Genomic DNA, 106099 nt, shown 5'->3' with positions numbered 1-106099 from the left:
GGGTTTGAATAACACCATGGAATTTGGATTCTTTCATGTAAGGGAGCTATCCAGCTAGCTTATAGAATGTTGGTGGTTCTACTCAGGTACCCGCTTGTGCCAGAAATAAAGCATGGAGGGTGATGGTGGTGTTGTTAGTTTACCCTCCAAATGACGACAATAAGCCACTGGTGAATTCACCAGAGCATAGCTTGTTCCTGGGCAGGCTGTCCAGCAGTCAACCAGTACCAGTATCTTGACTTTCCCAGAAATGATAACTTCTGTACCTGCCAGAGTATAGATACAGTGTGAATGACCACAGAAAGGATTTAATGATCAGTAACAACTAATGTGACCTGCATCGTCCGGGAATCAAACCTGGGTCACCTGATTCATTATCCAACATTCTACCTATTGAAATAACCGGACAGTTCAATGCACAGAGGAGAACACAAAACATAGGGTAGGGGGCTATACAGGAATCATTTTGTCCCATCCAATCCAATTCTGGTAACGGGTATAGATAGTTACTTGAAACTTGGCACATCAAAGCAATATCACAATGCAACTATCTTTGTAAAGTTTCATAAATATGATAGTTCATTTGAAAGAATTTGCTCTTTTTATTAACTTAGAAAATATCCCAAAAAATGTACCAAAGTGGTTATTGCTGTATTGTTAATGAATGAATTGTCTTCATAATTCAACATAACAATACTTTGGAATGTTCCTTCAAGATGACCAGACTAACTTGACCTTCCTGGTCAATTACTGAATTTTGCTAAAAAAATGTCTGTAACTGGCTAGAATTTTGTAATTTATGAATGGAATGTCTTCATATATTGACACAACATCTTTAAGGACAAGACCTTTATGGAGATAAAACTAAATTTATCCATGACTTTTAAATGACCTTGACCATGTAATTATTGAATTTTCACTGTTTTTTTTTTGCTATGATTTGTAATTAGTATATGGAAATCATGAATGTGTGGACAATCATGACATATCAATGTAAAGTTACATTGCATCCATGTGTGTCAAGTTTTACAACTCTGACAGTTTGACATAATTTTGTGTCTTTTCTAAATTAGGAAATATCACAAAAATGTACCAGTGGCTTTAGATTAGTAATTTATGAATGAATTGCCTTCACATACTTTGACACAACAACCCTTGAAGATAGACCTTCAAGTTGATTAGACTTACATTACTGAAGTCCTAAATGACCTTGACTTTCAAGTTCAAGTTATTGATATTTTTTTGTGCTGTAACTGGCTGTCCCTTCCCATCTCAGGAACCAGTGGAGATAATAACTTAAACTTAAAATATCCATGCAATATCACAATGAAACTGTGTGTTTAAAGTTTGATAACCTTGATAAGTAGTTTGATATAATTTTGTCCCTTTTTATTCGAATTGGCAGCAGGGGGCAATTTATTTAATTTGAAATCTCCCTTTCTTGCTATAGCTTTATTATGCTACTTATGATTGAATTGTCCTCTTACTTGGACACAGCAGTCCTTGGGGATAGATCTTTAAGTTGATTAGACTAACATTGATCTTGATTCATAAATGACCTTTACTTTCCAGTTGGGGCGTCCGTGGCCGAGTGGTTAAGGTCGTTGACTTCAAACCACTTGCCCCTCACCGCTGTGGGTTCAAATCCCGACAGGGACTTTGGATTCTTTCATGTGAGGAAGCTATCCAGCTAGCTTACGGAACGTCGGTGGTTCTACTCAGGTGCCCGTTCGTGCCTGAAATAATGCACGGAAGGGCACCCAAGGTCTTCCTCCACCAGTAAAGCTGGAATGTCACAATATGACCTATACTGTGTCGATGTGACGTAAAACCAAAAAAAACCAAAACTTTCCAGTTATTGATTAAAAAAATAAATTGATGTAATTGGCTATAACTTTATTATTATATATTCCATCTCATCTCAGGACCTGTTAGATATATTAACTTGAAATAACAATGCAATATTATAATGCACTGTAAGTTCGACGTCTCTGATAAGTAGTTTAACATAATTTAGTCCTTTTTATTCAAACTGGCTTCAGATGACTAATTTTTATTCTACTAAGCCGTCTTATTGTGATCCCCCACCCTCTGTCGTCATGCTGCTTATATAATCAACAGTGACTTTAAACAACAACTCCTCTGAAACCAATGACTGCACAGTAACCAAACTTTAAAGGAATGATCCTTGGGTGTCCCCTTCCAAAGTTATTTAAATGGTTTCGGTCTGTTTTCATAGTTAGCTTTTTGAAATACTGTACATGTCTCTAGACTCTATACATATATTCATATTTAAAATGGCAATAAAATAAATCCAAACTGTACGTAAAACAATATGAATATTTTAATTCATATAATGACCATATCCATAAAATCTACAGTAAAAGATCTGTGAAGTTTTAACAATAAACACTCAATAAATTGCGATAAAAATAGCATATCTTTACTTTAATAATAGAAGTATGTGTTGAAATAACATTGCACACGGACTATTTTAACTATTTCAATACTAGCAAGCATTATGGTGCCACCGGTACAGAATCCCAGGCCAGCCTGAGCCCCAGGCCAGCCTTTGTAGTACATGTATTTTATTATTGAAATCCCTGAACTTTACACTGGACTATGCCCAACTCAAAGCAGGACTAGGCCGTTCTACAAATTTTGCACAAAGGACTCAAGACACACAACATACACACATGCTGGATAATAAATATATGGTATATATAACCTATGCCAAAGATGGGACAAATTTGGCAATTTAAGCCAAAAATATTTAAAAAAACGCATATATGTGTGTATCTGACCCCTCTGATTTAGTAAAATTTTAGACAGTAAATTATATACATTGTATATCAGATCTAACATTTATATTTGGCATCTTTGCTAAATCTATGAACACATCTATCCACAAAACCTAGTATGATATGTATTTTAAGTATAGACATAAATATCAATAAAACAAGTAACTGAGACATAAACAAAGCATATTTGACTTAAATATTAAAAGAGAACTGATTTGATATAAATATGAAATGTGGATTTAACAGAACTAACATAAAGCAAAGCCTGCTATGTTTTTCTTGATGACAAATATCACATGAACAATACCAATCAGCATTGGACATACAAAGTTGCCTATGTAAATGATAAATGTTAAGTTGTATGCACTAAAACAAGGATTGGCACAAAAAATATATTAGAACTCGAGCACAGATCCAGAGCGGCATTAGGGGGTCACAGCACTGACAGTTTCCAAGATAGGAATAATGTATGATATGTTATGTTTAACTGTCTTTACTTGCCCTTTCTTAACAAAAATCAAGTCATCTATGTAAAATTCTATCTTGCATTCTTTAGTATATGAAATGTCACTTTTTATGGCTGTCATTCACTGTCATTAAGCACTAACATTTATGAAGCCCACCCATATACTTCTATATTACATTTTATATCACTCTTCATAAATAAATATAACTTTGATATTAACATAAAATATTTTGTTATCACAGGCGCTGTTTGTTGACAACGTAACCTCTATCTGTCCACTGAGAAGTAACCAACAATATTTCTGTAATTTCATCAACTGTTTTAAATATTTCGGTTACTGTGGTATTGAGAAAGTATCCTCCTTCATTTTTCTTTGATCATCATCCCCCTCCTATAACAATGGTTCCGTTCCATTCCAGTCAACTTCTGCTCCTTCCCACCTATAAATAAAATCATAGTATACATACATACTTAAATTTCTTAAAAAAACAATTTTCCCACCAGTAGATGTGAGCTCATTTCTTCCTGCCTATCTTATTACATCACATATTAGTTCCAAAGTTCAATCTTATAAACACTTACTGCCTGATTGCTAGTATTATTTGGAGAAATTATTTGAGCTACTGCTACAGTCATGGTGTTGTAGTTATGGCCCATGTCATTGCCAGTGCTGTTGGCATTGAATTTTTTTTATTTATTTCTTAACAGATTGTCTTCATACTTGTTACAATTATATATAAATTAAAAAGATAAATCTGATAATCAAGCATAAACAGTCAGTACTTGCATTTTGTTTTATTACTTCAGTTCATACACTGAGATATGAATCAACAAACATTGTAAGTTAAATGCCAATCATTTGTATCAAGCAAACTCTTGGCTGTTTAGGATCCTAAGTTATTACACTCTAAGCTGAAAGTGATTAGTCTCTGCCACCAGTATAGAGCCTGGGTCAGCCAGAACATCTGTGCAGTCTGACCAGGCTTTAAACTGTTGGTACCTCAATTTTTCTATTTTGATATTGAAATCCCTGAAACTTGGAATGGACTGTTCCAAATTCAAAGCAGGGCAAGTCTATTACACAAATTCAGTAGGTTAACTTTTACACAGCAGCATCAACATAACAATTTCAATAGTTATATTTAAATAGTTTCAACCTCTAATGAATGAATGTTTATATATATACATGTATAGTTGTGTTAAGTAAAATCTTACTTTGTTCTAATGCAGTGATCTATTGGAGGCACAAGTTCTTCATCTGATGGTTGAACAAATGATCTGCTGTTAGTCACTAAAAATATTGAATAACATACTGAGAATTCACTCAATTTCGTACACATGAAATTTCGTGGTTTTTACACAAAAACACACACATTTTCCTGGTTTCTCCACAAATTTTTGTGGACTGTTTATTTTTCCAAAAGATAAAATGTAAATAATGTGATGCAAAATAATCTTACAGCAGACAAAACTAAATTTCGTTAGATCTTAAATTCGTGGATTGACCTATCAAAACCAAAACCATGACAAAATTAGAGCCAAACAAATAGTAACAACATACAAGTCAATGACTGCCTGTTTTGATCTATATAAATTATATAGAGTTTTAACGTTTTGATCACTTAATTACCTTCTGCTAAGTATTTTTTGTTTTCACTGTTAACTGTCCTTTAAAAAATCTAAATGATAAGAAAGCAGTGTTCATAAATGACTAAATGTATTTTATTTATCTTCCAGTCATCCAGTGCCGTTGAGGTATGGGCTAACACTGTTGTGCATGATGCATGATGTACTATATTACTTAAATGCTGAGTATTCCAGTCTGAAACTGCCGGCAACTGACTTACATGATACATGATGTTCTTAATTCTATCACATTAATAAATCTCATTTCAAAAATAATTTCAACCTTTGTTAAAATATCATGATATACTGAAATGCCTGAACAGTTTATAGAAATTATGTGTAATACATGTACAATGTATTATAAACAACAACATACATATTGTCAGTTTTATTTCCTCTTGTTGTCTGGCAAGGCCGTCATAATAATAGAGATCAAATCGTTTCTCCGCTTTCCAGTCACTAGTTAATTCTTTCTTCGTGCAGAATAACACGCTGAAATGACTTTCACTACAAACAACCCAGATAGGATAACGGGGTGTCTTGAGGTATGTTCCAACCTAGAACAAACATGTTTTATTAAAGAATAGAATACATGTATATAAAACATTATCAGATAACACTTCACACAAGTCATAAACTGAATTAGAAGTATTCATCATACTGAGTGAGACTTAAAAATAAAAGCTATCTTTATTTTGTGAGACAAATATACTTGGAAAAGACATCATTTCTTTGGGTTTTATATCACACAGGCACTTTTTCATGTCAGAAGGCAACATTCCATCTTCAGTTAATAGACAGACCTCAGATAACCCTGTGACTCAAATTTAGAAATTATAATGATTGAGAAATATTTAGGCAAAGACATCAATATAACAATTATTGCTAAGCAATAAATACCTGGCAAGATTTATAATGTTCAAACAGAGACAAGAGACCAACATCACACCGGGACACAACGCCTTTTAGTATCATAATATTGCCTTCTCCCGAGTCTAGCTCCATCACATCATTAAACACGTTAGACACAGCACGTCCTGATATAAATAAATTCACCATTTCCTGAAATAATATAAGTGATTGTTTAAAACTGAATTTTTTAGGTCACAATGAACCAACATAGGGTACAACTCTTCATACTTCATTGATGTATTTCCTCCTTTTAAGTTATATAGCCACTTTGCTACTTCATTGATGAAGAGTGATTAACTTATCATTATTTCAGGCACAAAAGTGCACATTGGTATAATCAGTATCCTCTTGAAATTTCCCCCCCCAAAAATAAGAAATGGTTAAGTCCAGATTAAAAAGATGAACAAATCCATTTATGAAATTTAACACACTCATGTTTACAAATAGTTTGAGAAACAAGTCGAAGATCATAATAGTTACCTGAGTACAATAACCATGAGCTCCCATTAGTTTGTTTGTTGGCACATCCATGTCATCTTTAACACTGTAAATAACAGAAAATTAATTTAAGTTACACAACAGTAATATTATTTACCAACAAAACAAAAATATCTTTAAATACAGTACGCTCAGCGCGACTTTTTCAAAACCCGCGTGACCCCGCGGATGAGGTTTACTGCGGACGAAAATTTGCTCAGATATTGTCCGCGTGACCCCGCGGACAGAAAATTTTCACCACCGCGGACATAAATCGGCGGCTGAAACCGTTTCCCCGCGGAACGCAGCGGTAAATTGCGGAGGAACGCGGTGGTCAAACACCGGTCAACGCGGTGGAAACCTTAAATTTTAAAAATTAATTACTGTATTTAAACATCAGTATACGTGCGTACTGTAACATGTACTGTACATATAACTATATGTAAAATTTGTTTGTTTGTTTTCTGTTTTGTTGTTAAAGTACATGTACAAATGCAGTGTATTTCTTGTTCTTCTTCTTGTTATTGTGTTGGGTTATGTATAATATGTATTTGACATTAAGATAAATCATTGTCGTCGCAACTTCATGGTAGTGAGAAAGAATGAAAAATTCGGCATATGACATTTATAAAAAAAACATACTACAACAATTTATATGCCAGCTTTTGTTTCTTATTTAAAAACTTTGAAAACGTAACCCTCAGCAATTTATTCAGGCAATATTCCAGGACGTCTCTTTTAATTGTCAGATGCGTTTTACGGTTTCTGTTTATTTGCATGTTGATCATAAAGTCTTGTATTTTATTTGGAACTTTAAAAGAAAGCATTTATTTCACCAAAATATATATTAAATGATATTCTTGATTTATCTAATTACAGGTGTGAGCGTAATGTATATGTTTTGAAGTTTGTATCAACTGTTGAAGTTTATTTTCATTTTTGTTTTAGTAGTTTGTTTGTTTGTTCTTTTTTATTTTTTATTAGATTTTTTTTGCAGAATTTTGTTAAACTTGACATTATACTTTTTGTTATTTTATTATGAACAGTATGCATTTACATACATGTATATAAGGCAAACAAGCACATGGCAGTTATTTTCTAAGAACTTCGATCGACCGATTTTCAAGTTAAAAATATTTCATTTTATTTTTATCTTAAGATATTATTGTTCATAGGAATAATAGTATTTGTAGACAACATGTAGTTTTAAGTACATACAATTGAACGTATTTAGATGGTTTAAATATATTTTTCTTTTATTTCTAATATATGTACATGTATTTTATTTATGTCTTGTCTTGTATTCACACTCATCGACCTCTTACAGGACATGTACTGTAGCGTCAGTCATCATTGAGAAATCAGCACAAATGTCCTTTTTTTACTAAGTATCATATTTATGGCTCCCATATAGTTTAACAGCAATAATACTTTGAGAACCACAAGGAATGAAAAAGTAAAGATGACAGTGATAAATGACGATTTCAGTTGTAAAAATATTGGTATGTGGACGAATAGTTTTGTGGACGTTTATAATAAAAATATTAAAAACAACAACAAAAACAGGTACAGCTGTAATTATTTTTATTTCAAATTCCGTTCAAAAAATTTAACGTATACAGTAAACTCCGCTTATAACGAACTCATTTGGACATTCAAAATCTGTTCCTTATATCCGGAGTTCCTTGTAAGCATATAGCGAATTAGTTCCTTGTATCAGGAGTTTTTATAGCGAACAGATTTACATATAACGAACTGATTGTTAAACATCGTTCGCCATTTTTAAGAGCATTTGATTAAAGATCCTGTATGCTTTGTGATTGATATATTATTACTGTGTGAATACCACACTTGCAAAAATTATATATGTAAATAATTATGCAAATAAAACAATTTTCAAACATCAAAGGATATGTAAAATGTCTACTGCAAATATTTGTGCACATAAAATTTAATCAATCAATTACATGCATTCTTTTCTTATTGGAAAATTTGACTTAGAATTTATGGAAAATAAAATTCTAATTACCTCCCTTTATTTACATGAAATGTTAAATTGGGTAATATCTTTATAAATAATGCTTATTGGAACTTACAATATTGACAAATCTTAATTTGAGCATCATATTTATGAAATAAAACCATGAAAAAAATGTGTTACAGGATCTTTAAGAATAATAAGTCATTTATTTCTTTTTTAGACACAATACCCGAGAGCGTACATTTTGGAATTTGAAAATCCTTTGCTATTTCTGTTTTAGTTTTACTCCCTTTCTCAATTTTTCATAAAATATATTTTGTTTCTTCACAACTCAGTGCTTTTCGTTTTCTTTCAATGAATAAGAATAAACAAGATTTTCCATTTTTCTTCCTTTTATATTGAATATATTCTATTATATTTTAAGGGTGACTGTTACTTATGAAATATATAGATTTCTTTTCATTTCAATCAATCATACTTTGTAGTTTTCTATGGATTATGTTTGCAAGCATGCGTGATTATGTTGAAAACCGATTTTCATTTTACTCGAGCAAAACTATTAAAGAAAAGAAATTATAGAATAAAAGGAATTACCGTTTTATCTTTGTGACAAGAACTCATGCAAAAAATATACTAAATAGAAAACTATTACATACTTCTATATAAATTCATTTCATAGATATATTGAATTACATACAACAATAAACGGTACATTCCGCGAGTTTTATTCCGTGCCAATGAAAACGAAAGTTGAAAATGCGGGATATATTTACGAATAGCCGATATTTGGAGTTCGTTATAAAAGTGTAATTTTCTGCACTTTTAACTAGATTGGGACAAAGAAATGAGTTCCTTATAAGCGATAATTCCTTATAACCATGTTCGCTATAACCGTATATTTTTATATTAAATAAAGAAGGGTAAAATTCGGGCCAAAATAAATTGTTCCTTATAACCGGAAGTTCGCTATAACCGTGTTCGCTATAAGTGAAGTTTACTGTAATAACGTTTAAGGAGACGATTGTGGTCAATTTTCAAGTCATTGTGTAAAAAAGATGACGTTAAAAAATAATAATTATTATAACTATTATTTTGGAGGTTAATTTATACTGACCAACTGACCATGGCGTTCCCCCGCGGGAAACTGATTTTATCGACGAATGAAGAACGGTCGTCAGAATTTTGTCCGCGGTGGAAACAACTGAACACCGGGGATCGCGGGGGAAATTAGGCTTTCATCGCGGACGAACCCCCGCGTTTGTCCGCGATAAAAAAAAATTGTCCGCGGTGGTATCGCGGAAAAAGCAAAACCCGCGGTGAGCGTACTGTATTGACTGTTTTAGGATTTCTCAAGCTTTCATTTTTGCAATTGTCAGTTTTGGGAATATATAAATAACGTGGTTGTGCAGGCATGCCTGGCTCTATATTGGTGCCAAAGGCAAACCACTTTCAAGTCCAGGAGGGTAGGGGGTCAAGAAGAATATAAAAGTAGTATCTGAAGTGTGACTGAAGCCTATCTTATCATTATTTAATATAAGTAAAAAACACCATGTCCTTTTGAGTCTCAGTACTACAGGGAGTATTTATTACTTTATATTATATAATTTTTGACAGAAAAAAAGATGCATTTTACTTCTATTTAGTTATATTATTCTAAATGGCTGTACTAATACTATCAAAGTTTCAAGAACATTTTAACTCACCCTTCAACTTTCCTTGACAATATAACAGAATATAATGACAGAATCACGCCTCCTAAACCATCCAATTCAAACTGTAATAAATTAAACATTGAACTGTTATATGTAATCCTTAAAAACATAACCTTATTTTCATTATTACAGTTAAAACAATATGTTATACTGACGTGTAAGCTTTGCTCTCTTTCTCTGTTTTTTTTCTGTTATTTTTTGGATTTTTTTTACTAAATTAAAAAGTATCATTGTCACTGTTAAATACACATTGTATTTTCATCATGTTATATGTGACTATGATATTGTACAATTATATTTTATTTATATATGCATCTTCTGAAATAAAATATATAGTTGCGTGTCTGTCTGTTTTCCAACACATAACAAATATATAAATACCATGATAAAATGTTTTGACAAAAATAATCTTTATAATTAAGTCTAGTTTTGCCTTAATTTAGTATTGTTTGTTTCGCTTATTTGTCGGTTTTTTTTTTCTTTATATAAAAACGTAGAAAATCAGTAAAGGTATTTCATTTATCATTCAGAAATTAATTCTATTAATATTGATCATGAATTATTAAAGGGAAGTAAATGTTAAAATACTTGTTATATAAATTACTTAAGTTATTCCCCTTCATTTGTCACATTGACTATTCTAGTGGTTTTTTGTGTGGATTCATTAGCGAATTTCTCAAACATAAAAATGTATTGTAGCTTACTTTGATACTGTTAGGTAAAGATAGACAAATTCTTGTGTATTATATACATTTATACATATGCTTTTTAAGTAATTTCTTATCTCAGTAAACATTCTCACATTACATAAAACATTATTTTGCAATCATATATGTTCATTTCATGTGCCACATATGTATTTTATGTTGTATTTGTATATGTAATATCAGGTGATGAGCTTTTTATGCTTAAACCAAGAAATAAAGTTTCTGTTCTGTTCTGTTCAGTTATATAATAATAATGCAAAACAAAGAATTTTGTCTAAAAATATGCATTGAAAATGTTTGCTCATTATCTTGTTTGGACGAAAATACAGACCAAAAACTTAAAGCAGTAGGCCTCCAGATGAATGCTTATTTTCATGAAAAATTCAAAAATGTATTTAAATGTAAAATATTATAAGTAGAACAAAGAGAGTAAATAACACATCCCAAATGACACTTAAAATTCATATATATCACCCAATAGATCAACATATGCAAAACTCCTTTTAGTAAAACAGTAGAAATTTGGTTACAAAAACTGCAAATTAGTCATTAAATGACATATAACATGTAAATTATTACTTGAATCTTTACTTTTCTAACAATTTTAGTGCAATTTTCTCAGGTTTGCTTTTCTTAAAATATGTTGGCTCTCCTGGAGGTATGCAGCTTTAAGTTAAAATTATAAGAAGAACCTACCTGATTAGTTACTTGTTTCATAAAATTATTGAGATCATCAAAATCCACAAAAGTGTACAAAGATAACTGAAAAAAGAAAATCAATTTATGTTTGTTATATACTTAATTGCAAATGAAAAACAACACAGATTCCAAAGGTTAAAATCTACCAGCATCATAACTTTTTTTCATGCAAAATTTAAACTTTGTACATATTCTCATTTAAAATGATAAATTTCCATCAAAATTGGCAATAATTACACTGGATATAAAGGTTAAAGTTTACTTTATTGAACAGTTATAATTATTCCTGTTACTTTTTTTATTCTTGTTACTTGTATAGTAAGCATATTGTATAAGTAAAATTCTAAAATCCAGGCGTTTCTGAAGCAACAGCAAGAAATAAAATTTTAGTCTCCAATAAAGCCTGTTCAAGTACCATTCATGCATTATTACTAATATAAAACTATATACATGTAGATATACACAAAGATCACTTGATTAGAATAGCTGAAGAAATAATAATTAGGGAGACAGTGTAGAAATCATTAAAGCATAAAGCATAAAAGTTGAAGATTTACATGTACTGGTGATATGTAAATTGAAAAGAAATACCTTAAAATTTTTCAATATAAACATTATGAACTTACAGTTTCTATGAACTCATCAGCTTTGAACTTTCCACCACTGCCTATAACAGGCCGACTAGACGGTCTAAAAATGTATACGATAAAAAAATTCTACTAGATATATGCTCAAGTACATGTACAATAAAAAGTTGGTTTATCCCAATTTACATGTATATACTTATTCAAGTAACAGGTATGAAGTTTTAAATTTTTAGCTAATAAGAAATTAAATTGCTTGCAAAACCTCTACAAAGTTGTGCACCGACCATAATAATGTTGCTTCCAGGGTTAGTGTAATTGTTCCATTATTCTTTAACTCTAATGAAAACTTACTAAACTTCAATAATGAACCAAAATTCTTTCATGCCATTGGTTGCACAGTTATCCCAATATTGAACCATTTTTTTTGCATTTTCATGAAATTGGCTCAAATAAATGCTGTGTGTTTTTAATAACAAATCTTTATATAATGTTAGTATTTTTAGTTTTATACTTTAAGAGCCTCCAGAGTTGTCACAGTGTTATTTCTACATATTTGCAGGTTGAGTAAAGCTATCACACCTGCTTTTCTGCTTATTTCATAAGTTTTATCAAGTATCTTTTAACTTACAAACAAACAACTGCTTTTCTCTTCTCGCCAGCTCTCCAGAATATTTTGGCAAGGGCAATGGCTAATGCATCAGTTCTTTCTTCACAAGTTGGCTCATTACTGAACAAATAATAAAATCATTGTAAACATAAAAAAGTGTCTCAGATACATAAATTAAAACCAATGTCCTTTAAGTATTCAATATAAAAGTTTTTTTCATGATCAAACATAAAATAAGATGTTCTTAAATCAGCACAGAAAGAGGAAACTTCGGTATTTAAGTTAATAGAAAATATCAAAAGCAACAACAATTCAGCATCAAAAGATTCAGAAATCATGGCCCAGTCTGGCTAAAATATTATGAAAATTTAGATTTATCGATGTTATAATGAAGGAAAGCTAATAAAATAAAAAGTGTTTGTTTTTACATACTTTAAGCAATGAACTGTGCCTGGTATAAAATTTGGAGGTTTGAATTTGATAGCCACTTAACTGGTGTAGGATGGTTGCCCCCATTATATTATTTAAACTCAGCGTGCTCCATAATGGATAGAAACTCAAACCAATCACCAGATATTTTTCATGAAACAAATTACATTTACCTTTTTTGAGAATTAGCTCACAGTTATTAAACCAAAAGTTCAAATTAAACAACATTATTTCAGACAAACATTCAAATCCAAAAACCTAGAATTACCATGTCACAAAAAAAACCGAACTCAATTATAAAATCAAATAAAAGAAACAATCTGCGAGAAAAAATTTCTACTTACAATCTCTGAATTGCGACTTTCTTTTCCCCAAATAAAAGTTCTTGTAAAACACAAGCTTGAACACTGGCTAGAACACCACAAGGGCCTCCCTGTTGATGCAGAAAGTTTTTGTTCATAAGGCTTATCAAGAAAACAACATACATGTATAATCTTGATCAAATATTGCCAACATATTTGTCAATCAGATCTACTTATTTCTAAATGCTCTGTTATTTAGAGCTTATTTTAATAATTAATCAGATTGCATATTTGTTTAACTTGTTTGGACTTAAGTCATGTATTAGAATCATTGTGGTCAAGAGTTCCTGTTATAAAGAGTTCTTGGTTGTATCTTTGTATATAAATTTTTTTGCATGAGTTGGTAGCTCCCTGAATAGACCCATCTTCTTCCAGCAAGGTACTAAATATGCTTAATTAATCACTGAAATCCATCATTTATCATGATAATTAGACAATTAATGGTGATTTGTCTGAACACTGAAATGCTTGGCAAAAAATGTGAGTCAATATGAAAGTCATAATCAAATTAATTAATCAATACTGGTCAACAGAGATCAATTTTAGTCTTAGTGGGAAACAGACAGAAGATACAAACAAATGCTCCAACGCCATTTTTGTGGACAATATATTGATCCCAAAGTTTCTTTCTTTAAGTGAATCAAACTGTCAATTTCATGTCCTACAGGTTTTTTTTATAATTAGAAGCTATTGTAATTACCAGTTGATATATAACTTACCTTCTTCTGAACAATACCATATTTTAGTTTGGGCATATCACAGAAACTGTAACTTTGAAACTTCCATTCATCATTAAAACTCTGCATTGGTGTCCCAAATATCAAAGATTTTAGTGCCTATAATATACAGCAATAAGTCATATGATAACTTTGTTTTTCATAATAAACATGTGTTTTTTTTCTATTTTTTGGTATCAATATTAAGATATAAGATTTGGTAAACTGACACTTCTATGTAACATTATAAACCTGCATTAAGTACTATCATGCTCTAGGACAGACATCATAAAGTTTATCTTTTATGATTAAAGTTTCATGATTAGAGACTAATGATCACAAAATATGAATAGTGTAACTAACATAATATCTCATACAAAATGATTATTATAGAAAGAAATATTAGAGCTGTCATTGATATATGAGTGATACTGTTTATATTTTTTGACCTGTCAGAAATGGTGAAAATTCAGTCAAAATATAAACAGCAGCAGGTTCCCTGTCAATTGAACATGTCTTCAACTATGCCACTACTTAACTTTATTTGTTAATTTACATATTTAATAGCTGTGATGACAAAATATGTTCACATTTAACAATAAAACAAACAACTCCTCCCTTTGTAAAGATGTCAGATGCTTATAATACTAAAGAACAATACAAATACATTATTACATTTTTTTCTGTACACAAGAAAGGACATACCACAGCAGTTTTAACATCTATATGTTTACAATTGTGTTGGCTTTTATTAACCTTGGCCGACATGACACGAGGGCCGACATTCAGGTTGGCAATATCATCATCTAGACCATCTACTTCGCCCATCTCAAGATCACCCACCTTGATAGAACTTGAGGATGAAGTATTGCTGAAAGATCACATGTAATATGATGGGAGTGGTATACTTGCTTGCACATTATGCCTCAAAAAGAAACATGTTTTTTTTGTTAATGAAGAGTAAACATGAGTTTTATAACACTTTAAATAACACTTAAAATAATGGTTTTAGTGCATGTTACATGCTAATCACTTAAAGAGGGTAACACTGAATGATAGAATATTTGTCTAGTATGAAAGTATGAAATAATTTAATGTAAATAAGGATACATACTCTATCACTAGAACAGTACTAATTGTCAAAAAGCAACAGAAGCAAAAGATTATTTAATTGGCCAATGAGTAATTTTTTTGGAAACTATAACAGGACACCAAACATAAAATGCATTTCTGAAGCATAATGGGTCTTTAACCTACTAAATTTGTGCAAATTATTTGCCCTGTTCTAAGTCTGGACATTCCAGTATAAGCCTGGTCAGACTTCACATCAATGTAGGCTGGCCTGGCTCTACACTGAAACAATGGCTAGTCATTTTTGGTCCTAGCAGGTTGAGAGATCAAATTTAATCACTTGACATCACTAAACTTAAGTGTAATTTATTAACTGTGTACTTCTCAATATATCACTTAAATTCTACAAAAAAATCGGGCCTGTCAGATGTTGATTTTGCCATTATCAGGTGTTTTCTAGGTGTAAAAATCTATTTTCATTGTCATTTCGTATATACAATGTACTTACATTTTACTTGCCCCAGGCTCACTTTATAATACTTTCATAGAAACAGCATTGCTCCCCCACCCACCCTCAAACAATTATCTAAGAATTTAACAATGTTTTTAGCTGTATTTACCTGCCTAATCCGGAACTATTTTTCTTGCCTTTAGCAGCAATACTAGAAGTATCAACACTGTAATGCTTTGTTTCTTTTTCTACTGAAGACTGTCTCCGAGTGGCAGTTGGGGGTCTCTGACCATCACTCTCTATATCTAACACATCCTTTATTGGTTTCTTACGTTCACTTGATATAAGTGTCTCTATCTCCTTCACATGGGAACTATTTTTTTCTGAAGACAAGTCAGAATTATTACTCTGTAATGGTTTCGAGTTTATAACTGTAGGTTTTGGAACTGTTTTGGCATTTGCTGTAGAGTCTAGACTAGTTATTTTTGGTGAGTCATTTTGAAATAAATTCAGTCTTTGGTTTTTAGAGGCGGACAGTGGACGTGGTTTCTGAAATTTTCTTCTAGAAACTTCCTGAAATCAAGGTTATATTTTGTTAGTTGACAATTATTTTATAAAGGAAAGTTTAAACATGTTGAAATGCATTGCTTGAATGAAATTTATATGTAACTTAATCATTTCAGGTGACTGTAATACAGGCAACCTTAGCTGCAAATTAAAACACAACATGAAAATTTTTATTTTAACTTAAAATCAAATTTTTGTGCAAAATCGATATATTTTAAATCAAAATAGATTTAATATATTTCGTTTCATACATTAAATATTTAGTAATGAAATAATTGCAATAGTTTAAAAATGCACAACACAACATCTTTCCCTGGTCTAAAAACTAAAATTCCAATCCTTGGATATTATAATGAATAACTTTGTTTTTGTTTACTAAAATAGATTAAAATTCTGGAAACAAGGTAGGTAAATGTCTATTAAGCAATACTCTAAGTGGCGATAACACCTGCATAGAGCCAGGTATAAATATTTGATACAATTAAACCAGAATGAATATTGTTGGCAGCACAATTTCAATCTAGTGAAGTCCCTTAAACCTATAACGGACTGTTCAAAGTTGAAAGCAAGGCAAATCCTATATACAAATTAAGCTAGGTCAGGGCTAAAAAAAAGCATTAAATCTTAGCCTGCTGGCAGCAACAGATTCTGCTCCTGCCACCAGTGCAGACCAATATCAGCTGGAACATATGTGCTGATTAATTAATCATAAACTGTACTGTTTGCTATACAGTCAGTATATATTAGGAAAATTTCCCTAAAAATAATGAATGGTTTGATCCAGATTAACAGACGGACAAGTCCATTTAAGATATTTAGCATAGTTAGGATTAATAATGAAACTGCTCTCAATGTTCTAAAAGGATAAAAGTGAACAAAGGTTGAGATAGTCTGCTGAACTAACCACATTACTAGTGATTGGACCAGACATGCCTAGAGACATCGGTTTGGCAGCACTGCGGGGTCGTGACTGCATGGTCCGTGTAGGAAGTTGATCTTCCTCCTCCTCAAGCTGAAGTACTCCCGATTTGCCATCACCTAGCAAAGTCTCTCCCTCATGACTGTCCTCAATTACAAGGTCAGAGTTGTTTGATTTTGGTGGAACTGAAATAAATAATGTAATAAATAATTTTAATGGTATTTTATTGCATACCTGACCAAAAAAACCAATTACAGTTTTTCTACTGTATCAAGCATATTCTAAACCATAGGCATGTGGTTTTGGGATAAAAACCCTTTTGTTTTTTTAGTAACATTTAATGACCAATAGTTAAATTTTACCATACTGGGATCCTTCATATTTACCAGACAATCAGTTTACCGGACAAAATTCTATTCCTGTCATATTGTGCTTAACTTTTATCTCAATTCAAAAGTCATACAGTCTGAATCGCATACACACCTTCAATTTAAAAGTAAATAACAACAAAACCACTCTTGAGTTAATCTTGTCGATTCAGTTCTTTATTAACTTACATTCCCCATTGTTTACTATTTTATTTCATGACCAGGTCATGCGGGGGAATAATGTCTTTTGCGCATGCCCGAATATTGAGGCCCTTGATAGGTTTTACTTTTAAATCTTCTCTGCCTTATCAAAGCAGACCAATGTAACATATTTTAAGGCTAAAAAGTATATCTAGAATTAAATCAAATAGTATTTCAGTAGTTGTTTTTTTACAAGGAAATGCAAATAAAAAACCAAATAAGGAAACAGATCACTCCCAATTTTTAAATCATTGGAGGAAACTCTACAAGAAATGTAAATAAAATGTATTGTCTGGAGTTAACAGGCTTCATGATGACCAAAATAAAACTGATGACAAGGAACAGAATTCCATTTACATTTAATGATTTATGAAGAATCAAAACGATAATAGAGTTAATAATGTGAATTTTCATTAAACCCCATATATAGGTCCCTTTGTATCAAGCATGGCTGTCGTGTCTATTTTTAGTGACATCTTGGGTTTTTTCCAATATCTCAGCCTTGCCACGTGACAATCGTAGTTCCCTTGTTGAAAATTTAAAGATTAATTTCAATTCGCGACTTCAAAATACTTTGAAACACAATGTATGGTAAACTGAGTTGTCAACATGAATTTTTTCTCTTCTAATACCCTACTTTGAAGACACATTTTAATGGTCAAAACGTTAACTTTCGTGTTTGATAAGGTAAGTTTTATGTGAATAAGGAACCCAGAATCTCTTGGGTAAAATTTCATCGGTTTTCATGATTTTATATAAAAGTTGCAGTGAAAAAACATCATATTTTGTCTGGTAATATGAAGGACCCCAGTTTTCATTTTGAGCTTAAAGCATAAAACCATATCCTTTGTCAAATCACTTGGACAATATTTTATTACTAACCTTTACTTTCTACTGGTTTTTTACTATGCATTACTGGAGTATTCTTAGGTTTCCGTTTATGTACAGGGTATGAAAAATTTGGATCTGGTTTGAGTAAATCATCATCATCATCCTGCTGGGTGACTGGAAATCCATCAAATCCAATATCTGTATCTTCCTATATAACACAGACAAATATGTAGTATGCTAGCCTTCTATTGAAGAAATGGGCCTATGAGTGACAAAATTACCAGCAATGATGAAGCAGTCTTATATACAGTTTATTTTTAAATTAAATAAATTTCACAATATAGTTGAACAAAAAAAATTATTTCTTTCACTGAAGTTTAAACATATCATATGTATTGAAGTTAAAGAGCCATGTTCTTGCAATGTATATTAACAATATCAGAGTCTGCCTCCTAGAATTAACCAGTACTGGTGTCATAGAGAAGCATGGTTATGGCACATATAATAGGGCTTGTATCAACCTTAGATATAAGGACAACACTACCATTATGTTTGATATGATATTATATTAGAACAAATAAGAAATCAGCCTTTATCAAAATTTTCAATCACAGACCTCTTCCATTTTTAGGTCTCTTTCTTTTTTCAGTAGTAATAGAAATACCATACTGATACAATTGATGATAATTACATCAATTATTATATATTCATTCTAAATTTAGAATCATTTGTTTTCCTTCTGATATTTTCCTTGTAACTTAATTGGAAGCAAGTGTGGTCCAGGGATACCACAAACACTTAAAATCACTGAAAATACAACTATTAATTGTTCCATGAAACAAATAAACCTTACCTTAGCCATGGTTGGGTACTGAGTTCGTGAAGAATAACCAGAATGTAGAGATGACCTTGACCCACTTGCTGATTTTGGAACATCTATGTCTCCATTCTTCAATGTTTGATTATTCTTAGATGATAGCAGATATTGTGTTATAACTTCCAGCATAGCCTTCAATGGCTTTGGCTGTTCCTATAAACATCAATATTACAAGTACATTAATTTTGAAATAAAATATATTGTGAATAAATACCTCCTTTGTAAATCTAGTAATAATCACTTAGGCAAAGGTGAATCCTATGCAAACTTACCTACATTGCATTAAAAGAAATAATAACCTGTATATGCCCTATAACCAATACATTTTAGTACTTTGAATAATTGATGAGAAGCAAATATTCAGGTGGAAAAGATCAATATGATCATTATGGTAAAACTAGTACATGCTCATTGAATTAATATTGTATGATGTATGTATATGTGCAGTTTTGCTCCTGATACATCACTATTATAAAAGGAACAATCCTTTTTCAATAGACAACAATTAACTAAATCATAGTTTGCTTCTCTTGTTTTCTGAGAATTAGTAGTTTCAGTATTTTGTATGGAAGACAAAAACTACTTTGTTTACATTTTGTTTCTATATGACTAATAATTTCACATTCAGTGCTCCTTTCTTCAGGTAATGCTCTAAAACCATTATCTAAACATTTTAAAACTCATGTTTGCCATTTCTAAGGAAGGAAAAATTATTTGTTTCTGAGGCATATGTGCCTTTTAATTTTCACAAATTTCCCACAATTTCGAACATTTTTCCCCAATTTACGCCAGAGGCCTTTACCCAAAAATAGCCAGAAAAGGCCCTTAGATGTCTGTCAGTATGTATTTTATAATTTTCCCTAAAAATCATAATGGTTTCGTCCGCATTAAAAATGGATAAGTCCATTTAAGATATTTACTGCGACATAAGTTCAGAACCATAAGCAGATAATTGAGGTATGCTACAACTGTACCTTATTTTTCTTCATGATTTTCTCTATATGCAGCTCCTTCACAAGTTGTTGTCTGTTACTAATGCTACTCTCTTCTCTAGGATACTCTTCATCTAAAACTTGTAATGTAGTCTTAAGTCCCTGGAACAAGAAAAATTGTCAAATTGTTAATCAATAGAATGTGGTTGTACACTGTTCTATTCAAATGTTGCAGTATTTACTTATCCTACTTCATAATTTTGATAATTTTCATAAATACTTGGGCACTTATCTACCTATAAAGTCTCTAAAGACTTTTAGAGTTATGCTGCCGGCAACAGTGTTCGAAATTAGCAGTAGTCCGATAGCCCCTGACTACTAAATTTCTCCTCAGGCTACCAACTTTTCACAGTAACAAGCCCGACCAGGCTACTTTTTTTTCAGAGGCAATATAAACAACTGTTTTGTACAAATGAATCGTGCTAGTGAAATGTCTTTTGGGCTAGTGAATATTCCAATCTGGTAGTCTGACCAGCCTAGTCGATTCAAATCCTAATTTCTTACACTGTGGCAATAATGTGGTACAGATGGAGGTACAGTGACTTTATTAAAGACAATTACAACATTTTAATGTACATTTACAATTATTTTCCAGTGTCAATCAAATTAGCATAATGAATTTCCTTAAAGATAGAATAAGAACAATTTTTCATATTACAATACCATAATTAACATTTAATAAATATAGAAAGTTACAGATTAAATTGTGTCCATCTGCCTTTAAACCCTTCAAAATTAAGTAATAGTGAGCTCAAAGAGCTGGCCCAAAGGGCCTGCTCGCAAAGGGAGCTTTACGGTAACAGGAGTACCTGCTAGATAGTGAAGGTTTTGAAAACTTTCTTCGGAAGTACTGAATTGACACATTGCAACTTTTCGAATTGCAAGATTAAACGATAAAATGCAAGGAATTCTGATTGAAAATGGATGCATAGACTGGTGTCCTGCGCACTTTTAAAGGAACCACTATAGGACAGGGAACCAGAATAAATGGAAACAGGACAGGGAACCAGAATAAACGGAAACAGTGTATAAAATACCCAATGAATGTTTTAAAACGGAAAACGCAAATAAAAATAAACAATTATTTTATAGCAAGCTCGAAGAGAAGGGCCAAAGGGCCTGCTCGCAAAGGGAGCTTTACGGTAAAACAAATACCTGCTAAAAGTGATGGTTTTAAAAACTTTCGTCTGAAGTACTGAATTGACACATCGCAACATTTCGAATTACAAGATAATGATAAAAATCGAGGAATTCCGACTGAAAACGAATGTGTAGACTGGTCACCAGCGCACTTCTATGGGAACAATAATGGCACAGAGAACCAGAATAAGTAAAAGCAGAGTAAAAAATACTGATTGACAGTTTTAAAATGGAAAATGTAAAATGAAAATTGAACGATTATTTTATACTATTTCACGTTAAAAGGAATTGGAGCTCAATGCTTTGAGGCTTTGCCTTTTTCATATCACTATTTCATGGTATAAGTAAATAATGAGCACCATTTGAGGCTTTGCCTTTATCATATTATGAATATGAAGTTAGGTGCAACCTAAAACGTTGAAAGATCTTAGACTTATAATGATTTAATAACCGGCATAGTATTTTCAATCTTTGAACCAGGTCTTAAATTAATAATAAATTAAATATTTTGTACAGTTAAATAGATATGAATAATTATATGAATGAATTGGTGGCATTTAACCCAAAGGTGCTAGTCACATTGATTTACACCCGTACCTTTGTAGATGAGACTGAGATGGTGAACTTTGAAAGTTTGATAAATCCATCATTCTGATTAAAAATGATACAAAATTTCAGAAATTTGATGACGCACCTTTCTGCTAAGATATTCTCTTACAAGAGAAGCTGCAACGCTTTCTGAAAACTGAGCTGTCATGGTTGTGTGTTAATGCAAACGATCTTAAATCGTGAATCAATGCGAAAATTACACAAATGTTTACATGTCAGTCGCCATTTTGAAACATTCCGATGGTGATATCGTATAAACGAGATTTATATTTTTTACATTTTAAATCTATATATTTTTATCCTTTAATTCAAAAAGTATATTCCAATAATAATTTAATATATTATTCGTCTTGAAATTAATTTTTAGAAAAATATGAGAAAAAAACACCCTGGAGCAAGTGCCCGATCTTGTTTATAACTTTATATGGCGGGAAAGTTCAATTTGTAGCACGACACGCTAAAATAATCTGTGACAATTTACAATGTCAAGTCGGTCAGTGTTATTAGTGATCTGATTCATATATTTGTAAATAGGTTATTTTGTTGTTCTTTTTAATATACATTTTATGATATTTTTTTAATTGCGCAAAGTCAAGGACCCTGTTAAAAGCCATCATGCCATGAGAACATCATGAACACTGGTGAGAAGTGAGAGACAACAATTCCATTGGCATTAATTTTGCTAATGGGACACCTAGGAAAGCAATTGTATCTTACACATTAAATTGTGACTTCTGGTGCATTTCTAGATGCAAATTTTAAAGTACAAATTTTTACATTTTCTCATTAACCCATGCAAGGCTGTCAAATACCATTTCTTCCTTGGAAATTTCACTTTATATCCCTAGGATATTATATAAGAATAAGGTAATAAGAACGATATCTGTACAATGTGTATTTTAAGGCCTTTGAAATGCCCATTAGGTTATTTTTACATTTATGCTTTCATTATTATCAGGGGCTTGGAATTTTGGATTTTTTCCACCTGCCCACGGTAAAGTTGGACTAAAATTTCTACTTGCCCACAGCTTAAGTTCACTTGTCCAAATGAATAGTGAAAAACAGTTTTTTTTTAAAATTTATTTATTTAACCAAATTGGGTCCTTGTTAACTGTTTGCTAAAACTCGTATTTGGACACGCATGACACGTTTGGACAACATTTGATGCGATGTAAGAGTGTCCTTTCTTATTAATGATTTCATTACATAAAGGACCGAAGGCGTATCCGCAGTTCGGGAAATATTCTGCAAACATGACAATAAAGTTTGTCCGAATTATTTATTGTATTTTCTGAGCCAAGTAAAATCATTTAACACAAATTCGTCTGTGGTCATATTCTTTGTCTTTCTGCACATTTGATTTACGCTTTTCAGATTATTTTCAGACCAAATAAAAAAATTTGTCCATTTTGTATCAAAACAATTCACAACGAAGCAACGAATATATAATTCTGCGCATTATTTACTAATTAAGGCACTGGTCGGATGCCTCAATACGACCAATCGCATAGCTTGTTTCGCAATAGAAGCAAGAGGCCTCATACAGGGTGAAAAAGCATCGTATAGTATCGATTCATTCGTGCTGTACAAATAAAATTTACACATTTTTACATGGATTTTACAACATCAGGACAACTGCTGAGTAAAAATCAACTTGTCCGACGGCAAAAAGTCCTGAGTCGGGCAATTTAGTCATAGTAATTACGCACCCCTGTAAATATCTAAATAAAAGAACCATAATAAGGCACTACATTGCTGACCAATGAAAGCCCTAATAGCCTATGCAGTTAGTTATCTGAGATAATATGTAATTAGCACTTATCAAGGCTGTCTAGTAGACTGTAGTCAATATTTCCATTTTATCATTTTAACTGCTTTCAAGTGGCTAATAATAATTTTACAGTAATTCCCCAGAGGGGTTTTGCCATTGTCTTGAAATTTTTGTCTACATTAACCAAGAGTAAGTTATAAAGTTACTGAATGCACGCATCTTCATGACTCCTGAGTATAAAATCTAAATATAAGAATTGTTTAAAATCATTACCTTCAGAAAAAAAAAGACATCAGTTAAGCTAGTAACATATACTATGGATTGACTTCTGTGCAAGCTTACTGGTACAATAATTATAACAAAAGAAGATCAGAATTTTTTATTTTTGTAATATATGGATATTATTGTCACAGGGTGCAAGTAGAAGACATGGAAGGAAATGATGAGCATGAGCTGAAAGAGTATAGCAACACTGACGAAGATAATAAGATAATATCTCCAATACAATTTCATAGTTCAGATTTGTCTGATAATTTATATGATCAGGTGTGAGATTTTAACTTCTTGTTTTGTTGTTATGTGTCAACCATTTCCCTGCTACTAATTAAATACTGTATATTCATCATTATGTACTAGGCTAGGTACTTTTTCACAAAAGAGCTAGGAAAAGGCCTTCAAATGTATTCAAATGAAACAATTTGTCATTCTAGCCATTATTAGATATTATATATGCAAGAATAATACAAAAAAATAATGTAAGTGAACAATTATTTTTTAACAAGACATTAAATTTGCATTATCATGCGCAAGAAGTTAATCATATGTCCCTTGCACAAACTAAAACACAAACCTAAAATTGTGCATGTTTCACTGTCCAAATTCACTTGGGAAGACAGATAACCTATGCAGTGACAAGTTATTAACTTCAGTTATTTACCATTCTTGTTTAAATGTGACTGTGAAAAAATGTTTGTAAATTTTTTGGTCGCACATTTTCACATGTCATTAATGTAGTCCGATTTTATGCTTTAGGAAAATCCAGTTCCTCTACATAGGAAAAATTCACTTGCAGCATCCCTGACTGAAGTGTTGATGAAAGGAAGACATCCACAAAAACTATCTTCAGGTATATGAACATATACACTATATACAGTATTCTAAATATTCCTACATATGCGATCTCCCACTCCAAAATAGCTCTATGTTTGTAATGTTGCATTATGAATGGTATATAAATATTACTAATATGGTTAAAACTAAATCGAGAAAAACGTAGTATCAGTGGGAACACTGAGCTCAAAAATTAATATGTTGATATTAAGTTGAACTCACAGAAGATGACAGAGCACTGTACAGATTTTCTGTGTTCCTGACCCAGGACTACTTCTTTTTAACAGGACAGCTGCACATACAAAGGACCACTTAAACTCATCACAGTAATTTGGTATGAATAAAGTTTGATCTGCTGTATCATTAAAGTGACATTATGCTCGTCCAAGGGTATAAATGAGTAAACAAGTGAATGTTATAAAAAGTTTTCATTTTGCCAAAATTTCTTTAAATATAAATGTTTATTTCACACTAACAATAAACAATGCATGGATTCAAACGAAATTTCCATAAATATCCACTAGAATTTACCTGTTACTAAACGTTCATTTCATAAAAAGAGTGGGGCAGTCTTTTTATATTTTAGGCAGATTTAGATTTTATCCTTAACATTTTCTTATATGAACTGTTCGTCAATCATCATTTTAACAGTCAATATTTTGAAATATATAGTCAGTTCAGCTAAAATTGACTATAAAAATATGAGCATTTATTTATTCAGTTGCTGAAAATCAAGTTTCAGTATGGAGACCCCGCAAAAAATCTACAATGGGCTTCCAAAATTCCTAGAATGACTATTTTGATGAGTTCATACCGCTTTACTTCACTATTGTTGAATGCATCATCGTTTGAATACTTTTGTTTTACTTTTATGCTTGGAAAATTATCCAGTGAACATTTGGTCCTTATGGTCATAAACAACCAACTTTGTTATAACATACTTATAAAGGTGATAATATGCATGTCATTAGGCAAATTAACCTGCTTCTGTTGTTTTATTCATAGCTTACAATGTTTTTTTTGTTTGTTTCAGGAATATTAGAATTTTACTTTTATATTTGCAGGTTTATCCTTACAAGAGCAAAACAATTTGAATGAGTATGAGGAATCAGAAGTAAAAGTTGAAGACTTGTTCAAAAGTAGCAAACAAAAACAGTAGATATATTTTTCTCAATTCAACAATGTTTTAAAGTCACATTTATTATCAGTAACATATTTTTTTCTTTATTTGCAAAGAGTATTCATAGTACATTTCTTGATTATTTAATGCAGCATGGAACCTTTGTGTTGCCAATGTATTTAACAGTTCCTACAAATGCATGTCTGTTATTCAAATTTAATTATGATCTTAATAATTTATATTTTGTGTCATGAGTAAAGAAATTGAACATAAACATTGCATTTCTTGTTTAACTGGTTTAAAGATGATAAGTTCAACATATGCATGACCACACATTACAAAGAATCTGAATTTAGAATACACTGGTAATAGAACTGCACGAATAATACAAACTTTAAGTAAATATTGCTTGGGTAAACACATTTGATATGCCAAAGATCATTAGATGTGCAGTGATTTTTTTTACCTATATATTTGTATTTTACAGTCAAATAAAGGCTGTTTCCCCGAAAATGATACATGAATATTTTCTCCTGAAATGCCCTATGCATATTCTTCACCAGAACCATGACTTAATAGCAGCTGACTTATATCATCTGGTTGATAAATTAACTTAAATTTAATTGACTGAATTTAGACACAAAACTGTAGCTTTCGATAGCCCCTGCTATATACCATGTATATTAAGTTAAACTGATGTTGAAAGTGGGTAAATTCCATTCTCAATTGTTGCTGGGACTTGATTTCAGGACAGGTTTTACCCCCTTTTCTCATTTATCATGATAATTTATTTTCCCCCTTGGTTGTCTTGAAAATTGGAAAAAAATGTCACTGATGTGTAAATAATTATTAGCACAACACTGGTTATTGTTTATTAAATATATTCTGAATCAGTGAATGTTTAAGAAGTGTTGCAGAGTGACTAAAAAAGATATCATATGGAACTAGGTAATTATCAAATATTATATTCAGTATATTGTGCTTGATTTAATGATTAGCAGGGCATGATATTGGTAAATAAGTGAATAAAATATTAAATAGATCTCACACTTCTTATCATTTCTTACTTGCAATGATATCATTTATTCTCTTTCCCTTTTAAAGCTGAAACAGACAGTCGCCAATACATAAATCTGATATTGCCTGTATTTTAGGAAAACTCAAACCAATATCAGAGCTACTATGGGATATTGGAAGTTGATTTGGTCAGATTTTAAGGTATGCATCTTGTTACACACTGAAGTCTTACAAACTTAATACATGTACATACATTCTGAATATGAATTGTAAATACAAATCATTTATTTAACCTTAAAAGGCTTTAGATTTTGAGCTGAATGGTTGTGGTCACAGTGAGCAGTATTTTACTAGCCTCTATCTGGAGAACACTAAGATCATAGATCAAGTATGGCAGGTTGGTCATGAAATCTATGGATTTTCAGGTGATCTTCAACACAAATCTTACCTATTACATTCTTCATTGGTAATGTTAATGGTTAACATGTATCATCAGTTGCCATTGATAAGTGGGCATACCTGGTCAACAAACATCTTTATTTGTTTTCCAATCTGCTTGTCTCGTTCCATTTTTTGTATTATTCCATTTCTATATACATGTATTTTATTCAACCATTTGTATTGTAATGTTATTTCTTTCTAGAGCTGGTATAGAAGATGGAGAGTAAAGAACCAAGAGACTGTTATATTCAAGACATACATTAAAAACATGGAAGGTAAAGCATTTTGATATTGAAGTTCATTCACTTTAACAATAGAATAAGTCCATTACATAAGTCAGCAGGGTATCGTATCTGTTATACCTGATGGTATGTCTGTCAGTGTTGTATAAAAACCCTCAATTAAAACCACTGGTCTTAATCGCGGGGTTGTCTTAATAATGGACATTCATATCTGATTGCTTTCTTTGGTCTGATTTCAATTAGGGAGGGCCTTAAATGTCCGCCTTGTCATTTTTGTAGGGGGGGGGGGGGCTTTTTTCTGGGAGGTCTTTTGTCCTACACTCTGTAAAATCAAGTGTCATGCCTAAGAGCGTTCAAGCAGATAATAACAACAAATATGTGATCTTGGTATACCTTAAAATTAGTGGTCTCAATAGTGAGTTCAAATAAAGAATAATTCAAAGATTAAGGACTGAATCTGGTGGTCTTAAAAGTGGATGACCGGGATGGTCTTAATTCTGGAGCATGTAACTATTGACATAAAGAAAAGAAAATTCCGTTCTTTTAAAAATTTGTCTTAATAGTGGGGTGGTCTTAAATCTGAGTTGGTCTTAAGTAGGGATTCTACTAACTATAACAAACACAAAACAGGATGGTTTAATATAGCTTTATGGCATTCATAAAGATAAACTCACATCAAAGACTCAACAATAACTGAAATATAAACATACATGCATGGGCTAGCCAGAGGTGGTCTTATCAGTACACAGGCTGTCTTATCATCACACAGAGGCAGGATTATCAATACACAGATGCGGGCTTATCAGTACACAGAGGCAGGATTACACTTAGGCTCTGTTTGGCCACTACACCTGATATCATGTTTAACTCTTTAACAATTTCTTCAGATTCAGTTTCATTAGCATATATATATAAAGGAATATATTTATAAGGAAATCACAAAGATGATCTAAATGTTTGTTAGTCAATAGTTATCAAATTACAGAGCATTATTGTGGGTCACATTTCTATCAATGTCAGTAATGTGAAGGTTGAATACCTGATAGTTTTACCTATGTACTATATGTCAGGTAACATAATAATGAATCATTTTTTTTTTTTTATGCGTTTGTTTAAGGTCGCCGACGGAAAGCCCATATGAGTGACCGTACACTCAAGTCGGGCCATCCTAGAGCGTCCCGCCGAGATTTTTTTGCGATTTTTTTTCCAGCTTTATTGGTGGAGGAAGACCCCAGGTGCCCCTCTGAGCATTATTTCAGGCACGAGCGGGCACCTGGGTAGAACCACCGACCTTCCGTAAGCCAGCTGGATGGCTTCCTCACATGAAAGATTTCGACCCGAGTGAGGATCGAACCTACAGCGGTGAGGGACCTGTGATCTCGAGTCAGCGACCTTAACCACTCGGCCACGGAGGCCCCAATAATGGATCAGAAATTGGCTCATTATATTTATAGGTAACTATTTGGATCAGCAATCAGCTCATTTTTTGTATTAAAGGGGATATTATAGACCAGCAATTGGTTTGTTACTTGTATTTAGAGGTAATTATGGATCAGAAATGGGCTCATTGTATTTAAGGGTGAAGTTATATATCAGGAACCCGCTTATAATGTTTGTATTTATAAATAATTAAGTATTAGAAATTGGCTCATTTGTTGTATTAAGAGGTAATAATGGATCAGTAATTTGCTTTTTGTTTATAATTATTTAAAGGGGAATTATAGATCAGCAATTGGCTTATTATTTGTATTTACAATATATGTGGCAATTGGCTAATTGTTTATATCAATAGGTCAGCAATTGGCTTATTTTTTGTATTTTTAGGTAACTATGGGTCAGCAATTGGCTCTTTGTTTGTATTTACAAGATGGATCATGTTCCTGAATGTTCTACTTGCTGTCATGTGGTTGTGTCTGGTCATCTTTCCCTCAGCCATCTCCTTTAACTATCATAAGATTCAAGGACATTTTGCTTTTAAAAATCTGTTGGATGGGAAGGTATGTTTACTGTTAATCTTTTAGAGAAAAATTGTAAGCAATCTTCAAATATTAGGTGTAAATATTTTACCACTGAATGTAAAAAAAAGGAGAAGGGATGTATTGGAATGTTTTAGGTTTTGACGTTGACAGAATACCAAATATTTTTAATAATTACCACTGTCTATGTTGCTTGAAAATATAACACAAAATAAATTGTTTTGTGTCCGGCTTCTCTTCTCAACCTTTTGTTTTTCATATACTTCTTCATGTTCCATATCTTGTTCTAATTAATTAAGGTTAAAATAAATATTTTTTAATTTGCTTAGATTATTATTGTGCCCATAAAGCTAGCTAAAGTCATGAAGTAAGAAGTAGGGTTTTGGACAATAATCTAGGCCTAACTTCTTCTTGATCTTCGTGTATATTTCAATATCAGAAAATTCAATATGAAGTACATGTATCTTAGATGTCAAAAAATAACACAGGTTTTTCACCTTAAATTTAAAGTATTCAAATGTTGTGGGAACACTGGTTAAACTTTTTTTATTTCTTGCTAATTTTGAAATAATCTATTATGTTAGCGTTTGGTGACAGAACAGAGATTTTTAAAGAAAAACAACGGAGAAAGGGCCCTTAACTTTGGGGTAAACAACAGAGTATTTTTACAAAAGGGGAAGAAATAACTTGATATAAATTTAATTTTGGAGTAGAATTTTAGGTATTTACCTCAGAAAACAGCCTCTGCTATAGCAGAAGAAAATGCCTTGCAAATGCATAAAAATGCCATACATTACTTATAAGTACATAAACATAAAAACTTGTTTATAAAAGGGGACATTTATCCTTGATTAAAGGTACAGTATTATAGCTAGAACTGAATAAACACTGAGGTGTGAAACGGGTCAGATAGGATGCTGCACACACCCTCACAAAAATCTTTTTGGTTTAGAATGATTTCCTACATTCTGAAGTCTTTTTATTTGAACAAATATAATGACAAGAATAGTTAATGTTGAAAGGAAGATTCTCTTTGCTATCCTTGCAAGAAGACTTACATCTTACCTCACATCCAACAAGTACATCAACACTTCTAGATGGCGCAGCAGGTTGGAACATGATGGTGGATCTTGGCAAGAAGCTTGTTTTCCCAAGTATTGTCCAGACCAACTTAAGACTAGATATTGTACTGTGGTCTGAAAAAGGAAAGAAACTCATCATGATCGAGTTAACAGTACCTTGGGAGACAAGATGTGAAGAGGCCTACGAGAGGAAGAAAGCAAAGTATACAGAGCTACTCAACCAATGTAGACAGAGAGGCTGGCATACATGGCTGTTTCCTATTGAAGTAGGTGTGCGAGGGTCTGTTCGCAATCTGTGTGCTGACAGATGACAGCGATAGGAACTACTGGAAAGGATAGACGTAGGACAATCCAGAGACTGAGCCAAGCTGTCGAGCGTGCGTCTAGCTGGCTGTGGCTATGACGAAAGGAGAAGAGCTGGAAGTAATCAACCTCCACACCGTAAGACGGTGGGCCCACTCACCAGCAGATATACATGGATAAGGGCCGAAATATCAATGATGGCGAGCACCATGCTGATGATGGAGGTCGATCAGCAATCTAGAAGCACCACAGACAGGAGATCTACAAAAGACCTACATGAGGTGCATTCCAGATTGTATCTTACTCATCAATAAAATACCCTAGAAATGTATTTGATAGAGTATGTTTGTATGTTTTCAGGGAGTATTGGCTCAGGTTTGGTTTTTCTATGGCTCGTATGAAGGCACAATGGATGGTTACCACATTGATCTGGCTTACCTCTTCATGATGCTTGTTACTTACTTTGGAAGCCTCTTTGTCATTCTAGGCAGGTAATATATCTTCATTTTTCATTGTTATACTAGGCAGGATATATGACTGAATAAACCAGTTTTGTTTATGATCATCACAGTTTTCCAGAAAGTAAAAATTGAACTATTGAAATTTCACACGATAGATCAGTGAAAGTTAAGTAATTAATTATTGCACTCTTGAAACCATTGACATGAATAATTGATGGAAAAGTAAATTACTTTTACACGTGCAGTACACACAAACACAAAAAGGAGAGAATTTCTGAAAAAGCTTCTAGCTTTCTACTCAATCCTTTTTGCATTTATTAATATTTAGTAATTATATTGTGTATATATATTTGATTGAAATAAAATATTGTTTAAACCAAACACAAAATCTTTAGGACTTTTTCACACATTACCTAACAAAACAGATTTGTAAAAAACAATGTATTAACAACAACCAGCTTTACTAGATAAAGACCTCCAGTGCCCTTCAATGCATTATTTTAACGGGTCCAGCATAAATGTACTGTAATAGAATATTGTGAATTATGTCAGTTTTGCTACATAATGTCAAGGAAGTACATGTTTTAATTGAGAATCAGTTTTACATTAAATTTTTACATGTTTGACTATAGTCCTTCCTTATTACGGAAGGAATATCTATTTCATTTCAGTATTAACCAGACTGACATATCAAAGTCAACATCAGCAGTCAGTTCACGGTACAGATTTGCTTTAATGATGTGGACTTCTTGGGACCATTCTATCACATCTGCTGAAGCCTCAGTCAATCTGTCTAAAGGAATTACAAGTGCTTTTAAGGTGACAAACCACTTGACATATTTTATACATGTTATAGGTGAAATTTTTAAATGAATATTGACTGAATAGTGAACAGTGAGACCATGATCCATGCCAGCTGATCTTTTCTGCGCTGGTTGTGTGGGTAGATAATAAATGAGTTGTCACCAGGTTAATAAACAAAATTATGCACCAGTCAGTTTTAACACAGTCTTAAACAATTATGCTATTGTTATATCTTTTATTGGCATGTCTTAAATCTTTTCATTTCTTTGATTCCCATGGATTGCTGTTCTGTTATTTCTTCTTTTAAGGACATTCATCAAATTCTTTGTACAAATTTTAATTGTTCTGGTTTTAGGACAACCTTTATGAAGCCAAAGCGTCGCAAACTGCTAAAGATAGAAGTACTAAAGAGAAAGTTAAAGTTTACTCTCTCAGAATACTGGCCTGGTTTATAACAATGTACCTAGCATCTTGTTGGTGTACCTGTTCTTTTTTTTTAACTCACCTGTCACAAAGGTGAGCTTTGTGATCGCAATCTGTCATCCGTCCATAATTAAACTTGTACTTTCAATGACATCTCCTCAGAAACTGCTTAGCCAATTTCATCCAAAATACATAGGAATGTTCTTTTGGTGGTCACCTTTGAAAATTTTTAAAAGAAGTGAATTCCATGCTTAACTCTGGTTACCATGGCAACCAAATGAAAAAAACATTAAAAGATCTTCTTTTAAAAAACCCAGAGCTAAAGCTTAGATATTTAGCATAAAACATCTTCTTTTGGGTGTCTACCAAGTTTGTTTAAATAAAAGCCTGGGGGTCAAAATTGGTCCCGCCAAGGGATCATTGATTTTCCTTATACATTTGCATGTTCAGTAGATCTACAGTTAAGTCGAAATTGAAGGCCTTCAAACTTTGACACATTGGGACTTCGACTCATGAATTGTTCTCATTTTAGTGACAAAATTTCAAAACGTCAACGTTAACAAGTGAGTTACAAAAGGGGTAAGAAACAGAAATAGAGATAACTTAACCAGCTAATAGTAATTATACCTTTGAATTATCAATTATTATTGTAACTAAAGTACTCAAATGAAACTAGTTTGTACTGTTTACTTTCAAATACAATAATGGCAATTTGAATGGTAACAATCGGAGCATTTTATCACACATTTGAACGTATACAAAGGCTGTTAGAACATCCAACTGAGTAATTAACACCTGTCATACAGGTTTGATTGTAAATCATCTTCAAGGCCAGAAGAAAAATGTCTCAAGATTAAATGTGTCAAAATAATCAAAGGACTCTGACTTATTTTGTGTATTTATGGTAAATAGTACTTCATTTATTTTATACGGACAATGAAAAAACTTCTACACATTGAAAAATTTGACACATAAAATTTCGATATATAGGTTTTTAAAAAGAATATATAGGGGAGAGAGGATCGGTACTTTTATTTTACTTTGACACATCTAGAAATCAACTAATTGAAATTAGAATCTAGTCTCATCGAAATTCTACTGCTTAAAGTAAAATTTAAAAAACAAAAAAAATCTTCTTCTAAAATAGCTTGAGCTTAGATATTTAGCATGAAACATCTTCTAGTGGATGGCTACCAAGTTTGTTTAAAGAAAGCCCTGAGTAGAAATTGGGGCCACACCAGGGGGGATTTTCCTAATATATGTACATGTATATAGTAAAACCACAAAATATTCTTCTATTATACTATAGAGACTTTAGCTTATATATTTGATATATTGTCTGATGGAATTCTACAAAAATTGTTCAAATTATAGCCTCCAACCAGGGGGAACATAGATTTTCCTTATATGTATATGGTAAAAACTTTAAAACAATTTCTTCTCTCAAACTACAAGACCTAAAGCTTAGTTTTTTTACATGAAACATCTAGTAGGGGGTGATGGCTTTTCCTTATATATAGTAAATATTTCAAAAATCTTGAAAACTGCAAGGGTTTCTTACGATATTTAACATAAAAACAGTCATATGAGCCTCAACAAAAATTATTCAAAAATAGATTTTCTTATATCATAGCAACCAGTGACATTCCATAGATAAGCCACCGACACCCATAGTGACCTTTTACTTTCGATAGCAACCATACATTTCATTAGCAACCATTGACTTTCCATAACAACCAGTGTCTTTGCATGGCAACCATTAACTTTCCATAGCAACCATGGACTTTCAATAGCAACCATTGTCTTTCCATAGACTTCCGTAGCAACCAGTGACTTTCCATAGCAACCAGTGACTTCTATAGCAACCATTGACTATAGCAAGCCAACAAAATACTTCTATGGCATTCATCAACTTTCAATACCAACTATTCACTTCCGTATATAGCAACCAGTTACTTCTAAAGCAACCAGTAGCCAATTTTGCAACCATTGACTTTCCATAGCAACCATGGACTTTCCATAGCAACCATTGTCTTTCCATAGCAACCATAGACTTCCGTAGCAACCAGTGACTTTCCATAGCAACCAGTGACTTCTATAGCAACCATTGACTATAGCAACAAAATACTTCTATGGCAATCATCAACTTTCAATAGCAACTATTCACTTCCATATATAGCAACCAGTTACTTCTAAAGCAACCAGTAGCCAATTTTGCAACCATTGACTTCCTATAGCAACCAGTGACTTTCCATAGCAACCATGGACTTCAAAAGCAAAAACTATTCACTTCCAAAGCAACCAGTGACTTTCCATAGCAACCATGGACTCCTTTAGCACCCTGTGACTTTATAACATCCAGTGATTTGCCATAGCAACCATTGACTTTCCATAACCACAAGTGACTTCTATAGAGACCATTGACTTTCCATAGCAACCATTGACTTCTATAGCAACCACGGAATTTCCATAGCAACCATAGACTTTAATAACAATCGGTGACATCTTTACAGCAACCATTGACTTCCATAGCAAACATTGACTTAAAATAGCAATTGGTGACTCTCATAGCAACCATTTACTTTCCATAGCAACCAGTGACTTTCCATAAGAACCATTTACTTTCCAAAGCATCGGCTTGCTGTGGCAAGCAGTGACTTTCCATAGCAACCATTGACTTCTATAGTAACCAGTGACTTCATAACAGCCATTGATTTTTCATAGCAAACTATAATTTTTCATAGCAACTAGTGACTTACATGGAAAACATTTATTTTTTTTTACATAGCAACCAGTGACTATCATAGCATACATAGTCTTGGCAACATTTTAGTCTACCATTGAATTTCATAGTATTCAGTGAGTTCCAAGGAAACCACTGATTTGTATAGCAACCAGTGACTTCGTTAGTAACTATTGTTTCCCGTTAGCAAAAGCAACAAGTAATATTTTTACACATGCACCATTTCAGATACAAATATGAACTTTATGATATCAGTTTAAGATTTAGATTTTATATCTGCTTTCACTTATAGTCTTACTTGTTTCTTGTCATTAAGAGTATTTATATTCAGGTGAGCGATATTATGGCTCTCTTGTTATGTGTTGTTTCTCTGAGTTACATGTAACTGACTTCTGAGTGTTCAGTTAAAGTTTTATCATTATTAATTTATCAGTTTAGAAAAAGTTGTCTTTTATCAAAGTTCTTTTATTAGACCTAAAAAAAATGTGTTGTTTTTGTGATACCCATTTCTACCTGAAAAATATGTCTGGCCTGACACTACCAGTTTTAAGATCTGTAAAATAAATTGTCATTTCATTTTGACACACCCAAATTTAGAATGGAATGTGTACAGTAAAAGAAAGGGTTTCATCATGCTCACTTATTATAATTATAATGGTGGCTTATGCTGAACAGTTATCAATGTTCTTAATAAAACACTTTATCATAGGAGTTTTATATTATAAAGCTGTTTAATAAAAATGATATTACACATATTAGTGTAACAACACTGATGTGACATCATAAAATTGTGTTCTATACAACATAGCCTTAAGGTACTTAAGTTAGAGTTGCACTCATAATATTTGTCAATGAAAAATTACTCTTTTAAACTGTAAATTGTAGTTATTTTTACAAGTGATAACCTTATAATCATATTTCTATAGACTCTATACTAAATTTATTGAACTTGTTGAATAAAACAATTATGCTTGCCAGAGGCTTGCATAATATCTCATTCAATATCCTCTGTGATCTCCAACACACTTGCAGTGCCAGGAATTTTGAAAGAATTAAGCACAGTGATTAAGCCCAGAATTATCAAATGTATAAAGCTATACATTTGTATGGAAATGACCTTGAGTATACGAATGAAAACTATCTGATAAATTAAAACAGACCAAACCAAAACAAAATTTGTAACATAGAAGAAAGATGTGATGTAAATCTACCCTACCTATTCATGGAGAACATGTTACTTGAACAACACAATTTATTTTCTTAGGCCTTATTGAAAACACAGTTGTTTCATTTACATTTTTTTAAATTATGATTAGTGTTCTTTGTCAAAAATGGGTTTAGCATCTTTTGTAAATATGTTAGGTTTAAAAACCTAGAGTATTTCTTATTAAATAATGATCTAATCATATAAATTTGTCAAATATCTTACAAAATGAAATTATACATGTATATATGTAAACATTATGGAGACAAAATTTAGTGTTTTTTTTCTCTGTAACAATTGATTTTGGACATTGAGTCTTAAATATGGTCAATCCGTCATTAAGTGTCTCTCATCTCTGATTCAGAATCTTGTGGAATTTGTAGTCTGACCTGTAATTTTTGGAGAAATTCAGGGTAAAATTGAATGGTAAATTACTGCAGAGATTATGATAAAAAATGTAATAAATGATTGGCGTAAAAATGTAATTTTTCTTAATTTTTTTTTCTTTACAGAATTCTGATTGGTGGAGGATGTACAGCTATTGTATATTTGGTCATATTTGTAAGCTTTGAAGAAGTTGTACCAAATATGGTTTGTTGATGCACATTCTCTATTGTTACTTATTTATTTATGTATGCAAAACAAAGCTGGTCAATTTTATTGTTTGCTTTGTACACTCTGTATGAAGGAAATTTTAAAAAAAAAGGTGTAAAAGTAATCATAAACTGTGAAATAATTTCAAAACCTGGACAGTCATGCTTATAATTTCTCTATTATACTTTATACAATCTTTTTTAGAAACAGTTCTAACAAAAAGAATGTCTGCAATAGATATCTTACATAAATTAAATACAATTCTGTATAAAAACAGAGTAAAAATGTTTGCAAACAAAATATTCAAGTTCTTTTTACAGATGAGGTTCAGGGATGATTTGATGAATGCTCCATCCACTTTATCCATCATATTAATGTATTACAAACATCATTTGCTCAATTTAAGTGATTTGTTATCATTTTTATCAAGAAACAGATATTCCACAGACAGTTTAATATAGCTTTAGATTTCATGTTATTTATAAATAGCATAATCTGTAGTATTTGAAATCACTTTCATTATAAATAATTATTTGTAATTTTATTTATTTTATGTAACAGGGCAGCGATAATGTTGAGGAATCTGACAATACAGACTTTATTGGTGTTTATGGAACAACTATTGTATTCAGTCTGATTAACTCTCTTGTACCCATGTGTGTTGAACTGGTAAGCACCATGTTTATATCTCATTTTTTATTAAACATTATGTTTTTAATAGCCTGACTATTTCAAGAATAGTAGGGCTATCCTACTTACCCAATCACCAACTTCCGTGTTAAATTGTTAACTCTAGCATGAATTTTGACAGAATTCAAAAGGTAATAAATCCATACCATGCTAAATATCTTGAATGGACATCATTCAATCAGGAAGCCATTCATCATTTTTTAAGGGAAAATTTAAAGAAAAATGTACTGACTGAATACATGATTTTGGTTTGCACTGGTCACATGGGTGATATACTGTTGAATCAGAAGACTAAGGGTTAATGATAAACATGTATATGTTAGTTTTGTTTATTTATTAAATCATAAATGGCTCACCTGAATCTGTTGCATGCTATAAAAGACTTAGGGTTAATGAAATATGTTAGTTTTGTTAATATTATGGTTAACCTGATCTATTTGTAGCTACCAAAGATAGAGCAGTATGAGAGTGGTAAAGATGAGCTGAATGTGACATTGGCACGAGTATTTGTCTTGCGAATGTGCAACTTGTTTGCTCTTATAACTCCCTGTATAAAACTTAAAAACAAGGTAAATAATTTTTCTTATAACTTTTAAAACAAATTGTGTTATTATGGATTTCATATGCAAAAATTAAACCTAACAAAAAAAATTTAGGGTTAACGGGATCTGGTTGAGTTTTGACATGATTCAGAATTTTGGTTACTATTAGTTTAAATAAAGGGGGGTACAAATTATTATTGTAAGAGTACCTTGGCCCATGGATTTCATTAACCTGGTCCATGGATTTCATTAACCTGGTCCATGGATTTCACCAGAGCTTGGCCCATGGATTTCACTAGCTTGACCTCCGTGGCGAGGGGTCAATGACTTCTAATCCAGTTACCTCTTCTGGTGAAAAAGGGTTCGATCCCGGGGGAGATGCTTGGTAGTTTAGGCGGGAGGACGGTAGTATCTAAATACTGGTGTAAACTCTCCAGGAAACGATGGTTTAAAAAAAACTACCCGCTATATGACTGAAAAGAAAAAAAGTAAAATGAAAACAAACAAAAAAATACTAAACTAACTTGGTCCATGGATTTCAGTTAGCCTTAGCTCAGGGGTATTTCACTAGGCTTTGGCCAATGGAATTCACTTAGAGCTTCTGTTAAACCAAATGATTCGGACTAGTCAAATATATACCATTCTTGTAAGGTTACTAATTAACAATAAACACAATAATTTATCAGCCATAAATTCAAAAAGTTGGGTAGAATTTGTTGTTGAAGGTTGACAATCACTGAAATGCAAAAAAGTAATGACGAATTCCTGAAACTTCAGTGCTGGTAAGTTCAGGCTAAGTTTTGATTAAACTATAATCTTCAAACTTTTCCTGTCAAAATACATTCAATTTCAATTTGCAAGTTGCAAAACTTTAAGTTGGTTTATTAATGTTTGCTTATTTCATTTCTTAGAAATGTAATTCTCTTGACTAAAATCATTATGCAAAGCAATGATTTTTTTATTTCGACTATGAAGCACTGCTTAATTTATATTTGATTTATTTCAGACAGTTCATGGATGTGCAGGAACTGTGTTAGGACAAGAAATGTACAAGCTGGTTATAATGGACACATTGCTTCATGTACTTGTTTATTTTATATCTACTTATTTATATATATTATCTTATCATGCAAAACCTGTGTGCATTGTTCACGCCTTGATGCTTTGATTCTTAACAAAGTCAAATTGTTGTAAAAATGTAATTTTCATTTTCAAGAAAAAACTTTCAGTGTAGGACCAATATTTTGAGCCTTATCTAACTACATGTCTGAGGACTTGCAAATTTTCAAAATGTCTATGGATATTGAAATTTGCCAGTACATTTTGTTTTTAAAATTCACATATTGTTGCAAGTTAGGACTGACATGGTATTTAGTTTCAATATCATTTTGGATAAGTTTTTATTAAAGATAAAAATAAACATCAATAAAGTTTTTTTTTTAAAGATGTGTAGAATACTAATTGCTAACTACAAGTAGATTTTGTGAGCTACAATTGCTTGTCCTGGCATGAATTTATGATACAAAAATAAGTCCTGCATGAACATGCAGGCTAACTGACACTACTACAATGTAGTTACAAAGGTATGCTGTTAGTGCCACTAGGATTGACTCGTACATAACTTTTTTTTATTTCACAATGTTTTGCAACTACATTGTGTAGCTGTGTTTGTTGTATACCAATATTAAGGGAATAACCCATATAAAAAAACATTTGTAATAAGAAAGAAAACAATGGCAGCGACTGTCATTAATTAAGAATAATCAGTTAATTAATCAGAATTAAGAAATGCTTTTTAAACACACTTATTTAACTTCAATGATATGAACATTTTTGTATTTTCAGGCAACAATTCAGCTTGGTATAAAGTTTAGCAAGTATTACTGGACAAATGAGAAGTCAGAATTCAAGATCTCTTCAGCTGTTCTTGCACTACTGTATCGACAAGCTCTTGTCTGGGTAAGTACAGGAATATAACTGAGATTCAAATAAATATCATGCCCTACCATTTTGATAGAATACTTTTAGCTTGACTTTTTTCCCGGGGAAGAAAGAGGTATTGTTACAGTCATGTCCGCATTCCTGTTGCTTATATTATTGCCGTGGCGGACTTTAACCTTGATCGTAACTTTTTAAGTTCTTGGGTGTATCAATGTCTTCATATTTGGCCACAACAACCCTTTGGACAAGACATTTAAGTAATCCAGACTAAACTATTAGTGGCTATAACTTTGTTATTGTGCCCCACTATTGGAGGGGCATTTAGATTTACCCTTGTCTGTCTGTCTATGTGCTCGTCCGTTCTTATGTTTTGTCACACATATCTCCATAAGTTAACTGACCTAGTCATGAAACTTTACAGGAATGTTGGTCAGCATGTGTAGTTGTGCACCTGGGGGTTTTCTAGTAGAGTTTTTCAATATTTATAGTTATTGAACTTGACTTTGAGTAAAAATTTGAATATTCAACTTGTTTCGTGCATAAATAAAAAAATATTTGACCTAAGGTCATGAAACTTTACAGGAATGTTGGTCAGCATGTGTAGTTGTGCACCTGGGGGTTTTCTAGTAGAGTTTTTCAATATTTATAGTTATTGAACTTGACTTTGAGTAAAAATTTGAATATTCAACTTGTTTCGTGCATAGCTAAAAAAATATTTGACCTAAGGTCATGAAACTTTACAGGAATGTTGGTCAGCATGTGTAGTTGTGCACCTGGGGGTTTGCTAGTTGATATATTATATATTTGTAGAGTTATTGCCCTTGACTTAGTAAAAATTAATATGTTTACAACTTCTGTGTTGTGTAGCTCAAAAATATCTGACCAAAAGTCATGAAACTGTACAGGAATGTTGATCAGCAACTGGTGTTTTGCTTGTGGAATTTTTTTCTGTTTTGTTCGAGTTCTTGTCCTTGACTTACTAACAATTTTCAATTTGTGTCGCACATAGTTCATAAAGTATTTGACCTAAAGTCATTAAACTATAGGAATGTTGGTCAGCATGTGTAGTTGCACACTAGGCTTTCGGTTGTGGATTAATATTCAGTATTTCTAGAGTTATTGCCCCTTTCTTTTGTCTCAGGTAAAACTTTTATTCATTTCAGTTTAGAAATGTTCTTTTATGAGAACTGACATTTATATCACAAGATATTGGGACATGACTATTTTTCTTTTAATTCTATACTTGCTTATGCAATAATACTTCCATATTGTTTCTGCCAAAATTAATGATATTAGACAAACTAGAGGTAAAAAAAGTTGAAAATATGTCACATTTATATTATTAACTAGGTATGTGACCACATGTAATGCAGTTTTGGCCCTTTAATCTTACTTTTAAACCATATATTAGCCTTTTTATTGCTGTTTGATTACAGGTTGGTACCCTAGCTTGCCCAGTGATGCCAATAGTTGGTCTGGTTTCCACACTTATATTCTTCATGGTCAACTATCTGATAGTGATGTTTACATGTAGACCTCCAATAAAACGCTGGAACCAGTCTAGAAACACATCATTCTTCTCAGTATTTCTGCTAGCCACTATAGTCATGTTGATACCACCTGCTTCTGTTATTATGGGAAGGTATGTGCTACTGCAGATTGTTAGTATTAGTGTTATTAAAGTGGCATTTAATGCTCATTTTTGTCATTGCCAAGTTCAGCAGCATTGACTATGTATTGCAAAAGATTGACTGCCATAATGATGATTGCTTAAAACAGTTGACATTGGAAAATGTTTTGGATAAAATATAAATCTTCCTAAAATATAAAAAGGCTGCCATACTCTTTTTATAAATTGAACATTACAGTTAAATATGTACTAATGGATATTTACAGAAATTTTCTTGGGCCATGCCAGTTATTTAATCGTTCATGTGAAGTTAATTATATAAATGAAAGAAATTATGGCAAAATGAAAACTTATTTTGACTTTCACCTGGTCACACACCAATTATACCCTTAGGCTTAAGGCTCACAATTTAAAACCATGTAGAGTTATTATTATAATATTATACAATTTTATGCTTCAGAAGTGCTAGTTATTTTATTTCTCAAAAACTTTTAATTTTTAACATTTCATTACATTTTTCAAGGTAATATATACATGGAATATCTTTTGCAATTATTTAGCTCCTTTCGCAACTACATGTTAATCATAGTGAATTAGTCTTTTGTATGGAAGTCAAAATACTACTTTGTTTACATTTTGCTACCTATATAACACATAACTTCATGTTCAGTGCTACTATCTTCAGTATTTAAACATTAAACATGCTCTTATTTCATTATTGAAACTATTAAACACAGGCTTGATATTTTAATTTTCAACAGAATATAATAAATAGACTTTGGAGGCATAATGTGCCTTTAAGATTTTTTGTTTTGTTTTTAATGTTCATTTTCACATTAGTTAATGGTGTATTTACCTACAAAGGTAATAGCAATTAACCCTTTCCCTGCCAGAGGGTTATTGTTTTATTGATCACCTATTTGCCAGACGTTTTTTTCTAAGAAATTACTAATATTATTATTAATTAATATAATTACTATTATTTGTTATTGGTATTAAAATAATTATATGTTTCCAAATCTGTGAGTGTAATAATAATTATTGTCGATGGTATAATTTTCTTTATATTTATTATTGTCCCCCGCCTTTTCGAAGAAAAAAGGGGGATATAGAAATAGGCTCCGTCTGTACGTATGTCCGTCCGTCCGTCACACTTTCGTGTCCGGTCCATAACTTTGTCATTTATGAAAGGAATTTGAAATAACTTTGCACAAATGTTAAGTATAATAAGACGATGTGTCATGCGCAACAACCAGACCCCTACCTCCAGGGTCAAGGTCACACTTGCTCATTCAAGGTCAACATTGCCTATTTGAGGGTATATGTTGTGTCCGGTCCATAACTTTCTTATCTATGAAGGGATTTTGTAAATACTTGCCCTAATTGTTCACAATAATCAGACGATGTGTCATGCGCAACAACCAGTCACCTACCTTCAAGGTCAAGGTCACACTTGGAGGTCAAATATTAACATAGTCTGTTACAGGGTATATTTCGTATCCGGTCCATAACTTTGTCATTTATCAAAGGAATTTGAAATTACTTGGCACAAATGTTTGTTATAATAAGACTATGTGTCATGCGCAACAACCAGACCCTTACCTTCAGGGTCAAGGTCGTACTTGCTCATTCAAGGTTAACATTGTCTATTTGAGGGTATATGTCGTGTCCGGTCCATAACTTTCTTATCTATGAAGGGATTTTGTAAATACTTGCCATAATTGTTCACAATAATCAGACGATGTGTCATGCGCAAAAAACAGTCACCTACCTTCAAGGTCAAGGTCACACTTGGAGGTCAAATATTAACATAGTCTGTTACAGGGTATATTTGGTGTCCGGTCCATAACTTTGTCATTTATCAAAGGAATTTGAGATAACTTGGCACAAATGTTTGTTATAATAAGACGATGTGTCATGTGCAACAACCAGACCCGTACCTTTGGGGTCAAGGTCGTACTTGCTCATTCAAGGTCAACTTGTCTAATTGAGGGTATATGTCGTGTCCGGTCCATAACTTTCTTATCTATGAAGGACTTTTGTAAATACTTGCCATAATTGTGCACAATAATCAGATGATGTGTCATGCGCAAAAACCCGTCACCTACCTCCAAGGTCAAGGTCACACTTGGAGGTCAAATACTTACATAGTCTGTTACAGGGTATATTTTGTGTCCGGTCTATAACTTTTTCATAGATCAAAGGATTTTGAAAATACTTCGCACAAATAGTCACTATAATAAGAGGATGTGTCATGCGCAACACCTGCATCCCTACCTCCAAGGTCAAGGTCACACTTAGAGGTCAAAGATTTACGTAGTCTGTTATAGGGTATATTTTGTGTCCAATCTATAACTTCTTCATAGTTCAAGGGATTTTGAAAATACTTGGCACAAATAGTCTCAATAATAAGACGTTATGTCATGCACAACACCTGCTCCCCTACCTCCAAGGTCAAGGTCACACTTAGAGGTCAAAGCTTAACATGATAGATTTTTAAATTCCGTGTTTCATTTTATTTTTTTTAACAAATTTATTGTTACATTTGCAGATCTAGCATTGATCATAATTTTGGACTGAATGTCCTGAGATCCATACCTCAATCTTTTGAAATAGCACAATTTAATGCTTCATATAAAACTCCCAGGGCGGGGGACGTTGGTAACTCTGTTACAAATTCTTGTTATTTTTATTATTAATAATTTATTATTATTAGTATTATTATTATAGAAACGGCTAAAGCCGTCCATATGGCAAATACGCCAAAAATAACAGGGACGGCATAAGCCGTCCCTATGGCAGTGAAATGGTTAATATGGGTTACACTAAGAAACAAAATACATGTATTTATCGTAAATATCTGTTCCTATGCATTGTTTTCATTTGACAGCTCAGACAATTGTCTGTCAGAAACTTAAGGATTAATGTACAGATGTTGATTACATAATTGGAACTTTTAGTGAAAAATAAACAGATAATTGTGAGATTTAAGGTACTTGTAAAATAAATTTGTTTTTTTAGTGAAATATTTCCTTAAATAAATTTATGATTTCAGTTCAGATATAGTCAATCTAGGACAGACTGCCAAGCCTGGTGCCTATTGTGGTCCATTTGGCTCAGAGAAACCTACCAGAGCATACACAAGGTTCAAGTCTCACCAGTCGGCCTGGATGACATCGCTACTAGGATACCTGGTCTCAGAACCCGTTCTAATTACAACATTTATGATACTTTTGTAAGTAATGTTGAATCTAGCTATCACTGTACATACATTCAAAAAAATCAGTGAATCTTAATTCCAAGTTTTGTTATGAAATTACATAACCACTTTCGCTGCCCAATTTTGAATAAAAAGCTTGATTTTTTTCATGCACCCCAAAAAGGGGAGGCACATAGTTTTTTGTAAATTCCGTCCTTCCATCCATCTGGTCCATCACTTTGTCCTTTATGGATGGATTTTAAATAATTTTGTATAAATTTGTAGCACATTGAGGCAATGTGTCATGAGCAAGATCTTGGTCTGAAGCTCAAGGGTCAAAGTCACACTCTGTCTTCAAAGGAAATTTGTGATAAAAAATGCCCCGATGTTCGTGTCTTATCAACAATTCTGTCATTCCCAGTTGGATTGAAAAATAATTATGCATAAATGTGTTAGTCATAATGATGAAGTGCCCCATACAAGAATAAGGTTCCTGCCTCAAAGCTAAAGGTCTAACTCATGATATGAGCCGTGTCATGACAAAACCAACATAATGGGTTTGCGACCAGCATGGATCCAGACCAGCCTGCGCATCCGTGCAGTTTGATCAGGATCCATGCTGTTCGCTATCAGTTTCTCTACTAGAGTTGGTAAGTGAACAGCATGGATCCTGATCAGACTGCGTGGATGCGCAGGCTGGTCTGGATCCATGCTGGTTGCAGACGCACTATGTTGGTTTTGTCATGACACGACTCATATGAATTTTTATATAAGTACACTGATGTTTGTGTCTGACCAACAAATCTGTCATTCCTGGATGGATTAAAAAATTATGATGCACAAATGTGTTAGACATATTATGACCATGTGGAGGATCAGGTCTCTACCTCAAACGTCAAGGTCACACTTGTATACTATTCATGTTATGAATTTTTTCATAAAATTGCAATTCTGTCTTTTCTTGATAGATTTCAAATTAATTTGGCATACATATGTATGACATGATGATGTGTCACAAATAGGGGTAAAGTATCCAGGTTAAAGTTCAAGGTCACTCTTGTATGTCAAACATGATGTGTCTTCTTTTGTGCTTCATGGAAAATTATGCATAAATATGCTGCCTATTAAGATTATATATGTAATGAACAAAATTTAGCTCAGCAGCCCAAAGGTCAGGTTCATACTTCAAAAGTCATGATAGGTCATTTTTTGTGTCGCCTCTACGGAGTAGTGGTGACATATAGGGATCACTTCTCTGTCGTCCGTCTGTCCGTCCGTCACAAAACTTGTCCGGACTACTCCAATCAACCAGTGAAGCAACCATTCAGGACATAAATAAGATAATAACTCACAATAAAACACAGACAAAAGAAGCTGATATAATCGTCCTACACACAGGCATAAAAAACATCTCAAATGCGAACTCTCCTCAGTCCATATGTGAAGATTTTACTGACCTAGCTACTTCCATACAATCAGCAAACCACAATGTGAAAATAGCTGTATCATCCATTCTGCCAAAAAGGAGAGATTTATTATCAAGAAAAAATATTGATGAAGCAAATAATCTACTAGAAAAGCTTTGCAAGAACAAAGGATTCCTCTTCCTAGATAATACAAGCGCATTCATGAAATATGATAAGGTAAATCAGAATCTCTACTATGATGAAGTACAACTGAATAAAGAAGGTTCAGCTATATTGGGAAGGCAAATTAATGCAGGCATTAGAAAAATCCTTGGGATTAATACCAACAATTCCGGAAAACAAGAAAACAATTTCTCTAGAGAAAGTGTAAATTTTCGGAATGCCAACATCTGGCATGGAAATGCTCGGCGACATCAACATCCCCATCAAAGATTCCGAATGTATCAGGGACCATGGAATCCCTGGCCAAGGACAACATGGATGAGACCACACCAGTTTTATTAAATGAAAACCGTGATGAAACTGTACTGAACATTACAAATCAAAATGAAAGGATAACAAAACATATTAAAACTATTTCTGAAAATCAAAATTCTATGGATTATGATGAAAGAACAGATTTGCCTCTTCAAACTTTGAGTGAAGTAATATTCGACAAAAAAGGAATTAACTTTTTTCATTTAAACATTCACTACCTGTATCCTAAAATAAATGAAATCAAAAATTTAGTTGACAAATATCCAGACATTGACATACTAGGCCTACAAGAAACTTTCCTAAGTGATGTTTTTGATGACTCAGAGATATCTTTAAATAATTATCAACTCTTTAGACGTGACAGAAAATCAAATGGTGGTGGACTTGTTTTGTTTGTTAAAAATTCATTGCCATGTGAACTAAGATCTGATTTACAATCTGAAAATACTGAATCAATATGGCTCGAAATGAAACTTGAAAAGCAAAAACCCTTTTTGATAGGCTACATTTATAGGCCACCTTCGTCATTAACTTCATGGAATGATAACATTGAAGAAATTCTTGAAAAAATATTTGTTGAAAACAAAGAAATAATTCTTTTTGGAGATTTTAACTATAATTTTGGAACTACAGGTTCAAATAACTCAGCATGGAATAATATTATTAATACATTTAATCTGTCACAACTTATAACACAACCTACAAGAGTTACATCAACATCATCAACTATTATTGATCATGTCTATAGTAATCAATCACAAAATATATCATACATTACTGTCCCTATACTTTCTATTAGTGACCACTTTCCAATAATTTTCACAAAACAAACTATCAAAAATGTTAATAAAGGTCCAATTCATTTTACAATCAAATACAGGTACTTAAAGAACTTCAACGCTGATAAATTTCTAGATGATCTGTCAAAACAACCATGGTCCCTTATTGATATGTTTAATGATCCAGATGACGCTTTAGACACTTTTAATAAATTATTTTTGGAAACTCTCAATATACATGCTCCATACAAACAAAAACGAGTTAAGCATAAAAACCAAGCTGATTGGTTCAATGAGGATATAGCTAATGCAATACATAACAGGGACTATGCAAAAAAGAAAAATAATGTTGATGACTTCAAATATTGGAAATTAAAAGTGAAAAAACTTATTCATACAGCAAAAAAAGATTTCTTTCATTATGAAATAAACTCAAATAAGAAAAATCCTAAAAAACTTTGGAAAAACTTGAAAAACCTATCAGGCAAAACAAATGTTCAACAAAATTCTTACATAAATGATGAGAATGGTTTACCGATAACTGATCCCAAATTAACAGCAGAAACCTTTAATACTTTCTTTGCAAGTGTATTTGAAAAAGCTGAAAATGTATCAGAAGGATTATCATATGAATTGAAAACTGCTTTACAAGAATCTGTTAAATCCAAAATTTCAAATCAGTCAAATAAATATGAAATACCCTTTGTTGACTTAAGCTATGTAAATCAGAAACTCAATAGTCTAGACGCCACAAAAGCAACAGGCCTAGATGGTATTGGTGCAAAATTCCTAAAAACAGCAGCTGATGTCATAAGTAAACCTCTATGTAGTATTATAAATCTAAGCATAAAAAGTGGAAAATTTCCAACTCAGCTAAAACAGTCAAAGGTAACACCAATTTACAAAAAAGGACCAAAGGGAGACAAAAATAATTACAGACCAATTTCAGTACTTCCCCTTATCTCTAAAATAATTGAAAAACATGTATCAGACCACTTAAAGCTCTATTTAGAAACAAACCATTTACTTTACACTGCTCAATCAGGTTTCAGGGCACATCATTCATGTGAGACAGCTCTTACAAATATAATTGATAATTGGATCAGTGCTCTGAATGATGGCAAACTTGTCGGAACTGTTTTTCTAGACTTATCAAAAGCCTTTGATTTAGTAAACCACCAAATTTTTCTAGAAAAACTACTTTTCTATAATTTCTCTTCACATACTATAGATTGGATAAGATCTTATCTATCAGACAGGTCACAAAAAGTAAATGTGTCTGGTGTTTTATCTGAACCAGCTGAAGTTGTCTCAGGAGTGCCTCAGGGCTCAGTCCTTGGGCCCCTACTATTTTTGATATACATAAATGACATCCATCTTCATGTTAAACAGTCAACTACCGATATGTTTGCAGACGACACTTCCCTTACTTCTACTGGAAGTACTTTAACGGAAATGAATTATAATCTTCAAACTGATCTTGATAGTGTTAGCACATGGTGTAGGCAAAATGCAATGATATTAAATGCACAAAAAACTAAGGCCATAAATTTCTCTTTAAAAAATACTAAATCAAAAAATACTGCTTCATCTACTCTGCACCTTCAAAACAAAGAGATAGAATTTACAGACACTGAAAAACTGCTAGGAGTCCAGGTTGACAAAAATCTTAAATGGAAAACACAAATTCAAAATATTATTAAAAAATGCAATTCACAGCTCTATTTGCTTCTTAGAATCAAACAGTACCTTGATCTCCACTCCAGAAAACTCTTTTTTTAATGCTTATATTTTGCCACATATTGACTACTGTTGCACTATTTGGGGAAACTGCAGTAGTGAATTACTTTCGCAAATTGTGAACTTTCAAAAAAGAGCTGCAAGAATTATTTTAGACAAAAGTTTTGATACCCCATCAAATATTCTATTTAAAGAATTAAATTGGATGTCCTTTGATCAAAGAATTATGTACAAAAAGGCAATCCTCATGTATAAATCTATAAATGAACCATCCTTTCCTATTTATATGAAAAATAAATTCCAAACAATAAATGACAAACATGACTTTAACTTAAGATCTATACAAAATGAAAAACTAACTGTACCCAAACCAAAAACAGAATTTTTTAGAAAATCATTTAATTACTCTGGTCCTGTGGTATGGAACAGCATACCAATCCATATTCGAAATTCTGATACCCTGAGGAAATTTCAATCCTCCTATATCCAGTGGCAATTTTCTAACTAATTGTTTGTACATATTGTTTCAAAAACATATACTTTCCATGCTGAAGTTATGAAAATGTCACTTCTCTATGTAAGAAGAAAAAAGTGTTTACTTATTTATTGTATTGATATGATGTTTAATGTACATATTATGTTGTCTAAATGTTGATTGTGATTGTATTTTATGTTGTTTTGTATATACTGAGGCCCGCATGGAAGATCGGGAAACTGAATGTGTTAGCCTCATAAAATAAAGTCGTTACTTACTTACTTACTTACTTACTTACTTACTCCTCATAAACTACTGGTGCAATTTCATCCAAACTTTACAGGAATAATCAGTACCAAGTCTAGTTGTGCATATTGTCAGCATTTTCAGGTTCAATGATTTTTGTCAGAGTTATGGCCCTTTAATAATTTTTATTTTTAAAGTTTGTCCGGACTACTTCTCTTATACCACTATTGCAATTACAATGAAACTTTACAGGATTGATCTGTAGCTCAAGTTCTTGCGCATATTGCACGGGTTTTACGGTTGAATGCTTTTTGGCTGAGTTATGGCCCTTTGATAAAAAGGTGTTTTTTGTGTGTTGCCAGATACACAAAAGCTTGTCCTGACTTCTCATAAACTACTGGTGCAATTTTATCCAAACTTTACAGGAATGATCAGTACCAAGTCTAGTTGTGCACTGTCTGTCTATCTGTCCGTCTGTCACAAATCTTGTCCCAACATGAAATTGGCCATCATGAGGCGACACATGTGATCACTGATCGCTCTTGTTTTGTCATTCAGTGACAGATTTTGTAGTAACTTGGCTTAAATATCTGGTATGTTAAAACAATTTGTGATGAGTCTGTAGCTTAAAGATCAAGGTCACACTAAATAGTACATTGATGGTTATATCCAGTCATCAATTCTGTCATTTATGAATGGATATTGAAATAACTAGGCATTCTGTGGCACATTAGTAAAACATGTGGGTCGACAATTTATAAAGTTTAAAAGGTGAAGGTTTTACTTGAAAATAGTACATTGATCTGGCCATATCTTTGTCACTCAATAATGGATGCTTTTTTAAATAATTGGACTCACTGAAAATATGAGAAAGTATGTTAATGTTTTCATATTCTTGTAACATCCTTTCTATAGTAACCAAACCATGCCTTTGATGCAAGTCAAAGTTCATGGTTTCTCATGGTTTGCAACAACAGTTTTTTTTGTTTGTCTTTTTTAAAAGAGAGTTTATTTAAAACATTCTGCTCAACAATAATTACCCTAGAATTAAAGACAGGAATGCCTCGTATGTTTAATATTTCAAAATTGTTACTGTAAGTGTGGTATTAACTATTATGAAAAAGCTTTACATATGGTAAACAAATCTTTTTCGGCATTGTTACTTTAAAACTGGTCAAAATCTTTGAAGTTGACACTTGTGTAATTATTTGTTGGTGTTGTTTTTCAGCTCTTTAACGATTCATCAGAAAAGAAGACTAGGTACTGCAAAGAAAGACATGGTTGTCCTACAAGCTGAATTAAGTCAGGTTAAAATTTATACACCATTTTTTAGATAGATTTTCAAGCTGTTCTTAATGGTAGCTTTGTAAAAGGCAGGTTTTGCACATGAGAAAGTTTATCAAATTTTGTTTTAAGAGTTTGTCTTCCTGTTATATTCATAAATGTAAACATGCTTGTTTGTTTGTTGGGGGTGGGGTGGATAAAGAAATTAAATGTATGAAGTGTTAGCAGGTTATCTCTCCAACAAGTTTTAAGTTTTGTATTTTTAGCTCACCTGTCAAAGTGACAGGGTGAGCTTTTGTGATCGCTTTTCGTCCGGTGTCCGTCGTCCGTCCGTCCGTCGTCCGTAAACTTTCTCTTTAAATGACATCTCCTCATAAACCACTAAGCCAATTTCATCCAAACTTCACAGGAATGTTCCTTTGGTGGTCACCTTTAAAAATTGTTCAAAGAATTTAATTCCATGCAGAACTCTGGTTGCCATGGCAACCGAAAGAAAAAACTTTGAATATCTTCTTTTAAAAAACCGTAAGAGCTAGAGCTTAGATATTTGGCATGAAACATCTTCTAGTGAGTGTCTACCAAGTTTGTTCAAATAAAAGCCCTGGGGTCAAAATTGGCCCCGCCCCGGGGGGTCATTGATTTTCCCTATATGCATATAGTAAAAAGTTAAAAAATCTTCTTTTAAAGAACCCAAAGAGCTAGAGCTAATATATTTAGCATGAAACATGTTCTAATGGGTGTCTATCAAGTTTGTTCAAATAAAAGCCCTGGGGTCAAAATTGGCCCCGCCCCGGGGGTCATTGATTTTCCCTATATGCATATAGTAAAAACTTAAAAAATCTTTTTTTAAAGAACACAAAGAGCTATAGCTAAGATATTGAGCATTAAACATGTTCTAATGGGTGTCTACCAAATTTGTTCAAATAAAAGCCCTGGGGTCAAAATTGGCACCGCCCCAGGGGGTCATTGATTTTCCCTATATGCATATAGTAAAAACTTAAAAAATCTTCTTTTAAAGAACCAAAAGAGTTAGAGCTAAGATATTTAGCATGAAACATGTTCTAATAAGTGTCTACCAAGTTTGTTCAAATAAAAGCCCTGGGGTCAAAATTGGCCCTGCGCCGGGGGGTCATTGATTTTCCCTATATGCATATAGTAAAAACTTAAAAAATCTTCTTTTAAAGAACTCAAAGAGCTATGGCTAAGATATTTAGCATCAAACATGTTCTAATAGGTGTCTACCAAGTTTGTTGAAATAAAAGCCCGGGGGTCAAAATTGGCACCGCCCGGGGGGTCATTGATTTTCCTTATATGTGTATTATAGCAAAAACTTAAAAAATCTTCTTTGAAAAAACCCAAATAGCTAGAGTTAAGATATTAAGCATGAAACATCTTTTAGTGAGTGTCTACAAAGTTTGTTTAAATAAAAGACCTGGGGTCAAAATTGGCCCCGCCCCGGGGGTCATTGATTTTCTTTATAATGTTAGCAAAAACTTAAAATCTTCTTTGAAAAAACTCAAATAGTTAGAGTTTAGATATTAAGCATGAAACATCTTCTAGTAAGTGTCTACAAAGTTTGTTCAAATAAAAGCCCTGGGGTCAAAACTGGCCCGGCCTCAGGGGTGTCATGTTTTTAACTATATGTGTATAGTAAAAACTTTAAAAAAATCTTCTTTTAAAAAGCCCAATGAGCTAGAGCTTAGATGTTTAGCATGAAACATCTTCTTATGGGTGTCTACCAAGTTTGTGCAAATAAAAGGCCTTGGGTTAAATTGGCCCTGCAACATTGGGGGGGTTGGGGGGGGGGGCCTATATACAGGTGAGCGACCTCAGGGCCATCATGGCCCTCTTGTTATTTTTAAATATTCATCTTAAACAACTAAGAGACTGTTCCCATTATAAGAATGGTGAGTACATGACTAAAAGATTTAGCAGGTTCAGCATAGTATCGGTTAAGTTAATTTGATGTGCTCTTTGTTTCAGGAGAGAGAAGAAAATGAAAAGTTGATTAAAAAGTTACATATTATGGGTGTAGGATTTGACAGACACTGATATAACCACATGCTCGTTTTCAGAAGTCTTCTATTAGTCTGAAGAAGTTTTTAATAATTTTTTTTTAAAGGCAGTTCCATGTGTTTAAAGATCTACCGAAGATTACTTGAGGATATCTACCAAGGCATTATTGACTAAAAGTACAGTTGTATTAATTTTACTTGCATAGTGTTAATTTGAGCCAGAAATTAATAAGATTGTTTTGTATGACCAGTATTCATTCAGCCAAGTTTTGTGAGAACTTCACTACATGTTGTTTGTAAACAAGATATCTGCAGGCCAATTTTTTTGTTTTAAGATGTTTTGAAACAAATACAATTAATTAGGATGAAGTTAAAGAAGAAAAAGAAAAGAACATTGCATTTGTTTCTTAAAATATTATGTACTTCTTATTATCATTGTTAGTAGTGTTAATTTATCTAAAAACAAAGACTAAGCTCTCCAGTGCTTTATATATAACATTGATAAAAATGTTGCAATATGCAACTAGAGTACAAAACTAGAGCTTGTCACAAATGCCAAATACCCCAGACACTGGCTTGTCAGAAAATGGCTTTTGCACTGCACTTTTTCTCACTCAGATGTATCTACCTACAAAGTTTCAAGCTGATACCTTTTATAGTTCACAAGTTATGTCCTGGACAAAGTTCAAAGTGTAAAAATGAACAAAGGGCAATAACTCCAAAATTAGGGAAGGGAGAGTTGCAGTTCTCCACCTCACTTCTACTTTCAAATCTAATCCATGTGTCAAAAGACCATATAAGTACTTGAATTAACCACCTTAGTCATATTACAACCCTTAAAATAATACTGGACAGAACAAAGTCATGAAAGGGTTTAGAAAAAGGAACCAAAGTAAACATTTACATTTTATCAAGACTATAAATTCATAAACAGAAAAATCATAAACATAATAAATAAATAAATTTAATACATAACATCAATGTAAATCAATAAATAAAAATTAGTCTTCACAAAAAAGTCAACAATGGCACTGTCACACAACATTATTTCATACCTAACACAAACAATACATGTGTCCCAAAACAAACAAACTGATAGACACATTTTTTTTGCAGTTGATAATGGAACACTGAATTTTTTCCAATCTAAATTGTAGCTACAAACCTAAATTCAATTTCTTTGAAAAAATATACAGTGTAACAAAGGATTTTTTTTTGGCAAAGGAAAGCGTAACACAAAATTAAATGCTTGTTTTCAAAGTCATTTTTTTTTACTGGAATCCAGTACATGTTCTTTATCTACTTTGAAAACTTCCATTTCATTGGAACCACAAATATTTCTTAGTCTAATGTATATATTGTTCAATTGAAAATAAAACTTGTGTAATTGTTAAGTTATCATAAAACACAATGAAACCTTATTCTATCACTTCCATGCAGTCATTAAGACATGCTGTAATGTCCTTTTCTTTCCCTTAAGCAATACTTCTTTTTTCTTCAAGATGAATAAAGACACAATCATAGAGTTGTGTTGAAAACAAAAGGTGGTATTTTCTAAACTTTGCATTCCTACAGCTACTCAAAGAGCAAGTTCAGCTTACAATACAGTTAATTTTATGGCAAGTCAAATGCTGGAAACTTGGCATTCTTTGGATGAAGTAAATCAGCTAGAAAGTAGATAGTTCCAGCTAGACCTGAAAATAAATTAAATTGATGCAGATATATAAAAACATAATGGGATGTTACTGTGTTTAGTATCAATATTTCAGTGCTTATACCAGTCTGGTGTACCCAACATGTGTTCTGACAGTTCATGGTTTCTGTAAAAGTACTTGCCCTGTTTTCACTGTTCACATGATGTGTTTTAAGAATTTTCAATGTCTTTTTTTAATTGATCAGTTGCAGTCACATCATTAAAAAAAATGTACACTGTGTATGATAAAAGACTGATCCACCAGTAAAGAACATGCTGATGTTTTTCTACCAATTAACAATGTTTCTACCACATTATTTTTGTCATATCTTGACTGTCTATCCTTAAAACCAGCTTCCTTATAAAACTAACCAGGAATTATCAATTTCTATGTAAGTGACTGACTACTGATCCCACATGATTTCTAAATCAGTGTTGGGAGACAAATAAACATTAGACTAGATGTCCGAGATTATATATTGAGGAAGCAAGTAAAACGTTACCTTCAAATAGCGAGTAAGGATGATCAGGAACTCTAACTCTTACATTTCTTTCCATCATCACCGTTGCAAACTGCCAGCATAAATAAGGAAAAAAACTTGAAAATTTGCCTCATTAGAGAAACATAGATACATTGACAAGACAGGACAACAACAAGTTTTTACTTAAGCATTTTGCAAAAAGAATAAAGAATAATAATGAACTGGATGTGATAATTAATAATGTTTCCTCCTGCAGTGGCAAAGTTAAGTACACTATATATGGATATGAAATATAAATATTTCCTCTTGTATATACACAATACTATTTGAACATCTAAATTTGTATTCACTGAATTGTTACCCTTTCTATTTATCAGGCTAACAAGTATTAAAACTTGCCATGTTTAGCATGGTTCTTGTTATAATTTTATAATAAAAATGATGAGAAAAAGTTTAGGAAGTCACATCACGATGTAATAAATCTATCTGAGCTGGTACGAACCTTATAAGCCTTGTAGAGATAAGCCTGATCATCGGTAAGTTTATACATGGCAAGAAAAGCGTAGGCATTGCCCGAAATCCCGTGACAAAGCCCAAACCCCTTCTTTAACAGTCCACGTGACCAGATCACATCAGCACAAGCTTTCGCTGCTTGTAGGTATCTGTCTTCTCCAAACAACTGAAAATATTTTCCATATCATAAAAGAACTGTGAAATTTAAATATACCCTTGAAGAACCGACATATTTTGAACACTTTACAAATAGAATATATATCCAAAATATACCTGGGATATGCTCATTGTAAGTACCCATCATACATGTTTTTAAAATTACAATCTAGAATGGTAAATTACAAAAGTAAATGTAGTACTTGTAAAATACATAATATCTGTAGCTTCTTATCAAATAATAACTGTTTTATAAACAATCATGATGAGTTTCATTACAATCTAGCCGGCTAGTTCTAAAATATGACTCAAAATAGAAATTTTAAAAAATGAAGCATTGTCACCCCAAAACTGATGGGTAGCTTTTGACAGTATTTTAGAGTCTGATTTCAATACACATTCATGCAACATTTGATTAAAACTGGATTATCCAGATCTAAGATAAGGATCTGGGACGAAAAGACTGACGGACAATATAAATTAAATATCCTACTTACGATTTATCAGCTGGGGGAAAACAGTTTTGAACTTTACCTTGTAAGCTGAGATAAACATGTGTATCCAGCCTGGTGCACCATGACACCAATGTACAAGTTTATCACCAGTGGAACTTCCAATAGATGATGGACAATTTCCAGATGGAAATCTGAGTGTGAGCATATACTCTATACTGGGTCGAATCAGATCTTCTACATGTTTCTTCAGAGATTCATCTTGCACCTATTTTTATGGTAATTTTAATATGTTCTTTAAAATCATTAATTAGCATAAACAACATATATACGTTACATTCAAGCTTTATGTACCTTAAAGCCCCTAAATGTATCTTTTTTATACGCCCGTTTGAAAAACGGGACATATTATGGGAACGCCCCTGGCGGGCGGGCGGGCGGGCGGCGTCCAATTTTGTCCGGAGCATATCTCGTACATGTATGGAGGGATTTTAATGAAACTTCATAGAAATGTTCACCACTATGAGGAGCAGTGTCGCGCACATGAACCAGGTCAAAGGTCAAGGTCACACTTAGAGGTCATCGAAAAATGCTTGTCCGGAGCAAAACTTCCACATGTATAGAGGGATTTCAATATTACTTGGCACAAATGTTCACCATTGTGAGGCGGAGTGTCGCGTGCAAGATTCAGGTCCTTGTGGCCAAGGTCAAGGTCACACATAGAGGTCAAAGTTCAGATAAAAATATGAAGATGTGTATATGGACCATTTAGTCATCATTTATTGAGGGATTGTAACACAAATGGTCATTATCAAGACTATGGCTGTGATACATATAATTTAGGTCAATATATACAAGGTCAAGGTCACTAAAGATGATGAAATATCCAGATTTTGTAAATAGAATTTAATCAAAGGGCAACAACAAAGTTATTACTTTTTTCATAAATGACTTACACAATTACTCCCCTTGATCTACTTTCACTTTCAATTCTAAAAATAGAATTTAATCAAAGGGCATAAAATAATCCTCTTTCTTGGACTTGAGTATGTTCTAAAGAATGTAACATTTATTTACACATGTTTCATTCATTGGTCAAGATTCTTAACTGTGATAACTATGGTGTTCTGTAGACTTGGTATTTGTTCATAAAGATCATACAGTAATTACCTTATCAAATGTAAATACTTTCTCATAGAAATTTAATTACATTTTAATTTTCAAGTAAATATCAGTTCAGCTCATTCAAAGATTAAGAATTGTAATGAAATGTATTTCCCTAGAATAAAATCTTAAATCAGAATTTTTTAGTTATTAAATTACAATTACATGTACTTTTTATCTTCCCTACTGATTTGTTTTAAGGTTCATTTAACAACACAGTGCCAAGGATAAAAACTTGCTTGCTAGATAACACTTATCCATAATGCCCCCATCTCCATCTAAAGCTTTCGTAAACGGGCGTATTTTGTGACTATGGCACCCTTGTTTCCTATATCGAGTATATTGTCACTAGATTTTAAATGAAAATATTTAGTTCTTATAAACACCAAGTTTGCTCATAAGCCGCTTTTATTGTCTTTGCGTACTCTGATATAGAAATTTGGCCACAACCACTTAATAATGTCATGACGCAACTGACATGCTATACCAAAAATAGATAAAAACATAACAGCCTAGTAGCTGTAATTGGAAGGCCAAGGTACTACTTCGATGACTGTAAATTTATTAAACATATAAGATTTATTTTCCATAAGTCAATATAATAAATCTTAAAAGAAATTTTAATTTTTGCTATTAAGTTTGTACATTTGTATTTTAATCAAAACAGACCGATTGCATAATATATTGTATTTCATACATAGTCAAAATGTTTATAAAAATATATATCTAAAGAATTAAGAATAAACATGTATTAAACATATTCATTGACTTAAATTTATATATTTTCATACAAAATGACCACTGGTCTATTCTATAGAACATGTTTTTTTTTTATCTCTTTATTTAAATTAAAAATACTGATAATATAAGAATATTACTATTTTAAATATCAATGTTCTAAAATTTCCCATGAAGGTACATGTATATTACAAATTGTATCAGAATAAGTGAGAATGTTTTATCATTAGAAATATAATAAATGATAGTTACAAGCATAAGAACATAGAAGATTCCTGCAAGGCCATGAGCTGCCCCAAGATAATGTTTCTCGTGCCAGGCATACATCAATGGATGTTGCCAACGCTCCTGTTGTGACATACTGATTCCAGAATCTATAATACATTTGTAAACCTGAAATAAAAATAAAAAAGACGTCTGTTTATATTGCAAAAAATTACACTTTCAATGGATAGGGACAGTTCTACATTACATCAAAAAACTTCCAGCCAATCTGTTCACTGAACATACAAATAGTGAATATAAACCATTACTTTATCATTAAAGTAGACAATATCTTAGTTTCAACTTTTTTTAGCACTATTGTGAAACCCTTCCTTATTTACATCCTGAATCTAGTCAAAGTACCGTAAGTGTAATATGATAAAACATTCATTGATAAAACATTGTTATAACCCCAGTGTGTCTCAAACTCATGATTCCTGAGATAAGAGGCAAACACCACTTTTCCTAGTTCTGTACATAGTCTTCATTAAAAATAAAATTATACTGCATTAGTTCACTAAAAGCCACAATTACGGGCCTTGTTATGTGGCCAAGTGGTTAAAGCATCAGACTAGTAATCTAAGGATTGCTGGTCCCAGTCAGGTTTTTAGCTCAAGCTGGGAACTTACACTCAGTGCTTAAAACTGGTTGCTTCCAAGAACAGTTTTGAGAACGTATCTCTTAAGGATCCTCTTTTATTGAAATACAATAAATTCTGTATATATTAATAACATGGCTATGTCACAAGTATAGAGTAAAGCCATGCAGTCTGACCAGACTCTTCTTTGCTTATTTTTTTTCAGTAATTTTATATTGTAACTCTTTAAGATTACAATGGACAGTTCTAAATGCACAGCAGGGTAAGTCCATTACAAAAATTTAGGTGAGTATTGATACAGCCTTACAAATCTATCAAGAAGGACAAGCTGATTCGTCACACAAATGAATGAATTGCCTACCCTGTGAATCACATCGGTATTAATACTGTCATTGCCTAGATGTGTTCTTACAAACAGCAAGGCATACAGGTAGCCTGCACGACCATACAGTAACTCATCTGGTAGGGACGGATCTGTACACACAGCATTCTGTAATCCTATCAGCCTATAAATAAATCAACATGCAAGTGCATTTACCTATGTATTAAATGTATTAAACTAGTATTATCTAATTTAAAACAAGAGCCCGGTTTGAGCCGGGTGATGCTCCCCGAATAGGTTTTGGACACAGGAAAATACACCTCTTGTAGTTCAGAGTAATGTCCTTGGAAAAAGTTCAAAGTGCAATAATTCCAAAATTAGGAAAGGCAGAGTTACTGTTCTTTCCACTGCACTTCTAATCACTGTTATCTATCAACTTACAAAGTTTCTTGTTGATATCTCTTATGGTTTCCGAGTTATGTTCCGGACAAATTAAAAAAGTAAAAATAAACAAATGGTTTCCGAGTTATGTTCCGGACAAATTAAAAAAGTAAAAATAAACAAATGGCAATAACTCCAGAATTAGGCAAGGCAGAGTTATGATTCTCATGCACTGCACATCTACCCATTGAGATACATCTAAATACAAAGTTTCATGTTGATATCTCTTATAGTTTTACAGCTATGTCCAGTACAAGATTTTTCTAAAAGGGGAGATAATTCAAAAATGAGGCTTAACAGAGTTATAATTTTTTGCACTGCACTTCTACTCAATGAGATCTATCTACCTACAATGTTTCATCTTGATATCTCTTATAATTTTAGAGTTATGTTCCGGACAAAGTTCAGTGTTAAAATTAACAAAGGGCAATAACTCCAAAATTAGGACAAAAAGAGTTATTGTTCTTATGCACTGCACATCTACCCATTGAGATCTATTCACCTACAAAGTTTCGTGTTGATATCTCTTATAGTTTTAGAGTTATGCCCCGGACAAGATTTTTCTATAAGGGGAGATAATTCAAAAATGAGGCTTAACAGAGTTATGGTTCTTTTGCACAGCACTTTTACTCAATGAGATCTATCTACCTACAATGTTTCATCTTGATATCTCTTATAGTTTTAGAGTTATGTTCCGGACAAAGTTCAAAGTGTTGAAATTAGCAAAGGGCAGTCACTCCAAAATTAGGACAAAAAGAGTTATTGTTCTTATGCACTGCACATCTACCCATTGAGATCTATTCACCTACAAAGTTTCATGTTGATATCTCTTATAGTTTTAGAGTTATGCCCCGGACAAGATTTTTCTATAAGGGGAGATAATTCAAAAACCGGGCAAAATAGAGTTATGGTTCTTTGACACTGCACTCCCCCCTCAATGCCCTCTACCACTGTATGAAGTTTAAACAAATTATCTCCAAGGGTTTTCAAGTTATGCTCCGGACAAGAAAACAGACGGATGTTCTCACAGGACAGCAATTATGTGGCTACTCTATTGTTCTCTCTATTGTTCTTTTTAGCCACACAAAAGAAAATAGCCACATAAAAGCATTACGGAATGAATGACATCAAAGAGAAAGAACAGTTACCTATTGTCCCTCTAGCCACATAATTACTCTCCTGTGAGTGCGGACGGACGGACAGACGGACAAGGCGCCGACTATATGCTCCCCCGAAATTTTTCGGGGAGCATAAAAAAACAGCATCAAAATGCATAGATATTCAAAAAAAAATCATAAAATTTTCAGTTTCATGTGACTGTGGTGTAACTGTCGCAGACACTGTTTGTCATATGACCACTTTCCAGTTGTTTCTGTACAGGTAAATCTGGGTAAATAATCCATGACAGTTAGCACCTAAGTAGAACCACACAATAACTTCCTCATATAAAGAATTTGAAGCTCTGGTGGGGTTTGAGTATACAGGGTTGAGAGGCAAATGATTCCAAATGGATATATTACTTTAATCACTTGGTCAAATTGACCCCTTATAGAGATTCATTGCAGTATAAGGAAGAAGTTATGCATAAAGTGTAAGCAGATAATAAACCTTTACCAGCTAGTGGTAACAGATTTTACCCATGCATGCAGTGCTGACCAAGATAAGAGCCCGCATCCTCCAGGCTGTCTAATCAGGGTCTGTACTGCTAGCTGTTCTATAAGTAAGCAGATATTAAGTAACTGCATGAATTGGGTTTGAAGAACAAAGATTATAGTTGGCTATACCAGCATAATTTTGAGAAAATAAAAGCTAAAGTAATGAATTTTTAGTCCCATATCATCTAATGATGTTGTCAACATTCAAAAGCATATTTAGACTTATGTTGTAGATTTTGAGAAAGTTTACAATCTTGAACTACTTCAAAATTTCAAAGGGGAGCGGTGGCCTAGTGGTTAAGGTGTCTGCCTCTCAACCCAGAGATCATGGGTTCGAGCCCTACTCGGGTCACGACCATGTTTCTCCATATGACACCAGTACTGGTTGGTTCCAGGAAGCGGACTCGAAAGTGATTAATATAAGTTGCAAGAACTTGTTTCGCAATCGAGCTTAAATAAATATGTTTAAACCAAAATTTCAAAAGCTAAGAAAGTAAAATCCTTTGTCCTAGGAGGCTATCTCGGGAATCCAAGTTAGCCTTGACACATAGGCATTTCGCTATTCTTCTGATAAAAAGCTCTATTATTTATCTATTATCAAAAATCCTGTAAAGACTGTCATAAATACATAAACAAGAGCAATTAGCGATCATATGTGTCTCCTGACTATAGCCAATTTAGCAGTTGTATTGAAAGGTGATTGATAGCTTCTGTGTAGCAGGAGACACAAAAATCATTATCAGGCCAAATAGTTGTTTTTTTTAAGGGCCATAATTCGGTCAAAATTCATCAACTGGAAAATCTATTGATTATAAACAATTACTTAAGAAATCGATCAATCATGTTTTATTCAAATTGCATTAGTAGTATGAGAAGAAGTCTGGACAAAACTTTAAAAAAAACGAACATAATTAAAGGGCCATAACTCTAACAAAATTCATAGAACTGGAAAATGAAAACGATATGCACAACTAGACTTGATAATGATCATTCCTGTAAAGTTAGGATGAAATTGTACCATTAGTTGTTGAAAAGCTAGTAGTTTGTACAAATTTTCAGACAAATCGACAAAGAACTTAGAAGTGACCTTTATAAGTCGCGGCTTATTTGTAGCATGTATCAGCTATTGTATAACAGGAAACACAAAATTCTGAATGCAAAGAAAAAACAACAATAACAAGTTTACACCTTTTCAGACAGTCTTCTGAAGCAGCTCTGTTACCAAGTTTGTTATAAATAACCGCTCCTAGAGCCAATGGTCCAGCATCACCACACAAAAATGAGATTCTGTGTCCTTTCAGCTTGCGTAGAGGTTGTCTAATACAGTCTAAAGCACATTCTAACTGCCCAAAATCTTGTTTCAGTGTAGAATAAAGATGAAGGTGCAAAAGAGCAACACCTGCGAGACAGCAAACAAAAACATGGAAATACTTGTTATTCCAAAAGCAATTCTTGTTTACCCAAAGGCAATACATATATAAACCAAATGGCAATACCAAAAACAAAGGCAATACCAATAAACCAAATGGCAATACCAATAAACCAAATGGCAATACCAATAAACCAAAAGGTAATAACAGTTTAATTTGGGGAAATGATCCATGTCCTATCTAATTGGGGAAAATTGTGTGGTGTCTGAAAGTGGGATATTTTTTAAATTGGGATTTTATTTTTAAAAAGTAAACACATTGATATCATATTTGTTTTTGTTTTATATCTTTATCAATAAAATTTTTAATTTTAATTAAGATTTTTGTAGGAAATATATATGTTAAATATATCTCAAGCTTATATATTCTGTAATTTTTGGGTTTTGAAACGGGAAAAAAATGTCTGTATTTTTTATTGGGAAGAGTTCTTTTACCAGACCCAAAATAAAGAAGGAAAAAATCACTGCCAGTACACCTAAGGCAATATCAGTATGCCAAAGGTACTTGTATCACCAGTACATGTACACTTAATACATGTATCTAGGTGTATCTTCTATCTCAAATCAGTAGATTGCAAACCTTTTGTTTTGATATCATGTAATTACATGCTTAATAGGGAATTGATCAATTGATGAAGTTCTTGTTATAAAGTGAAACTCAAAATTCCTGAAATTAATCATAAATAATATAAAAAATTCATTGCAAATAAAAAGCAAATAGTGATTTAGTGTCAATTTAGCACTAAGTCTAATGGACATGTTGCTTTATTCAGCTTTTCAGAAACTATTTAGCAGAAAGGCATTCATAAGCAAACAGATATTTACTCTATACCTTTAGTCCTGCAAAAAACTTGATACTATAGGGTCGGCAAAATCTGATTTTCACTTACTTGTTTTTTATCTAAAGCATTTCTTACCTGTGTAATTGATATGTATAAGTAACCCAGCTTGTTTGCATGATGTGTATTCTCAATTTAAATTCTGGAAAATTTTGACTTGTCTATACTATAACCTTGGCAATATGAACAGCTGATTTTGCCCCCACCCCTAGTATTGTATATTATATATAATTTTATGAGGACTCAAGATCTAAACTTGAACAGCCAACATTATAGGGTCAGGTCAGATTGCACATAGATTGACTGACAATTGGCTATATAATTGTGATTTAGACAAAAGTCATTATTTCTGCTAGCCACAAATGTTCAAAGCAAAGGGGTAGGCTAGTGGTTAAGGTGTTTGCCTCTAAACCCAGGGAACATGGGTTTGAGACCTATTTCAGTCATGACCAAAAAACTAATATGTTTCCTTGCATGACATCAGAACTTAAAAGTTCCAGAAAGCAGACTTGAAAGTGGTAAATAACTTTTCGAAGCTTTTACCATAATCATGCTAAAAATAAATATGTTTAAATTAATTTAAACTAAAACTTAAATGTTAAATCTGGGTTCACCTCCCATTCCAGTATATACAGATACACTATCTTCATCTTCATCACCTAGGCCCCTGTACAACCTCTCCAACAATCTCTCTATTTCAGCCTCTATTTTTTTGCTCAATGAATCCTTCAGCTGGAATGTTTCATCAAAAAAGACATTATCAATTATCAATCACTAGTAAAGGTGATAATAATGCACCTCTAGAGACATTGAAAAAATTAGAAATGCTTAAATAAAGAAGGTAAGGTTTGAATCTTTTAAGAATTTTCAATAGTGTATACACAAAATGTATTATAACCATCAAAATAATGTGTCTTTACCACAGTTCTAAAGCATCAATTATATGACATTTGTCGTTAAGTGTAGTGATGTTTTGCAAGGTAATAATGTATTTATAAATGAATGCCTGGGTTATAAAATTAATTGAAACTTTCCAGATTTTTAAATTGCCACGCTGAATTTAAGAGAATTTCCCACAATATAAATAAAAGTCTTTGACCAAACATTATGATTTAAAGAATTGATTTCACAATGGTACACTACATCTGTTAAAGTGTAAACTTAGGAAAAAACTAGAAATCTACTAATGGATAGGACATTTTATAATATATTTACATATATAATTTTTTAAAGTCAAGTGTTATATTGACCTTTAAATACTGACCTCCGATCAATAGCTCTTGGTCATCTACTAGTCATAACCAATCTCCACAACAAATCTTAGGACTGTAGGATTAAGCTACATGTATATATAGTTATAATGGTCAGTTAAGCTTGAAGTGGTAAAGGCCACAGTGTATTTGACCTTTGATCTACTGACCTCAAAATCAATAGGAGTCATCTACAAAAATGTACCAGTCATGATCAATCTCCACAACAAATCTTAGGACTGTAGGCTTAAGCTATCTATAGTTATAATGATCAGGTAAGCTTTAAGTGTTCTTGACCTAAATATAATGATCTATTGACCTCAAAATCAACAGGGGTGGATCTACAAGTCATGATCAACCTGACTCCACAACAAATCCTATGACTGTAAGCCACAAGTTATTGGCTGGACTTGTAAGCTTTTAGAAATCAAGGTTGTGGTGACCTTGGACCTAACCATAGGTGTTATCTGCGTATGTTGTCTACTGTCCATGGGTTATGTCCCTACCAAGTTACTGCAGGGCTTATTCCTTCTCAAGCTACATGTATTGATTGGACAAGGACATTAATATGTACAGACAACTCCATCACAGTAATTGCTCCAACTCATTTAGTGGGGGCATATTTATAATATAATTGATAGAAAGTACAGCCATTTTTAGTTAAAGGTTAAAGGTGAAATGATTTAAAATGGGACAAAATAATTATTTTAAAGGCCTGTTTGCATTCCTTTGACAAGATGATGTAATATGTATCTCTATAATGACAAAAAAGACAATATAAATCTACAACTATTTATTGTATCATAGTTTGGGGACTTTTCTGTTGAAAATGTGTCAGAGATAAATCGTATACATATACATGCACAGTGCCTTTACTGGAGTACAGGTATTAGTTACCCGCACTCCAGAGGATGCCCATTGATTGGTTCATATTGTCTGGGGTTTACATACATGTATTGACGACAGAGAAAGGGATAGTGATAGAAATATCATATTCAGATGCTTGTTCATTGGTTACTTTTTTCTTGGGTTTCATATTGTGACATCAGGGAACGTGATTTTATTTTTGACCATGATACAAAAGAGAAAGAACATCAAAACACTCGGCAATCAAATTTATACTCAGGGCTACGCCCTCTCGTACAAATCAGATAGCCTCGTGTTTCGATGTTCTTTCTATTACTTTCACTCAAAGTATTTTAATAGTCATAAAAAAATCTGTATATCTAATGATGACCTCTGTGCATTTTAGTTAACATTTCAAAACACTTAAAAGATTTCTCACCTGAGATCTGTAGACAAGTACCTAAAAATCATTAAAATTATCAATAATAATCTGTTAATAAGAATAAAATTTTGAGGAACAGTCAGCAAATATGTAGGTTATTCTTCTCAGAAACAGGGAGTGAGCTGTCAGTGAAGTAACATCAAGGAGGAATTGTTAATCTCTAGAATAGTCTGACTCCTATCCAAAACTGGTTCTAGTTGACTACTGTCCCACTTAGGTAAAAACTTCGCAATTAATGTTTTGCAAAAAGCATGCTTACCCTTCCATCTTCTCTTAGCATATGTTCACCATTATATTCTTGGAAAGTGTTGGAAAAACACCTGTCATCATGTACACTTTCCATCTTTCTGATTTTTAATTTTAAAATTCAATAATTTACTTTGATACTTCGAGTACTTTGATATTTAATTATTAAACGAAATTTAATTTCACTTTTTTTCATTTTAATTGATATTCAATTTAAAAGTTGATAAAATTTATATGATATACCCTGTTTATTATAAAAGTGCTAATAATTCATCAACATTAATAACTACCTTTGCTGTATGAATTTGAAAATAATTCGTTTGAATTTATTTATTATAATCATTGCTGAACAGGGTGAAAATCGAGAAGTGCTTCCGTATTTTAAGGAGTTTTTAAGTTTGTTTTACATAGTACAAACAAAACGATAATGGCCTTAACACTGTACAAATAAAACTTAAACATAATCCCCTTTTTTGCTAGACTGTAAACGAAAATCATGACAAAACCAGTTTGCAAATACGGTTTGTGTAAAAATACATGTGCACCTGTCAAAATAAAAAAATTGTCAACAAGCTTCCGTGTCACATATTTGCGTTAATTTACATTTTCCTATTATGTAAAAGCAATTCTTTAATATCGGAACGAGGAACAAAGATATATTGAAGTAATTCCATTGATGTACAGATTTCTAGGTTCTTGAAATTTGCATAAAAATGGCTGCACTAGATGAACCTGCTACCAACTTCACTGCTGATAATTTCCGTAGAGTGAAAGTCCTATATGATTATGACTATCATGACGATCATTCTGATGTATGGATGAAAACTGATGAGATTTTTTATCTGTTGAATTCTGATGGCAACGAATGGTGGCAGGTCTGTAGACCGGACTCCCCGGAAAGCCCCTTTTATGTTCCGTCCACTTATGTCGAGATACTATCAAATGTAAGTGGCTCCTCGACTTCACAACAACTAGGACATGTAGGCAATAACATTCACATAAAAACACATAGTCTCTTAAATGAAACTGTTAAAAACAACATGATGTCAACATTCAAAGGTTCGGTTGACTCAGATGATAATGAGTCGGATTATGTAAATGTTAATGCTCCTGAAAATACAGAAGCAGAAAATTCTGATTCACAGTCACAGGATATAAAAGTGCAATATGTTTCGAGTAATGTAAATAGGCCAACACAATTAAGTGTAGATGATAATAATGATGATTATGTTAATCTTGAACAGTTTAGAGAAGCTGCTGGTATACCGTCAATAAATTCTTCAGAATCACATACTCCTCCGAGTCCAAAGGTATGTAGCTTTTGAATTTTATTTCTGATTTACTTTTTTCTATTCTAATAATAGACAGTTTCATATTGATGAGGATAGATAAGATTGTTAAAATATTTGAAAATTTAGCATGCCCCATGAATAATATTATCAAACTTCTTGATGGCAAATTAATTATTTTCCAAAGGTTATGGAGTAGTACTGCAGAATAATAAACTACTACATGTATTTCACTTTCTGGTATGAATTCTCAAATAAATATGATGATGTGCATGATATGGAAGGGTAATCACAACAGGATTTACCAGGGCGTTCGTTAGTAGGTGTTTGGGGGTAATTTTCTCCTAGAGTCTGCAAATATTTACCAGGGGTTAGTAGGAGTTTGGGGGTAATTTACTCCTAGAGTCAGCTAATATTTACCAGGGGTTAGTAGGAGTTTGGGGGTAATTTACTCCTAGAGTCAGCTAATATTTACCAGGGCGTCCGCTAGTAGGAGTTTGGGGGTAATTTTCTCCTAGAGTCTGCAAATATTTACCAGGGGTTAGTAGGAGTTTGGGGGTAATTTACTCCTAGAGTCAGCTAATATTTACCAGGGCGTCCGCTAGTAGGAGTTTGGGGGTAGTTTACTCCTAAAGCCAGCAAATATTTAGTAAATTTTACATTTGTGGCAGATTGTTTCTTCCATTAAGGTTTTTGGCTTTTATCATTGCATTCAGTTTACATCACATGCTTTATTAATATTGTGGAATTCAAAGACTTAACTTGTGCAACTTATTCAATATTCTTAACAATTCTGAATGGTTCCTTTAGGCTTTTATGTTATAAAACTATGAATCACATATTTTTATTGTTTGAATTCAAGGCACTTTAAAACCTTGCTTAGTTTAAATTTTAAAAAATCTGAAGATTACACTTTGTTATTTCTATCCCTTTTGAACTTCCATTGCAGGAAATGTTACTAAATATTATATATTGTTACTGTTTCAGTCCTTTGAGAGTGATTCATTGTTAATGAAGATTTGATTACTAACAGAACACCTACCATCATAGCCCATTGTTACTAGCATGATTAAATTCATATTTGTTTGAAATTAAATATGCCAATTTGAATACTTATTTCAGATTTCATGGATAAAGGTTTTATTTCAAAGAAAGGTAGAAACAATGGTTGTTGTACAAGCATGTTGTTTTAAATTTCTGTTTTATTTTCACAGGAACATAATTTTGTTGATAAACTTTAATTTCTTTTTACAAAATTGCATGAAGTTTAGTTTATACTGGGTTAATTGCATCACCTTGGTTGTTTGTAGATACAGTTTCAAGTTTGTAGTTTAGAAATTACATGTAGAACTTTCTGATTTCAATTTATCAGAAATGTTTTATTGTAAATTAATGAAATCGAGGTAAAGCTTTCCTTTTTGTAATGCTGTAAAACATTGAACAATATATATTCGCAATAGCATTTGCTGAATTCAAAGGGTTGGGGTTACATGTATATATTAATATTTTTGGATATTGGATGCCTAAAGTAGTGAAGATTACATTTATAAAGTTGTATCATGATGGTTTTGTTTGTAACACTTACATGTATATCTGTAAACAATACTGCAAAAACTAAAAACATTTCTGAGAAGGGAAGTAACTCCTCTGAGACATGTAAAAGAAAAGCTTTAACTGAATTCAAAAAATGTAAGTACGCAATCGCCACAGATGTTATGATGCAGCAATTTTCCTCAATTTTGTTGAAGGATGTGTTGAATATATGTTGTACTTAAAGCATGATTTTTTTTTGTTGCTACTCCAATTTTAAAGGGGCTCCACTGTGGTTTTAAATCCTGAAAACATAAAATTTTGAATTTTTACATCTTTATAGATAGATAACAAGGGCACTTATAACAAAAAAAAGTACATTAAAAGTAAATTGAAAATATTTTTTTGCTCGATTCTTGGTACATGTAATTTAATTTTTAGTTAGAAGTGTTTAAAATTTAAATGCTTTGGGTCATTTTGCACAATAAAAATGATTTTTCTGGGGAAAAAAACAGTCTTAAGTAAGCACATGATTTGAAATTTTGTACACATTACAAATATGTCATATTTAAATTTTTTTTACTGCATGGATGTGCATGGTACAAAGTCTAGATTTATTCCTGAATATGGTATATATAATTGATAATACTGCAGCTTGGTTTGTAGATACATGTAGCTATTGATGAAAGGTCAAGGCCTTTAAATGCATCATGGCAAGAAGTGTTACATGTACATGTATGATGCAGATTTATAATTTAGTGTTTTTTATTTTTATATGTTCAGTATTATTGCCTTACTCCAAGTTAATTATATTGTCATAGATAAAATGTGCAGGGAGTTGGTATGACCAAGTGGTTGGTTAAGTTCCACTGCAATATGTTACTGGCCACATGGCTACTTTTGTAATATATATTTTGCCTAGCTTTCTTTTACGGTCCAATTGGTGCTTAATACACTGTACGTACACTCATTGTCAGAACTTTAAAAAATGACCCAGCTTCTTATAAATTCAAACAATTTGAAACCCAATGTCATAACAAAAGTCATTACCAATATTTGTTTTATTCACTGGAAATCAAAAGTGATCAGCCTTTACCCATCAGTATAAAGCAAGGCAAACTTGCAAATTGGTGCACTCTGACTTGACTCTATACTATTGGTTGATAAATTTGTGTTGTTTTATGATTACATTGTGTATTGATATCCCTTAAAATTTTAATTGACTATTCCAAATTTAAATCAGGGCAAGTCCATTACTCAAATTCAGCAGGTTAAGGGTTAGTTATTGTTGAACTAAGGAAGAGGAAACTTGTATTGATGGGGGAAGCTGTAACATTGATTGTTATATCTACTGAGTATCAGTCTGTATGATAGTATAATATACATGTTGAGGGGAGTAAGTTTACACTTCATGAATGAAGTGGTTCAGTATAAAACATACTTTACATAGTGTTGTAAATACAGCTTTTTAACAGTAGTGATAACAGTTGTATTAATAGGGAGATACAAGTTTTGTTATCAGTATCTACTTGTGATATTTGTTTAAAGGGAAATTAATTACCAAGAGATATGAAAATGAAAGTACAGAATACAAATGTTACAGTATATTCACATTATCACCAAATACAGATAACATATAACTTATTGTGTGACCAAAATGATTTAGTATTATGTCATTAACATTAATAAATATGTCCTTATAAAACATAATTTGCTTCATGCTAAATTTTTCCTTAAATTATATAGTTACCATTTTCTCCTTCTTTCAATTTGGAACAGTTGTAAATTATAAGGGATGTTTTAATAGCTCATGGAGTGCACAGAGGGCTTTGTGTAATGATTTGTCTATAAATGTCAGTGTAGCCAGGTCAGACTCTATGTTGTCAACAAAATTACCTTTGTCAGCAATATCTCCTTTATGTCAGCAATGTTACTTTTGTCAACAATATCACCATTGCCAGCAACATTACCTTTCTCAACAACATTAACTTTGTCAGCAACATTACCATTGTCAGCAGCATTACCATTGCCAGCAGCATCACCTTTCTCAACAACATCAACTTTGTCAGCAACATCAACTTTGTCAGCAACATCACCATTGCCAGTTACATCACCTTTGTCAACAACATCAACTTGTCAGCAACATCCCTTTTGTAACAACATCACATTTGTCAGCAACATAACCTCTGTTAACAACATCATTTTTTACAGCAACATAATTAACCTGTGTCAGCAACATCAGGTTTCTCAACAACATCTCCTTTGTCAGCAACATAACCTCTGTTAACAACATCATTTTTGTCAGCAACATAATTAATCTTTGTCAGCCACATAAGGTTTGTCAACAACATCTCCTTTTTTAGCAACATAATGTTTATCGGCAACATAATCTTTCCTTACAATGTAACATTCGTTAGTCAGCAACATAAGAACATCAATAGCATTGAGCAGTGGCAGTTTAAGCTCGGCTTAAAAAACAATCAGAACAGCAAAAAATTGTAGAGAAGAATAGGGGAAAACAATACTTTGTTGTAAAACAATCTTACATGAGCAATTTACTAGTAATAATCAAGGTCAAAAGTTAAGCACTTAAAAATACAAAATGTAGGTGCCTGTATGTACAAATATATCATATATATATATATACGTCATTTCTTAATCACGATTTCATTGTTGGATTGAGTGTTTCTTGAAGAAGGACTATTTTGTATTGTCTTTATAGGGAGTTAGATTATTATTCAGTCAGGGAAGTTAATCCTTGTGATGCATGCCGAGTTAGATAGTGTTCAGGTTTCATAAAATTTTATATTCTTGTCTTTCTTTTTTAAAAAAAAAATTCTTATATTGGGTTCTTTATTTCTCAAATATTGTAAAATTTACATTAATCCGGGTATTTCAAGAAAGCGATACATGCTCGATTTCATTTTATGCCTTATTTAATGCTAAATCTATGTGTAACATAATCATCAAAAGATATTGTTGTTTTATGATAGTATATTGTATGTAAAAAAAAGTGGATATTTAATACTGAAAAATGTGGCCTGTAAAAATGAATGTAGGCTAAAAAGTTGAAATACATGTATCTAAGTTTATTATATGACTGACAAATAACCATGTGAAAACTAGCAATAATTCTTTTATAGAAAATATTTGTTTGTTTTTAGTGAATATGCTATAGATATGACATAGAGAAGTGAGAAAATTGCAGTGTTTTCAGGAGCATGTTCGAATGAAAATGTGGATATTTTCTCGTATAAAAGTAGTATAAGTAGCATATTCACTCAAAGTAAGCAAATTATCCTTTTATTTCATTCCTTAATGATAAAATACATTTTATTCCTTAATGATAAAATACATTTTATTCCTTAATAACAAAATACAGCAATTTATGTATATAAGGTTAAAGTTTATTAGTATATAATAATCGCTGACCAATTTAATTTTGTAAATATGTACTAATAAATTTTAACCAGCTTAGTGATTTCATTTTTTTTATAAAAAGTCGATTTACTAGATATCATAGATTACAGTTTGCGGATTTACCAAAGTAAATGTGTTACGATTCATTTGAAATACTGCAATCCTATTGGACAAAAATTAATTTCAAATTTAACTCTATGAAAAAATGTATATAATTTAAACTTGAAGTTATAGTTGTGGTAAAGCTGATGACTATTTTAATGAGGTTATAATATTTGAATCAAGAAATATGCCAAAAGATCAAATTGCAACAATTATTTTCATGTTAATTTACAAATTAACGGAATTCTACAACTGAAAATGTGCACTGAAAAAATGTTCCACAAAGCTGCATGTACATCAGTCACAGTGTGAGTGATATACTGTGAATTATATGAAATATAATATTTTATATGTAAATATGAATTTTATTTCACATAAAAAACCTTAGTTCTAACCTGTACATTTTTGTCTGTAAAACATCTCAATTTTTTGATGTCAAAATCTTTAACATAAGTAAGTCTCAAATTTAAAATAGAGCAAATTAATTTAAATAACATGAAATTTTAGAGTAAAGGTTACAGTGTGAAGTTTTGATGACCCAAAAATATATTCAGGGTTCTCGGGGACGCTTATTTCGGCGTCCCGGTACGCATGTTTATTACAGCTGGACGCAAATAGAGAACCCTGTATATATATAAAATTTCCTTTGTTTTTCTTAATCAAGTTAAGTCAGGAATACTTCCCCCTGCAATGTAGGTTCAAATAGCTTACGTTTTGGCAATTATACACAAGACTTCTGTCATAACCCCCCAAAGTTTTGACATGGCAACTTTGATTTGATCCAGTCCTTGAAATATACATTAAATGACATACAGTAATCTTTGAAGTATTTAGTACACTGTAATTTCTATTAATTGTATTGTTATTTAACCCTTATCATGTTAAATCTGTTTAAAAGATCTGCCTTGCTTTGAATAAAATTGAAAATATCCATTTAATATGATAGATTTTGATATCAATATATTAAAATATAGCAGGGAGTGAAAATTCAACTTGACTTTGATTGCGAGAGTTTAGTTTGCCTGCACATCCTTCAATGAGGATAAATTAATATTGTTGTCTAATTTGTTTATCAATTAGTTTTGAAAGAGGGAATACACAACAGTGTTTAAAAGAACATGATCTGTGTTTATGTACATGTATATAGAGTAGCTGCAGTATGAAGTATAATTATATGACTAACAATTTCCCCATGTTGCTTTTCATTGATATTGACCATGACTGTTGGTAATATTGACTTAAACAAACACATGTCATAAAGGCTTAAGCATGGTGATAAATTTAACTGTCTATCATTAGAAACCAATTGTTTATCAACAGGTTATAGAGACTACTAGACAACCAATCAAAAACAATTTTACATAAATATTACATAAAGCAAACTTGTAAATTACACATGTATTCAGATATTGTTCTTTCTGTCTAAAATATTACAATCTTTTGCATTCTTTGAAAGGGATACATTGTAATGCCAAAAACGGCAAGCCAACTTCTGACATTTTGTCGGTTAATTTATTTAGGGCTCAGATCAATATGCCTGAAGATTTCAGTGAATATCCAAGTCTCGGGACCTGACAAATGTGATATTCACTTTGGCTTTGCTGAATATATCACAATACACATTGGCCAGGGCCTGGGCCATAGACTGGGATATTGACCTCATTGTCCTACAATAATTGTATATGATAGATTTTAAGGTCTCTGACTTATCTCATTGAAGACATTATACAGAATCTCTGTAAGAGTATATAGATAAATAAAAGTAAAACAATTGTACTCTTATTACTTAATAATTATTTTCATGTATAGACAATGATATAAGAATTGTTATTAATACATACAAGTGAGCAGAAAATACTAATAACAAGTTGACAACATTAAATTTACATACTAGCTACAAGTATTGGTTGACTTGTCTGTTTATATTTAATATTTAAGGCATGCTAAATTCTAAATTTATTTTCTCTTAGACTCCTGAAGTTGAGAGTGACTATGCAAATCTACAAAGCTTGGAAATATCAGAACCCAACACCCCGGATATTGAGCATAGTGAGTTCCAGAAGACACTCTTAGACACCTGGGATGTGTACCGGGATCCAGCCAGTAATCGGCTATTTTATGTGAATAAATACAGTCAAGAAAAGCAGTGGAAACCTCCACGAGGACAGTACCATGAAGAACTTCATAAAAAGGTAAAAGTTCATGTACCATTTTGATTTGTGAACAACAGCATTGTTGTATAAACAGTTTTGCTTGGTACAGCTGTTAAGGCTTTGAGTAAATTGTATTTCATATGTTGAAGACAGGTTTAAAAGAAAGACTTAGCTTTTTCGAATATCTTCCTTGCAATATGGACAGCTTGTCTAACCAGTAACTTGTATATATAACACTTTGATTGCCAGTCTCGGCCTAAGGTTTGATTCAGAGGCTGGTCACAATTAGAAGATAACCTTAATATTGATTTTGGGGTAATTGAGACTAGTTCACAATGTTGTATGGCATACTTGTCTAATAGAAAAAAAGTTTCATTAGTCATAGGTTTGTGAAACATATTAGTTATAATACTATTATTATACATACATGTATTGTGTATTTATTTTTACAGAATATTCACACAAGTACATATATGTACATTATGTAATTGACAGGAAATGATGTGAGTGCATAAATGTCCTATGAACATACATTTGTTTTTCTAGTTATTACTTTTACGCATCTTTAACTTAAAAAATATTTTAAATAGTTAGCAAATAATGCCCTTAACGTAAACAAATTTCAATCCATCTCGGTGTCAGATCATGACATAAAAAATGATCTTTCTTCCTCGCATTATTGTCATTGTTAATTTTGTAAACAGAGAAGTAGATCATCTGGCGAGTATGAAGAAGTGATTTTAACTTCGTATGCTAATAACCGAGGTAACCGGAAAAGTCGCTCTCTTGACTACGGCAAACCTCATATTGTTATACAATCGGAAGTTCCCGATGGTTGGACATACAATGTGAAAGACACAGGGGAAGATGTGTTTATAAATAATGATACTAAACAAGAGGTTTGTGTGTAAGGTCTACATGTAGCTCTATAATGTAGAAGTTACAATAGCATGCAAGCATCTCATGTACAGTGAACACTTTTGCCTTGATATATGTCTCTAACTGACAGCTTAGGAGGTCTTCACAATTTTATAGAACATGTTTCAAATTCATCTGTGTTAGATACACTTAATTTACTTTTATATGATAAATTGTTGTTGAAACAATGGTTTCATGGGATTTCCATGGTTACAGAGATATTGATACATCTTTTGAAGTAAGCTTATAGGGTTATTTCATGTGACATCCTCATATATAGTTCTCATTATGAAAGTGTTACTCTCTAAATAAGCTAAGGGAGGTAATAACAAAAAAGCTTAAATGATTAAAAAATGAAGAGTTGTCTTTCATGTGATAAAAACTATGTTCCAGTGTAAAATAAAATTTGTTATTTATGTATTTCATAGTGAACTCTGGGTAAAAGTTAAATATGTAGTTTATGGACAGTGCAATAATTACAGATATGTATTTATTTGTTTGACATTTAGTAAAGAATTTCATGAAAAGAACAACGTGTTTCCATTGAGGTTTCATTCATAGTATTTTTGGTAAAACATGAAAGGGGCAACACAAAGGATGAATGCAATGAACAGTGCAAAATGTAAATAAATGTGGAACAGAGCTTAGTTATTAGATTTTGGAAAATTGGTGTGGAAGTTACTACTCTGTCACCCTTATATTATTAAAGTATAAAATTGCACAGATTGCTTTGCTTCATAGCTTTTAATTATATTCCCAATAAAAAAGAGTCTTTTCTTTATGCCATTGATAAAAACAATGTTGTTGTTTTTTTTTTATTTTGGTTCATTATTTATTGCCATGGCACTTTAATATTCTTCTGATGCAATAATGGATGAAGATATTTAATAACTTGGATATATTTCACTATAATAATTATTATAATTATCTTATATCTTAAGTATCATTGTATTAAAGGAACTTAATTGAGGTCCAAAAACATAAATACATTAGATTCAAATTTCTAACATGGAATGATTAAGGCATTTAAACCAGAAAGATATACAAAAGATAATAATGAGATATACGAAGAACTAAATTCAAAATCATATTCTTATGCTTTTCTTAGAAAAGCATTTATAAACACTGTTCAAATTTTCTGGTTGTTTTTCACAGTGGAAATAATCAATCTGGGAAAATGGATTGAGGTTTTGCACGTCCAAGCCCTCGTCAGAAAGTACACAAATCTCAGTGGAGTTCCTGTACACTATTTGGATATTATGGAATGGTGTTCTGAAGTTTTTCAAAATATTTTATGTTTTCGTTTCTGTCTTGTTTTAAAACTACTCTATCATGTTTTTATCCTGTATTTATTAAAGATGTTCTGTTTCTGTTATTCTGTTTCATCAAATTAACTAGTTCATATATCACTATTTTATCATGTTTATATTTATCATGTTATTATTCTGTTGTTGTTTTACTCTATTCTGTGTCATTTCTACCAAGTTATTATTACATTCTATCTTGTTTATATACTACAATGTTTCTAGTTATATCATTGAAACAGTCCTGTTTCTATTCTATGAGCGTTTTTATCATCAATTTAGATACAAAATGATTCAGTTAAGATACGTTTTCATATAAGTTATATAATAAAAGCAAAGATGTTGATGAATTATTAAATAAATCATACATGTATATGATTACATTGTACATGTGAAATAAAAAATGTATGTAATCAGATAGTTTGAATAAGATTTACTGATGATTTATTTATCTGCAACACTTCCTGATTTTACTGCGGTATTCAGATTGGGAGAATAATTACATGAATCATAATCATATATATTTATATTGATTTATATTGATTTATTCAAATTAATCTTTGATTTTTACCAGAGCATAGAAGGTACAACTGTGCTCTATAATAGTATAGGTATGATATTTATATGTAAAACACAGTGTCTCTACTAAAATGTTTATGAATAACTCAAATCTTAGCCAATATAGCCAATATGATATAGTTTTTGAAATTCTAATACTTGTAAAAGGTATTTTAATACTACTATTCCTTTATCAAAATAATTTATTTTCTGTAGTGAATATGAAAAATATTAATTTAAAATGTCAAAGTGGATAATGTCTTAAAAACTCTTATCAGAGATAGTGGATTTATACTTAGTTATTGATTTTGATAAGAAAAAATATTTGAAATGTTTTGTCTTTCAGTAATATAATTATAGATGTTCTTTATCCATTTGAAGAAAAAAATTATATTCCTATTTATTCTGTAAAATCATTTGATAGAACAATGCAAGGAAAGAATTTGTTATTGTTATAAGGGTTGTGTACCTCTTGAGTTAGTAATCTTGACAGAATTACATTAAATTATACAAACTATATATGTTTTTGCAGTGGTATCGAGCCCACGATACATATGGGCGGAGCTATTATTACAGACAGTCTCGAGATATTGTTCATAGCCAATGGCAACTGCCGGTTTGTATCATTATTAAAACAGTGCTCTTCTGGTATATTGGATCTTGTATAAGCAGTTTCTGACCAGGAAATATTCTATGGTCAAGTCTTAAATGTCTATACGAGGAACTTCTTTTTTTCTTGGGAAACGGTGTAAAATGGTAAAATGTTGCATGATTCAGGAACAAGTTCGGTCAAGTCGTTCCTCCATTTGTGTCGGAAAAGTATAATAAATGGTGTCAGATATTGGTCTGTTTCTAACTAAACATCTACAGAAAACTTTAGTTTGAACAAACACAATTATAGCACAATTATAGCAAATAACTTGTAATTTAATTCAAATATATTTTTTACAAAATTTATACAGTCATATTAATTTGGTGGTAGATTTTAAGAATAAATTCCAAGGAAAATGTATGTGTTTATACATAACACAGGTGGTAATTTTAAAACCATATCACCATCATGGACAGTTGTGTTTGATACAATGACTCAAAGTTTACTGTAGGAACATTTTCATTTTATATACTTGTGACTTGAAATGGAAGGAAGTAAGTTTATAAATTTTGTTACAAGTGACTCGTCAATTGTACATGTGTAGTTTGTGTATATGACGACTGTCTGAGTGACTGGTCAGTAGCTGGTCAGTAGCAGTTTACTGTGATATCAGATAATCTGTTGTGGTTTATATATGACTATGCATGGTGAGTCTTTCCCTTTCTTTTGCAATTTCAGCATTACTTACAGTTACTTGTGTTACTTTAATTATAATGTAAATTGACAAGTATATCAATTCTCTTCAGTAATAATTAAAGCACTATGTCAGCATGTACATGTATACTGTGACAGGGGGAAGTAAGTAGGTAGAGGGTGGCTAACAGAACATTGTAGTCTTTTCTCTTTAATGTTATGGGTAATTTGTTTAATTAAACCAGCCTTTATATTGTCACTGAAAATCAGAAAACCTTGGGGTAATAACATAGGTAAGGAGCCCCAGGGGAGGTAATTCATTGTACATTGTAATCAGCAAAGTGGGAGGGGTAATTTCACACCATTTACGAGAACAATGTCATTAGACTTGAGATTGAAGGCACATTAAGAAATTTGAAGTTGAATGAAAGCTGATTAATTATACATGGTGTATCAGAGTTAAGTGGTGGAGAATTGTAATATGATAACTGTGGAGTGATACTGTTAATGGAGTCTTTGTATATATGAAATTTAAAAATCATATATTCCTGGTTCTATATTTAGATATGGTTAACTTACTGTGATAAAAATGGGGCATGATTAAAATTGGTTTTCACTATTGTTCACTAACTAATGTTAAGAAATAACCTTAAAATAGAAATAACCTATAAAATTGTTTTTATAAAAAGAAACATATCTGTATATGACATAAAAAACCAATCAAGTCTCTAGTAAATATGAAAGGAAGGGGCATAGCTTGTACTTTCATGTAAGTAGGGGGAATTAAATACTCCCATTGGAATCCTACATGCAAATTTATTGCATTTTAGAGTATTTCAAGATCATAGGCCTGTATCTTTACAGATTGCTGGAAATATTCCAATTTAAGCATTTTGGTGGAAAAAAGTAAATAATAACATCCCAGGTTGGATAATATCAGTCACAGAAAGTCTAATGTGTATTACTGTTCAACGTCTGTTTTATTTTTGAGTTTGCATGTTCCTATCTTTACAAAGGGAGAAAAACAAGTTTCTTTCAAACTATTCTATGTATGAGTTGCCTCTCTTGAATTATTAGTCTGACATTTAAGAAGTGTTGTTCAAGATACAGTAGGACCTGTGTGCTAAGGCCAGTTATAGGAAAGCGGTCATTGTTGACAAAAATCTACTTGATTATATACATTTAAATAATTAAAATAGGGAGCTCAAAATGATGATTTTCAGGTTTTTCTACATGCTTTCAAAGACCATTCATGTATTACGAGGAGTGTTCATTTAAATTTAGAAATGTGATTCTTCAACCAGGTTATGAAGTGCAGTCATATCCTTTTTTATTTTAATCGTTTTAAGTATTCACCTTTAGCAGAATCAAATTTTTCTGGCCTAGAAATCCACTTGGTGAAGGCAGAAAAGTACGCTTCTTTGGGCACACACTGTAGACACTGGAAAATTGCACTATCTTAAAGTGACATTATGGTCATATTTTCATAGTCAAATTGAGCTGAATTGACTTGATATTTCAAAAGATTGACTGTTTAATTGATGTTGTACCAACTGTTTATATTGGAAAATGTTTAGGATAAAATTTAAAATCTAGCTAAAATATAAAAAGACTGCCCCACTCTTTAAATTCTAAAAATTCTAAATGATATTTACAGAAATTTCATTTGGATCAGGTCGCTATTTATTGTTTATTTGAAGTAATATATTAAATCCAAAGAAATTATGGCAAAATGAAAATTTATTTTGACTCTCACCAGTCCTGTTCACTCACTATGTACCATGAGATGGGCATACTGTCACTTTAAGCGCTTTCAGATATCAACATCCAGATAGAGCTTTCTTCAGTAAGGGAAACAAGAAAAATATCACAGGGACTAAGGACTATAGAATAATCAGAATGGAAAAATATGGCATTAAGAACTACAAAGATATGACAAAGTTGTTATCACAATTCCACATTTCAGGGGCACAAAAAAGCCTTCAATATGGCATTGCGTAAATCAGCCACCATAGATAAATGTATAGACTAAGGTAAATGTTTGTAATGAAAGCAAACTAGGCTAATTTACGGATGTATAGATGGACCAGGATATATATAGACATGGTACTATTAGCATGATGAGCAAGGAAGTTTTATTAGGACCAATGTCAGTGAGTCTTCATTAGAAAATTACGATTACTTAACTAGACAATGAATTTGATTTGAACAAGAGGTCAAGTTCTTTAAAGCTCTTCAAAATTAATTGTTGTTGTAAGTTTTTGTAAACGGTTTTATAACAATTGATAGATATGCACAAGTATATCCACGAAAATGAGATAGTAATTTAAAATAAGGGTTTAATTCCTTTTGATAACAAAGGAAATCAACGTAAAAGGAAATCAACTTAAAGTTGAATGCTGTCATACAGTTATGTTCTCGCGGAAAAAAATCATATAACTTGAAGGGTAAGATAAATAAATTGAGTTTAATATATGCTTCCCCTTTCCTTTTTGAAAACAGCTTACCACTTCTGTGAAAAAGACCCTTTTTCTTAAAATTGTCAAAATTATAAGATTAAATCTCATTGAGATTCAGTGAGATTACCGAGTAAAATGAAGAAGAGCTATTGACTTGAGTTGGCTCTTCTGCCCCTTACACGGAAATTAATGTTCTCTTAAATATCCTGTAACTCAATTTTTTAATTGTTTTTTATCATGAATATAATGCTCAAATGAAGATTTATCAATATTGTAAGTTCCAAAAAGCATTATTTGTAAAGATATTACCGAATTTACATCTCATGTAAATTAAGGGAGGTTATTAGAAATTATTTTCTTATAAGTCTAAGTCAAATTTTTCAATAAGAAATGAATGCATATATCTTAATGATTACATTATAATGTGGACAAATATTTGCAGTACATATTTTACATATTCTTCGATGTTTGAAAATTGTTTTAAAAGCATAATTATATACATATATAAAATTTCAGTGTTGTTACAACCTTAAGTATAACATACAGGGTCTTTAAATTGTTTATGAAATTTGTTTGTCGCTGATAAAGGGGATTTGAACTCTAAGCCTGCCTCGAAACTGTTTTTACCTGTGTGGCCAGTGCAGACCAGGATGAGCCCACACTGTTGAAACTAATGGTTAGGTCTGGCTATCATTTGTGTCATAGTCAGTTGTGTAAAAACTCAGGTTAGTTGTGACAGTAAGTTGTGGAGAAACTGGTTTTGAGCTCTGGTGGTCAATTTGGGAAAAACTGTTTTTGACTGCCAGTTCTTGCAGTTAATTAGGAAAAAACTGGTATTGAGTTCTGAGAGTCATTTTAGCCGAAAACTGTTTATTATTTCTGGCAGTCAATTTGGGCCAAAACTTATTAGTTGTAACAATTGTGTAACTGTTAAATTGTTCTGGTAGTTATTTTTGGAAATAAAGAGTTGGTTCTAATTACGAATTCAGGAAAGTTTATTAGGTAGTTGACTGGGATATTGTTTAAACTCAACAAAAGAAATAATTGTGTATGACATGAATATAGGCAGACATATTGTATATTGAGGATTATTTTGATAAATATTAGAGGTTACGCTATATGCAATTGTTTGAAGTGTCTTACTTCCTTTCCCATCTCTTTCCCAAGCTTTTCTTACAGCCTGAGTACTTAACAAAATGTGTTTTAAGATGGCTATATAAGGGGGCACACATCTTCGTAATTTTATGAACAATATTTTTCCCCCGTTATTAACAGCATAAGGATGTTACTATCTGAATTTACATGCAGACAGTGTTAATTATAAGTTATCAGGGTTGAATTATTTTGTTTTCTTAAAGTCTTCCTCTGAGTTTGTGGTCAGTGTATAAAGTGACTTTGTTGAATATAATCAGCTAGGTGATTACATGGTTTGAATTTGAAATGAGATGTATCTAGTAATTGTGGTCAGTTAGTGCTCCAATTAGGGTAAATCGTTAATAATCGTGTTCATCTTAAATTGTCAGTTATTTTTGGTGTAGAGGAAGGACGGGTGACAAGGTTCAGTGTTGTTGTTGTGATAAAACTTTTAATACATTTCTGGGAAAAAAATATTAAAAAAGAAATGGGTGGAGGCATATTGAAGTGATGTTGAGATTAGTAATTTAAAGATTATTTGATTTTATAATATGCAGAGATAAATTACTTTTTTGACACAGCTGTGCTTTATTGATTTAATATAACACTGGAGGCAGGTCTATATAAAGATGTTCCGATAATCAGATGTTTATTTTCTTGATGTTAGTTTGGTAAAGTCATCTTGGATTGTGGTTTATTTTTTCTCAGAAAGTTTTGGGAAATTTGCACTTTGTGTTATCTTTGAAGGAATTTTTGTATTATGTTTTTCTATTCTCACATAAATAAAGGAAATTATAGAAAGTAAATATATTGTAACATAGACAAAAAAAAATTGTTGTGTTAATAAAAATAAGGTTGAAAAAGAGACATATTGGTTGTTTTGGGATTATACCGGAGATAATTGTCATAATGGCACAGTCAAGGGTTGTTGTAGCTTTGCCTAAGTCTCAAATACCATGGATACATGTTGACTTGGCTGAGTTAAGGTTAGTGCAAAGTAGGCTGCAGAGCAAGGACTCATATACATGTAGGGATGACAATGATGGATCTGATAGAGATGAAAGCTCTGATAGCAGTAGTGATGATCAGTATGATGAAGAGGTAGGAAGACTTGTTATGGTATTAAAATTACTTTTTAAAGGTGGGTGGTGAGTTGGACCAATGGTGTGGTGGCGACATATTAGATCTAAACAAAGTTAACTGTGTGAAAGATTGCCTCATGATATGTTTAACACATAGCCTGTTAAGCGTCAACAGATTCTACTCCTTATGTGACTAGTGCAAACCAAGATCAGAATTTGCACATCCGTGATTTATTTAGGGCGTTAATTTATATTTTGACAATAAAACCCTTATAACGAAACCCATTAGTTGAATGATTCAATAATTATGACTTTACCCTTTCTTGACCCTATCAGTCAAAGTCTAATATCAGTAATTATAATTTTGACAATAAACCCTTATACGAAACCCATTAGTTGAATGATTCAATAATTTCATAAAGAGAAACAGCATGTTTGGACAATCAGAAATTCTCACTTTTTCATTTAAGGACAAAAATATTCATCCCCCCCCACCATCCCCCCGCCCTTAAGAAAATTCTATGTTTGGGTTTCTCACTTCAATGAGTTGGCTCTTCACTTTATTCCATATTAAATAAGGAATTTTAAAAACAATTTGAGGAAGAGAAATTCTTGACTGACTTTTTGTCCCATGCAGATTACAATATTGAATAAGTCATGTGGTAGTGAGAAAGGAAGGGAATTGGATATCACATTGAATATATGATCAATTTTGAGGTCACATGTTTTCAGGGTGTATATAGGTCGTGATTAAACAATTATTGTATTAATTTGAAAGTATTAGATGCTTTGATAATCTATATGTTCCTGTTATTATGTATATATTTAAAATAGAAATAAACATAGAGAAAAAAAGATTTGTGGTTTTTGACATGAAAATAAATGTTACTGAACATTTTAAAGAAATTTCTTTCATAAAAAGTTGTAAAAAAATAGATGAACATATAAAAAACACTTAAGGTTGCTGATGCCACATCTATTTATAAAAGGAAAGCTAGCCTACAATTTTATGCTTAGTCTAACCACGAGACACACTAATATTGTCAGATGCTGAGATCCCTTTGTATAACTGGGACAGCAGAAATAGTTGGTTTACCATGACAGTAACTAGTGCAGATGATTCAATGTCTGCCACCATCATCACTCAGACATTATAAAGACTACCTTTAATATCACAACCCCGAAACTGCAGGAGCCCGAAATGAGCAGCCTTTGATACCAGTTATGAGTCAGACCAACCCCACACATCAGTGCTGAATCAACATTGGCTTTCTGTGGCAAAGTGGTTAAGGCAGCTGACTTCAAATCACTTGTCCATCACGGTTATCAGCAGGTTTGAATCCCCCTTGGGGCCTTTGGATTCTCTTTGTGGAAGGTATCCAGCTAGCTAATGAAAGGTCAGTGGTTCTACTCGGTATCTGCTTGTGCCTGAAATAATACAAAAAGTCCCACCTGAGATCTTTCTCTAGCAGTATAAAGCTTGAAAATCACATATGCAGGGTGAGGTAATAGACTGTTCCAACCAAAACAACCTATTTGGTCAAGGGGGATATTTTAAACAAGTAGGCTGTAAATATAAGTGATTTCAGCGTTTCAGCGTTTCAACTGATGATTATGGATCGCCATTCTGTTAATAATGAAAACCCTGCTTATGACATTGTCAATGTGTCTTAAAAATCTAACAAAACGAACAAAGAAATAATAGTAATACTGTCGATAGCTCAGTTTTTGTATTTTGATATTGAAATCCCTTTAATTTTGAATGAACTGTCCCAAGTTTGATGCAGGGCAAATCCATTACATAAATATAGTAGGTTAACTTAGCTGCTATAAGACAATCATAGCAGCATGGAAAGAATGTCACAACACTAGATTGGTTGTTCCTGTATGTTGTTTTGAGTAATATTTCATATCATGAATCAATAAAGTAATCTATGTAATAATTATGAATCAATAATAGTGTTGAGCTCAGCATACAGTATAAATTAATAATATATAAATCTATGTTATGACGTATAAGTAAATGTTTATCTTATGGAGAATTTATAATGTAGATTCCTAATTAGGTTAATTAATATTCAGGAAGTGGTATTTAATATTGTCAGTGAGTCAACCATGTTCCATGTCTAAACTATGTTCCTGCTCTAATCATTGTGATTGAAGCCTTTGCCACGAGTGTAGAGCCCCGGGCCAGCCTTCACATCAATGCACTGTTTGCAGTCTGATCAGACGCTGTTGGCAGCTCGAAAATTTGAATTGTGAATTTGAAATCCCATAGCCTTTGAATGAACTGTCTTCTAAATTGAAAACTGGGCAAAATCATTACTCAGATTCAGCATGTGCAGGCTGGTTTGTCTCTATAATTGTGACAGGTTTGTAATTTTAATGGTCAAGGTGTCAAAGACTATGATATATTGTATTGTAAAACCATGCACTTTTTAAATTCTTATACATGTTTTTTTAAATCAGTGTGTATATAATTGTTATGCACTTCTTCACATGTCTAGTTGATATTTTATTTAGATCTGACATATAAACAAACAAGTATAATTATGAAGTGTTGTTGCACAGCCTCTTATTATATTATAAGATTTGTTGAGTGGATTTGATGCCATTACTTGAAATACTTCTTTGGATGTGGTTTTGTCAAGGAAAAACATCAGATTTGAATAACTCAATTAGGTGAACTCTGCTCTTTATGTTTATATCAAAGTGTTTACAAAATACCATATATTTATGTCGCTTTCATTAGATAATCATATTAACTTGTGTGTTGATGTAAACAAATTTTTGTAGCAAAGGAAAGATTCCACATTAAGTTTTTTGTGAAGCAAAATTTAAGTGACAAACAGCAAAATTAAAGCCTGAGGTAAAAAATATTTGATGCAGTTAAATTTATATACAACCTGTATGCAGTAAAAATTAAACAACAAACTGACTCAAAAAATATGATTATGCAAAATGCCATCGTGTTATCTTTTAACAAGTCTGTAACTGTTCTTGAGACACGTGTATGCATGTAAAGTAGATATTAGATAAACAAACCCATAACCTTGATTGGAAGATGTAAAGCTATATAACACTGTAAAGGCAAGCCAGGCCACATTGTATGAATGCAAGGCTCTTCTATTGGCAGTTTGGCAGCTCAAAGTTTTTGGATATTGCAATCCCTTAAACCTTGACTGTTGCAGAGTAAATTCATTATGTACATTCAGCAGCAGATTAAGGTATAAGAATGTATATCTCTGTCACTGAACATATATAATTATGTATTATGTAATGCAGCAAAATACTTTGAGCAAATTATGTTAAATTTGAAATATTAGATATTAAAATTAAGTTTGTGTTATGATTGTTTCAAAACATTACTTAGGACATGCACATTCTTTGAAGATATGTCAGCAGATTTTGATAATTATTCAGGTATTATGGTAATTAATATATTGCCATCTTCAGTGTTTATTTTTGTAATGGAGTTAATCATCATTTGCTTTATGTTTTGTCATGCTTGAAAAAACATGTAGTAATGACCAATTGTCTACCATGATTTAAAGCTAATGATAATTACTTTTTCTTTCAGATCAGTACCGAGTGTTATAAATTTTGAAGATCACAATTTATGGACAAACTTTTAATTATTGAAAACAAACAATGCATCTTCTGTCTTTTTCAGAGGAGTGGTAACAACAGTCCAACGAAGTCACCCCCTGCCGACAGTGAAAATAAATCCGAGTTTCCTGTTGCACCAAGTGGCCTGGTGCAGGGTCCACGGCCTGGGGACAGGTCTCAGGTATCTGACAGATTTGCAAAATCTCGCTCTGTCATGATAGAAAATTTGCATTTCAATGCTCCGCCCGTCAACACAGGACCGCCTCCTCCAAAATCGGCAACTTTGCCACCAAATTTCACGGCACCTATACCTGAAGATCTTGTAAGTTTTATTATCAGTAGCCAAGTCTGTATAGTACAAATGTATCACCTAATCCCTGGGGAAAGTCTTTCTTAAAGTGTGTAGCATCTAGCAGTTTGTAGAAATTTTAGGTTTTCAAAACTTTTTTTTCTTTATGGCTAATATTATATTCATCAAGCAAACCTTTGTTTCCAGCATTAATGCCCTGCTGGTATGCTCATCAGAATATGATTACTTTCATATAAAAGATCCCCTTCAATTAAATTTCCTGTAAATTAAGTTAATTGATAGTATAATCATTCTAAGAGGATATTATGTAAGAAATTACATTCCTCATACATCTCTTGATACTAAAATTTGTATAAAAAGTATTAAATTTTACTTTGAATTTGTAATAGTTTTCAGTTAATTGTAAATGTAACAAATCTTGATATCATATAATATTAAAACCAAGCAATATTGTGCCTCATCAGACAACATGATTGTGCAGTCTAGTCCCAGGCTTTACTGAATGTCTTACTGCTATTACTCTGCCCTCTTTTACGCTTAAATCTTCTGGATTTATGTAATTTATATAATGGATTTGTCTGTTAATTCCACTGCTGTGAATTTGGAACAGTTCATTCATAGTTTCAGGGATTTCAATATCAAAATATAACAAAAAGAGCATCTAGCAGTAAATAACCTGGTCAGACTGTGTATAATATATATTCAGACTGGACTTGCCCTATACTGATGGCAAAGGCTGATCACTTTTGTTTGTTTTGATCTGTTTAGGTTCTTAAAAAGGTTAAGTGTTAATTAGGTAATATACCTGGTACTCAAAATGAGAAAATTGTTACTAACTACCATCAATGGCCTTCATGTACATGATATGAAATATTTGGTCAGGTTATAATGTCCAGGTAATAATAATAAATTAATAACTGCACACTGTAAGAAAGAGTTTCACATGTATTTTGTAGTCTGCATAATAAAACACCTTTCATCTTTCCATTACACCTTTTATATTAAATAGATTATTTTATCCCTTTATATAGATATAATATATTCACCTTGCCACTTTTATATAACCTCTTTAACAGAAAACATAAGGGAATAGGTTTGTTTAGGAAAGGTGGGGTTAAGCTCAAGTTACAATTACCGTAATAGAGGTTAATTGGGGGAAAATAAGTAGTGACGTAATGGCAAAATAGTGAATTTTGAAAAAAAAAATTGACCCCATCTTTTGACAAAAATAGGGATTTTTTTTTTGCATTTAGATGAATGCAATTAAATTTGTGCTGTGAGATTTGTTTCAGGAAAATAAGAGGCAGTTCTGTAAGAGATTTGCTTTTGTTTGGCTAAGTTTGGCATACAACTTTCTTCTTCAAATCTTTCTCCCTGTAATAGGGGCTTTGACATTAGGTTGTAGTACTTACATTGGTGATTGCTTTTGGTTCATTTTTTGAAAATCTTTATAATGTTTGGGGGGAAAATTATTTATTTGAAAATTTTAATCCTCCGTATTGCTATATATAATGGGACAGTTTATCGGGGGTGGGGGTGTTTGATAGAGAATAATGCATTATTTGATATTAAAACATGTCAAGTAAAGATAAAAGGAAGTAGATAAAAAGAACTTATGGTATATGATAACAAGAATGGTACCGGGAGGTAGGGGATGTTCCGAATTTTAAAGAAGTTTACGAAGTTTAAGTTTACATATCAAATCTAAAATGAGAAGAGAGATACATAAACTTACTGAAATTGTTTATCTGGAAAGATAAGTCTTCATTTCAAAAGTAGAATTGAAAATAACATGGCTGAAAGAAGAAATGGTTAGAAAAAGAAAGATTTTTAAGTAAAATTAAACTTTCATACAGTGCCTTCAGAATACATTTCTGTAGTAAGGGACTTCTCACAGGAACCCAAATATCAATACACAGGAATTTTTTAGACTGTGCATTGTCAATTTAGGTATGACTTTAAGTGTGATTTCTACCAACTAGTTCTTTCTGCCACCTAGCAACCAGAATTATCTGTGCCTAGCAACTTGCAAATTCTGACTGTGTGAAATCTGAATGTCCTTGTCTGAACTAGCAAGTCTTAGAGCATGTCAACCAGCATGTACTGCACATCTCACCACAACCTTTCATTGATTACCTTAGTTTGACACCCAAAATTAGTGAAATCATTTTAAGCACACTTACCATTAAACATACACTGATTGAATGAAAATAATCCCATTGTTGAATCCATGCAATATTATGTTGAGTGATGTTTATTTTGTTGGGTGGTTTCTTTTCATCCTAATTTATTTATATATTAAGAATTTGTTTCTGCCATATTAGAACAGTATTTTCTTTAGATTTGTTATAATTTGGCATTGTTTACTTTACTGAAAATGGGATAAAGTACAGATTTAGATAAAATAAAAACTTGTTTTTGGTATGGAAACTTACAAGTATTTGAATTAAAAACAAGAAGAGATCAGCACATCTATGAATCTTTTACTTTGTCATTATTAGCTCACCTGTCACAAAGTGACAGGGTGAGCTTTTGTGATCGCTTTTCGTCCGGCGTCCGTCCGTCGTCCGGGCGTCGTCCGTCCGTAAACTTTCACTTTAAATGACATCTCCTCATAAACCACTAAGCCAATTTCATCCAACAGGAATGTCCCTTTGGTGGTCACCTTTAAAAATTGTTCAAAGAATTTAATTCCATGCAGAACTCTGGTTGCCATGGCAACCGAAAGAAAAAACTTTAAATATCTTCTTTTAAAAAACCCAAAGAGCTAGAGCTAAGATATTTGGCATGAAGCATCTTCCAGTGAGTGTCTACCAAGTTTGTTCAAATAAAAGCCCTGGGGTCAAAATTGGTCCCGCCCCAGGGGGTCATTGATTTTCCCTATATGCATATAGTAAAAACTTAAAAAATCTTCTTTTAAAGAACCCAAAGAGCTAGAGCTAAGATATTTAGCATGAAATATCTTCTAATGAGTGACTACCAAGTTTGTTCAAATAAAAGCCCTGGGGTCAAAATTGGCCCCGTCCCAGGGGGTCATTGATTTTCCCTATATGCATATAGTAAAAACTTAAAAAATCTTCTTTTAAAGAACTCAAAGAGCTAGAGCTAAGATATTTAGCATGAAACGTGTTCTAATGGGTGTCTACCAAGGTTGTTCAAAAAAATGCCCTGGGGTCAAAATTGGCCCCGCCCCAGGGGTCATTGATTTTCCTTATATGTGTATAGCAAAAACTTCAAAAATCTTCTATGAAAAAACCCAAATAGCTAGAGTTTAGATATTAAGCATGAAACATTTTCTAGTGAGTGTCTACAAAGTTTGTTCAAATAAAAGCCCTGGGGTCAAAATTGGCCCCGCCCCGGTGTCATTGATTTTCCTTATATGTGTATAGTAAGAACATAAAAAATCTTCTTTAAAAAACCCCAATGAGCTAGAGCTTAGATATTTAGCATGAAACATCTTCTTATTGGTGTCTACCAAGTTGTTTCAAATAAAATCCCTTGGGTTAAAATTGGCCTGCCGGAGGGGGGGGGGGGGGGCAGGTCATTGTTTTCATTATATGTGTGTAGTAAAAACTAAACATCATGAAACATCTTCTAATGGGGTGTCTTCCAAGTTTGTTCAAATAAAAGCCCTGGGGTTTAAAAACTGGCCCCACTCCGGGGGCCTCTATACAGGTGAGCGACCTCAGGACCATCATGGCCCCTCTTGTTTTTATACATTCGGAAAAAAAAAATTAAAAAGAACAAAAATATCACTACAGTCCTATACCAAAGGCATGGTAATGGAAAAAAAAATGTTTACTGAAAAATTGAATGATATATTACAAACTCAGGCTTTTCAGTTCTTTATTTAATTTCAAGACATATACATGCATCTCTTCTTTAATTACAAATGTATCATACATTTTGTCACCTCATGTCAAAGTTTGTGTATTAGCTTCCTAGTTTTATTTAGCACCGGGCAATTTATAATGCATATGTTTATGCACAAGCACATTAAGTTTATGGACAAGTACACTGTACACTAAGTTTATGGACAAGTACACTGTAGCGTAAGTTTATGGACAAGTACAATGTACACTAAGGTTATGGACAAGTACACTGTAGAGTAAGTTAATGGACAAGTACAATGTATACTTAGGTTATGGACAAGTTCATTGTACACTAAGAATGGACAAGTGCACTGTACATAAAGTTTATTGACATGTGCACTGTACACAAGTTTATGGACACGTACACTGTACACTAAGTGTATGGACAAGTACAATGTACACTAAGTTTATGGACATGTACAATATAAACTAAGTTTATGGACATGTGCACTGTACAGTAAGTTTATGGACAAGTACAATGTACACTAAGTTTATGGACAAGTACACTGTATACCAAATTTATGGACAAGTACACTATGCAGTAAGTTTACAGACATGTACAAGTCACACTAAGTTTATGGACAACTACACTGTACACAAAGTTTATGGACAACTACACTGTACACTAAGTTTATAGACAAGTACACTGTTTACTAAGTTTATGGATTACTACATTGTATACTTAGTTTATGGACAAGTCCACTGTACACTAAGTTTATGGACAAGTCCACTGTACACTAAGTTTATGGACAACTACACTGAACACTAAGTATATGGACAAGTCCACTGTACACTAAGTTTATGGACAACTACACTGAACACTAAGTTTATGGACAAGTCCACTGTACACTAAGTTTATGGACAACTACACTGAACACTAAGTTTATGGACAACTACACTGTACACTAAGTTTATTTACAAGTACACTGTACACTAAGTTTATGGACAAGTACACTGTACACTAAGTTTATGGACAACTACACTGTACACTAAGTTCATGGACAAGTACACTGTACAGTAAGTTTATGGAGAGGTACACTGTACAGTAAGTTTATGGACAAGATTTTGTACACTACGAGTATGGACAACTTCACTGTACAATAAGTTTATAAACAACAGAATTTATGGACAGTAAGGTTTATTGAAAAAAATGATTTAGTTTATGGACAAGAAAATGACACTTGAACAAACAATAGCGTTATTAACATGACTACTAGTGTAAGATTTACCAGCAAGAACAAAAATTTTATAAAGAAAGACTAAATGTATGTTTTACTGACAGTGACAAAAGGGTTATGAACAAGACTTTTTAGATTAACTGGCAAGAACAAATAGTTCATAATCAGTCTTTAAGATTTACTGGCAAATTAAGAAGACTGTAAGATTTACTGGCATGAACAAAATGTTCATGAACAAGACTACTGGTCAATATTAGGGTTATGAACAAGTCAAGATTTACTGGCAATGACAAAATGTTTATAAACAAGTCAGTTGACTTTAAGATTTTTCTGAAAATACAAAAAGTTTCAGGCCATACATTCATATATTGACAATTACTTGAAGTATTGTTACTCAATCAGGACCAAAAATTACTAGTTCAAGTCAGCTACTAATACCTGTATATTGCAAAAATCAAATTATGAAATATGTATAAAACAGTTTGGCTCAAAGGGAGGCTAAACTAGCAGCCATCAATTAAACCAGCTTGTGAATAATAATGCATTCTTGGACTTCATTATATTACATTCTGGCCAAGATTTATTGTTTAATTAAGACAAGATTTTGAAGTTGAGGTGACAATATGTTTGAAGGTATACTAACTTATATACATTAATGATAATCTTTATTTACTAATCAGACTGCTCAGTATATAACCTGTAAGCAAATATAGCATTTTGTGTATAACATTTATTCTAGTCTGTAGAAGGCGTGGTTACAGGCCACTCCCACTTCCATACAGGCCACTCCCAACTCCATCATGACAATCATCACCCGCAGGCCGTATTTCAAACTGTTAATATTAACGTAAGTCTCTTCTTTCTTTTTTCTCACAAGTTTTTCACGTTCTTACAATTTGTTGGGTTTATGTTGGTATGATGGGGTGAGGTTTAACTAACATTTTTAGCTCGACTATTCGATTAGAATAAGTAGAGCTATTGCAGTCACCCGAGCGTCGGCGTAACCACTTATGTTTAAGTTTTTGTAATAGTTCAAATATTTTCAAAGTCCATTGACATATGGCTTTGAAACTTTGCACACTTGTTCACCATCATGACCCCAACTTGTAGACAAGAGGAGGTAACTCTATCAAGCATTTTGACAGAATTATGCCCCTTTTTCGACTTAGAATTTACGTTAAAGTTTTTGTAATAGTTCAAATATTTTCAAAGTCCATTGACATATGGCTTTGAAACTTTGCACACTTGTTCAACATCATGACCCCAACCTGTAAACAGGAGGAGGTAACTCTTTCAAGCATTTTGACAGAATTATGCCCCTTTTTCGACTTAGAATTTACGTTAAAGTTTTTGTAATAGTTCAAATATTTTCAAAGTCCATTGACATATGGCTTTGAAACTTTGCACACTTGTTCACCATCATGACATCAACCTGTAAACAGGAGGAGGTAACTGTATCAAGCATTTTTTTTACTATCAAGCACTAAGAATAGTCGAGCGTTGCTGTCCTACCGACAGCTCTTGTTAGGGGGTGTTGTTGTTTTTTTCCATAGCTGATTTAGGCTGATTTTAACTGTAATATTCCCTAACAACTTATTCATAAGATACTCAGATTTTATTGATAAGTTAATATCCTAATCTAGATTTAAATGTAATAAAAAAAAAGTTTTGGACAAATAGGTAGAACGATATTGCAGAGACATAGTAATTTTCAAAATGAGCTAATTTGCTTTTATGGAAATGATTTGATGTGGTGTATTGATTTTGTTTAACGCTTGGGATATGTATACAAACAAATCAGCACTGGAAATGAGCATGCTAATAATATAAAACTTGAATTTAATACATAATAAGAATGTGTGCATTAGAGCTTGCCTCAGTATCATGTATTATGTTTACATCAGATTTTATGATAACACTTTTGTTAATGGTTTTTAGATTTAGATTATTTATTGTAATTTGTTTGCAGTGACAGCAGACTAGCTTATTTGAGTCATCTTCCTGTATAAACCAGTACTGGTTGTATCAGGGAACCATGGTTACTAGGCAACAGTACTGAGGGCTAAGAATTATAAGCCCTTAGTTTAGCAGCTGAATCCTGAACTACTTATGATGCCATTTAGTTCCCTTTTTATTACCTTGATATATACCTAATGTACTTTCCCTGGCTTTGCCGCCCCATTTGGGTTAAGTTATTGCCATTGGTATCTTAAAAACTAATAAAGGGAACAGGTTGAAAGTTCACAACACTGTTCTCATAATGGGCACAGGTCAAATAACTCTTGAGTAAACTTTTTGCAGAGTTTTGTTCCTTTTCTAACTATCAAGCACTGAATATATTTGAGCGCATTCACGGTCTTATGGCTAGCTCTTGTTTGATGTGAAGTGTGAATTAGATTCATCAATCAAAATAGACCGCTTGTAATTGAAATTTGTTTATTAATTACATTATACACTAAGTGTTCTGTACATGTGTTAAATTGATGTTTATTTTCCTTGTACTTTTTTGCTGACAAGAGTGTCACACTTAACCCATACCCTACTGAATTGGTGTAGTGGACTCACCCTGCTTTGAGTTTGAAACAATCCATTAGTAGTTAAGGGGTTTCAGGGTATGATTATTGAAATACAGCAGTCTACAATAAAGTCAGAACATTTTTAAAAAAATGAGCATTCTGACTTGGTTTTATAATTATTGTGGCAAAGGTGCATTATTACGGCAACCGGTTCGTGCTCAATGTGTTTTAACCATCACCACACCACACTTTAAGCCTTAAATAGAATTGTCCATCTTTAAATCTGGACAAAACCATTTATAATTTTTGTGAAAAGTTTTGAAATATGTACATTGTATATGACTGAATAGTGAACATTGTAGACCATTATTAGACGGTACCTGTATGAAATTTTACTCCTGTAATTTTGCCTAAAATACACTTGTTTTTCTGTTAAAAATTACAGCTGTATTTTTCTTCAGTTTTGATAAACATATAGCAAATTACACCTGTTTTTTCAAAAATACACCTGTTTTACACCTGTACTATGAACGAAATATGTAAATTAACTGTTTTTTTTCTACGGGTCGAAAATACAGTTGTACTGTTTTACAACTGTTTAAAATACAGGTGTAAAATTTTACAGGTCTAAAAATACAGGTGTAAAATTTTACAGGTCTAAAAATACAGGTGTAAAATTTTCAGCTCAAAAATACAGATGTAAAAATTTACAGGTCAAAAATAAAATACAGGTGCCTGGAAAGTGCCAGCTGATCTTGGTCCGCACTGTTTAGATCCAGTCACCCCCAACAGGCTTTGTATATGACAATGTAAGAAGAGGACCTTGACATTTATCTCATAATTACATTATTATGTAATTGCAAATCAAATTAACTGTTATAGGATATGCTCTGAATTAATGATTACTCATTAATATACATATGCCCTTTTATCTAAAAGGTCAAATTGGAATCTATTACAGTCATGATTATTACTCCTTAACATCCTTCAGCAAGACATTTATTAAAATGTTGTGTGTGAGTTTAATTTCACTCTTATTTTATTGTTTTTGCTGGTCACTTCACATTTTTAACATGAGAACTTTTTGCACAATGTATGTTTTTTGGTCTGAAAATAGTCCCTAACAAAATAATCAAATACCGGTATCATAATTAGAAATTACTAATGCTAAATATAGAAAATGACTATGTAAAGCTACAGGAGATATACATGTACAAGTCTGTACATGTTTACAGCACTGATCAGGATTTATGTTATTTTATCAAATGTAATATCATATGATGTCTTAAAATGACAGATTCAGTCTCTTTATAAATAGACATTTCTAATGTTCATCATGACAAAATCATATGATATTGATAGGATTTATTTAAAGAGACAGTACCAGCTGGTGTTTATATAGAATTTACAGTATGTATGAATGATAGTTCCTCCCTCCTATAGTGACCTATCTGATAAAAAGTTCACATATCTCATGTTTGTGTGATTCACATACATAAGTACAATGTATATCAAGATTTAGGAGTGTCTAACCTTTAGCCTGCTGAATTACCCAAATGGACTTGTCCGGGGTACCTTTTTGACCTGTCCATTATCAATTTTAGTGTTATTCAGATAAAAAATTTGTGAAGGTGTTCAGACGCCAGTTACTGTCTGATCATACTGAATGGATTTGTAGGCTGGCTTCTGGCACTAAACGGATCTCACAAAGATTAATCACTTTTGGTTCTAGTAGGTTAAGGATTTTAAAGTTGTTCCAATGACAATATTTTATATTGACTGTTCCGACTCTACGGATGTACAGGCAGACCATGGCTCTATAATGGATCAAAGCCTCAGCTGCTTCCAATGCATGAATGTAATATTTTGATAAGACTTGTTACTATTTATATGTAAAATTATAACAACGTAAATGAATTTAGCTTTATCTATAGTGAAATGACAATTAAAATGATCTAAGAATATATGTTGAAACAATAAAAATCTGTATAGAAAAGAAAATCTCTAAGATAAGAAACCAAAATAATATTAATATTATTTTATGATAATGTTTATTGTATTTTGAAGGCATGAATTATTGTGATGATATGTATTTAATTTTATATTTCTGTTTTCAGGAACCTATAGAAGGCTTCTTGAATAAATGTAAATTTATAAATGGCAAGAAACCATCGTAAGTCTGTGATTCACATTTTTTTCTTATTCATTTATAAATAGTCCCCTTGTGGCTGAGGAGTTACGTTTAATTTAAGGGATGAGGCATAAGAATTACAGCCAATGTTTATCCCTGCGTTATCGTAAGAGGCTACTAAAGGGTTTGATTAACTGGAGTCAAAGCTTCTCTTAGCGCCAGCAGGTGAGGTGGTTTTGACCCCTGGTGTTGCTTTGAAGTTTGTAACACCCGAGGTTAGCAAAAATCATCTTTCCTGTTTCAGAGCCATTATAACCAATACTGTTTTGGTACATCGTAAAAAAAACCCAAATAAACCAATTTATAAATATTAAAATAAATGAGTTACGTAAATAAGTACATAGGATTTTAAATGAGCTGCAATTTTGTACAGACTTGCTTGTCAAGGAAATTTTCTGGAACAAGTTTAATGTAAAACTGTATAAATAAATAAACACATTGCCTGTCAGTCACAGAAAGCTAAAGAATATATTATTATTTATAATACATCTACAGAAAAAAGTGGGCCATGACATATGTGAAGCTCGGAGGCTCTAACCTAGTATTCTACAAAGACCAGAAATCCTCTCAACCTAAAGCAGGAGCACCTCATGGGAAATATGACCAGCTTGTTACCTTGGCAACGTGTACAGTTGATAAAGATACAGAAAAATACACCAGCAAGAAAAATACCATTGGGGTGAGTACAAATTTTGTTATGTTATCTGACAGGAAAGCAAAGTTAGTTTTGTTGAAATTTAACTGGGAAATGTTTTTTTAAATGTACATACTGGTAATTAAATTTTGTTGCAATTGTTAAGAAAATTTCTTTCAATTTCTTGCTTTCTTAGATTTTCACCTTGCTGCTGTTGGTTTGAATCTTGCTAGTGACTTTGGAATTTCATGTATTAACCCTACCACACTAAATATCGAAAACTGACATATCCAACTTACAATCTGGGCATAATCATTCATCACTTTTAGGGAAAAATTCAAATTTAGTATTGACTGAATAGCAATCAGTGCAGTTCATGGTCAGATAATACAGTTGGTTAAGGTCGCCAACTTCAAACCACTTGCCCCATCATCGCTGTGGGTTCGAATCTCAACAGGGACTTTTGAGTCTTTTATGTGAGGAAGATATCTAGTTAGCTTACGGGAAATCGGTGGTTCTTCTGAGGTTCTCATTCGTGCCTGAAGTCATTTACGGAAGGGCACTTGAGGTCTTCCTCCACCAGTAAAGCTGGAACGTCGCCAAATGACCTATACTGTGTCGGTGGGACATAAAATCCAATCAAACAAACAAACAAAACACTGGTAACATGGGTATATTCAGTTCCCACCAGCAGGGTAACGGTTTAAGGTAATCAGCCAGATTCTCTGAAGGTTGATAATCTACTCATGCAGGTTTCTACTTCTAACTGAAATAATGCAGGAAGGGGCAAGCACCTGAAGGTTCCTTCTACAAGGTATTTTGGAATGTAAGGGTAATGACCTTTACATAACCAGAATTTATGAAATATGAACCTTCAAAGATTTACCCATGTCACATTGTGTATTAGTATAACATGTTATTATTTGTGGTAACCTTAAGTTATATAGCCTGTGGCTCATCCATATAAACCTACTGTCTTTCTTATAAGTTGTGTTTGAAATGTGTTAGTATTGTGTAATTAACTTGAGAGCTAAACTAGGTTCTAGATCACTTGTCCTGCAATATGGATTTTGTTCAATAATTTGTTCTTGACCCTTATCAAGCTAATTATCTGAAATGAACATGCACATTTTTTAATCTGTCAATTATAGGGAAAATGTCAGACTATGTTCTGACTGAGTTCGGGAACAGTGCAGACCATGATCAGATGGTTCACACGTGTTGACTGATCTAGGTCTGTACTTATCCCATTTGTAGAATTCTGCTGCTGACAGCAGGCTTTTGGTTAAATATGGATTTTGTTCAATATTTTGTATGGATTTTAAAAATGTTATATTTTGGTAACGGGGATGTTTGAAAAATTTACTTTAGAGTGTCCTTCAGTCTATTTGTTCATAAAAACTGTTTCCTGTGATCACTTTTAAAGAACTTTTCCAACAAATTTTCTTTAAAAAAAAGAGAAAAATTGAAACATTAGTGAATGGCCAATGGCCCTTCAGAATGTTGCTGGGGTTCTAACTGGTAGGGGACTTATGGATTGATTTCAATACTATGATAATTGCTTGTTTTATATGGATTTTGTTTAATATTTTATATGGATTTTGTTCAATATTTTATATGGATTTTGTTCAATATTTTATATGGATTTTGTTCAATATTTTATATGGATTTTGTTCAATATTTTATATGGATTTTGTTCAATATTTTATATGGATTTTGTTCAATATTTTATATGGATTTTGTTTAATATTTTATATGGATTTTGTTCAATATTTTATATAGATTTTGTTCAATATTCTATATGGATTTTGTTCAATATTTTATATGGATTTTGTTCAATATTCTATATGGATTTTGTTCAATATTTTATATGGATTTTGTTCAATATTTTATATGGATTTTGTTAAATATGGATTTTGTTCAATATTCTATATGGATTTTGTTCAATATTCTATATGGATTTTGTTTAATATTTTATATGGATTTTGTTCAATATTTTATATGGATTTTGTTTAATATTTTATATCGATTTTGTTCAATATTTTCAGATAACTTGTCCTGATTGTCAGATATTATTGCAAGCTGATGATGAATTAAAAATGCAGGAATGGTTTATGAAAATACATACACGGATAAAAGAACTGGTAAGCAAATATCTGTCTATAATAAACGCACATTAAGCCTCGGATATTAGTATTTTTCTTGTGTCAGTGGAATAATGTTTCACCTGAAAAATAGCACTAAATGTGGAAAAGAAATTAAAATGTAAACAAAGTAGTATTTTGATTTCCATACAATATACTAAATTACTATAATGGTACTACATTGTAATTGCTATAAAGCAAAGAAGTAAAAGATGGCTCGGCTTTGTATCCAATAAGTAACTGTCTGGACACCAAATATAAGAAGCTTTTGAAGAAGAAAAAATATAAGCCAATTTTAAGATTTAATATGAAGGTAGAACAGTCAATTTGGAAAGAAATATGTTATATTCTGAAAAATCATTATTATACAGTCATTAATTTTCGTGGGTAGGTCAATCCTAACAGATTTCATTCTTTGGCTGTAAAATCGTTACATTATTTGCATTTCTTTTGAGAAATATACAATCCTCGAGTTTAAGAAGCCAACAAAATGACTTTTGTGACAAAACCAGGAAACTTCATCCCAAAGAAATCAAATAAATACACTGAATATATTTAAATTCTTTTGTTGAGAATACTATCAATACATCATTGTTTTGATGTACTTTAAGAATCACTTATCAACACAGCTGTTACAATTTAAACAGGATATATATATATATAAGAGAGATAGAGAGAGAAAAAAGGCTGCACTTTTACTTCTCTTTATTTGCTCTATTATGTTAAATGCTGCATTGTGAAATCAGGACAGAGTATAATTTTTGTATAACTCAAGTGTAATAAAGCTAAATGACGATGTTGTTTTTGAATTATACAAATTTATTCTTCCTTTAAAGAACACCACAGTTATATAGTACTTTTTATATTTATTATAATTTATTTTTAATTTATTTGTTTTTGCATTGATGATAAGGACAGGTCAGGTTTGCCCCAGTTTGCGGTGTTATATGTTTTAGGAATAAAAGGTGTTTGCAGGTTTTTTTTATCACATTCAATGATAAGTTTATTTTCTTGATGCTCCTGTTGGATCACAATTTGGTGGGAACTCGGTGATGAGTTTTAGTATAGGGAGGTATTTGAGTGATCCAAGTTCATGCAAACAAAATTTAACTGTATATGAAGAAAGTAGTTGGCGCAGACTTTGGTTCTTTGATTCCTTTACCAGTACCAGGAAGTCACCATCTTAGCTAAATTTTCCTGATGCCTTTTTAACCAACCAAAGGAAAAAAGGAAACAATCAATGTTGTGTTTTGTTATAAGGTGAAGTTTATATTTCAGGGTGGTTCTCCTGACACTCCAGGCTCCAGTCAACCTAGTATGTCAACACTCACACCAGAACCTGAAAAAGTTTCCAGGAAACCTTCATTTAAAGGTATATATCATTAAAACTAAATCATGAGTGTTGTTAAATTTTGTACCTTTGGGTTAATTGATAATAATACATATAAAGATGGTCCAGAGGGTGCTTGGGAACATGAGAGATATTGCACTTTGCATTTTCTGTCATGAAGATACTCAATGAAACCAAGTCTGTGATTTTCAACTTCTTGTAAGTTTTTGATTTTATTGCTGTCAAAAATTTCCCGTCCCCTGAATTTTTGTACAGCATTATACTTATAAATCTTCTATTTGTATGACCTTAGTGGCTTTGAGCTTAACAGGGGTCATATTCTCAAGAAAAATGACATTTTCAGCTTTTGCAGAAAGTCCATGGTTCTTCTTGAGTGCCAAATTATGTTCAAAGTAAAGATTAGATGAGCACGTGCTTAAGATTAGAACCAAACACATCATCTGCAGTAAAAACAAGATATATAGTAATTTATCATACATTTATTTAATTGAAAAAAAGTTTTACTTGGCTAGACTGAAGAAACATTATTATTGAGGTGCTAACATCAATGTAACAATTTTAATGTGTCAGTTCCAACAGTATAGAGCTAGATAAGCTTTCACATGCGTATGGTCTGACCAGGTTCAATACTTTAGCTGCTTCAGGGTAAGTATTTTAAAATCCAAATATCTTAAACTTACTATGGACTTTCCCAAAAGTCATCCAGAATAAATCTTAAAGGGACACCACTGAGAGTTTTTGACATGATGAGACCTGAAATAATTTTTAGAGATTTTTGAGAATTTTTGAGAATTTCGAGATTAATGTTACATTTGATGTAAATAAGTGTTGCAATGCTTTTCACTCCTATTGGAAAAGGAATAGCACAAAAATACAATTTTCAATTTATTTCAAAGTAAGTTTCTTATTTATCTTTTTTAAGAACACAGCTGATATACTGTATACTGTACAAATTCAAATTTTATGCTTTTTGGCTACTAGGCCTCAGTGGATTTCCTTTAAAAAAAAAATATGAAAATCAAAGGTATTTGTTTAGAGTGGTTATTCATGCGTGTTATGATTTTCTGATAAAGGTCACAGTAGAAAACCGTCTGACTCTGGAACATTAGAAAGAAAAGGGAAAATTAAGAATGTGTTGGAAAGGTTTATGAGCAACAGAAGTGAGAAGGAGAAACTTATCAAAAAGGGTATATATAAAGGTATGTGTATATAAAGGTATGTGTTAATGAAATATGCAATTTTGAGCTGTTTTTACATCAGTTTGGCACCTCCCCTAACACACCCTGGAATTGTCACAAAATGTGATTTTTTGGGGGTAAATAATGTTAATTTTTATAGATGTGTTTATAAATAAGTATTTATATATATGTTACTTCAGATCTTTTAAACTGTTTTATGACTGCCGCCAACATATCATCAACTTCTGTGGTGACAAGATAATGGCCATTGTTTCAAACTAGGAGTTAACCTGTTGCTGCACTATGGGGTTACAACATTGGGAATTGGGAAAAGTGTTGCAAATTGCATCAGTATGAAATTATAGAAAATGTTGAGCAATTTATTTAGTGTAAAAGAACTGGCTGTGTAACTTTGATTGCACATTCTCAAAAACTTCACATCAAATTTAATTTTATGTCCAGTGTTGATTTTCTTAAGAATTTGCAATTTCAAAAATTGGTTATTGATTATGTTTCTTAAAGCCCAACAATCAATATTTTACCAGTGAGAAAATAAATCAGTTTTGTAACATGCTAATATTTCCTGTATATTTTGTTTTCTTCAGATGCTGTGTTTGGTTCAGATATCAAGCAGTTATGTGCCAAAGAAAAAATGAAAGTGCCAATGTTTGTTATAAAGTCAATAGAAGCTATTGAAAGAAGAGGTACAGACAGTTTTTGCTGCTTTAAAATATTTATTTTGATACATATCTGAATTCATAATGTAAATATAAAGAAAGGCTATTTGTTTGCCAATATTGCATTTATAACTGTCCCTGATTTCTTGCCACTCACTTATTTTATTTCATGAAAGAGGCAAATTATTTTTGCCACTTTAGGAGGCCTTTTTTACTAGCTTCTACTCAAGTAACACTGTTAATTTATTCCTGAAATAATGCAACCAATGTTATCCTGTTGAAGTTTGAAAGTTGTCACCTGTTGTGTTTCACTTAAGGTCCATCTTGATAATGGAGGCCTAAAAGAAAACAGGCATTAATGTTGTTTTGCTGTGTAGACAATTCATGTTCCCCTCAACATTGTGCTTCCGAATCCTGACATGGAGTTTAATTTGTTTTCATGTAAGGCAGCTATCTTGCTAGCTTTCAAGTGGTATATGAACATTACAGTGTTGGTGTAACTTGGAACAAAAAGTGACATAAAAATAATTTAAAAAAAAACAAAACTTAATATAAAGTAATATTTGTAAGTCGATATGGCCTCTGGGTATTTTATGAAAGGTTAGTTAGACATGTAGGAGTTATAGATATCTCATCCTTTCACTTTAATGTTTGAATTATGTAAAAAAGAAAATAATACTACAATTTACATGGTTATATAATGTCTGTAAAATATTGTAAAATATACCTTGTAACCTCCCACATCCATTTGTTTCTATTTCATTAAAATTATATCATAAATTGTAGCCAATTAACAATACAAATGATATACAATATACATGTGTAATATATTTTGTATTTCAGGTTTAGAACATGAAGGTATATATAGAATAGGTGGAAATATATCTCAGATACAGAAATTACGATGTATGGTAGATCAAGGTTTGTATAACTTACTTTTTAGCTCACCTGTCACAAAGTGACAGGGTGAGCTTTTGTGATCGCTTTTCGTCCGTCATCCGTCCGTAAACTTGTACTTTAAATGACATCTCCTCATAAACCACTAAGCCAATTTCATCCAAACTTCACAGGAATGTAGCTTTGGTGGTCACCTTTAAAATTTGTTCAAAGAATTTAATTCCATGCAGAACTCTGGTTGCCATGGCAACCGAAAGAAAAAACTTTAAATATCTTCTTTTAAAAAACTAGAGCTTAGATATTTGGCATGGAACATTTTCTAGTGAGTGTCTACCAAGTTTGTTCAAATAAAAGCCCTGGGGTCAAAATTGGCCCCGCCCCGGGGGTCATTGATTTTCCCTATATGCATATAGTAAAAACTTAAAAAATCTTCTTTTAAAGAACTCAAAGAGCTAGAGCTAAGATATTTAGCATGAAACATGTTCTAATGGGTGTCTACAAAGTTTGTTCAAATAAAAGCCCTGGGGTCAAAATTGGCCCCGCCCCGGGGGTCATTGATTTTCCTTATATGTGTATAGCAAAAACTCTAAAAATCTTCTTTGAAAAAACCCAAATAGCTAGAGTTTAGATATTAAGCATGAAACATTTTCTAGTGAGTGTCTACAAAGTTTGTTCAAATAAAAGCCCTGGGGTCAAAATTGGCCCCGCACCGGGGGTCATTGATTTTCCTTATATGTGTATTGCAAAAACTTAAAACTCTTCTGTGAAAAAACCTGAATAGCTAGAGTTTAGATATTAAGCATGAAACATCTTCTAGTAAGTGTCTACAAAGTTTGTTCAAATAAAAGCCCTGGGGTCAAAACTGGCCCCGCCCAGGGGTGTCATTTTTTTAACTATATGTGTATAGTAAAAACTTCTTTGAAAAAACTCAATG

General features: G+C 32.3%; 4 protein-coding genes across 4 annotated transcripts; 2 read left to right on the top strand and 2 right to left on the bottom strand.

Moving 5' to 3' along the window:
* Positions 1-2326: 2326 nt before the first annotated feature.
* Positions 2327-22359, bottom strand: LOC132758414 (probable ubiquitin carboxyl-terminal hydrolase MINDY-4). The gene is made up of 18 exons (XM_060750086.1): positions 22194-22359; positions 20342-20461; positions 19344-19520; positions 18542-18698; positions 17076-17275; positions 15774-16177; positions 14788-14953; positions 14086-14202; positions 13349-13437; positions 12597-12695; positions 12008-12071; positions 11379-11444; positions 9967-10037; positions 6286-6349; positions 5794-5955; positions 5270-5450; positions 4483-4558; positions 2327-3707 (listed from the first exon to the last, which is right to left on the bottom strand). Exons 1-18 carry the CDS (start codon positions 22254-22256, stop codon positions 3659-3661), a joined length of 2325 nt encoding a protein of 774 aa, XP_060606069.1. The 5' UTR covers positions 22257-22359; the 3' UTR covers positions 2327-3658.
* Positions 22360-22489: 130 nt separating this feature from the next.
* LOC132758416 (transmembrane channel-like protein 7) lies at positions 22490-54715 on the top strand. Its single transcript, XM_060750088.1, has 19 exons — positions 22490-22601; positions 24293-24425; positions 24912-25005; positions 26054-26144; positions 27264-27327; positions 27770-27842; positions 29634-29806; positions 31531-31661; positions 32303-32450; positions 32791-32894; positions 37318-37396; positions 37961-38068; positions 38533-38658; positions 39638-39712; positions 40477-40590; positions 42009-42214; positions 45258-45437; positions 51774-51852; positions 53813-54715. Exons 1-19 carry the CDS (start codon positions 22591-22593, stop codon positions 53879-53881), a joined length of 2058 nt encoding a protein of 685 aa, XP_060606071.1. The 5' UTR covers positions 22490-22590; the 3' UTR covers positions 53882-54715.
* Positions 54716-54737: 22 nt separating this feature from the next.
* Positions 54738-67603, bottom strand: LOC132758415 (lanC-like protein 2). Its single transcript, XM_060750087.1, has 9 exons — positions 67388-67603; positions 65205-65322; positions 63511-63721; positions 60266-60410; positions 59295-59435; positions 57223-57408; positions 56522-56698; positions 56041-56110; positions 54738-55538 (listed from the first exon to the last, which is right to left on the bottom strand). The coding sequence occupies exons 1-9, from the start codon at positions 67469-67471 to the stop codon at positions 55459-55461; spliced, it is 1212 nt and encodes a 403-aa protein (XP_060606070.1). The 5' UTR covers positions 67472-67603; the 3' UTR covers positions 54738-55458.
* A 484-nt stretch (positions 67604-68087) lies between these two features.
* Positions 68088-105189, top strand: LOC132758431 (rho GTPase-activating protein 12-like; the record flags this gene model as incomplete). Its single annotated transcript, XM_060750105.1, is given in 14 exon segments — positions 68088-68684; positions 69786-69818; positions 75686-75907; positions 76573-76767; positions 79181-79264; positions 88282-88539; positions 94317-94424; positions 98211-98266; positions 98780-98963; positions 100967-101062; positions 102341-102434; positions 103481-103612; positions 104197-104295; positions 105112-105189. Coding segments are annotated over 14 exon segments (2236 nt in total), but the record flags the coding sequence as incomplete, so codon positions are not given.
* Between the last annotated feature and the right edge of the window lie 910 nt (positions 105190-106099).

The sequence above is a fragment of the Ruditapes philippinarum genome, unplaced genomic scaffold (assembly GCF_026571515.1).
Source record: "Ruditapes philippinarum isolate M1 unplaced genomic scaffold, ASM2657151v2 ctg644_1_1_1_1, whole genome shotgun sequence".
Classification (NCBI taxonomy): domain Eukaryota; kingdom Metazoa; phylum Mollusca; class Bivalvia; order Venerida; family Veneridae; genus Ruditapes; species Ruditapes philippinarum.
The sequence above is the reverse complement of the archived record's forward strand: the minus strand, read 5'-3'. Positions and strand labels throughout refer to the sequence as shown.

Coding starts and splice junctions, on each gene's coding strand:
- LOC132758416 (XM_060750088.1), top strand. Junction 42,215..45,257: donor GCTTCTGTTATTATGGGAAG/GTATGTGCTACT, acceptor TTATGATTTCAG/TTCAGATATAGTCAATCTAG. Junction 45,438..51,773: donor ACAACATTTATGATACTTTT/GTAAGTAATGTT, acceptor GTTGTTTTTCAG/CTCTTTAACGATTCATCAGA.
- LOC132758414 (XM_060750086.1), bottom strand. CDS start 22,256: ATGACAGCTCAGTTTTCAGAAAGCGTTGCAGCTTCTCTTGTAAGAGAA. Junction 19,521..20,341: donor AAATCATGAAGAAAAATAAG/GTACAGTTGTAG, acceptor TGATGTTTATAG/GAACAGCCAAAGCCATTGAA. Junction 5,451..5,793: donor AACATTATAAATCTTGCCAG/GTATTTATTGCT, acceptor TGTTTGTTCTAG/GTTGGAACATACCTCAAGAC.
- LOC132758415 (XM_060750087.1), bottom strand. CDS start 67,471: ATGGAAAGTGTACATGATGACAGGTGTTTTTCCAACACTTTCCAAGAA. Junction 59,436..60,265: donor ATACCGATGTGATTCACAGG/GTAGGCAATTCA, acceptor TTTTTATTTCAG/GTTTACAAATGTATTATAGA. Junction 57,409..59,294: donor TCTTCTATGTTCTTATGCTT/GTAACTATCATT, acceptor CCATAAAAATAG/GTGCAAGATGAATCTCTGAA.